Genomic DNA, 142,941 nt, shown 5'->3' on the forward strand with positions numbered 1-142,941 from the left:
CTCCCGTCGCTTGTGCCAATCCAAGACCACCTCGGTTTGTGATCATCATCATGTCCCTGGGGAAGTCGTTCCTGGTGCCCAGCAATTTGATGGAATGGCAAAGAACGTGACAAACTTGAATCTGTGAAGTACCTACTGTTTAATATACCAGGTTCAAAACACCTGTGGCTTTGCAAACGTTATGACAGAAAAGAGTTGCACTGAGAGACACATAATCCTTCAAGACAGAATTTTGTCTTGAACTTGGACCCAAAGACCAATGGGGTGCCTACCCATCATCCTACAGCGTCATATAAGCAAATCAGCCAACGTAAACTTACCCCTTAAAATATACTTCATAGCTTGTACACCATCAGACAGTACGTGCTGCTATTCGGGCGTGGGGGGTGGAAACCAATAGTCTTAATACAAGGTTCCTGTGATGATTCCTGACTGATCCGTAGGTAGGTTTTCCTTTTACCTCCCATGTGGTCCGTCCCCGAGTGTTCCAGTCCTGTGTTGTTGAAACTCAACATTCACTGTGTTGATTGTTCTTATTTGTGAGGGCTTCACAACACAGCTTGGCACTCGGTTTGTCCATTGAGCCAAACATCAAATAAACAGGGTTTGATCCATCGTCTCAACTCTCAATCTTCCGGGCTCTCCTGGCAATTGTCAATTGCTAACTGAAAATGACGGCAGCCCAAAAAAGTGTGAAATGCTTATCTTGGGTACGTGTTCCCTTTTTAGCATTTTGCCCATTAAAGAGCCTCCATCCTTTTCCAATTGGTGAATTTTGAGTTTGCACTATTATTTTGTCAGATGTCGCTGAACTGAATGTTCAATTTGATTTGCCGAAAAATGTTAATGTGCATAGCATAATCCTATGACGATTCACTGCGATTAAGTTATGCTAAGACACGTTTTTGCCTTTATAAACCTGTATTCTCAAGGTATTGAAGTATTGAATCATATCCCGGTGGGTGATGTTAAAGGGATAATCATTCTGAGAAGATAAATGCCAACTTAAGTCCACCCTGAGATGATGAACATACTTTCTTACTGTAACTGCGCATATGGTTCCCCCTTGCCAAGTCAACCTCTTACCCCACTCGGAACCTCTGCCAGGAAGTACAATGTACATGTACATGTGTTGCAGATGCAAAACCACCCGAACTACTTGCCACCATTTATGTGGGAAAGGAACAGTTGGCACGAAACATGGCCCGATTTATTTTGACGGTGTCAGCAATTTTGCTTCCGCCCAAACACATACCGCCCTTGCCATGGCAACTGGACGTGTCGCTCAATTTTTCCCGAAGACTCAATCAGGACCCCAAAGCCCTTTAGGCCTTACCCTTGAGTTGAGGTGGAACTGGCGTCCGAGCTGCACGCCCACAGCACGGGAAACAGTACATTATAGACACTGAAGCCGCATACACGGACTCCGTACATCGTTAATAGGAGTGTTGTAACTGTTTCGATGAGATTGGACTCTAAAGCATCTTATTAAAAAATCCCGACTGTCATACGACCACGCAAGGACTGTGTGAGTTTGTTTCTTCATTTGCTCTAGAAACTAAAATGTTATGACTCTGTTCAAGATATAATTGAATTTTTTTCTCGCTCTCCTCTTGGGATGTAAATAAAATATAATTTAGAAACTGCACTTGTTAGAAAATTGTTTTCTTGTAATAATTTCTAATCTGAGTGTTAGGTCCTCGATGTGCAGTTTGCATATTTACGACTGCTGAAATGTGAAATGTTTAGGAGTTTCACCTCTGGTTGTTCTCCATGCCAGTTATTTTTAGGGCCAAATAGGACCAAGTGTAAAGATGGAGGGAAGAGTGTTAAGCAAATGTCAGTTACAAACTTACATGTAAGTATGCCCCGTGACGGTGATGAAGATAACGCCTTTTTGTGTGTTGAATTATGTGCTTTGCAGCTAGTCATTGGTTGGCACACTTGGTTTAACTGTTGTATGGAAGCTTATGATGGAGATAGTGTAGGTGGGGCAAATTAAGTGGTTCACCCAGGCATTCCATATCGTAGTCTTAAATGAGTCAATCTGTATTACATCTTAGAATTAAGGGCAACAACTTAGACATGGTTTAGCTTTGTGAATCAAAGGATGTCCTCATGCCATGTGGTTTGTTAATTCACATCGGGCTGTGTTCCGTGCGTTATTGCATGCGCACGTTGTGACGTCATGGTCATGGCCAGCTTTTTACCACGCTATTGCGCTGGCCAAATGGCAGCCCATTTCTCCTGCCTGTGATGCACAACGCGAAATAGTACCTCGTTATACTCAAAACTCAACACAATATTGATTATCTTTAGGTAACGAGGTGCCATGTGTTAAGTTACTTTCTAAACAATCCATTCTTGACTTTGAGATTTTGTAAGAACCCCGGTTTACGACTTGGCAAAGTTGCATCCTACTGTAGAGAGGCATCGGAAGCCTTCTACGAAGGTCTGCGTGACTTCCCTCTGCGAATGTACATGTACATGTATCATAATTCTATCTCCACCTCTGACATTGCACAGCGCAGAGCAATAGATCACGGTTAACGTTAATTGACATGTGTTGTGGCGTTTCCAGTGGTGTGCATTCATCTTTTTGATCTGTTTGCCTGTATGGTATTCTCCTCCGGGTCTTGCATGCCATCATGCACCCTCATAGCTGGTTACAATTGAAGGGGGTGCACTTAAGTGCAGCAAACGATGTGCTTTGTACATGACATAGTATAGGCTGCAGTAGGGGCCTACGTTCTAGTAAATGGAGTGACAGTTACTTCTTGGAGTCCCTTAAGTTCTTCATTGGACTAAACCAGTCAGGATATGCAATGTCTTTATATTTGAGGTTTGCAAGGACTGACTTTCCATATTAGACAAAAAATACAACCAGATTGTTTTGAATGTTATGTAGAAATTAATAATCATGAAATGATCGCAGACAATTCCAAACAGAGTGCTTCACAACACAAGGTAAACGGTGGCCGATTCTGTCAAGGTGGGTAAAAGTAACCCCACTGAGCTGGAAGTGGGGGGGGGGGAGAAACGTGGCTGGGTACCAGCAGCTCCTGCTCCAGGTCCAGAAGTAGAGAGCAGGGGTGCGTTCTAAATGACATCTGCTTCGGGTGGAGCTGGCAAGCTGCGGAGCTATCTGATCGACCTGTGGTACACCGACGCAGCATGATTCAAGGGGTCGCTCAGGTCCAAACTTTGCAGCTCCTGTCCTCTTGTCTGCATTCATTTTGCTTGTGACAATTTCCAAAATTTTACTCGTTCGTTTTGTGTCTCAATTCATTTGAAAGCCACCGCCTTTTTTGTTAAAAATGAGCAATTCAGATGAAGAATTTACCGAAGAGCAATTTACCGAAGACTTTGCAAGTCACAGGGAATCCTGCGTTCGGGGTGCTGAAAACAAAACTTTTGTATCTACCAATACCCTTTGCTAACCATGATCCCACAACCTTGCGACCAATTCATACTATTGTCAAACGTACGGCCGAAGGAAGCGTTGAGGGAGGGGCAGGGGGCACTGGCCCATCCCTCGGACTCGTACCCACCCCACCCACCCAAAGAAAATCTTTCGAAGAGATTTATCTCTTCCACAAGAGATGTACATAATTATGTGCAGTGCCGTCTATCAGAAAATGTTGCGCTACGCTGGCGAAACAATGCCGATAAAACTTGGGCATACCTCTATTATGATGTTATGATATGACGTTGATCTTGTATTGACTGAGCATCGTTCTTGCAGAAACAATTTGCTCTTATCGGGATATTGTAACTAAGATTTTGGTCCAAGATGAATTCTAAGCTGCACAGTAAAGATCACCCCGTCCCCACCGTTGCTGTGCGGACTCCGTGAAACTCGCAGCCGCGAGAATGATTTACGGTATTGCCAGAAAACGTCGTTCCTTGTCGCTCCATCATTGTCGTGGTGCGTATTTACAAAGCAAAACTCAGAAGATATTCAGCCCAGCATGTATCAATCACAATAAATTCCAGTATGCCGGTAATGCACTGACGTTTTCGGATTATTGCTTCACTTTCTATGTCAAGGAGTACCTAGCACTGCAGAAAATAAGTCGCCGTTGTCAGTGGACCAGAAACATGATCGAAAAACCAAACACTCGTGTCCCAATAGTCTTGGGCACAAATTTTAGTCTTCCAAGTAAAGGTGCCGAAGAAAACAGACTGAAGCCATCCATGGGTGCGGTTTTATATTTGATGTATCGATAAGACCATGGGAAACCATTGCCCGTTATCAGGAAATTTGGTATCTTAACATATGTACAAGCTGTCTCAGGTGGAATCAAAGGACCCCTGCTGTATCTTTTTTTTTCATCCTGATCAGGATTCGGGACTTGTCACCACTCCAAAGTCCCGCCGGATCACGCCCACTTACCCTGAATTGAGAAAACTTAATGGAATAAAGACTACGGTGGTGCATAGCCTCCCATGAGATTATTCCATGCCATGATCTAGAATATGGGCTCGCGTTTTACCTAATGTAGTTGTTCTGAACGATACGTGGAGATTCGGGGAACGTTAAAAACGAAAATGAACAGTGTAAGAAATTTGAAGAGATACGTTGACGTATTGTTTTTATTATCTGTTACAAAACTGATTTTAAGCTGGGATTGTTATGGACTTAGTTTTCAGGCGTTTGAACTTAGCTGTACGTATAAAATATGTGGGTTTTCGCTGTTTTAGGCCTAGGCTGTACGCCGTGCTACTGTCGTGCCGAACTCAAATCATTCAATCTTTTTTTAAGTTCGGCACCCCAATAGCACGGCGTTTAGCGCGATTTGGCTCGGCAAATTGAATTCCGCACGGCAAGCCCTTAAGCTCGACATGGTAGCCGCGCTATCGTCGAAGTGGTACGACGCTGCTCTGTTTAAGCTGCCGCACTGTTGCCGTGCTATTGCCTCACTTATTTGAATTAAGTTCCGGACGACAGTGGCACAGCATCGAGTCTTGGCCTTCAGGAGAGTGCAGTATACGCTGACTTTTGAAGGCAAAGGCAGTGTCTCCAAGAGAAGATGTCGGGATTTTTGATGATCCTTTTAAGACCCGCTTTAAACCCGAGCCTCAGTTAGGCAGCATTTACAGCGGACTTGAACAGACTAAGATCAGAAAATGCCTGTTTTAGGGAAACCTTCGACTTTCGAAAAAAAAGAGTGTTGAAACGTGGCATGTTCTGAGAAGCATCTCCAATGAGCAGTCAGTCTGGTTTGAAACTGCATTTCGCAAACAGCAAGAAAATCACTATGGAAAAGTGATTAATACGAGAGCCCAGATACTCATTCGTGGAACTCATCACTCACATTTTCCCGGGCCTTCTACACAAACTTTACTCTGTCTCGTTACTCTGCAACACTGCCTATTTCGGAGAACTATAGAGTGGCGGCACTTCAAAGGCGTCAGTGGCGCTTGTTCAAGGAAGCCATTGGAGCGCTCCCATCCCACTACCAGGCGAAACAAGTTCAGTTTGCTCCAGTGTTATAGCCCAAGATTATTAACTTGGGGTTGAGCACCGGCGACCAATATGGGACATGCTGCCGAGGGTCTCCTCGCGGTATAAAAGAGTACCAGGGCCAAATGGTGATTTTTTAATCTATCATCAACTGCCAAATGATTTTAACTATCAAACATATTAAACTGATGGACCTACCGTGGTCTACAGACACTTTAGTACATGTAGGCAGTTGCGGGTGGAACCAAGACATATATAGCGAGACAAGGAATGCAACTAAAATCCAAGGTGTTCTGTCTATGTCGTCGTGTGCCTGTCTAGTCAGGTCCCAGTGCCATATACATGTATGTAGTGAGTGCCTGACATAAGTACCCAGTGAATTGGCCGTTGAGTGCTTTAAATTGCATCCACCACTCAAACTTGAGCCTGTCACTATAGGCCTACCAACTAGTTTAGAAATGTTTTGAGAAGGTTATGCGGGTAAGCATGAGGTCTCCTAAAATCACATATATGAGGAGCCCATCAAATAGTGTCTATTTCAATATCATGTCCATACGTAATTAGGGATGCGTTCTGGTCTATGACGTAGTCACTTCCTGCGACCCAAATAATTCCTATGGAATATTTAGCGAGATTTATTATTGAATGGTAGTTGATGCGTAACATCATATGGCAGGTGGCTTTAGAACACATCCATTTCTAACTGATCACAAAATCTGTGACTCAAAGCAGATCGCGAACGTCCATTCCATTTCATACAGTGACGCATTTTTATTAATACATAAGCCATACTCTCACTAGGTGTCCTGTATTTGCGTGATAGGCCTATGGTGATCGCATACAGGAACTTCTGAAAATGGCAGTATTTGTGTGTTTTCATTGTTTTTGCAGATATTGCCGCCTGCGTGAGATCTAATTTGTGACGGATTTCCGCGGGTAATGGGCCCTTTGGAATACATCCCCAATCCTGGCTTGTATTTCGTGGCATAATCTTTTTAGTGTCATAGCAGAAATCGGTCTTCGATCTAAACCCGTGGATTCTCTCGAGGCTAAAATACATATCAGTAGAAAAATTCAGACCCGGAAATCACAATATAACTTGTCAGAAAAAAAGTGATCAAACAAATTTTCTCTGAGGGTGAAGACGTCTTACATTGGAAAATAAAGTACGTATCGGAAGCGCATGAGCGTCTGAGAGTATTTTACTTGCCAGTCTGTAGTTATTTGTGGATGTTAACGGGAGGATGAAATATCTGTCAGGTATTATTAAAGTTGCCCCCGAAAAGCAGATGACATTAGGCATCCCTTAGGAATTGATGATGTTTTCAGGCATGGTATTTTTGTTGGACTAAAAGTTTCAACTCCTGCTCATCTGGCTGTAATAATTGTGTGTGGACGCGAATGGATTTCAGTGGGTCACGTGTATGCTAGTCCTCTTGAGAGGAAAATTATCCGACAAATTACGCCATAAACATAGGTTGAGTCAGCTTCCACCTTGATGAGATAGCTGATCGAAGAGTGCAAGACATACCTGTGCCTGCGGGAGATACGATGCAGAAATTTGGGAGTCAACTGTAACTCTTCTAGGGTGTGTGCAAAATCATATTAACATTGAAGGATTCAGGAGTGTCAGGGTTACAGACTCGGTGTAGGCCTACACCAGAAAAAAGTGCACTCAGATACGGGTTTTACAGCCCACGGGGTTTTTTTTCTGTGTACCTATTCCTGCTGTCGAAAACGTTCCGGTGTGTCTCCTGGTTGTTGCATATCGGTTCTTAGTCTGTCACTGTTAAAAATATCAGCCTCGAATAACAAGTTGTGATTTACAATGGACTTTGTGTGTTCTGGCACGGGGGTTGATGTCATGTCGTCTAATTTCAGTCCACTTGCTGGCGCAATCCTCTAGGAGCACCTCCAAGGGCGTTGTAACAAATCGTCTGTAAATGTAACAGCTCATTATATTGGAATACGCTGTTTGATTGGTAAGACCTTTGACTAGTAGCATGCATTTTTTGTGTTTGAAGCAAAGCTGCTTTGATTTTGGCGATACTTTTTATAAAGTTAAAATTGTAAAATGCGCGTATTAGGACGATGTTGAACATTCTTACACGATGGGTCTGCTAACAGAAAAAATGTTCTCCTTTGCTGTAATGAACAAATCGACTCTGCATCAAGGTTGTTCTACACTTTGCGCAAAAACATAAAAAGGCGAATCTGTGACGTCAATCAAATACTCCCAAGCTAAGTCGCAAAAGGAATACATTTCATCTCAACGAATTTCTCAACAAATAATTCGTATGAACAGGTCTTTTTACGTAGATGAAATTGTGCTTCGTACTTTTTTTCTGGAACATTGAAATACATGCACACGTTCAAGAGACTGTGCGAACCTCAGTAGAAGGTATTGGTTCTCTGTACCCACATTAGTCAGTGATAATATGTCATCGTGTCCAGGGGCTTGGGTGGCCTTGTGTTAAGGTCCAGATTCCCGGGAGATACAAGCTTTCCCTAGGCTTTTCCTGTATCAACGAAGCGGAAGGAGAAATAATCGTTCAGGCGGAAGGCTAGCTCCTGAGATAGCTCCGGGGCCAGCTAGCTCGACCTAGAACAGTTGTCATTTGAACGCAAATTAGCTCCACCTTTGGAGCTAGCTCCGGAGCTAGCCAGCCCCAAGTTTAGCCCCAGAATTTTAATCTACCTCAGCAGGATTTATTATTTACCCATAGACCGACTTTGGAGGGTCGTTGGACGGTGCAGCCCCGACTGGTCGAAGAAGGGATTTCCAAGAGCAACTGCCATTCCATTCATCAGAATCAAAATGCATTCAATGCAGTATACACTACAGTCGCGCCCAAAAATTTACATACACCTTAGCAGAATACACTCAGTTATTTTCCATTTATACCCCTCTAATTGACAATAATCCTCATTCCTTTCATTCCTGTCACAGTTACAACCATTCGTCTGCATAAAAGAATTCCGCAAACGTTTCAATTGGGATGACTCTATTCACCATTTTGCATTTGATGTGGCGAAATTAGAGGGGCTAAAGTTACGTACATCAAAGTGACTTGCTAATGGTTGGCTTGAAAAAGGTCTAGAATGTCCTAAAACGACCTCCTGTTACTTGTTTTTGTCTTTACTCCTATTTCGAATGGTTATGTATACATCATGTAATTCTTCCATGGCTCTTTAAAAGGTCTTGGGTTTTCTAGTCAAGCTCTTCTTCGACTTCAACCACCATGGGGAAGGCAAAGGAGTACTCTAAAGACCTGAGAAATCGTATTACACAGCTACACAAGTCAGGGACATCACTAGGGGCCATATCTAGGCAACTAGGAGTACCACAATCAACAGTTCAGACCATTGTAAAGAAGTACAAGGACCTAGGAACAACAAAGACTCTTCCAAGATCAGTACGGAAATCCAAGTTAACACCAAGAGATGAGAGAGCGTTGTTCAGAAAGGTGCGGACCAACCCCAAGACGACCAAGAAACACCTGTGCCAAGAATTGGAGGCTTCAGGGACTAAGGAATCACTGTCCAGAGGGTCGTTTATTGAAATGGTCTAAGAGGCAGAAGAGCAAGGGAAGGCGCTTCTTAAAAACGACACTATCAAGCCAGGCTGAATTACGCAAGAGAGCATAAAGACAAAGATGGCAGCTTTTCGAGGTGTGTCCTATGTGGTCGATGAAACCGAGATGGAACTTTTTGGCCACCATGACCAACTATATGTTTGGCGGGAAAAGGGAGAAGCCTTTAATCCAAAGAACTCCATACCCACAGTGAAGCATGGTGGTGGAGGTATTATGCTTTGGGGATGTTTCGCTGTTAGTGGTCCAGCAACATTGCATATGACAGATGGCATCATGAAAAAAGGAGCACTACTTGGAACTTCTCCAAGGGAACCTCAAGCAGTCTGCTCTGAAGCTGAACCTTTGACGTCGACGGACCTTCAAACATGACAATGACGCTAAGTATACTTCCAAGTTTGTTACGGGATGGCTTCAAAAGAACAAAGTGAATGTTTTGGAATGGCTGGCCCAAAGCCCGGATTTAAATCCGACTGTAGAAAGAGTTGAAAAAGAATGTGCGCATTTACACCGCGCAAAAGGAAGCCGACCACTTTGACTGAACCGTATATGCCAAGAAGAATGGGAATAAATCCCGCCAGATTATTGTAAGAAGCTGGTTGACAGTTAACCTGCAGGATTTACTGACGTTATCAAGGCTAAGGCCAGTGCGACAAAGTATTAAGACAATGAAGTCCTTGGTGTACATGTATGTAAACGTGTGACCTTATATTTTCGTCACATCAAATGGAAACTGATGAATAAGGTCATCCCAATTGAAATATCTGCGGAATTCTTTTGCTGAAATGAAGGAAAATGGTTGTAAATGTAACAGGAATGAAACGAGTGATGATTATTGTCAATTGCAGGGGTATAAATGGAAAATAACTGTGTTTTGCTAAGGTGTATGTAAACTTTTGGGCACGACTGTGCGTGTATTTTTCCAGCCTAGTGTATAAAGCACACGGGACCCTTCTATCATGAGCGTCAATCGGTGGGGGACGGGACATGTCGATTGATACTATATCTTATGTTCCCCCCCCCACACACACTTTTTTCCAAAACCTAAATGAAAATGTATAGCTCGCAAAAGCGTTTGTTTAAAAAAATTGTTGAAGTAGCCAAGAATTGTCTCAGATCACACCACAGAGCATCTAGAATCCAAACTTTTCCGGGGCCCTTGATGAGCGGCCCTCAGACCCCAGAGTTACCATCACTGGCACGTTTTGAACCACACAACCCCCATAAAACTCCCACTCAGTTCTTTACTTGGATTGGAGCTTTCTGAAAACCTGCCCTCCCTCTGAACGGAATTTTCATAACACCCCATCACTCTGTGGCAAAGAAGGCTGCGGAACGTTTGACTATGACCTTGACGTCCTATAAGTCTCATATGACGAGCACACCCCGTAACATATCATTACTTACCGTTGGTGTCATCGTCAAGCACTCTGGATTAGGGCAAGCGAGGCCAGGCCTCATCGGCCATTCACTGAACTGATGGCATGGCTCACCCACAGACGTCATATAAAAAAAATATGTCATTTCTAAAAAAAACCTGCAGTGCCCTTAGTCTGCCTACACAGGTTATTGAAACCACCAGTGCAAAACAGGTCGGCGCGAAAGAAAGTCGGTGTCTGTGTTTTTTCGTTTGGGGGGGGGGCGCTAAGCCGTGTCATCACGACTCATCATGGCCGTATAGTTTTGCTGTCAGAGTAGTGCTCTTTGGTACATTTTTCAGCCAAAACAAATGCTATTTTCTAGGATTTAGCTACCGGGGTGGTGTCTGTCACAGCAGCTTGGAGGTCGATCGTAAAACACAATGCAGTGTGTGCACATTTTTCTGTCACGGTGTACTTCCTCGGTGATGAAATTAGATTTGCTGTAATTGATGAAGCCATCATTTAATCATCTGAGTGGTTCCGGGATTCTTGGGAATATCTACTCATGGGTTCCTAAGGGGGTGCACTGAACCTCGCTTTCTTTGTTATTGCTTTGAGGGTCAGTTTCAGTAAATCTGAAAAATCAGGTTTACTTTAATGAAATAAAGTTTTTAACAGTTTTTCCTAAGTCGTTTAATAAGTTATTCAAAGGTTGCTTTTTGTACAACCCGTGTTGATTTTGGAGTACACGTTTTTTGCTAAATACAGAGAGTGTTTATAACTCTCTTTTGCCGGGAACATTTTCTCTGCTGTGATCATGCTTCCCGGCAAAAGGACGTAATCGCAGGCACACGACAAAATGTAATACGATAATGATTTGACACAAAGAATAGAACCATTTAATGAAGATTATTTTCGGTGAAAGATCAACATCTAGTGGTCTTTCATGGCTGCCATTTCTCTCACTGTCATCTTTCTACATTCTTCTAATAACATCTTGCTGTTTAACGGTTGCTTAACCAAGCGGGGAATTTGCGTGGTTGAGTCATGATTAAAAGCAATAAAGCTTTGTGACGGAATTCCGATTAAATGCCGAGAGTTTGGCTCATTCTGGCACGTCTACGCCCTTGACACGCCTGACGAGGATCGCCTGGTCTCTAGGGCCAGCTTCCACCCACTGACGCTTGCGCTTCTCGTAAGGTGCGATCTACCTCTGCCAACAAGCAGGTTTGTTTCCATGGTATTCTTCATCGCAGGTTTATAGACCCTCCTCTGTGATTGGTTGATCCGGTCTATAACTTTCCTCTCCCTGCTGACTTCATCAGACTTCTGCCATGTTCCAACACAGCAACGCTCCGGATCGGCACTCTCTTGCTTGCTTGTGATGGTGATTAAGCTGAAACTCCTTCAGCTTTCCACGTGAAGGCAATTACAATTCTTTTTTTTTCATTCCGACAAGCATGGTCTCTGTTGTCCGTTGTGTGGTGAATTGAATCCAGTTTGGTCACTGCAGACGGATTAGGAGTAAATTTACGGGTAAGCTTCTCAGATTTTCATTTCAAAATTAGCATTAAGTGTACGGTATGTGGTGGCGCGTCATTAATTGGATCGGAAGTTTAATTTCACGGGAGCTTGGAATGTGTATTCCTGCGGCTTGTCCAGCAACGAATGTCCCAAGGTCATATGCCAGTTCGGAAATACCTTTAAATAGAGACACACTGATAACTTAGCTGGAGACATCGGGCTTCTACATTGTGGCAATTGTAATGTAAATGAGAGCCCCCGGAATTTAGACATGCGAATGGCAATTAGTTGCGATTAGTAGCCTTTGCTGTACCCCTTCCTCCATGGCTGTACTCACACATTCATAAATCTGACCCAGACTGATCTGAGATGACGCGACCTCTTGTGTCATACCTTCAGATTTATTCACTATAGCATCCAAAAGCAGGAGAATTGTTCCTTTAACTCGTAGGAAACGGTATCTTGCGTCACTCCAACGTCTGCTTCCCTTGCCTGCAAGATTGGCTGATAAGTTTAGTGACTTTCAAGTCGTCAAGCATTGCTTTCTTGCAGTTCTTAAAATCACCAGCTTCGCTTCGTGTACGCCAGTGCTTTATTTACTTAATTCCAAAGCTCAGGTGACCGACCTCTTGCCTGTTAGATGCCCCTTTTCTTTACTTATACCCTTCGATAGAGTTCTCGTTAGCTGGATATTGTTCTCGTTTCCCGTGAAAATTGCTGATATATGACTCGGTTTTCCAACTGCTGTTCCCTGCACTTAATGAAGAACATGCGTACCTACTTCTGATCTCGAATCTTGCTGTTTCCTTGAGCCGTGTTATGACGAATCATGTTGATGATGGGAGGAAGCGTTATAGTCCTGCGCGTTGAGTGTTACTGTCCAGTCGATCTTAACGGAGCTGGCGTCCATTTGATGCATTCAAGTGTCCATATCCGACGGGGCGCCTTAAGGTCAAGTTCAGTCATTCCCTGAGGATTTCCGCACTTATCAAAATCGGATACTGCGTCCCTATTAATTAGTCAGTGCCCTACCTGGCACGGTCAGGCATTTAATTAGGAAGGAAATCTTGGCTCTGTTGGTTAAATAAATTTGGTTTCTTTGTCAACTTAATGGCTTCAGTCAGATGTCTGAGAAAATTAGCACAGGCTGAATTAATTCAGCGTGCTTAGACATTTTTTTATTTTTTTTTTACCGACCCCAATTTGTTCGTCCGTGTTGTTAAGCATGACCGTTTCTCAAACGCATAGGCCTACGGCCCCGGTTTTTTCGGTTTTGCTTGAAACATAAGTCATTCACTTCGGAAAATCTGGGCTCAATGTGGTGTCTATGTTTTTTGTTTCTTGTATTTTTTACTGCGGTCACATTTAATCTGAAAATGTGAAGCCAAATTAAGGTCCTTTGTCACTTGGCCGTAAAAAAAAGGCGCAGAATTGGTTCGAGAGCTGCAATCGAAGACACGACAAGTCCTGAGAACAGGCCATCATGTCCACATTACATCTTTAATCCCTCTGAAATTAAGTTGTTTTTCGGGGTTCCAGACGTAAGTTTTACTTTTATCAAAACTTGTCAAACTTGTTTCATCTTTTTAGCCATCTGCATCTTCAGCATTTCCAAACATTGCACTTAACTTATACTGCTCTACGTTTAATTGGGCCTTATCACTCGGCTTCAGTCGCTTGGTACCACCTGTGTCCTTCACTCCCCGGTTTGTTTTGCCAGTCCTTTATTCATAAATCATCAGTGGTGATGGAGGAGTTTATTAGTTCCAAAATTTACTCAGTGGGGTGTCTCTCCATTTTGACAGGATACCGTAATCGCGCAACATAAAGGCAAAAATAAGCCTTTGATATTTTAACGCAGGTTTCTGAACATTTTTATATCTCTATGTAATGGTCTCTGGTAGTAGCAATTGTATAGCATCGCAAATCTCAAAATGTTTTCTTTTATGATCAAATTACCTTCATGGAATCATTTTAGAGCATCCTATATATGACGGTTACAACCAAGGGGTGTAGCTGTGCCAAAGTCAAGGTGCCATGCAAATTAACCCCGGTTTACGGTACCCTTTCCGCTAAATAGTTTTTTTTCGTAATATGTTCAAAATTTCATGGGTATATTGTCGATAAAAGGTTGATGCTGACGATGATCATCAAAGTCTGCCAGCCAGTCTCCCGTTGACAAACAGAGCATACTGTCCCGGTTCTTACTAGGACCACACACACTCACAACATTCCGCCGACCTGTTGCCCCTACTTGCCAGCTTCATCACGAAGAACTTCAAATCTCAACTAATGCATGGAAAGAGCATTTCAATTGCTTCATACAAAATAACAAAACAAACAAACCACAGAATAATGAACAGGATGTGAACGAATTACTAGAGTTGCCTGGATAATACCATACGTCCTTAAATTTGAAAACATTGGACAACTGGTTTATTTCACTACAAGCAACCTCAGTCTTAAATGTGCCAAGTGTTCGGATAATTTGTATACAAAACAATTGATGGGTATATTGATTTTTCTATCATCATAAGCAACTGAAACACCTGATGCCAAGTGTTCAAATAATTTTGCACACCACCATAGATAGGCCCTCAAGGTATACGGCGCGTGTGACGACATACAGAGGGGCTGGGTGTGTAATTAAAACCCCAAATAGCAATATTGGGACTCGCACCTCCGACCTCGAAAGAAGTCTCTTGACCAAGCAGGAGTTTGAGGACGTTAACCCCTTCCCTTCCTAGATGGGCGATTTCTGCTTTTCGGTCAGAGGTAGTTAAGGGTAAGATTGCAGGATGCCTGTGAAACAGACACGAAGGTGTGAAGAATATTGTAAAGCAAAATTAATGAAAGCGACCACAGTTTAAGCGTCAGTAACATATTGCAGTTTTGTATGTTTATGCAATTTGGATGCTCGGTGTTTTCGTCCAGGACGTTGTTAATTTTTCCCTTCCTGTTATTTTTGGATAATACGTGTACTTCCACTCGTAGACATGTCATTGTTGCTCATGTCGCGCTTTCCATGTGTATTCCATATGTCAAGGAGGCCTATGATTAAAATAATCAGGGAGAACCGCAGGAAACTGGTCATTTTGGAGACGATTGTTTGTTATTTTGGAAAGTCCTGAAACGAAACTCTTCCTTTTTGCCTGGGAAATGTCATAAGTCTGGATGTATTATTAATTTTGATAATTAAAAAGACACATCCCACAACCTCTTGGTATACATTGTGGTGTCGTCACTTTAGGTTTGATTCAATGAAATAATTTGAAATCCTGTCTTCACCAGAACATAGCGATACTCTACACGCAATACTGCAGCTCTTTCTTGATAAATACATGTCACCAACACTGTCAATACCAGCGTGGTGATCATTGAACGGCCTCGAAATGTATTTTAGTTTTAGTGATATTTTTTGGTTTCCTGTATGTTATTGTTTTCATTTACTTTTTCCTGAATTGTGTTCTTTTCACTTACACTACAAGACATCTTTTGTTTTTGTTTTCATTTGAATTATTTAGTTTTCTGTCATGTATTTCATCATTAACGTTAGTTAACTTTGGGCATAAGGAAGAAATTTATCTTCCAGTTCTTCTACACACCAACCGAATATGACTTGGAGATGAGCTCTAGTTGAGCGTGAAGTTCGCTTACCGCGCCATTTCTCACATTAATTACGTATTGGAGAGTCTCAGTGTTATTAATGACGTCCGTAGACTGGTATCCCACCGACCGTATCTACATTCGTGTCAGCCTGCACAATTTGCTGGGAGGTTAAGTTGGGTATTTTGTCCATCTATCCGGCCAACAGTACTGCGTATCGGAACGCCACTGGAAGGGCATGCTGTCAGTGTGCCTAGAAAACCGAGGAAGTTTTACTCATGAGAGTCGAGATGGGAATGCATAGAATCTAGACAATTGGAGACAATATGGATTCTGCCTGCAGTGCACGATGACGCATGCAGTCCTGGCGTTGTGTATCCAAAATGCAGAGGTCGAATCTTATCCACATGTAGATGTACCTACAGAACATGGCCGTCTAGTTTCGCAGACTATAGAGTTACACGTATAGGACTTTGTTATCTCACTGTAAGGGCTAGGAGGATGTACCTCGTGTTCACACGAGTATACTCTTGAGCACGCGAACAGCAGTAGCAGGCCTATACGACCCACGAGTTTTAGTAACAGCATGCTCTTGCTCAGATTTACTCAGTTTACAGGCATTGAGTGATTTTTTTTCAGCATGGCAGATCTTCGGAAATTCTTTTCTTGAAAACTTTGTTACGCTATTTCAGAGGCGGTCATTTTCGTCTGCATTATACCAAGCCTAGTTTCCATTACGATCATGGTGTCCACCATACAAGGCCAACTCTGGCGACGCAGTTGGCAAAGTTGTATTTCATCCAACCCAGTAGCTGGAAGCGATTCCGTAATGACTGCACACTATCAGAAACTAACTGATCGGCGATGCTCTCTTGTCTCCTTTCAATGCGCCGATATCGGAACTAGGCCTATTGCACTGTGTACTAACATAACTTAATTTATACTTCGCAAAACACGCGTGCTGAATCTCTGCAGACCTAAGCAGAATGAAGGGGGAAAATGTATAAAACGTGGAACTCCAGGTTTTAATCAAAGAAAACCTGAAAAGGTTGTGCAGCAGTAAACTCCAACTCTTGAGCAGCCATTTTGTGCATGCAAACGTAGATCGTTCGCACGAGGTGATCCGAGATCAATACACTATAGCAACATTTTCCAGCATCCGCGAGTATCTAAAGTTATAACGCTCGAACACAGACCTTGAAACACATTTTTGTGACCATAGAAACCACTACCGTTTGCAAATAAAATGGGGCCAGCACCCGGGCATGGTTGACCATTTCCCTTTCAAAAAACAGGCACTGTTCTCTGTTTTTGCTATCACAGCTGACACGAACTTAACAAAGTGAATTTGTATTTTAAGGGCAAGTAATCGAGGGGCATGTTTGTAGTCTAGAAACCTGATGGATTGTTTCTCCTTCCATTGTCATGGGTTGGAATGCAGAATGCTTTTCTCGTAAAATTAGACAATAGAGCAAGGTAAAGGGTCAAGGCTTGTGTTAGATGACCGCTGAATGGTGTTTACGGCCAAAATGGACACAACCCGTGAAATTCTGACCAAACGAAACCAGGTACTGTATTCGATTTTTCTTGAACAAGTCTTTGCGATACGGTGAAGAATTAACGCCATCAGTTGTCGCCGTCCCGAGATTTTCCATTAACTGCGATCGTGTGTTTCCAAAGGATAAACGCTCTACCGTCCCAAGTCCCACGAGAGACCGTCTGCTGGCGCTGAATCATCAGCGCATGGCCGTAGATTTTTGTCTCATCTTTTTAATTGGCACCCATTAACGCTAAGGTTTAATAAGGCAACTCCAGTGTTTTTATTGATTTGCTCTTCATGTTTGGTAGGTGTTGCCCCTTAATGTTTAGTATTTGGAGGCTTTTGTTGATGGAGCAGTAGGCTATTCCGGCAGCTAGTATATTTTTCAAAGCTTGCTTTAAATGGTTGTTCATAACTGGCTGAACGACTGCAAGGTTGGGTCGGTTTCTTCGTCGTCAACGCAGCAATTGGATTTATTGGTAATATTAACCGGCATTAGGTGTGGAAGGCCTGACGAAGTTATATCCTTTTCTACCAATAATTAAAATGACTTTGTGGTGAATTACAGCCAGCAATATTGGCCTGAAGCTAATACCGACCGTAACATCTCATTTGATAAGTGGTTAGGGAGCACGTTTCTATTAAAAGCAATTTTTTTCAGTATTCAATTAAATAACATGGGACAGTCAATTCGCCTTTTCACTTTGTGTCCTTGCATTTAGGAATTGACACCTAGCCCCCCCCCAACTTCGTATTTTATCCTTGCATATTCCGACAAAACAGGTTTGTTCCAATAACTAGGCCCCAGTTAAGGCGAGGTAAATCTGCATTTGACAGTGGACCCTTCTGTTTTTCAAGGCGCAGGAAGTTGGTCAAGTTGACTGAATGTTTGTAAAAATCGTGCACCTTTCCCTCTTATTCCTGATCCTCATTCCTGATCCTCAAAGTAGGCCTACAGACAGCATTTAAGTCTCATGTTTACCTGTTTCTGCGCAGCTCGATTTTTGTTCATAACATGGACAAGCTGGTCAAACTCTAACAAAAAACAAAAGAGTAAGAAGGGTTTCATTTATTGTATGATATCTTTCCCCACTAATTACCCTCACAGCGTCATCGATCAACCAGAATGCATTGTCATATGATACAATCACAAACTCCACAATTGGCTGACATCATCAATATTAATTTTCTCGTCAAGATCCATTGCTGTAAGCTTGTACACATCAATTATTTTGCACTAAGAGAATTAAAAATAAAAAAAAAAACTTATCGCCAGAGGCTGTGGATCCTCCTTATTAGAGTATTGTTTTAACCTAGATGTGTACCAAATAGTTGATAACCTTCCAATTGGTTTTATATTGGTAATTTACTTTAATGATTGTAAGAGCGAGTACTGTGAGATAAGATTTGGGAATGAGATACAACCTATTCATGTTTTTGTGAAATTATGTTTTTGTAAATTTGTTCAAATTTTCTGCTCCGAATAGTACCGTGTGTTTTGTTGCGTTGTGAGACACGAGCCGGCCATACAAGATGAACACCGCTTGTACTTTATATTTGCGCGAATGATTCCTGGCGTCAAATTCGCTGAACTTTTGCCTGGACGTCAAGTATATCGTACGTGAAGTGTCGGCCTGCCGGGATCTCAGCACCGACTTCACATTTCATTCATATCACCCGTCTCTAAGTCGAGCGTAGTCAGTCATCTTAACTATTGCTGCTACATTTCCGACCTGCATGAGCTGTCCACGTACATCCAATAATGATATCATTACAGTACACCCGCCACGCGGAGGCTATTTTTAATTGTGACATATTTCTTTTGATCGGCACCATTATTTTTACACTTAAACCTTTGACGCTACAGACTGAGGGTCTGTGGCTATTTTTAGCCATACCCTGTGGCCTGACGTACCAGATGGGTAACATTTTTCATCAGGCGTGAACCCTCTATCCACTATTGTCGCACCCCTAGCGGCGTCCCAGACCCTGGGAAGTCCTAGCGTATGTTGCTTGCCTTGTTCATTTGTGAAGATCAACGGTGATCGCCCATGTGTCTTTCTGGTCAATGTGCTTGTGGAACAAGGTCTTACGTTTAGCCTTGCGTCTTCACTCTTCCTGGGTCCAGACAGTTGTTGACCGTCAGTCCACGGGCCGTGGCTCCGTGGTTACACCCCTGATTTGAACGAGGTGTAAATGATTTGCTGATCACGGAAATAAGAGATTTACCTACAACTTCCGTAATCACACCCTGCTCCCCACCTTTTCTGCTGATAAGTTTGATTCAATCGTAGTTCCATGATTCATTGACAACAAATCTTGATCTTGTCACATAACCCCAATCGTATGATATGGACATCGTCACGAATTTCTTTCGTAGCATTGCATGTCCCTTAATTAACGTCGCTTTTCACATTAAAAAACGAACGATAAAAACGTTAAGGTGGTGTGTGTCCTATTTGAGGTATGACGTCACAGGTGACGTGTCTGTTTATGGGAGTGGGCACAGCATATCCTGTTGACCAGCTGTATAAAGCATTATATACACGCCTGTATATTTAGTTTGAGTGTCGATTATAAATTACTCATGCACTTCCGATTTTGAAACGCCATCCAGTATTGCATCACTGCATCCAATTTGACTTACTTGCTTGTCTTTATATGTCCATTTTATATTAGTATATATTTCATTATAGTATATTATTATTTATTCATGTCAGAAATAAAAACATACCCCAGCGAGACGGCCATAGGGGAGACACAAGCAAGGAGACTCACTATGTCCACAGGGACCTGTCACCCCGTGTCGCACTGGGAATTAAAAATAAATAAAACATTCTTTAAAAATATTAAGTTTATTTAAAATAAAATGAAAAATGAAAATATAAAGAAATATAAATATTCAACAGAAAAAAATCAAAGATATATATAAAAGGTATACAATTATAAATCAAAAGGGAACCAAAACAAACAATTTACCAGATAGAATGACAATTATATCCAAGTACAAGAAAAGAGTGAACAGGCATACTCAAAAACATCCACAAAAGGCTTATTACAGACAAGGGTTCCACAAAACATGTCTAGGTCCCAACATCTGGGAAAAGAACACTTTTTCTAAGTGTGTTATTGAACGCATGGAAGGAGTGAGTAACGATGGAATCCTGAACATATTCAGGAAGACTGGACCAAAGGCGAGAAAACTGATGGAGGCAAGATGAATGTAGTGACTGGGATTTTGTCGATTTCTAATTGTTTTAATGGATTGCCTGTATTCATGAGCGAAACACTGATGTGGATTTGGGCAGAAACTTCGGCGTTATAGCTGATTCAGCATCCAAAGTTGCCAACAATTTTAATCCTCATGCTGTATGCAGTTTGGTTTTGGTGTTTCGTTGTTGAAAGTCAGTAATTACAAACGACGATTACACCAATGCTTTCGGTAGTTTGCCTTAAGCTCTTGTTGGATTCAAACGGCTTGTACAGAAATCTGTACGTAGAGAATGTGTACGTAATGGGAAATCATTAATGTGAAAGTTTCAATGCTTTAAAACAAGTGCATACACGTAATTGAAGCCAAAGAACGGTGTATCTCTGTTCCCTTACAATTCATAGAACAGAAACTTGCGCAAATTGTGTTTCAGTTGTAAAATTGAAACCTTTTTTTGGCAAGTGTGCAGACGAAGGACCAATTCCTTGATGTTTCATAGGTGCCTACGAATCCCAGTCTACAGTGCCAATTATTTTGCTTGAATTTTGCTGGTCAGACCTTTTCCATTGAGATTTGGTTCTTCCGCACGCCCTGGCCTGTTCTCGTTGACACCTTCATTACACGAGACAAACAACATAACTACGCTGTTAAGGACGTGGGGGCGTGTGGCTTGGCGGTTAAAGGTTTGTGAATCCCGATCGTAGGGTCACAGGTTCGAATCTTGCCGCTGGGCATTTGCTGCGACATAGGGTAACCCTACTTGCCTTTTTCACCCATGGTATGGTGTCCGGGAGGGCAGAGATTACGCTTGATTAGCCGTTTGCACTCGAAAATGGCCACATCGCATTGTTTACTTCCCAGGAAGCTGAGATGGTTTTTATTAGGAGTGTCTATGGCCTGGGGAGGGATATAGTAATGATCTGGCACCTTGAGCACCAGTGCTGTGGGTAACTACGCATAAAAAATAAACACTTTTATCTTCAACAGGTGCTCAGGTCCATCCCTCTGGACCTGAGTAGTCTCATCCTCCGTAACAACTACAGCTTGTTTGACCTTATCAAGATCCCGAGCAGACGTTATACCTCGACGTCATGCCCACGATGCCTTAATTGTTTCAAGTACTGTACGTGTCTGTTGCCTAGCCATCACGGTAATTCCTCCCAAAATCTCTGGGCTTCTCCAAGCAATGCGGTCAATGTGTGAAGTTTCTGGAAAGTTTTGGCGCGTTAGGGATGTGTGAGGGGTTCGCATCGTGTTAGCCTTGTGTTAGGATAGCCTCTAATTAGGTGAATATTAACGTAATTAATTATGCAGGAAGAGAGTCTGTCAATCCACACAACCTGATCAGACGGACCGCGTGCGCATTTAGCCACATCCTAGATTATTAATTAAGACTTTGTAGTCTGGTAACCATTGTCCAGTTTGAAAGGGGGCACTTAGGGACCTCATTTTCTAGGGGAGGGCACCCAATGGGTTTGCACAGTTCGTGTCATGCGTACGCCAAATTCTGAGCGGGGGTTCACAAAGGTAATGGCCTTAACCAAGGTGCTCGTTCCCCGAGTGACGTGAGCAAGTAAACCTTCTATTCCCTTGCTTGCCCACTCACGCCGTACCGCCCTATCTGATGAAATGTTCCGAACACTGTGCATATAAGCCACACGAGGTAAAATTGCTTGCGTGGTTTGAGTCTGTTGGAAGCTCGCGCTGGTCGTAGGGCCAGCACGGCATGTGTGCATGGTCGGACGGTCGGTTCGACTGGTACGTAGGGTATTCGGGCAGTGCTCTGGCCGGCCTGCAGCATGTGAGATGCATGAGCTATGCACGCAAGGGAAGTTTAGCAAATTACGGAAGACTAATTTACTCACTTGCTCAGGGAAGAAGCCAACAGCCTCGTTGTTCAAAGCATAAACAGTTCCTTGCTCTATAGTCACAACAAGGAAGGTACATATTTCTGAGCGTGGATGTCCCTCCTTCGCGAGTGCTTCTCTTCCAAAATGCGAGTTCAGTGAAAGACGTATAGCCTCAGTAAGCAACAAGGGTCTGGATCTGTTCTTTCCTGGGTGCTTTAGGCACACTATTGGACAATGTCAAAAATGCCAGAACTTTGTCAGGGTTCATAAAAGTTGTAAAGAAAATATTTATGGGGTTTCCTTTCCCCTTACCTTTCCCTAACGACAGAAAATAGGAGCACCTCGTAGCAAGGTTGATAACCGGCTGTGACTTCCTCGTTCCTAATCCTCATGCCCTTATCTTAATACTTGGAGCTTCTTTCTTGTTAAAAGCTCTTCCCTCATCATTAGCAATCATATGACAAAGAGTACTGCAGTAAGCGATAATTGAAACAGTCTTACATTTCAATCGAATTCGACTCTGTTACTCAAGATCGGTCAAGCCATAACCTTAACTTGAACTTTGGGTACTCCCTTTTCACACTGGGATAGTTTGAAAGATTTTTTTTGACTGAAGTCCTAATTCCAAAGTGACTTTGCATCAGAAATAGGGGGGGGGGTAATATTTCGACGGTGATGACGTTTTTGTACATGTCTTGGTGACGTCAAGGACTTTGAGACGATTGTTTTGTATCAGATTTACATAAACTCGGGATGGAAGAAACGGGCTGGCTTCACGTGAATTTCCTTGACGTTTTCATAGAAGTGTTGTTCTGTATGTTGTTTGTGTTTTTTAAGCAACACAACCATGACGGTACATCTCGTTAGATGGTAATGCAATCGTCCTGTTGTTCCCCTTGTATTATATAGTACCACCCCCTCAATTTAATAATAAACCCCCGGCAGTCGGGTAAAGGTTTGGCAGGTTTCAATACATGGATTCAGGAAGAAGTTATGAAGATAACGCACGTTTTGTCGGATGTTACGGTATTTTGTTTGTTGCTGCTCTTGTTGCTGTTTTTATGTCCAAGTCGTCGTTTTTTTTTTTTTTTTTGCGGCTGGTTGTTGTAAGTTGTCAGTGGTCGACGTGGTCATCGATGTTAAGGCTGTACACTGTCAAAACAAGTGTTAAACGCCTTTTAAATGCTTTCCTGCTAAAGCTTTATGAAGGTTTTTGGTGTAAATCCAAAGCTAAACACGTTGTGGTGTTAACTTCTTCAACAAATATATGTTGATGTGTTAATACGTTTAGACACAGTGACACATTTTGGTGTTCATAACAACACAAAACATGTTTATCGGTGAACACCTTCTGAACGCCAGAACACATTTATTTCCTAAAAGGTGTTTATTTTTAAACGGTTATATGTTTATAATTAACGCAAAGACGCGTTTATAATGGGTGTTGGTTTTTACAGTGTTCTGCTACTACGATATTGTTGATGTTTGCATTCTTCATTTTTCAGTAATGTATGGGAGAAAGAAGTCCCAGTTGTATGGTAAGCTTCTTCCTGAAATCTTGCCTTCTCAAAAAACAAAACCATTCTTGGTGCTATCGAGTACCGTCCTGTTTTTGTGCCCACGGGTGACCAGTGACGCAGGCGGACATGAACTAATCGGACATCCACAGCATCAGTCATGTCGCGCCTGTATGCCCATGCAAGACCCGGGCAAACGTTTCAGCGAATCAGCTCAGTGTAAGTCTTCATGCGAAGAGAGGCTTATAAATGCGGAACACTCTCGTTCCTTGAAGCCTCAAGGGAACAACGGGTGAGCTGCAGGTAGGAAACCGTGTTGAGCATCGATAAGGACGGGGGACATGTTTACATTGAAGCTTGAGTTCAGTTTGAAATAATGAAAACATTCCTATGGACAAGATGATGACATGTTAATTCCGAGGATGGTTTCGTTTCTTTTAGGGAGACAACCGCTGAACGTTTTGGGGAAAATTCCCCTAAGAAAAAAACGTCCAGTTTAGTTTGTCTAAGTAAAGTTGATGAAGGTTCGCTATTGACATTACATGTAGTTACCAACGTCTTTATCTTTCAAATGTATTCTAGAGACTGTAAAACATTCCCCTGTGTAAAGTTTTTTATATTTCAATGAGAAATACCTCTATCGTTTTATGGACAATGGGACCAGACAGTTTAGAACACTCTACATTGTATTAGGCGTCTCCAATATAGACGCCATCTGTATCATTTCATCTTCACGCCTTGTCCCTAATTGAAAACGAATAGAGTTAATTTGTCACTCATTTTAAAACGTTTTCCATTTTCTGTTGAGGTGCCTGACATAGAGAAACGTCTTGTTTGTTCTGACTCTAACAAAATTGTCATAGGTACAGAATACTTTCACGTGTAGGCCTACTCTGATGCGAAATTCGTTTGTGCGTGACGTGGACCTTTACAACACTTGCGAAATTGCAGGTCTTGAGCGCAGACATAGTTTTCTTTTCCTGTCCCACAAAATGTCCTTGAATGGATATTGAAAAAAACACGTCGTCTTGTTTATTTCCCGGGTGAACGGACAGCAATTCCTGTGGCTTTATAATAATGCAGTTGGCTACCCGCTGATATCAAGGGGCACTTCAGGCAAAACTTAAAGCGGCTGTTCTTATTGACGTTTTTATTTTATGGACTCCTCCTTCGAATAGCTTTGGCTGCTGTGGATCAACCAGAACATTCTTGCTAAGCACAGGACTCGAACTTGTTTTTGATTTAATTTACTCTTGGTAGCTGATCGTATTTTAGTGTGCGTAGCATTTGCTCTCAGGGTCTACTTTTGAATCGAAAGTAGATGTTGAGCTTTTCAGAAGTTGGACGCCGGGGGGAAAACACGAGCTTCAAAGGCCATACAGTCTGTGAGGGGCTAACAACACGTTATAAATGTTGACAGAGTAATGTGCGTCGTATGTTGATCGAAAGTCAAGCCAAGAGGGCCTTGTGCGAATGAGGTTCTATCATTCCTTCTGACATTTTGGCGCAGTGGAGCCAGGACCTTCTATATATCACCCTGACATCGGAGATGATTCCAAAATACTTCGAAGTTCAATTTCACGCTGAGGTTGGGACTGTCTTGTCTGCCCTGTCCTTGGACCCAGATCTAGGTTCCCCGTTGCCTGGGCAGCCTAGTCCGGTTGACAGCCACTGGTAATTAGATCTTTTGCTCACGTTGGCTGACCGAACTGCGGCCGGGAACCAGTTGGGACAACATTCATGTTGTGGCGCAGCCGTGCCTACCTGAGGACATGTCACCAGGCACTGGGGACCTTCTGAGTGCAATAACAGCTAGGGACCAGTCCGCTGCACGGTGTGTCGATAGGCCCCCCAGTGCCAAAAGATCTGTACATAAAGTGTGCTGACGCAGCATAGTTGAGACAGGACTGGGAAAACTAGGTCGCTCGGGGAGAACAGACCGAAGCATTCACGATCACAGTGCTTAATAACATCGTGATGTTTGTTTGATCGAATGAAAATATTCTTGCGCGTGGTGCCATTCTATTTCATAAGAATCATGTTTTAACATATTTATTAACATATTTCATGCACAATAAACCGTAGCGTCAAACTTGCACCTTGGCCACATGTATAGCTGGAGTGAAGCCAACTCAACACTGTAGGTTGTTTTTGTACTGTTAATTTGTGGGTCCTTCCGAAAATGACTGCACTGTTAAGATACACAAAATTCAATTCCGTGACAGCCAGCACGAGCTACCACCACGTTAATCACGCCTTCATTTAAACCAAATGTCGACATGCGGAAACTGCCGCTTCCAGCAAAGCGCAGTTTGACCCCTGCACTAGAAACATTTTTATTTTTAATCCAAGCTAATGAAGAACAGTAAATCTTTCTATTTCCTGTCGTTGATAGTTATTACTTTGGGTTTACGGGCAGCGAAGCTTGTTAAATTGCCAAATTAAATTAGACGACAACTGAAGAAGTAAAGACCCGGTTTTTTACAACATGATGTATTTTCTTGCCTTCCCCAGGTATCCTCCATGTACAGGCCTAAGTCCTTAGTTCTTCAAACAGCGAAATCGAATGCCTGAGAAAACTGGACGCAAATATTCTCAGGCACCCCCACCTGTTCTTGTTGTAGTGGTATTGTCAGTTTTATTTAGGCGAGCTGTGCTGGATACGGTAAACTAGACTGGGGCCTTGCTGTTTTATGACAACCCTCTCGTGTTACTGAATTGCACAGCAAGCGCAGTGGCTGAACATGCCTAAACGTTGTATGAATATGGCGTGAGGGTTTTTCAGTGCCGCAACGGGGCCATATGTACTTAAAAATTAATATGAACTGTGGAAACTGCAGGAATAGATGAATGGTTGTCAGATCCCGCGATTTTACCTGGCCTTGCAATTGGTATGTTCTTGTCGCCTTTTTGTGAAATCTGGGCTGTGCTTTGCTTGAAACAAAATGCGTTCTTTCTGAAACAAGTAATGTAAATACATATTCTACCGATCAGTGATGTGATCAGTTTGTCTTTCTTTGGGGCTTGTATTCGGATATTATTTCACTTGCACTTTGTGGTCTGATGTACTGTACATGTTGTGGGCATATATCTCTCCGCTTTATGAATGTCGCTTGTGTTAAGTCAGGCAGGGAGCCGGGGGCCAGTATCAACGGCTCGGGATTTTAATGACGATCTTGCTGAAATAAGGAATTCGAATCATTTTCTTTCTAAAACTATGTATTCTGTGTCTACGCTAAGAAACCCATACGAAATACAGACTTGTCTACGCTAAAAAAAGCCCTACGAAATACAGACTTGTACTTGCGCAACATTTTTTTTAGCCAAATGCGTTTTCAAAGATTGAGTTACTGTACCAAATGGTTATGACATCAGATCAGACCCTCTGCTTTTCATAACCAACCTTCTTGTTTGCGGTCTCAGCACAATCGAATAACCACCTATTCACCGGTAATCGATTCAGAAAACCTCTGCAGTTCACTTCCTATATAATAGGGCATATCATTGTTTGCATTCCGGTATTCACGTCGTCCCATTCCCAGTCTACAGATGGCGAGCCCATCAGGAAGAGTTGGGATTTGTTTCCATTCCCATTATTGTCAGCAGACAGGGATTGAAAATAAAAGTTTTGCAACACAAGTTTGGATGAGGTTGTCCACTCGGGGTAAACAATAAACGGTTTGATACTGCCAACAGATGTGGGGTCCCATAGGACATCTGCCGGAGGTTGGGAGAGTTCCCCGCCCGTTATCCGTAATCATCAATCTTGCAGATGGGGGGCGTGAGAATGTGTAATTTTGAGAACGGTCCGGGAATAAAATTGTCATCCTTAAAATGTTGTGCCATTTTACACCTGGTAAACCACTTTGTGGACTTGGCCTGCCATCATGACCCGAGGGGCTAAAATGTTTCAGGGTGGCCATATTGAGAAGGCTGATGTTTAGAATCGTTTTGGACAATTCGCATTGTTGTTGAACACGTTGACTGTTTTTTTAAATTACAGTTGTTCTGGACCATCACTATACGGAAACACCGATACTCAATACCTTAAAGGGACAAACATCTTCTCATAATTATGTGATCACACATTTTTTCTTCTTAAAACTCCCTTTGAAGTCACAGGTTTTAGACAGGCCTACTCGAATACTTATTGCTTTCTCACGTCTTGAGAAACTTCAATTTTGGAAAGTTCAACACTTGAGAGTTGATGGCTTTTAACTCTTTGCTGTTGGTTCAAACTGTGAACTCACAGGCTGCAGGTCCTCATGGTCTCCAGCATCCGCGTCTGTCTTGTCCATTTGACATTAAATAAAACAAACTAGGTGATACTCTGGGAAATGTCATAAGGCTTGCATTTGTTTATAAAGATTCAGCAAGGTAGATCCAGACAGTTGATAGATGTTGAAAATATGTCAACGAGACCGTTAGTCGTTTGGAAGATTGCCCAGTTGAATTTCACTATAAGCAGCCACCGCAGCAATTTTCTCCATAACGGTTGACTTGACGTTATGAACAAATGTCATCGAGAGTCAGACATGGTGGTCAGAAGTTGACCAGGGGCGGAGTTCGATCTTTTTCTGGCACATCGTCTCCCTGTTTACGTGCCCCTCTAATATTCTGGTACTATCGTTAAGTTGTGGACCTCTTCACCTCAGCTCGACAAGTAGGTTGAGGGCTACCTTTTGGCACTCAAAATGCAAGCACTGTGCATGTAGTTGTACATGTACGTATACTGTGGTTGTGCATGAAATCTACCGAACAAAAATACCATGTTTCTCCAAAACAGAATAACGTACATTTTCCAAATGTGTTAGCGAAAGAACTTATTGTGATGTGACATTCTTGGAGGATATTGGGCCAAAGACTGGATCGTATTTTTTGGGGGGGTTTGTTTGTTTGTTTGTTTTTGTTTTGTTTTTTGTTTTTTTGCCGGATGGGGTGTGAGAGGCGAGAACAACAGTGTGCGTCGCGTGGGCGGTTTAGCTCTAATTCATTCTACAGCCTGGCCGGCGCTGCCAGACCATGGTCAGACTGACCGCGCTGTCTTGCTTTCATCACCTCTCCATCGTCTTTAGTAGCTACCATACTCTTCGACGGCGCGCTGGGTAGGGGATCGGGAGGGGAGCTCCCGTGTGACGGTACCGACCTCACAGATTTGCAAACCGCGCAAGCAGGGAAAAACAGACGTGTCCGCACCTCCGAGTTTGTTTGGTCGTGGTTTTGCAATTTTAGAAGACTTGTTGGGCCTCACCATGAGAGTGTCCCTCTTTGAGATACATGTACATGTGCCACAATAACGGACATAAAAGGTGACATCAATCACAACGTGGTTTGGGCCAAACGATCCAGCCATTCTTCATCCCTCCCGGGCATTCCTTTCTCAGCTCATAGAAATTCTTTCGCCAAGACCGCCATACCAGCTGTCACTCTCGCGTGACCAGGCTTATTAGACCCTAGTGGTCATTTCCTAAGGCCAGACACTGTGAGGAATGTCCAGTCGACCTTCATGACTAACTGCCCTGCCCGTGCCGAGCCCCATAGCGTGCCTGCGGCTGGTCCGACTGCGAGCCTCAAGGGGAGGACACGCGACAGCTGGAGACGAGACCAAAAATAAACAGTGTCCTCAATGTATGACTGGGGTGAACGGAGTGTTTGCATTAAGTACTTCCGAATTATGTAATCGCTGTCGATACGGCAGCAAAAAGACAATGACGTTATCACTCGCTTTCGTGACCTCACTAGGGTCACAGTTTCACTGCCGTCAGTTAAACGGGGAACATACAACGACGTAAACTACGATGCAGCTATAAACGCCTGAGCACGCGCAGTGGTTTCACGAAGGTGAGCGAAATGTCAGGAAAGAACAACAAAGCCCCCCCATACGACATGTACATTTGTTAAACGTGCGATCCTGACTACTAGTACTAAGAGTTACTCACCATCAAACCATCATCAAATATAGCTGGAAGTACTGACAGAAGCAAGGAAATCATTCTTTATTATTGGCTCGTAAATGTTGTTCTTGTGCACGTGAGAGTCAGTTCACGAGAACTCGAGTTTAGTGATAAAATCCATTCTTTCTTGGGCTTTGGAACTATAGGGAGATCTGTATTAAGTGGAACTTATTAAATCTGTTTTCATTATTTTGCTGTACGATTCCTCCAACGGTTCAGCCTTTCATAATGCAATTCATAAAACCCTACTAGTTTGATAGGTTTTGAAGTTGAGTGCCAAAATTTGAATAGCACGAGATGTTTCGTGGTGTTAGCTATAGGTTCTAAATAAGCTTCATTTTTTTCTCTTTTTTTTAAATTTCGGGCTAGTCATTCTGACGTTACAGTCTAACTCTATCAAAAAGCGAGAACGCGGCTATCTTCGGAGGATTTGGGTTTTTTATATTCAAGCCTCACTTTCGGACCTCACAGAAGAACCATTTAACTCTGAAATTCTGTTCCGTCATCGCCGTGCTGTACCCTGCTGTCCAACCCAGGCAGAAGGGCTGTATACTTTGAACCCGGAATATCGTGGGGGAGGTGGGTTCTCAACAAGGCTCAGCTTACCCAGGTTATCTGGCCAGAGACTCCAGATGTTTCCTCACTGATTGCAGCCCACGAGCTCATGACCATCCAACCGTTCGCAGGCTGGGAATTGGTAGGGGGCGGTGTTAAACCCCCCGCCGGAGTGAGGTGTGTGCTTTTGGGTAGGCCCGGTAAATATCTGTGACAAGTCTGCAAAACGGTCTCGAAGTTTTCGGTGTTGGATTTTTAATGAAGGATTATAGAGATTCCTCGAAGTGTTGGTTTGATTCTTCGGGGGAAAGTTTTGTCTTTGTTTCATTCATTTCTTGGAAGTTGGATCATCGACTTATAAGTCGTAGGCGGTTTGTCCTTGATTTTGTTGCATTAAAGAAAAATATGTAACCACTACAGGAAAGTCCGTGGAATATGGTTTAGGCCTTCACAAATGACCATCATCGAGGAAATTGATTATTTGACAGCCCAGTATTATAATGGTTGCCAAACAACAGCTAGAAACGACTTCCTTGGTCGGCGTAAATTGTGATTGGCATCTGGTGTCCTCCGTCGAGTTTGCCAAAACATTTCAAGGTCTGCATGTCACCATATCAGACCAACTAATTCACTACTATGTCGTTTGTATTAAAAAAATGTTGTTTACCCGAATCTGGTTAAAGAAATATTCAATTCTTCTTAGGGGCACCCATGCTGTTCCAGAAAGATAAGGAGCTTCGTGCCACTGCGGAGTTCATTTGCCCAAATATGGTGTCGTGTTGACGCTGTATTTTTTCGCCTGTGAAGGCAAAGTTTGGGGCGTTACGGCGCGGAGCGCTAATCTCAGCCGTGCCGTGAACGTGCTACCATACAATACATTTCTTTTCCCTCGATACCATTATCGGTGTAATAGGGTTAAGCTTTCTGCCCAGGAACTATTTTGGGCCAATCCGGTGCGGGAAAGTTTGACGTCGGAGACACGCTCACTGAGGCGGTACCACTCCGTTTGGCACGAACAGTCGACCACGGGATCTACCTCAAGAATGTCACAGTTACAACATGCTTTGGACCAGTGTTCATTTTAAAGAGATCTTCAGTACAACTGACACTTTCGAAGTCCCGGACTTTCAAGATTATTGCTTAATAAAGTAATGTTGCATTGGTGCTGTGTTTACATATCGGTTGCTAATATTTTCAATTCCCGGAAAATGCAGTTTAATACTTTTCAAAAGCTTATTTTGACATTTGCACGAACCTGTTTTTAATCCACTAGGTCATGTCACATTATTTTAATCTGGAAGTTCAGTTAGATCATTTATAAATTGACTTTTCTGTCGAAAACAAGGGCATCTGTAAAATGTGGGGCACTTGTTATAATGTAACTGTCCTGTTGATTTCTTGTTTCACGTGTCTCAAATGGTAACTATTTAGACATCTGTAATTGGTAATCATCAAGGTATATTGATTGTAGTTCATTTTGTGATTATCTACCTGTATTTATCGTTTTTCGCTCATTTGTCCAATGGGCAAACGGTGCGTGTGCACGCTCGTGACAGTGTTGAGGTGCTGAATACTTTGAGCAGGTGTAAGCGCATTTATTTGGCGGTGCGATGTGGCCTGCTGACTCCATAGCGAAACAGACACATCAAGTCAGTCGCCACAGGCTGAAATAATGAGCGTTCTTAACCTCACTGAGTCCCCCCTCCCGGCAAGGACAGGAACAGATCAGCGAAAATGACTTCTGCCTTACACATTTCTCGCGCATCGATCTTTTTTTGCCTCGGTGTGGTGTAAACAAGGAGCGCAAGGCGATGGAATTACTGAAGCAACCTTCCTAGTGTCTATACGTTGCAACATGTGCACCACTAGTACAGGAATACACTTAGGCCTACCCTGCGCCACTTGCCGGCCATCTATCTTGCTGAAATAACGGTTCGGTTGCACCTCTCCTCGTCACGGCATCATAGTTGACAATGTTATCATGATAACTGGTTTGCCTCATTTTCTAAACAACCTTGAAATTGACTGATATGCAAATCCACAAGGCTGCTTTTCTGTTCAAATTAATAGCTGGTTAGGTGCATTCGTCGAGAAATGTGACCACGTAACACCTTTCAAACCTTGCAAATCAGTTGTTCTAATTGATTTCAATGAACAGTTTCCAAATGCTATATAAATATTGAGGGTATTTTAAGCTAAATCAGCCTCCAAGTGTGTTCAGTTTTGCAAAGCAATCTATTGGCGTGAATACAAAACCATGGGCGCAGCCTCGTTGCGGCACTTCAGTCAGGTGCCTTGAATGTACTCTTTGAAATAATTTTAAAAAAAAGTGGCGGGGAAGGGGTTCTGTCAGAGACTTTTCACTGATTTCAAACCCTCCCAACTGCGGACAAAAAGCTCTTTCAAAACTTCAGGAGCGGGCTTGGGAAACTTTCACTGGTGTACCGTAAGAGAAAAACCCCAGGTAAAGGACCTCTATTGAAAGGAGTAATGAAAAAATATACGAAGGAGAAAATATCACACACACACAAAAATGGTTGAAATCTGGCCAGTATTAATTTTCCCTCCAACAAATATGAAATGACTGAACAATATTGGCAAGTGTAATCAGCGACCAACGTTACTATACTTTTATACAAGAAGACTTTTTCTCAAAGACGATCAATTGTTACCCTTTTCCTTTCAGGTTTTGGAAAAGAAACTGAATGTAATGTGCGTTACTGACTTCAACGGCCATTTTGTCTTCGGCCGGGTGCTCAATCAATGGATAAAATTCTCTTGAACGGGAAGTCCAAAATTAGCGAATTTTTTCCCCCAACCGCAAATCGTGTGAAAATATCCGAGCGGATGGTGTGCAGTCGCACTTCCTTTCCTGTTTGGTTTTGGTCGGCATTTCGGCATCTTAATTTTGTTAATGTAATAATAAGAATTATGCTAACAGCATGCAACAGGTGCGAGAAGCACGTACGCGGTCAAGGGCGTGATGTGGTTGATTTATTTCACAACTCACAAACTCAGTTTCTGTTGGCCATGCATTGAACCTTCAACCTATTCCCGCCCAAACTCCCCCCTTATACGCCGAAAAAAAATCTCACCGTGAGATATTTCCCTTAACGATCGGAGTCAAACCCTCTTAGGCCCTCTTCTTCTCGATATCGAACCATGGCGTTGGTCCTGTAACCTTTTGTGAGATTGCAATGTTGTTTCTTGCGCACGTTTGGACACCAGTTTCATAAAAAAATTGGACTAGGTGTTGTCACGAAAATAATTCTTGCTTTGACCCCCAAAATGGACGGAAACGTCAGTGCGAAAAAGGTTATAATGGCGGAATGCCTTGGTATTTAGCTGAAACAAAAACATTCTGTTTCAATGGGCTGTGATCTTACGTAGGGAACATTTGAAGGAGATGAGCACCCGACTGTGAGAAGGGAAAAAAAGGTCATTTCAGGGTTACGATTTCTTGAAGAAATTCGACTTTCGATCATTTTACCAGCAATATTTTCTCCTTTATCACTAACGTTTCAGGTATCTAGACCAAAGTAATACATGTCTCTCCTATTAGAAGGCCAGATGGCCAGGTACGTTCTGTAACAGTCGGTCGTAAAGTTTGGAAATTTCTGTTGCCTACCTCACTTATGCATCTTGTCACGAAGAAAAAAATGTAGACTTCCAAACCTCCCACAAATAATTCTAAGCTGTTCACATTGCCGTAGTCCCACACTTTAACACGCAGAGGGTCGTGACATCGACAGTTATTTATTACGCCATTTTGGAAAATAAGGCTAGGTGTTGAGACATTGTCGGCCGTTGCAGGTCAGAACCGCCTAATGTTGTAAATTACACAGCTGTTGAAGGCAGACTGAATTAGTCTTCCGGCAGAGTGGACTTATAGACCTGAAATATTGCTCGGATCAAGACAATGCGAATGGGCAGGAGTTCAAAGGTCAAGATTCCATTCCATCTAAAAATTGTGTACAGTTTTACATTGTTCCCAGGACGAATATAAACTTGGGCCAAGGTAATTAAGCTTGGACTTCTTGAGTAGGAGTTGTACATTCGGCAATCATATTTCGCATCTTGGCTTCTGAACCGACTCCTAAATCATGTTACCATGCAGTCACAGAGCTGCCGAGCGTTGCTTGGGACTGGCACTCACAAAGTTATTTGCGCTTAACACAGCTTGAGTGTCTGCTCATTAGTTCCATGACTTGGGCCAAGATGCAATCCTCTTTATCATCTAGGAGAAGATATCCAATGAAAATGTGGGAAACTCTCGGCATATTCGTTCTGTGTTGCCGTTACACGGGGTACCTAGAGGTGTGTGGGTGTGTGTGTGGGGGTGTCCCTTGTGCCGCACCTCCCAAGAAGAGGTTTGTCTATTTGATCAAACCATTTGAATGTCCTCTCAAAAAGACCTCTAACTCCTTTCTAGTTGCATGTTATCCGTTGCGAAATTTTTACGTGTGGGGTAAACTGAGACAACTTTGCTTTTAGCATTTGCAATTTGTCTCCTTTGTTCTTGTTGCATTTTTCCCGCTGATAGCGTTTTTTCGTTTGAAAGTTTTGCTCTTGACCTCCCTGAGATAGGTCATGGTTGAAGTGGCTAACGAGGCACAGATAAACCGACCGACCCGGGATCAAGGAATCTCATCCAAGGCTGCCTGAACAATTGCGCACCGATTTTGCGAACATAAATCTTGACTCCATTCAACGTGTCTTGACCGGTGGTTGATGATCCGTGTACTTTGTTGATTTATAAGCTCTCCACGAGCACAAAACGTCCCCGTGCTCCAATGTTTCTTAGATCCAGCAGCTTATTAGTTGACTTGTTTTTGCGTCGATGCAGCGATTAGAAAGATCCCTGTTTGCTTTGGATCCAACGTTGGTCAGCGGGCACACCTAAAACCTCCCCACCTCGTCCGCATTTGAAGAGTGCCGCTTCCTCCCGTGCCTGAAGCAGCCGTGTACCGAGGTGACCGTTGGATTGCCATTATGTTTAAGTCTAATTAATCATACCCATTATGGCACTTACCTTTAAGTGGCAACTGATTATGTGTATTTTACCCTTTTTACTGAATATCTTTTTTGCTTTTTAGAAAGTTTAACCCCTCTTTCCCCGGTAATTCATGCATATTGGTCACAGCTTTGACAAGGAAAAATGTCCCAAAATTCTTCCTCTGCGAACCGGTTACTTATTAGCATCGCCAAATATACCAAAGATAAAAACCTTAAGTTCCCGAGTTCTATGTGATTCCATCTATGCAGGCTCGCAACCTGTCCTTTTTGTTTCATCTGTTTGTTTCGTTTTTTTCCTTTTTCTTACGTCTACATTTAACATCAGCAAATCATGGACGTGATTCATTTCTTGGCTTACAACAAAACGATGTATAATAAAGCGGAAATCTTTCCAATAAATTGATCGACCCCCATTGTTCACTTGCTGGTCAGTTTCAACAGTTCCTACGTTTTACCGATTAAGTAGTGCAGCACATGTATTTGTAAACTAATTCAGTAACTGAAAATGAACCTGTAGGATCTGTTGTGACCAGGTAGAGTCGATTCCTAGGCCATATGTTGAGGGAAGGAGAAATTATTTTAAAGACCTTGCTTCGACGACGGCAACACCTTGGCCTAACGTATTTTCGATGGCTGCAGTGAGCCAATGGTGTTACAACCTCTTTGAGTTGGTCAGGCACTGTAAGAAATGAGAGGAGGACATTGTTGTCGACGACGCCAGAATCGACATGACTCCCAGTAGTAGTAGTAGTAGTAGTAGTAGTAGTAGTAGTAGTAGTAGTAGTAAATTTTGGTAAGAAGAATTCGGGGAACTATACCGTTGATTTCATCTGTCTTTTTGCTTTCCCTGTCTTATTTGTTACAGTTGTGTGTGAGGGGCCTAGGGCTCCTCAGTTAAGATAAGCCTAAAGAAGGTGGGCATGGGGGGGGGGGGCGTCTCACAGCCGGAAGCACTACCCCCGCCCAGTTATCTCGACTGCCCTAAGACTGATCAGTTTGGAATTTAGCACTGCATGTAAACACCTTCATTATGAGAACGTGTAAGCGGATTCAAGTGGATCCGACGAAGTGTTTTCTTGTTATTACCATTCATAATTCATGGTCTCCAGCAATGCAAAAATGTCAGCATAACATTTTTGGCTGACCCGTCTCTGTAAAGGACGTTTCGCAAGAACGGTATGACCGATTTTTAAACTTGGTGACAACGATCGTGTAAACATTACATTGTCAGGCTTTTTCGGCCCAAATATCACTCAAACTGCTGGTAACTTGTGTATGTGTTTTTTCTGGTTGCTTTTCAAATCAGTGCCTGTGGGCACTGGAAATGAAATCAGGTCCGAAAAGAAAATGTTGGGTCTATTCGTAAGCATCCCTGTAAGAACCGAAATATCATCACGATCCGAGTCGTGTAAGCCGGTTGAGCACGTACAGTGTCACATGGTGAGCAATCTCTTCATGAATTGGTCTCTTTTTTCCCCCGAATTCTAGGTCATTTAGCAACACTTTAACTCAGGGGCACAGATGTTGCAGCTAGCCCTGAGTGATGACTGACTTGACACCGTGGCGAAGAATGAGCGGAATGTTAAACTCAACTCTAAAAGTTGACGTTAGCTCTTCTTATCGGTTTCTTAAATGTTACAAAAAATCACGAATTCACTGTGATCGTATACTTGTAAAGCTTACACTGTGATGTCACAGACAAAAGGCTTACCATCTGAGAAGTCCTTAAGCCGAGACAGGGGTAACAGGTTGAATTGCTTCGAAAAAAAATTATGCGATGTTCCTTGTCTCGTTTCAACCTCCTCGACACGCCCCAGTCACCCTGCGTGGTGAGATTAAACCTCAACTCTAATTTACGGGCTTATGTTGATCCTAGGTCTTGCGGGCGATGCCAATGTTATACTGGTGTGGAAGTGCACGCTTTCCTTCGCGTCAGCCGTTCACGCCCAGTGCTGAGCGGTCACGATGCTTCCTTTGGCCTGATTAAACCCCTGTGCCGTGTTCAAAAAAAGGAAGGGGGTTCATTTCTCTCTCTCAGAGGTCAAACCCGTTTAGTACGTGTATATGCCGTCGAACCTGTCCCGCTGGACACTAGTGCTTCCTCGTCCTGCGAAGACTTTCACTTCTTTGAACACTGCAGCCAGCAGTGGTTGTACGGTCAGCCAGCAGTGGTTGTACGGTGTCAACGAATCATCCAATCTTAGTAGCCGGGTATCGATATGTTGGCCTTCAAATCTGACCGAGTATTCCTCAGAAAGTGTTCCTGACATTTTAGTTACAGGGCGGACACAGTAACGGGGAGGCAGAAACCTCGATCACATTAACCACCGCACTTCCAAGTAGCTTGGGTTGAACACGTCACAGTACCAGTGTCACGCGGAGCCGGACACACATTGATCCCACTTGGCACGACGCACAGATTTAATTAAAAAAAAATGAATAAATAAAAAAAAAGAAAAGGGAAAAAAACCCAAATATTAAACACGCAAACATGCATTAAAAATGTCCCACACTGCCCCACTGCAACCATTTTCCTCAGTTAATAATCATGAGGCAAGCATGGCTGTTTTTAACCAGAGCCGTTTATAGCGAGAATTGCTCCGTGAGTTTCTCAATTGTTGGAACCAAAACGGTGGATTAAGCGTCAGTGCACTTGGTCATTTAGCACACAATAGCTGCATGCTGTACTGCACACGTAATGAACAGTCATGTTGGTTCCAAACTCTGAAGTTGGCGCTGCTCTTTCTGTATGTACATGTACAGCTCTGTCTTTAACCATGGAGCTATTCCATATATTGCCGATCACAGACCGCATATTTAAGTTTACCGCAAGGAAAGAGTGAACTATCCTTGGCCCCCTCTGCGTCCTGTGAATTTGTTTTTTAAATGCAGTGCATAGAGGGAGGACATTGTCCACGGTTTTATGGGATAGAAGAGAGTTTGTTTTATCCCCCTCGCAGTCGAGGAAAGATTTCGTCCCTTCAGATGTTGCCCCATTTCAGATGACGACATTGTATCAAACTTGTCACAAACTAAGAAAAACCTGCTCTATTCACCTGCACGGTTTTAGCCTTTAATACGCAAGACAATTACTAAACGAGTTTAGAAAGAGTTAGCACCCAGAGAGTCTATAGCAGTAATTTTACGAAAATGTACAAAATTCAACTCGGTCCTAGCAATTTTTGGTGTAAACAACGGTACAATAGGCAACCGTTTGGAATTTTTTGTGCGGATGTCGATGAACGACTGTCAAAGTCATTGAAATAAGCTTTTGATCTCCCGTCTGATGTGGGTTCAGAGTAAAATAAGATCGATGCACACGTCACCACATAAACGGAATTTAGTTGCCGTTCATCGAGTTACCTTGGTTGGTCAAAAAATCAACCGTCGACAGTTTTATTGCAAACTACACTCTTCTTCGGAACTAAATATTTTGTGAAATTCTCCGTTTGTTTGATAAGTTGAAGAGCCGTTAAATTAAAGTTGCGTGGTTTACAAACAGGTAAAGACGATTTTTTCTGGGGTTGTTTTTCTGTACAGTTGCATTGAAGGTTAATACAACTTAAGTTTTTGTTTCAAAACATATGTCGTTTACTGTCATATTTTGCAATTTTTTTCTGTTTTCTTTTAATCATTTAAGTTCCAACTTACATTCCATTATAAAAACTAAGTCTTCATTTGAAAGTCGATTCTGTGTGTGCCCGTGCGATTGTTACAAGCCTGCCCTAATGCTAGGACCAGGGCATCTAAGCTTGATTTGGATGTAGATACGTTTAAAAAAATGTGAGGAAGTAAGTGGCGCCCCACTGGGCAGAATGTTGTTTGGCAAAGTCGGTCTTCCATGCACTTTCTTTTCCGACACAAAATTGTCACCGGTACCGCTTTCAGCACGGACGTCCCAGCGTTTCTTTTCCGGGCTCCCAGACCCTTTGGAACCCCGCCGCGGTGAAGACTGTGCATGTGTGGGCTGTTGAACGGGATGCACCCAACATGCCCAACTAGACAACCTCGAACGTGTGTTTTGAGGAGACGGCAAGCCGGTTGCTTTTTTGCCACCCAAGCAAGTAGGCAGCTGGGCGAGGGAAGTTCCTTTTGCGTTTATCCTTTGTCTCCTTTTTAAAAGGAAGTTCAATGGACAACCCTTTACGTGTATCTTATCAGGGAGAAAGTAGCTGCCAATTTGTGTATACCCTTTTCTTGATTTACAATGAGGGATTCTCCTGATGTCCGATGTCATTCTATTATAGCCAATTTTTAATCTCCCAAATTTGCCGAAGACCCTTCGTTTCTTCTCATCAGAGGCACCTCCTGACACCATAGCAGTGTCGCTGCGGCAGGCAGATCTCCCATAGTTTCTTGTTCGGTATCCAAAGAGGTGAAAGCAGTTTACCCAATGGTAGTCAGGTCAATAACGAGGAGAAGATGAACAGATAAGTCGGCCGGAGGGTACGGTCGAATAATGCCGATGATAGGCTCGGTAAGTGCACAAGGATCGCACTGAACCATTTTCCCGATATGAGATATGATTGACTACTTTGTTCGAAGGCATGGTTCCCAACGTCCGACATTGGGGTTTCAAAGGCCTGTACAAAGTTTGGATGTATCATCACTGATCATGATCAATGGTACTTTTGCTGTGTCGGCTGTTTTTTTATTATTATTATTATTAATGGTGGTTATTCACCCATCAAATATTGGAAATATTTGTCAGTGTATTGGAATTAAAAAGAGAGTCCAGGCATTAATTCCCTTTTAGGTCAGCACGCCCAAGCTTTTGTGATAAATTTGTGAATGGCTAGATTGATGAGGAGTTGTGCACAATTACCGCAATGCCCCAAACAAACAGTGATCGGATTAAAGTCGCCAATCGTGAAACTGAAACGAGCCCTCCTGTGACAGGAAAATCGATAATGTAACTTATTTGAGCGAATCATTTCCATCATATACTGACAGACATTGTGTCATTCCAATTTCGTAACAATTTGAAAACACCTTCCCTTGTGGTGAGTATTCATTTCATTTTGTTTATAACTTGTTTTTGTAAAAGTTTCTTGGCATTTTGCAGCTGAAAAATAGAAAGGTCTAATTCTGTAGAGAAATGAATGCAATGGCTGAAAGTGGGCCTACGCGGCTTTCCGCATTTGCTTCCTATTGTGATATGTGTTAATAATTTCGAAAAGAACATTTTGTATCATTTCCTTTTTTAAGACATAATTTGAGAGTTTAGAGTCACAAACTAGTCTCATTTGTAGCTCTCCTAGTTTGGACAGGACTGTAGGTGTGATAAGTTTCGTAGGATGTGCAACAGTCGCTGTTGATCGAGATTGTCTGGTGGGCGAAAAAAGGGCGAATTGTTTGTGGAGAAGCGGCGAAACCCAAGGGAGTGTTCATTCAGTCCCCAGTGCGACGCGCCGTGTCCTCCGTTCGGTAGTGAACTTGACCCAGGGCAGAAGAAACTCGGGGGGGGTGGAGTCTCTCAAACAACATCTCGAAAATTTGTAACTTTTGGCGTGCACGGGACATACCTTGGCGGTGCTGTTGCCTGCCAACATAGCAACCAGCAACTCGCTCGGCGGTGGTCTCATAAGCATAATGCACACGCAGTTAAGAAGGTGTTTTTTTCTGCTGCGCCCGCCGTATTTGGAAGACCCTGTTTTGCGCGGTTGGGGTTGGTGGCTTGTTGACCACGTACAGGTCGCTAGCTCGACAGCCATTGGTCTTTTGACAAAATGGGGGCGTTCCGACTGGGCTGCACGTGCATCGTGATTGGGCAGACATACCAATCCCTGGAGGCCCGACTGGCTGCACAGGCCTGAAAGGCTACAGGAAGCTGTTGCCGGTGCACTCCACTCGACTCGACCTACTCCCCAGTTCTCCGTTTGGATCTAATAAAAACGCGACGGCTCTGCGCATTGAAATTAGAATCTCACGTACTGTACTCCCGTCGTAGTCGTTGCAGGTGGCCAGCGAGTAGTCGAGGCCCAAATTGAGTGAACGCGTCTTCCGGGTACCCGTCCGTCGATTGGCACACAGAAAACAGCGGAATTCGCTAATTGTTATAAAAAGATCGGCCCGTTGGCCCAGAGAGGCAAAAGCATCCAGCGTCACATCAGCAAGGCACAAAACTGGCGCTCGCGTCCTCTGCCGCCTCGATTACTCGTTCCAAGACCAGGCTCTCCTTCTGAGGGATCTTTACGTTTTTGGTGGAACTTGAAAGGAATACGCGCATAGCCTTGAGCGAATTCGAAGGATTGTCACTGGTTGCCATCCACTGTTGGGATCATACTTGCTTACTCTGCCTACTTTTGGCAATTTTCCTTGGAATATAGTTAGACCTCAAATTAGGGGAGCCGTTGGCTCCAACGGTAAGTGTCCAGATTTCCTTTTTTTTCAGGGTTGATGTTCATTCAGTTTTGGTCCCATGGTGCAATATCATAAATTCACTTTAAAGATTGGTCAGCAATTTACTGGCTTCGACAACTATCTGTACTATTTATATACCATTTCTCACAACTTCACAGGGGTACCAAACGTTCAAAGAAAGTTGTTTTAGTGTAAGTCAAAACAGCAGAGTGTAACGAGTAACAGTCCCTTTGTTCCCCTTTGTTCACAGGATTGATAGGAGGGATACCCCGCTTTTTTTCTAACACAGCGTGTCGCAGTTTACAACGCAGGCCAACATGGCCAGGGCAATGCATCACATTTTGGCCATCGGGTTGCTGTGCTGTGCACTCCACTGCAAGTTAACAATGGGTAAGTAAACTGTGAAACCTGGAACATCAACTGAGCAATTAACTTAACTTCCAAAGTAATGGAATCTGATAATATCTGCAGTGGTCTTACGTGGCCCATCCATCGCCTAACGGAAGAGGCATACTTTGAAACTGGACGCGTTTCTCCATAAACTTGATTTTTACGATGCCAGAAAACCTCACTTAGAGAAGCGTTACAGAGGTTATATAAATTCATTCCCTTCTTTTGCGTATCTTCACCGCACGGCTTTTTTATATGTGGCTACTATTGCAGACCTTGGGATATTATTTGCCTGTAACTTAAGATGAACCTTCCAGCGAATCATCAGTGAATGGATCAAAGCTCCGCTGTATAATGGAGCGTATGTTGACAATGAGACTAAAGGCTAATTCGTCAAATACTCCTCAACTCTAGTTATACGCGAGAAAGAGAGCCTCTCTTTTTGACGTATCTTTGATACGTATCAGTGTTCCATTTTCTTGATTAAGCATTTCATGGTGAAACACTGAACTATTTAAGAAATTCATCTCTTCCAAGAGAGACCAGTTTATAATTAATGCGATGTTCAGTTCACCTTTAAGTTGTATGCAAATTGTACCTTGCCTGCTTTAAGTTGTCTGATCGTCATACATGGCTAAGGGGATGTCATTTACTGGAGTGATTATGATTTTACAAAAATGAATAAAGTTTGCAGATTGCAGTTAATCTGTTCGATAATAATTCTAAGTTGATCTCTGATGTTTGAGTGCGATGAATTTACGACTTCTTATTGTGTATTTGGCTTTTACTGGAAGTATTTTCACTCTGACTTGAACAGTTGTAGCCTGGCAATCCTTCACGGGAAACTGACCGAAGTAATATGCGTCCATGACAAGCAAGGCCATTAATGAATGATTTAGTCTGCCGGTTTGACAGGCTATTTTAATTCAGTCAACCTTGTTATTATTTACACTATCATAACAAATTGTATACAAATTGGGGTGGGCTCGTTTGAAATGTCAGTCTTTCGTTCATGTCCAGATGGGGCTGTATTGAAGGCAATTCAAATGGGTCCGCTCGGCTTATGACGGCTCATGATGGCATAACACTGAAAGATAGTTTGGAATAGGCCAATGGAGCGCCTAGGCGGTGCTTGCCATATAATGCTGTCTGTTTGATACCAGGGTTTTTCTTGTAAACATCCTGATTACATTAAGTTAAGTTGTTATTTTCATATATGTGTTAGGGCTTAACTGTTATGCGTGGTGTGCCATTTCAATAATTTTGAATGTTGGAGACTTTCTTTTACAAAAAACCATCTCTGGTACGCCTACTTTTACATTTTCTGAATATGGTCTCGTGTAGCATGACATTCTTCCTTTGGCCGCGTGCTCTATAGCCGTGCAATTAAGGTATAAATTTTTCAGCTGCAAATTAACGCCCCACTTTTTTGCGCCTTTGCCAGTTAATAGCCAGTCTGCACGCTTATAGCATTACACTGCATTCTCAAATTAGTTTCCTCCAAGCAACAATGGGGGTGCAACAATATCAGTATCTCTATTCGTCCTTTGTTATAAGTCTTATTAAGTCAAGGAACGTCAGAGGTGTGTTTGTCTCTGCCCCTTTTGCACACGGAAATAACGTGCAGGAATGGGCTATATCATGACATTAAATCGATGGAAAGTGTCTCCGCAAACGTCACGTGGCGAACGATAATAGGCAAAGAACTAGCGGGGCACTAACGTCTCTCCATCCGTTCATGAGTAGGCAGAGAATTTGTGGGGCGTTAACATCTCTCCCTTGAGAGACTTGATCATGATGCCGTTGTTGGAAAAATACTGGTCTCCTCATGAACAGAGTTCTACGAAACCTGTGGTATCAAATAAGAAAAGGGTTCTTACGATTTTGCTCCGGGTGAAAATTGTAGTAATACTGTCTCAAGTACATGGAGACTTGTTATTTTATAGCACCCGAGGCGAATTTAAAGTGATTATACAAGTACTACATTGCATACCGTTTTTCCCCTCTGGTGTGAATGTTGTTTCCCTCTTGAAATGTTTGCAGCATACGATGAGGTAGACGTAATTCTTGAGTCTGGAATTTCGGCCAGGACACCGGGAGTAAGGGAAACGAAAACACCGGAGGGAGCACGTGCCTTCAAGGTGCGGCCTAAGGATCGCGACCTAGGCACCGACCAGAGCACTCTGGAGCACCTGTTGAACTCCATGAAAGAAGACGAAGGCTTCATCCTGATCGCAGTCGCCTCCCAGGACCCGAAAAACCGCGGGACACTAGTCTCCATCGACCGCACCGACGGACGAGTCCGCGCCTTCGGGTTTCACATAGACCGACGGAACGACGACGCAGTGGTGCAGTTCTCCGAGTTCGGCTCGGGTGAGCCAGAGGAGCGTGAGCTGGAATTTTCCCCTCTCAACATCGGCAAAGACGACGTTGATCTGCACACCTTCGTGTTGGATGTGCGCGGAAATCTGATGACTCTCTATATGGACTGTCAGTTGATCGGACTGAAGATCCTTCCCTCGTCGTTTTACATGAACATGGAACCAGATAATATGAAACTTCGACTTGCCAAAGGACTTCCGGGCAGAAACAACGTGATGGATTTCAAGGTGAGTGTGCCCACCGCTAATTTCATAAGTTTAAAGCTGTAAGGCCTCGCATGCACGCTTGTTTCATCTTTTCCAGTGGGCCAATGATGAGGTCGCCCTCTGTTGACTGATTTGAATTGAGAACAGTTTATCGATTTTTATTGATTTGATGCAAATTGTGAAACAGAAACATAGTATGTAATACGGGCGAGTGTTAATACTTCTACGCAAGAGTGAAGTGAATTTAAAATTGGACAGTGCAGACGACATTGATTAATTTGCCTTTCTCACCATGATATGTGCTAAGTTAGGCCGACATATTTTCTAAAATATTTTACATAGTTAGTGTCAAACGCATTGGATGTAATTCTTGGTTCCACTTCAAATTTGCATTTCACTCCACTGAGTAATTGGATGTCAGTTTACAAGTAGTTTAATTAGAGTGCTGACATACTGCGGGCGGTTTGCATCCCATGGTCTAACCATTCTAATGTAGTTCTTCGTTTGAAAAACCATCGTGCTGTACCTGCTAAGATTCAAACACGCCTGATTTCATCGCCAGCCGAGCGAAGAGTCAAGACTCCTGGCGTCATTCAATTATTTCAGAGTACCTTATCCCAACAGAGAAATTCCCAATTTGATGTAATAAATGGTGTGACATCAGTCAACCGCTTGCATCTCCCAAAGAGGATATGGTCCTGGTTTTTATTTGAACTTTGTAATCGGAAGTTGACGGATCTGCTAATGAAAAAGTGAATGATTGCCATACCTTAAGGTTCGTTATCCAAGCGTTGAGCGATCCGGAGCGACGCGTCACGACCAATGCGGTTTGGTTCCAGCCCTTTGCAACTGTCCCGGGCCGTGTGTACATGTACATGACACAGGGAGGTCTTTTGAGGCTGTTGCTTGTCCTTTACTGAGAGCCACATTCAGAAATCTGGACTACCAAATGTTGAGCATTATGCTATTTTTTTCCCTTTGAAGTTCCGGTGGCTATTGGAGGGGGGAATTATATTTAATGTTCTTGCTATGGTGACAGGTCAGTGGTTTATGCTGGGATTGCCTTATTGTTTACGTTGTTGAAGAGAGAACATAAAAACGTCTGGTCAGTTTATACTGCGGAGGGGGGGGGGGTGCGTAGCGGTTCTTTCCTCACTTTGCACCTATGAAGCCCGGGTTCGAGTACCGGCTTGGCACAGGCTTTAAGTGCATTTGATTTCCAGTTCATACTCGCTCTCGCAGGTTTGCTCTGGGTACTCTGGTTTCCTCCTGCCTCCAAAACTGGACCTTTTTCCTCACTCCATAATGCGATGCTGATTAAAAATGAACAATAAAGGCTACGAATAAACGTGTAGTTATTGGCGCAAATAGCCTCAGTTGCAGATGGCGACATTAAAAGAAAACAGCAATAGCAGCATATTATTCGCGCGGGTTCTTTCCTCGCTTTGCCACCGATGAGGTCCGGGTTCGGTTTCCAGTCCATACTCGTTCTCACAGGTTTTCTCCGGGTGCTCCGGTTTCCTCTTGCCCCCCAAACTGGACCGTCTTCCTAACTCCGTAATGTGATGCTGATTAATAAACGTTACGAATAAACGTATAGTTATCGGCGCAAATAGCCCGAGTTGCTGTATTGAAACAAAACCACAACATACTGCCTTGGTATGGGGATACTTCTGATACCATTCACTTCATTGTGCTGCATTTTACGCTCAAAGCAACGTTATTTTGATGATCTCAGTTTAATCGTCAATTTTTGTGCCGTTTGATTTTCAATATTTTTCTTTAGATTAACCTTAACAATGCTCAATCTTTCGCATGTTAGACTGAATATTGTCAGGGTTAATGTGTGATTTTGTAGTAAAAAACATCCAACACCGCACACAGGAAACTGAAACGGGAACTATTACATATCACTCTCATTTTGCCTACAATTTGTATGGGCAGCCAAAATTTGCCAAAAAATCGCCTATTGGTTGCTTTTCGATTTTTACATCAAATTCGTTCAAAGTGTATGTTTCTCTCATTAATTTTAAAGATGATTGCATTTTCCTCTATTACTATTAGTACGTGTATTATTTTCTGGTACATGTATTTTGATAACTGCATCGGGTTTTGATCTTTAACTCTTTTATTACTCTTTGCATTTGGGGCACATTTGTTCCGAAGGCCGGCCTTACTTTAGCAGCCACTTGTAGGAAAACCACAGCTGTGACGTGAAAAGAGTAGACCCTATTGTCTAGCTCTAAGCCTGCTTCCCTGATTGTCGTTATTCTTTATTTGACGTTTCATTTTTTTTGTCTAAATACCCCCGAACCCTGTCCATCAATGCCTTAGTTTCGAAACAGTCCGAAGAGGAGCGACGAGGGACCGACTGACTCTCTCGCTTGCCGTGCGGGTTGGACTTTCGTTGCTTGAAAACCACCACAATGTTTCAGTCGTGAGCGCATCCCCCTTTGCCTCAATCCAGGCCGATCTTGCACACAGTCAACTTGATAACGAAGAGACGGCCTTGCCAAATATTTGCATTCCTATTGCCAAAATCGCCTCTGAGTTCAGAGCATTTTGAGTTCCCGTGATTATTTTGTGGGCATGCAAAGCTGTGATCACTTGGCTGCATGCGCGTTCGATGGTCCAGCATAAGAACCGTTCGCTTTTGCCTCGCCCCAACACCAATCCATGCTTACCATGGCTCTCTAGTCCTTCGCTAAGAACAGTGTGTCATGTGCTGCGTTCAACCCAGCCGTGCCAACTTGCGGGTCCAGATACACACACACTGTTCTGTTTACTAAAAAAAGATTTTTTTTCCTCCGTGCGCTGTATAGGGGACCCTGGCCACAGTCAAGTTCGCTTTCCAGACCAGCACCACGGAAGTGCTGATCAGCCAGGGCTGTGAGATCGAACCAGTCTTCTCCTCCTCCCAGATCAGCTTCGGGAGTAGCTTCCCCCTGCCGATGGGAGACTCGGAGCCCAGCCACCTAAGCCTAAGCAGTGACGGTAAGGGGCTAAGGCATCTCATTACATGTCGCACGTAGAGACCAACCGAGCACGTCAACACATCACGCCACATCATGATAAAGCCTTTAAAAAATTTTTTTTTTTAGAGAAGTCATTCGCAGCCTTATTGCATGCACGCTTGCAAAGCACTCGTTGTCCGAGGATTTCTGTTAAGGAGAGGATATTTGATTTCAAAATAACCAGCCCCTCTCAAACTCAATTTGGTTATGGTGGGCTCACCGTTGCGACCCACACTGCGAAGGTATTCGCGAAATTCACCGCATTGTTAAATAGTTTCAGTACAGGGACGGAGTTCGTCTAATTCGATACGGGTTGTATAAGTGGACAACTGCCGCGATCATCTGGGCACTGCTGGCGATGGACCTCATTTTAGGAACGGGAGTTAAGACCTGATCCCGTCGTGCACTGTGCACGCTTGAGCACCGGTTATGATCTGTAATTGTATGGAAATTCAACACTAACTACAGGATTCAAAGTGCAGCCTGGGTTGAAAATTCTAGAGACCTTGAGCAGTCTGCCCATGAATACAGTATCTTATTTCACGATGGAGCGGAATCCTATTATTGCCATGATTCACGAAAATTTTAAAATTTGGTAATACGAATTAACGCTCTGCTAGTGCAAAAGCCGAGAGTTGAGTTTCAGTTGAACAAAAAGCCAACTTACAAAAGCAAATAGCGACCATTGAAACGCGTCTGTGCGTGGGAGCAAGACGTTCGGGTTGTTGATCTTTGACACGCGCCAGGGGTTAACGACAATCTGAGGCTTAGCCTACATTAACCCTTAAACCTCGCCACATAAATGTTAACATGACGCAGGTTTGTTCTGGCTGTCATGCCAGGAAACGTTTGACTGCAAGCGCATCGAAAATGGCCCCGCTAACCTCAGTTTGTAGGAGGAAACATTGCCCATTGGGTCGGCCAAGTTCAAAGAACAATTAAAAGAGAGAGCTGAAACAGAAATATGCGTCCCGTGCGATACCACCTCGTAAAACATGAAATTCTTCAACTGCTCACAGGATATGTTTATGCTAAAAATGATTATAGACATTGCGGGGCGATGCGAACCCCTCACGAAGACAAGTGCCCTCCGACCTAAACGCGTTACTCACGGACTTGTCATCGTTGGTGTGCATCGTTAAGCTTATTTGGTTCCCATGGTCGGGATTGGTGTAAATTCTTGTCTGATGGGTTGTTGCTCCATCGAGGACGGGTTGTGTAAGCCTCCAAGGTGCGCTTTCTTTAATGGCCTCTTGATGTCAACGCTGAGCATTTTTCTCTACTCAGATAATCAGAAAGAAATACGATGTTTTTCGTGTCATGATAATTTATACGATGCACCCAATTTTATTTAAGAAAGGATTTTCTTGGGGGGGGGGGAGTTGCCAGAGTTATCACTTCAGTTGCTAATAAACATGCACGACATGAAAGCTGCATTTTCTTGAAATTTGTGTTTTGTTTTGCAACGGGGTCGTAATCTGTAACCCAGAATATGCCTATTAAAGATGCGCTTTATGAGAGTTTATAAAACTTTTAAAAGCTTTATTGATTCTGTGTTTTACGGGGCAAATCTTCTGTCGAATTGTCTAGGGCACCATTATTTCTCGAGTAGCTGTTTTATTGTCAGTATTCTTCATTGCGATTGGGTTGTTGAATATATGCCGAGGAAGTCTGAGTCTCCGCCATGAATTTTGGCACGTGCCGACAAGAGACGTAGCCCTATAGCTTAAAGTCTGGAAGACTGTCAGATACTCAGCCTTCTGTGTTGAAAGCCGTTAACATGTCTTGTATTGTTCTTCAGCGGTCATACCTGGACAGGAAGGCCATGTAGAACCTAGCTCACCTAACAGCAACGGTCACAGTGATAGCATGAGTTTCGGCAACAGCGGCCACAGCGACAGCATGAGCTTCAGCAACAACGCCCAGCCGGAAGTCGGCGTCCCCGTGCCGCCCGGCGTCAACGTGGGCAGCCTGAACCCAGTCGCCAGCACGGGCGTCAACGTCATGCCGCAGCCCGTGCCCCACACCCCGCCTCACCTGCCGAGCACAGGCTACGTGCATCCCAACGCCGCACCTACGGAGAACACCATGCAGGGACAGTGCGCCTACACCTGCGAGCAGATCAGCAATCTAAACAACCAGGTGCAGGTGCTGAGTGACGGCTACGACGAGATGTGGAACAAACTGGAGCATTTCGTAAGTTGATCGCTTGGAAGACTTCAGTCTCTTTACATTTTCTCGAATTTACTGTTCATAACTGTTAAACACGACCTCTAAATAAATGTAACCTCTACCTGACTCTACTATAGCGTGGATTGAATTGAGTTTGTGAATGTCGCTTAGTTGTATGAAAGTTATTATGAAGTCTTTCTGATAATGGAACCAAGAAGGCCTTAAAAGCGCCCAACGCATTGTAGCTCATAAGCCTGAAAAAGACAATGAGTGATGAGAAGTTAGAATCTTACGTTCAATCAAACAGACACAGCTAAAGGTCTCGGTGTTTTATCTCTGAATGAACAGCTGTGCGTAAATTTTTCCTCATTTTATCAGGAGAACCAAAGGCCGCCAGAGTGGCCTACCCAGCAAGGATGCTGGTACATGAAGATGTATTACGAGGATGGGGCTGTCTTCAAAGTCGACAAGTGCAAATCATGCGAGTGCCGAGTTGCCGACGGGGTACGATGAGTAACGATTTTCAAACCTTGACCAGCTCCAGTAATGGTGGAATGTATTTTGCTCCAAAGAATAAAAAGAAATCCATACAGTTGGGAGCTTCACTTTCTCCACACTGTTAGAAAAATTCTGTTACAAAACAGCAGATTCTATTGTCGATTTTCTCTGATTACTAACAGGAGATTCTTACGGAAGTGTATTTAGGACATAGTAAGAAAAAAATTAAATTATTTCGTACGTACGAATTACTGTTACGTGTCCTACCAAATACGAAATATTCATCGGACGTACTAAATAGTTATCTGTATATACGAATTAATTTTCTCCTGGCCTTGTCCTAAATACACTCCCATAAGAATCTCCTGTTATACAGAGAACAAATATTGAAAGTAGAATGTGCAGTCCCAAAATAGCAACTTTTGTAATGCCAATTGACAATAGAATCTACTGTTATTTACACGTAACAGACATTTTTTAACAGCGCGGTTACGTCAACACATGATAAAAAAAAACTTACCCCCTGTAATTTTTTTCACCGTGCATAAAAATGTTTCTTTCGTTGATTACGTATTTCCCTCCAAATTTTAGCTGCCAACAGTGGAATGCTCCATCATCAAATGCTTGCCAGGGAAGTGTGCAAACCCAGTGATAATGGAAGGGGATTGTTGTCCAACGTGCCCCAGTAAGTTGAATTGACTTTTGTCCGTTTAAAATTGATAACAAAACGACAGATTATCGTGATTTTTTATCTTGCGTATCTCACTGGTGTTTGACACGAAATAAGCCGCGTTCCCTTTATTTGCTCAACCAGACGACAACCTTGGTTGGAGCGACTGGGCAGAATGGACATCGTGCTCAGTCACGTGTGGCAACGGTATCCAACAACGTGGGAGGTCGTGCGACAGGACTCAGTTTGAGTGCAACGGGAACGATGTTGAAACCCGCGTCTGCTACCTCGATCCTTGCATTGGTAAATTCACTTTTTTTTTCGTTTTTCAGCAAAACTCCGCAACTGCTTGCTTGATTTCATAGTTTGAATACAGACTTAAACTTTGCCAGTATTTTCTTCTCAAATTCCAAGGTCATTGCTATAAATGCATTCTGTTTAGACTATTAATGAAATAAAACCTTGTGGGTAATTTGACTTGGAATTTTCGTTCGGTTAATAGGGAAAACGTGGGAGAACTTCGACGCTTAAAAGGTCTAGATTTTTTGAATCAGATTTGTTTGAATACTGTTATCTTGGGTCAACATGATTGGATACGTGATACGGTTTTGTTACTTTGGGTGCGTTCGATTAGCTTACACGTGTAAGTCAAACTTAATCGAACGTACCCATTGGTGGTACCATGTTGCGTTCTGTAGACGCGCGTCATAGATGGGTGCACGCAATATTAAGGCGCCTTTCCATCTGCACGTTTTTGTGTGCATTGCGTGCACAATGCGTGCATGCGTATTTCTTTCACGGACACAAAAATCGTCTACATTAACATAACACACGTGTGCGTTGCGATCAGCCATCAAAATCACCCGGGAGCAATTTTGACGGATACCAACGCTTGGCGCAAGTGTTCACGCACACGTGGAAAGACGCCTTTAGACTTGAGATATTTTGGTTATACACAGTCATGACTGTGATTGGTCAGAACTTTAGGGGGTTGGGTTCAGTGGGTCGCTGTAATTCAGCATTCCCATCGATTTTGATGTGCTACATCCCCCGACAGAGGTTGTCGACGGCGGCTGGAGCAACTTCACCCCGTGGTCTTGCGGGGTGACGTGCGGTAACGGCACGGAGAGCAGGATGCGGTCCTGCAATTCCCCCAGGCCTAAGAACGGAGGGCGACGGTGCAAGGGAGAGGAAGAAGGAGCTGGTCGGGAGGAAAGACCGTGCGTCAGAGATCCGTGTCCCGGTAGGTTTGGTTTGAAAGGGATGCTAAACTAACCATATGGTTTATTTGTAGGAACTTTTGTCCAGTATATTAATTACGTGATTTTCAGAGGGGTTCAGATTTCGGAATTTGGTTTCCTCTTTAAACTTAAAAGCCCTATTGTTTTCAAACTATAGCTGCATCGTGGCTTGATTTTCCTTTTCTTCAGTAATCTCGAATTTCAGAACTTTGTTTCCATCGTGCAACGTGGCTTTAAAAACGAGAGACTGAAATCAAAGCTGGTTGGTTTTACACCATATGCAAATTCTCACTAATACCAATTGACGCAAGATTAGTGACACCGTTTATTTTCGTTTTTGTTCCTCTTTGTTTAGTTAGTTTCTGTTCCTTTGAGTGAATTCCTCCCTGCGGTGAAGTCTCTAGTAATACTCACTCCTTTACACATTTCCTTGTCTTGTTCAGTTGACGGGCAGTGGGGCCAATTCTCCGAATTCACCCCTTGTACCAAGACGTGCGACGGCGGCTGGCAGGAGCGGTATCGCTTCTGCGACAGTCCGGCACCAGCCCATGGCGGCCAAGAGTGTATTGGCTCCAACACCGACCGGCGCATGTGCAACGAATGGCCATGTCCGATTGGTGAGCTTTTTTTTGTAGATACATGCGTATTTTTCGTTTACGTTTGAGTCTAATCGACAGATCGAGTTTGAAATGACAGCATTTTCTTAAAGGCCGAGGTGGTTAACCTATTTCCTGTTTTATACGCTCAATTAATTTCGTGTATCATCTCTATAAAACGGAATATTACATGTCAGTCACAGTTACATACATGGGCGGAGATTTCTTGTCACATGTGGGGGTGATCTCGGAAAGTTCCTTATGAAGAGCATGACATGACACACGGTCCAAGGTCCCACTTCAGTGGGGGGGGGGGCAAGGGCTTCCTGATGGAGTGCAGGGACAAAGCTGGGTGCGCATAAAACCAGTGACTTGAAAAGTGGGGGAATGGTTATATTGGTAACCCCCCTGGTCAAAAATTAGGGAATATATCAGGTATTATACGCTTACTAACCAGTCTTTCTCTGTGGTTTTTATTTTCTGTCTTTTTTTCTAATTGTTTGATGTTTTATACGATTCGGTTATATTAAAGATGCTTGCCTATCCAGTCCGTGTTTTGACGGCGTTGAGTGCGTCAGTTTCGCCGATGGTCGGTACGAATGTAAGGACTGCCCTGTCGGCTACACTGGCAACGGTATCGTTTGCCAAGACATCAACGAGGTACCATTGATTTTAAATAGCCATCAACGAAGTGTAGACCTATGCTTTTTTCTCACAAAGACGGTTTTACACGACAGGTTTGGGGGTTAGTTTTCCCTTCCGATTTTGATGTTAATCTGAAAGAAGAAACGGCATTTTTCGATACGCCGTTTCATTCTTAAGCGGTCAATCTGCTTTCCGACAAGATTTATGTTTGAACTTTTGGTGCAGTTTATACACCTCTCCAGAAAAGGATTTTTGTTTCGTGCAGAGGCATTATTTTAAATCAGCCCGCTTCCCACTTCATTGGAAAAGGACTCGTTGGTATGTCGCTTGTCTTTGTTTTAGTGTATTCTAGTGTCCGATGCCTGCTTCAACTTCCACGGTGAGCACCGCTGCATCAACCTCGTACCGGGCTACACCTGCCGCAAATGCCCCATCGGTTACAGAGGCAACCAGCCCTCGGGGATGGGAGTCTATCACGCCAGGAGATACAAACAAGTAAGCCTTGGGATGCTCACTCTCAGCGGGTTTCAAACGAGACTCTTACGTATGTAGCAATTATCATCACCGCGTGATGTTCGCCGAACATTTCCTCGAAGTCAGGCAGAGCTTAATAAATACAAGGCGTATAGGAACTCTAGATTTGCAGCCTGCTATATTTATACCTCGAAACCGGTAAACCAACAAATCTTTTACACACCGTCCTGGGATCCTAATTGTTCAGACAACCTGCTCAGTGACCAGAAAATGCAGTACCTCGACACCAGTCGGTACCGGGCGGTTCCCTAGGGCAGGTTATCGTGTGTGATCGATGTGCTGTCACACACCGCACTGACGCACTCCGGGTTTTCTCCGCAACTCACGTGTTGTTGGCTAAGCCCCTCTCACGTATCCGTTCTGCTACCTTTTTTTGGTGGGGGCACCGCAATTACCCCACCCTTGCTTACCCGGCCAGGAATGGGCTCCGGATGGGTCCACTTATTCTTATCCTTAAATGATGAAGCTAATTGGCCGGACCGTCCGGTGATGACCGCTGGCCAGAAATAGACCAACTTTCGAAGCTGCAGGGTCATAACTATGTCCGAGCAGCAGTTTTTGCTTTAATAAATCAGGCGAAACAGCTTAACCTAATGTACAAGCATTTACTTTATAAGTAAATCTCCCTGCAAATAAACAGACGTGAAAATGACCACTAGTTATTAAAATGAGTATACGTTTCCATTAACGCATACGTCTTTATCTAAGATAATCAGCATTATATATCAGAATATTTTATTGATTTGTCACTTTTTATATATTTATTAAGAAGAATCAAGACTTTAGCTTTAACTTTAAGTAACTCTGACAGACACGCGATCAATCAGTTATGTAGCATGCAGCACTGGAGGCTGGAATTTCTAGTCTGACGCAAATGTCGAGATTCCAAGCGCTGCGACGACCATTTTCGAAATGACTGCACGCAACCATCGATGCGTGAACTCATCGGTAAATGGTGGTGGCAGCGTACATGGAGAATTCCCCACAGAGCCTCCAATCGTGTCTGGGCCTAAATCCCGCAAGATTTTCCCGCATACCGGCCACTCTCTTCGATTTAAATTGCGACAAAGATTTTGAACCTTTTTTCTTATGAAACACTTGCACTCATGCCTAACTCCTTGATTTTTACAACACCACTAAATCGCCCCAGTATTCAAAGAATGGCGTTTATCTGTCTCCACACACGTGGCGAAATCCTTCGCGCTTGCATTTTACGTCAGTTTCCTGGGTATTAAGCAGACAGACAGTTTCCTCCCGGGAAGAGTGTGTCGAGAGTTATTACTGCTTTCGTTTGAGATGATTTGTTAGAGCAACCTGAAGACGAGATTTTCTTGACCTTTTCTTTACAGCAATGCATTCCCATCAACCCTTGCGCCGAAGGGACGTCCAGTTGTCACCTTGATGCCAGATGTATCTTTTATGGACCCTATTCGAATCCGCAGTACGGCTGCAAAGTAAGTCAGCACGGCTAGTCCATGAAGTGTATCCCAAGCATGCCTATTAGTGTCACAAAGGACTAGCTAATGTCAAGACATGTATTTTCGTGTTTCTCATGTGTGACTCATTGGGGAAAGAAAGTATATATCATAATATCTGTTATACACATTTGTAAATATGAACCTGTATTTTTTATTGTATATTATTTACCTGTTAAATCGTTTCCATGTGTCCAGTGTAAAACAGGCTTTGCTGGTGATGGTTTTGCATGCGGTTACGATAGTGATCTGGATGGTTGGCCGGACGAGCAGCTAGATTGTGAAGACCAGGGAGACTACTTGCATTGTACACGGGTTAGTATCGATTAAAGAAGTGGTTGATCGAACACTTCATCCACGCTGACAGTGTGTTAGAATCTGTCCATAGTACATAACGGTATCCTTGACCGGACACTAACTACAGGAATTACTGTGTCCGTGACATCCTCCCCTACCTGCCAACAAATCCGTGACCTAACATGTTCCTTCTAGGTGAGTCCAAGCGGAGGTATTTTGAAAAAGGAAATTCCATGAGGGCAAGGCCAAACGTAATTAGGTACTTAATACTAGGTAACGTATTAGGGTATGCTTACGTGTCATTACCGTGCATAGGAATAAAACTGCTCAACTAAACAAAGAGCTCTCGATTAAATTGTTTGCGTATGTTGAAACACACCATGAATATGGTTTCGGTGGATCTACGTAGTCACAATGCGACCGCAAACATGCGCTTCCGTGAACAACGGATTATCACACCAACACGGCTGCAAATTTGGCTTCTATTTTATGAGCTCTGTTTCCCAAGTTTGCATCGAGTCATCCCTTTCGGTTAGGTCGACCACATTTCTCTGAATCAGTGCCAATATGTCTTCGTACAGGATAATTGCCCTGCTCTGCCAAACAGCGGCCAAGAGGACAACGATGGCGACGGTAAAGGTGACGCTTGCGACGATGACGATGACGACGATCTCGTCGATGATGTTGCGGTAAGATCATCACACCCCTTATCCGGCATTCGTTTGAGGTTTCCGTCGCCAACTTGAAGGGACACTCCATTTACATGTTGTTTTGTGAATTGTCTCACTGTACTACCAACAAAAATACCTCAAACTAACATATACTTGGTATGTCACACTTGTAGCCGATATTCTCACTTGACATAATTTTTTTCTTGGGCCAAAGGCCTTGGCGGTTATCATTCACATCTTAATCACATCTGAAATTTATAAAGAACGCTGATTAAACTATTTCTGGTCTTGAGTTCCCTGAATCCTCGTCCTTCCGAAGGCAATTATAATCCCTGTCTCATGCAGTGCTGGATCGAGATCAGTCATATCAGATCCAGATAACGAGTAGCCTTGTCCCCCTGAACGCGGCGTCGTTGCCAACTCGTCTTTCATTTGAACCTATGCAAGAATGCATGCAAGCCCCTAAAAAGATACGCCCTGTAGGTCAGATGGGCCATCGGAGGATTATGTTGCATCAAATTTGATTCAACCATCCGTTCCAACGTGAATAAATAGTATTAGCAGGTTCGAAGTGAGAAATTGTGTGTGTGGCTTCGCGGACGGTGCTCCTAATGACCCATTTTCCACCTCTGACCTAATTTCTGCGGAGGACAGTGGCTAAAGTACCGAGGCAGATGGTCCACTAATTCCTGTAATTCCTATAATCCCATTGGAGACAGCAGTTGAGTAGTGAATGACTCAATTTATTTCCTGTGTATAGTTTAGAGTATGTCATCCAAATGTTCGATGCTGCATTCGGTTCGCGCATAATGTTCCCAACGTTTCAAAGATTGAAACTGTGTCTGCCAGAACTAACTCTCCGTCATTGTTTCAAAACATTGGCGGTCATTCTTGAAACTTCATCTGTTTTTAGAGCGGTATACGATGACTGAAATTGTGCGGTCCGTTTCAGAATTTATCTACAAGAATCTCAAAAATTTGCCCATTTTTTTAAAACCAAAATGTGCCGTCGAGATACGAATGGGCAGGACTGAGAATGGCGTGAGATTTCTGAATCTTTGAAAACTAACTCGAAACACCAAATTTGTCGCCCTCCAGGACAACTGTCAGTACATCTCCAACTGGCAGCAGCATGACATCGACGATGACGGGGTGGGTGACGAGTGTGACAATTGCCCGTACTTTAGTAATACCCGACAGGAGGACACAGACGGTGACGGAGATGGCGATGTCTGCGACCCCGATATAGACGATGATGGTATGTATTCAGCGACCGTGCTCCCCCGATGATTTCTGTTGGAACCACATATAGATGGAAATTAAGCCCGTGGAATTGAGCCCGTGTCTTGGCGCTTAAAAGTGCGGGATTTGCAACCGTTCAGTATTTTTTAAATATATTTTACTTCATTTGCTCTTTTAGTGCCCTAAAATAGACTGATAGTAAAGCATTTTCTATAAATAAATTGATTATAAACAAATTAATTATAGAGATTATTTGAAAGACATCAGGTCATTTCGACACAATTTTATGTAAAGCAAAACGATACAAGAATGGCGGTATGTGTGCATTAAAACCAAACGTCAAATTACATGTGAAGGTGTCCTGCTTGATGTTATCTACTCTGGTCTAATTCGAGACTTGGTGCTTCGTTGTGAGTATATGTCACCCACCGCCTTCAAAAAGACAAAGTCACTCTCACTATGATGTGCACTTTAAAGAGTTGGGTTTTAGTTTAGACTAGCATGGATCATAGGAGAGTTAATTTGGATGTTTCACTCCATTAGGCATAGTGAACGAAGAGGACAACTGTCAGTTCGTAGCGAATGCCAGACAACTTGACTTTGATGAAGATGGTTATGGGGATGTATGCGACAACTGTCCAGACTACGGCAACCCAGATCAAGCAAGTCTCCTTTACGCTGTGTTTTAATGTTCGCTATCCCAGCATTCCTTCTCTCGATCACTTTAAGCTGTGTCTATTCATTTCGGTTAAGTTTTCTTCAGTTCATAACTTATCCAACTTTGACCGCTAATAACGTGGTCGTGTATCGTGAATTAATCCTTGTGTCATGTTATTGCAGACTGATAGTGACGATGACAATGTTGGCGACGTTTGCGACACTGACAGGGACATTGATAATGATGGACACCAAGATGATCTGGACAACTGTTGGAACATCGCCAACAGCGATCAGGCAGATCACGATCAGGATGGCATTGGTAAGCCTCATTTAAATTCATCTCGTTTTTTTCTTCACAGTTGAAATATTATCTGATAGTTTTCATTTATTTCTAGATATCGAGTGTTCAGTCTAAGAATTACACTATAATGAATTGCTTTTCCTGTTATTAATTTACAGGGGATGCTTGTGACATGGACGATGATAACGACGGCATTGAAGATGTCGACGATAATTGCCGTCTGATATTCAACCCAAGTCAGAATGATACAAACGGTGTGTAACGGCACGTCAATTGAATACACCCTGTTTCTTATGATGAATCATTTTTCAGGACGCACCCATTCCTACATTTCCTTTGAAATATAAGAAAACGCAGTACATGTTCGCCATTGTCAAACGCCAAACTTTATTTCTTGTAAACCCTTAAAAATAGATGTCTAAAAATATGGAGAGAGAGAAATGGGCCTAGTTGAATGGATCTAAAAATAAAGCCAACGTTGTGACTGCAGACGGTAAAAGCTGAGATTTGATGTCCGAATTTTTGCAAAGAAAGGCCGGAACTGAATACATAACAACTGAAGTAGACAATTTTTGAAGACAGAGAGAATGTGATTTACATGTTTTTTTTTGTCTTCGGCCGAATCTGTTTGATTCAGAGAATGGCCGCGGTGATGCGTGTGAGTACGATAACGACGGCGATGGCGTGACCGATCTTCAAGATGCCTGTCCAAACAACGCCAACATCCAGCGGACGGATTTGTCGCACTTCCAGCTGATCAAGCTGGACCCAGAGGGCTCGGCCCAGATCGACCCTCACTGGATCGTCAGGAATAGAGGCCAAGAGTTGGTTCAGACGATCAACAGCGACCCTGGACTCGCAATAGGTGGGTGGACAGAATGTTTTAGACATTACAACGTATTGTTAATCATTGGCGTTGGAGAATTTATCCCAAATTCCAGTACTGTTTGGCAATTCCAGTACTGTTTGGCAATGTTATTTTATAGCGCAAAAGATTGGCATGAAGTACATAGTTCGATAAATTTTCACCTCACCATATGGTTAATTCGTGTAAAATGTGGCCATCTTTAGAGAGGATTTGGCCAGAATTGTGGGCAATAAGCATTTTAAGTAACGTGTTGTTGAAAATGTATACAGTAACACAGTAAGTTCACTTGTTAAAATTGTAATTCCATTGCCTGAGGCTGATGTTTTAATCAGGAGTTAGAATTAATTATCTTAGATTTTATTCAGTCCAACTGTTTTTCAAGCTGTCTGCAAAAAGAAGCCAATTAAAGTGATTGTACACAATCATGACTTTTTCTTGTACTTTTCTCTTGTGTTGTCCTCCCGTGTTTCACGTCTTTCGTGGTCTTGCTTTCCAGGCTACGACGAGTTTACAGCGGTCGAGTTCAGCGGCACTTTCTACGTTAACACGGAGCGAGACGATGACTACGCTGGCTTTGTGTTCGGCTACCAGTCTAATCATCGGTTCTACTCCGTTATGTGGAAGCAAGTCACGCAGAAATACTGGGAACCAATGCCCACGATGTCGGAGGCCACGGCTGGTCTTCAGCTCAAGGTGAGAGGCTCGATTGCTCTCGAGAGTTGTCGCATCTGGATAACCACAGAAATACAATTAAATCCGAATCCCTGAGAAATAATTGTCCAAATGTAAACGCAGATATGCACCAATAGTAGCACAACATGGTGAGATGTCAATACAATAATTTTTGAAAAGTTACATCAATGTTAACGTACCCAGTCAGTTGGACAAATTGTTACCACGCACCGTTCCGTTGTTTTGTTTTGTTTTCTTCAAATTTTTGAGTGTTGGTTTTGTCACCACTGCCTGAAGATTTACAACGAGCAGTTTCGATTTAAAAATGTTGAATTAATGTTTTTATTTGGCAAAACAGGAGCAACAAGTAAAAGATTCTTAAACGAGATCGAACCTCGGATTTTATAACGAAAGATAATTTCAGTGGAACAACGTTTGCTACATGTAACGAGCACTGTTGGTGAAACTTTGAAGTTACCAAGTCAGGTTTAATCACTGCATATGCTGCTCAACGGAAAATGTATTTGGCTCGCATGACTTTGCAAGGTGAAATTGATGAGGTATATGATTGAATCCTGAGTGGGCAATTTGGCTTCGCGTAAATAGATTACTTCCGAAGAGACAGCAGAGCAAATATACAAGTACTCGAGCGGCCGGTCGTCTAAAACAAACTGGCCGCAGACGACGGACACATTTGCAATGAGGAACAGGTGGAGCTTTCCCCAGGGGAAGTTTGGATTGCGCACGGGAATTTCTGACATCCTTTCAGGGCCCCCCGCCTAGGGGGCTACAGCGATAAAGCACAGCCAGCGAACGGTGGCATTGACGGGTTTCCCCTGCCCGGAAAGCGACCAAATTGGTCTGGCACGCTATTTGGACGTGGTTAGGGGCCGCTGTTCTCTTTAGGTCACCAACCATCACAAGTCGATGTTTCACCCAAAGCGCTTTCCTAAGCAGCCTGAATTGTATTTATTTCTCAAAGCATTTTCTATGGTCACCCGGTAAAAGTTGCTGATATAGTCTATACTTACCAAACAAGCTAGACACCTCGGTCGAGTTCTGGCGCTCTTCTCTTGACACGGGTTTCTTGCTCTTGCGCTCGAACGGTGGGAACACGACACGGAACAGTATTCTCGGAACAGGATCACACCCCCCCTCCCCGTCAAGGTTTTACAGGAACACACGAAAAAACTCATGAGATTTTTTTAACAGCTGCAAAAAGTAGCGAGATGGTTTACGAGAACAAGCCGTCCGAACTCAGCCTTCGAGTCATTCCTGTACATTGTAGACATCTTTTGATGATGTTTTTTTCATAAATTATGTTTCTTTTCAGTTGATCAACTCAACAACTGGTCCTGGGGAATATTTAAGAAATGCGCTGTGGCATACTGGAGACACAGGAGATCAGGTGGGTACCAGTAGTAATATCGAAGTTACCTGAATGAGCCGGGGCCCTTTGTAATCAAAGACGAAACGCCTTAACTGTCACTAGAATGTGGAACGAGTAAAAAAAATGCATTAAACAAGTTCCTTCATGGTACCTTGGTGGAATTATCTACGTGCCTGCTGTTTTATCTGATGTCGGCGTGAGACTACCAAACATTATACATATTATTATTTTATTTGTCATCATCACAAAGGACAATACAAAAATATACAAAGATAACAAGATGACAGGAGCTGAGAAAGTGACCCTAATCGCTATTGCCAGCAGGCACACAGCCGCAAGCAACAACCAAAAAGGCAAAGGCATTACAAAAATACTATAAAAAGCAAACAGATCTATATACAACCTGTGTTCCCAACTCTATGATACAACTATACAACATATTAAAGCCAAACCCAATAGGGAAAAGCAGTTACAAATGAAAAAGGTCATGAAAAAGTTTTAAAAGGGGAGTGAACAACGCAATGTGATATTCTACAAATGAATCATTCTACCAAAACACTTAGCGTGTTCCAAATCTTCTTTTAAGAGATCCACTGACTGTTCGATAGATTGTGCAAACGAGATAATTAAGATAAATCACCCATAATTAAGTCATTGCCGCTTTGGAAATTGGAATTTACTAGAGCACCGGTATGACCGGTGGCCTAGATGATCAGTCAAGAGAATGTGGAGGTTTTCGACCGTGGTCAGCTCGTCAATTGTAACGTTTACGCACGTCAACACCTGTAAGCGGCGACAAACTAATTAGCACGTATTCTTGATCATACATGTAGATGAACTGTCGAATCCGTGTACATGACCACGCCCAATCCTATGCGCATGAGTGCACGTTAGAGATAAGGCGCTGCCCACAGTTGAGGCATGTGGCATATTCAGACGGCGCGTGGTTGGCAAAGGTCACTCCCTCCACCCTTCATACATCCGGTACAACGTTAATACGAACCAGCTTTCAAGTGCAACACTTCGAGGTCGATTTCCTGGTTTCATACGTGAAAGTTAACTTTATCACAAGCCCTCCATTGCCAAGGCTGACCTTTAACAGGTGCTGGGACCGTGTCCAAAGCAGGGTGGATGCTGTTAATTGTTCTGTGGAGAGTAATATCCAGACGACGTTATTTATAAATGAAAACCTTTCGGCACCTTTCAGTAGTTTCTGTTATGGAGTGATTCTAAACCTTTCTCTTTGGGTTTCTGTTAAATCAGGTCAAGCTTATCTGGAGTGACGCCAATAAAATAGGCTGGAAAGATTTCACAGCGTACAGATGGATCCTAACGCATAGACCGAAGACAGGCTACATAAGGTAAGCGGCCAGTGTGTGCCTAGCGTCATGTAGAAGGCCTTTACAGTAAAGTAACACCAGTGGAGGGAAATGTACAAATATTGACCCTCCTGATTTCGGAATGTTCGATTTTGTGCACGACGATTATTTGGGGGATTCTGTCGATCAAAATTACAGTTAATGTGCTTGTTTAAATTTTTTTCTTTTCAGAAACGATATGTAGCTCGCGTTCGTCATGTACATGTATATTTTTTCTTACAAACAAATCATAAATTAAAGCTTTTTTTAAAAAGAACTTCTGGCGCTGCGAAGACGAGTCTGTCCTAAAAAATCTGTCTTATTTATACTGGAAGGCTGATATTTTTCTTGGGTACTGAAAATTTAGATTTTAAGCAGATTTCGAAAGGTAATGCATATTTTCTTTTTCAGACTCAGCTGATTACTTTTTTTAACCTGAGTTTGAGTTTTCTGAGAAACTTAAATGTAAAACTCGGCCAGGATGTTAAGAAAGTTAACATTGTGGAGTTGTTGCTCAGTTCGTTTACTTGGTCTTCCATAATCAGCTGAGTTACGAAGACAAATTAACGTTCCTGCTTTCTTTGTTCCTCCGATAACAGAGTTACCATGTACGAGGGTAGCAAGGTGTTAGCGGATTCTGGCGCCCTCTACGACTTCACGTTACAGGGTGGACGCATCGGTCTGTTCTGCTTCTCACAAGAGATGGTCTTCTTCTCTGACCTCCAGTACAAATGCCTGGACGAGGTGAGTGTATGCTGGACCTTGAGCGGTCCCAATACACATGTAATTTACAATAGATGTAACAGGCCTACGCAAGAATCAGCTGAACCATTTTGAGAAACGAATGATACACAAAATGTAGTTTCTCCAAGTTTGATGTTGGTTGCACAGGCAGAGAAGAGACTCTTTTCGATTGTAGGCACAATGGTGTTGGCATTCATAACTGTGGACATTGTGAGGATACTGGTGTCCGATGCATTTTTTTAATAAGAAACTGCCTATTTCTCTTTGCGTTCTTGATCTTTAAGGAATAAAACTGGAGACATTGTAGCCCCGTAGCGACTGCGTACAACGAAAACGCGACGAACTACCGCCTTGGCAGCTGTAAATAGACTGACTTTACGGAGTATGTGCGTCTACAGTTTAATATCTCAGTTTATCGGTCGTATCAACGGTAAAGGAAAAGACAACAGTTTCAGCTGCATCGGCGATGCCAAGCACGCTGCCTACATCATTGCATTTGGAATAACTTGGCCATAATCATCGTGGCATCTGCAGTCCATTCTATGCATACCGTCATAGCCAGGGAATTCGACCGTATATCATGGAACATGGCATTGGACCATTTTGCGCAGACGGGACTAGCGGAGAACACCACCGCACTCCGGATATGTGAAACAGTACGCATATACTTATTAACTTGAAGACAAAGTATTATAAAGTTATAATAGATATTGTTATTATTCTTGTGTAAATCGGCGCATGCACTTTCTTGTGGCTATGGTCTCCTCACCAGCAGTATTTGCTTTTTACTTTGTGGATGGACTGAATATTTGAGTTGCACTTTGTACACGCGCAATGAACAACGAAGTCCTCGTGGAAGACCCCAACACGACTGGAATGTTGTCCAGTTATGAATTAATTAAGTATGTCCAGTGTTACTGAGACTACACCCTACCGTATGGATTCACTAGGAATGTTCGGGATTTCTACTTATCCTTGGGAAAATAGGCCAGTAGGGATACCAAATCTCCATCGTTCATTGGCCGTGTAGTTCGTGCAGTCAAATGCACCATTCGATTGCGAGATGAAACCCAGTATCAACACGCACGTTTGTTATAATGTCCTAAATGACTACATGATTGTCTTCCTGGTACCTGACCATTTAAGTATGTTATATATTTTTGGTGCATCTATTTATGGTGTAACGGAAACTTTATAATGTAAAGCGTTTTGACATAAAGCATTTGTTTTTGTTTTTTATATGTGTGCCAAACTGTTTTATCAGCCTCTGTATTATTCCTCATACTGTATTAATCTTCTATATAAATATCTGTACATTTCTTCGTAAATTTTCTTTGATGTTGATTTGCTTATGGCTTTTTGTCAACACTGTCACACAAAAGCTTATAATGTGACTGGGATTTGTGTTGCCAATTTTAACAGTAAAATCCTTTGAAGTATACGCTACTGATCGTAACGGCACCGTATAAATGTTTTAAACGCATGCACGTTTCATTAATTCAAATTATTAGCGGTTGACATGTAGCACAGAATGGTATCTGCTGTATACATGTTTTATTACGCCTGGTAAAAAAATTGTGTAAATTTTAGCGCGCGGACAGTTGCAATATCCTAACTTCAAAGGGCTGCCGACTGAAAATAATGCCAGCCACGAGCGATATCTACTCATCGTCTCTGAAAAGAAAACAAATCTACATTGTTTACCATTGAAATGAAGCGATACGTTAACACACCTAGTGAAACAAAATTTGTCAAAGCCCTTGAAAATAATAGGCAAACTCTAAAACGTTTACAGGGCCTGTTCTTATTCAGTTTTCTTTGTGTATCCGTGGTGGGGCGGATTGAAATCGTATTTGTAAGTTATTTTTCGGATATTTATTATTCATTGGCTGTGCTTGTGATAATAATTGGGGAAGTTATACAATAGCTTTAAACTATTGAGGACGATTCTGTTTTTGAACACGTCAGGTAGGACAGTCTGTGATGATTTTTGTCACTGATGACATTTTTAGCTGTTTATCACTGTTACTTTAATACAGCTATGGGAAGATCAAGGATGGATCCAGAACCAATTTCTCGGAGGGTACCAAAAATGGAAATAATTGCATGCAACCCTTATGGCCTCACTGAGTGTTTCGGCTATATTTTTTTTGGGGGGGGTGTATCATACACTTTTGGAAGGAAAGGAAATGAAATAGATCCCCCAAATTTGCCTTTAATTTGAGATTAGTTTTTGGCTCCATGACCTTGGGTCCCCGTTGCCCCCCCCCCTCCGCCCTTGAAACGGATTTTAGTTCAATCTTGCAGAATGCGTTAACCTGTAAGCATGTATCTAAACCTGAATGTAGTTTACATTCTAAGGGTTTTGAGATTGGCATTATTTTTGGTCGGCTAAATGTATGTAGAAGTGCTTATTATATCCCTGATAATTAACCCCTGTTGAGGGTTTGATGTATGTATACTCTTATCGGTAAAAACCAAAATAAAAGCTGTAGATATCCCGCCTCATACGGAATTTGTGCCCGAGTTACCATGCATTCGGAGATTTTGTCTTTTAGGCTATGATCGTTAATTGACCGTGGCGTATCAGGGTTTGGGAGCGGATGGGGTTGTGGATATCTATTCTGCAGCGGCGTTGAAGTGGTCCCGTATACGTGCTTAATTTTAAGCAAGGTTCAAGTGTGGTATCCTCCTCCCCGTGTGCTTTTACATTGCGTATTATGTTTTTAATCAGCCGAGATTTGAAAAGTGCGGAAATATTTCATCCTTACGACTGTCTGTCTGTCTGTCTGAGTTGGAAATTTTGAATTTGGCCGTGAAATGCGCATTATCTGCAAATAATTATAGCGGGGGAGTCCCAGGACGATTAGAAGCTGTGCATGGTTGCCGGGTCTGCCACGGTTTGCGTACGTCTTTATGCGTGAACCAACCATAAGGAGGGTTGATGTTGGGGCGCGCCTCTTACTAAACGAGTTGCCGTCTGGGGCTAATGGTCCCATTGTAATGTCGTCACCCTGACGCGATTGCTACGCCTTACCCAAAGGTGACCCAGAACCATGCAGGACATGTGAGCTCAGACCCCCAGAGGTATACACTGGAGATGGCGTCTGCATATCCATCTTAATAGGCACAAACCAATCAGTATCCTTGGTGAGCTTCCCATGCCTCAGATCCATCCTGTCTGCATGCAAAGTGCGATTTTAATGTTAAATCCACCGGGAAAAGAGGGAACTTCCTTGGCTTTTTGGCCATCTCAGCGTCCGTGTCTATTTTTAGTCGAGTGCAGTCATGCTTCCAAGCATTTCCACGTTGCTTAGTGGACGCAAGACATGTCTGTTGTGGATCCCAAGAATCGCCAGGGATTCCTCCTAGTGTATACTCATTCTTCCAGCAAACCAATAGCATGGTTACCAGACTGGAGTCGACCATTCAGTAACATCAGCTGCGATGGGTTGACTACACGGTACGATAAGTTTCTTCCTCCGTTCTGCCGTCAGAATTTTCATTTCTTTTCTATTTGTTTATCTCATGTTAACTGGACAAAATGTCAGAACAAAAATTGGACACTGATTCTATTTGCAATGGTGAATATTGGGATAAATGGCACAAAGTCCTCAACGGCTACTAGAATTGATAAGATTAATATAATACAATTGCTGAAACGGCGCGTTTTAGTTGGGGTGATCGATATAGGCTACATGTATTCATTGGGCTTCGGAGGATTAATCCCTGGGTAGGCAGTCTAGTTGAAGGGAACAAAGAATCACACTGTTGATCTATTAAAAGTTCCTTAGTAAATTTAAGGTAGTGATAGTCTCTCCTAGTGGACAGTGAATCTACAAATTACAATCCTGCACAAAATTGTTGCGACACTTAGTAATGGGACAGTGCGGACATCCGCGACCATGGTGACGTACGCGCGCGCACCAGTCAGAACCACCCGTTTCATACGGGTATTTATAGGGCAGTGCAGGACCAAATAAAAGTATGAACGACTCTGGTCGACCCAATTAAGGTTTGGTTTCAGACGGGCGAACTTAATACATACATTTGCATTGGGTTAGGCCCTCGAAAAGAGTGACGTCTGAAACGAAGTCGTTCTGCTGTCTTTCCGAGCGCCTCCAAGTGTTGATCTTTCATCTGTTAGCACACCTCGTCGCTCTAATTGTTTCAGACGTCGAACTTTTGCCGTACTTAATTCATATATTTGCATTTAATTTAGTTCGGCGTGACTGTCTGAAACGCAGTCTGCAGCTGGGTTACACAATGTTTTCTTTGATTGCGCACACCCATTGCAGTTATTTTTCACCGGCGCGGCGGTGCCTTTGTGGTTGGTACCCCCATTCTGTGAAACTCCCAGTTTCATAGCCATCCAGCCTCCACTCTCCATGGTCCAGATGTTGTCATGACCAGCCGGAGCATGGACCGCGCGCATACCGCCCCAACATTGTGTCTACCGTGCCTTTTGGTGTGTGCTTTCTGGCGTTGTTTGTGGAAAACAGCCGACTGTTAAGTATAGACAAGACAAACGTACATTTCGGGCAAATTGTAGAAAAAACACACAAAACAAACAAACACCCCAACAAACAAACAAAATTATCAATTTTGTATTGTTCACAGGCCTATATGGTCACAATAGCTTTTTTCAAGATGTATTTTTAGATTTTTAGATGTATATAACGGGCAAACCCGTTATATATAATTCACAACAGCTGTTTTGCAGGAGTGCATCGTAGACGATGTACCATGGCATTGCTGCCCATAACTGCAAAATTAATGCGTAATGCGAAGGGCCCATTTTGTATACAGAAACAACTTAAGGTATCTATCATGCCGCTTTCATGTAGAATAACTATGGAAATATGGAATGGTCAGTACTTGTATTTGATTTTTAGGAACTGAAATTCGCAGTTACCGGCTTTCATATAGGACTCTTCTGGGGTCTCGGGGTTCCCGCCCACCACACTTCCTCCCTGCCCATCCATTTGACCCCCAAAAGGGTTCAATCGACGAAACGAGACAAGCCCCTAAAGCTCTGGCCGCCCGAGTCGGCCATACGTCTCGAACCTGTACTAATGCGTTCACCTGGACAGCCCCAGCAGAAGAGCTTACCCGGTCGGCTAAGGTACTGTTGGTATTTGACGGGATGAATTTAGCTGTATTCCACTTCAAAGAGGCCTCCTTTCTAGAGATATATTTCTCTTTCCCATATACATATAAAGTAGTTTTGCAATTACAGTAACTTTTATCTCGGTATGCTTATTATGTGGACACCCTGTATAAGTAAGTCTTAATCTTTCATTACTGCGGCCAGTGCTGTTTCTGATAGCGAATCATTCATCGCAGCTTTTTGTTTGTAATTTCGCCTTGTAACAAAAGGATAGAGAATGGCAATGACAATTTTGTTCGAACTCAATTCAAATGCCGAGACTTTTAGAAGCTAACAAGTTATAATCTGTCTTTATAGCTTGGAATATGTCTTCCCTGCGCTTTCTGTTTTCCACCTGCCCTGTTTAGATATTAAAAATGGTGGAACATTAGCATTGAAGGCGGCAGAGGCCAGTGGCGTAGCCGGGGGGCACGTTCCCCCCTACAAATTCCCGGTGCCCCCAGGTGCCCCTCACACACACACACTGAAAAAAACGGAAGGTACGGGTAGAGACGAATTACCTGCTGGGTCGCCTAACGCGAACAGCTCCCCCACCCCCTGCGAGCACTGGACATGCCAACTATGAGTTATTGCGATTATAACTTCTGCTCCTTGCCGAAGTGGTCCGATTTAGATCAAGTTGCGAAGGTGTACAGTTAGCCGATCCGAAGATCTTTTCTTGTGAAGTTCAATTCGTCGAAGCGAAGACAACCGGCATAAGAAACTAAGCAAACGAAGAGAGTTCTATTAAAGGTCTGCTAATGTTACAGAAGGATGTCCCGGTGAAACTGTGCCAGCATATCTGGTGTTATGGGCTCCTTCCTTATGGTCGGTGAAGCCTTGAAAAGCCATCTTGACGGTCTTTTAGTGAAGGAATAACGGCTAAACTATGTAGGCCTTCCCATTTGATCGCAGCTACGGCCAGATTAGAAGTGGACGTGGGCCCAGTAGTAGAGAGATGAGAAATGCAGAGGGAGAAGTTAAATGGATTGACCGGGAAAGTAGTGCAAACGAAGAGAGTTCAGTTTAACGAATCACTATAGTGATTTCTATTTTTGATGATGCCCAGATCTGCCACTTCTCCCACGAACGCTTGTATTTGTTGGTGGTATTGCCTCAGCTTAAGCGGACATCAAAGTGACGGCAATATGGATTGTGCCAATGCAGGTATGGATGGATCGCTAACAGAAGCCTGCGTATAGTTGGTCGACATTATTAGATGATATAAGAAAAAAGAAAAATAGACCACAGTATGGGTATAACGACGTACAAACACGTCTGCACTGTAATCAACTAAAATGGTTGGAACGTGACGGCAAAACGCCTTACAAAATAATGCAAAAGATTCAACCTGATAAATTAAAGCAAATATTGTTTAAGATAAATGAATACAGCGACGTTAATGTCGTCAAAGTAAATATCAGATGAGTGAAAATAATAATACAAAGAAGGGTAAGTTGTAAAATCTACTTGTCTCCAGCGATAACGGTATCGGTTCTATGCTGCGTGTCTGGGCAACGCAGTTTATCATGCTACTGGGTGGCCACGAAAAACCTCCGTGGAGGAAACGAGGGTGCGACCCGGACGCTCAGCGGAGGTGGCGCACTCCTCTTGAACCGGTCGGTAATGAAGAGGAAGCGATGGGATATGTCGCTTGACTGAGTGAGAGCGAATTTATGTAACATGAATAACGGAATGGCTCGCATTCCTGGTTGTGCAAGATGACGTGAGCACCACACAGAAAACCAAAAAGGCATGTCGTACTTAAAAAAATTTCCACGTCACTCCTGCGAGCTCAAACTGGACAGCGGGGTACAGGTGCAAGGATCACATCAAGGCCACACTTCAGATAGGCAACAACGCCTTCAATCAGCTTAAAACCGAGTTATCCTCACAACGTGCTCAACGGTGGTGTTTCATTATCTAACGGGGGCGCAGAATTAGAACATTGCTGAAACAGTCTGTCGCAGATATAATGTCATCGCTGGGATGCTCGAGAGATGTTTTTAAACGGTCCCACGCGCAAAAGTGACTTTTCCAAATACGTGTACCTGCAACTTATCACTTCATTGTCAGCAGCAGACAAGTATAACTAACTAAAGGAGTGAATTTCACAAACTAAAATTAAAACAAATATCTGGTTTATTTTTTCGCCTTGGACAAAAAATATAGTTTTAAAAGTCCCTATTCATCCACCCTTTTGTTTTACAGGGAGAAATAGTGGCCCGGTGATTCTGACTAGTTTACGAATCAAGGGTCCGGTATCACCCAATTCCAGGCGACCAAGACTGGAGGATCCGGAAATACATGTAGCCGCAATATTCCGAAGTAATTGTCCTGTCGATATTCGGCATTTCGGATGGTAGGCTAGCTGTTGAACGTAAACTCCCATATCCTAATGGCAGCTGTTGATCCTACAATAATTATTTGACTTTACACTGAAATCGGAGGTCACTTTGACCTAAATAAATGCCAGGCGAAATGCAGAATATTAACCCTCGCCCTTGCGTCACATCTATGTACAATGTATATCCGTGGGCGATGTCGACCTAACGGTGCACAGAACCAATTCAAGCTCCATTGAAAATAAAATAAACTCAACCAAGTCTGGAGCCCCAGGGCAGGCAACTGATGTCCCTGAGGCCTCTCAAGCAAAAAACAATGTGTTGTTTGGTCCTTCAGATTTCATTTGATTTTCAGTTTTTAGTAGGTTAACCAATGAATTTTTTAATTATCCGCCAAAAACAAACTCACTCCCCCAAAAGTCAATGTTCCCAAGCCTTCTCAGCGGCCATTTTTCAAAGGTCATCCCCCACCTTCTTCGGGCTCTTCTGACAAATTTTTAATCACATTTTTCTCTGCTTTGCCCCCAGGTGGGTGCCCCTGAATCTACAGAGGTAATCCCGGGCCATACTAGCACAATCCCACTATTTCTTGGCCCAAACAGACCCCTCTTTTCGAAAGAATCTCTGGGGTATTTTTTGTGCGCCTTCGTCTGACGGAGAAGTTTTCTTGAATTGGGGCACTGCACCCCTAAGATTTTTTAGCCAGAGTCGAGTCGTCAGGGAATCGTTTGGCAGGGAACCAGACTAGTGGCTCACTGACCTCAGCGTGCTATGCCTAGAGCAAAGAGGGCGCTATGTCAGGTTACTACAAGTATACACAGTGCGTGCTATCGCCAGTGCTATGCTAGAATGACTGGATGAATCATAAAACCAGTAGGGTCTACGAATAGTGACTACGAAGGAGTGGTTGGTATCTCGCTTCGCGAAATAGAGATTTTTCATTTTGTGTGAATAATAGGAATGGTATCTGACTAAATCTGACACATTATCTGCTGGTCGGACACAGGCACTGTTGTTGTAAACGCTGAATTATCGAGTGACGTGTTGAGTATCGTTACACGTAACTTACATTACGTGACGGCGATTCTGTGAATGGTGAAACGGCCTGAACAAGTTTGGAGGGGCATTTTCGACAGTGAACTGTTTCACCATCTGAATCCACTGACTGGCATTCTGTAAGTCCGTTGGAACTCGACTCTTGGAGCTTTAAAAAAGAAATATAAGATCTTTTTGTTAAATACATGTTGATATTCTTAATTCGTACATACACGCATGACACATATTTTTGTGTTTTTGGCAATTAACTTTTAGGCTATATCTTAATTTAACATAGGCCTACCATGCTGGTTTCAGGCTACACATACTTGCAACTACATGTTTACTTGTTTTGTCTGTCTTTGTGGTTTGTGTGTGTGTTTGTAATTTAATAAGTAATGTTACAAACAGGGCCCAAATCTACAAGCATTGCTTTCATTGTGTACCCCTCAACAGTATCCTTTCTATTAAAGGTATTGCAGTATCATTCAATCACATTTATGTATTTATTAAAAGTTCTATTATTGTGTGTGATTATTGTGCTGTAGAATATAAAATAAATCTTGAAATCTTGACTCCAACGGTTTCGAGACAACTCAGCCCCAAGACAACTCGGCCCCAGCACATCTCGGACCCAGGACATCTCGGACCCAACAACGGACAACTCGGACCCAACCCTGCCATCTGGGACAGGATGTTGGTTTGAATTATGAACTAGAATTATGGTTAATTTGGACGCTATTCATGAAAAATGAGTTGGCCTGGACCGACAAGAAAATCTGTGAAGTTTCGGAAATTGAATAACAATTTTTGGTCCAACTAGAGGGCCACTTCGATGTGTCTATGATCAAAAGAGGTCAGGTTTCATAACCATCGCCCACAATCGTGCTTATCATATGTGCGCCACGGCATGCAGGTATTATGTTTTTTCATGCCCGAGTAGTACCTGAGACACAACCAAAGACTAGGCCGCAACGCCCCCGAACAAGCCCAACTGAAAAGAAATTTTTTGCCTGAAACGCGGGCACACCTCAGTGTGAAACTTCGATTGTGACGTGTGTCCCCGACAAATTCTCTTCGCGTTCGCTTTCGCGTGAAGTATGGTAGTCTGAATGGGCCTTTATGCAGGCTCATCAAAAAGCATTCCACTGCCCTTGGCCCTACTGCACAAACATCTTTATTCACTTTTCATATAGGCCTATATCCCAAAACTGCCCAGGCACTCTGTAGAGCATCTTTTACTTTTGGAGAAATTCAAACTAGAACGGCAAGACAAAAAATTACTAGGTGCAAACATGTGCATTGCTATGGAGCGGAATGGTTTGTTTATCCCAAAAAAGGGTTGTCAAGGCCAGTTGGCGCATGCACGACCGAAATACCAAATTGGTTCTAAGGAAACAAAGTCCACTTTCTCAAACTTACTAACATTTTGACCTTAAGGAACCATTACTCAATCTTGGTAGGCGTAGTTTAGGTAAATTTTAACAGTATTTAAGCAAGAAAACCACAAATTTCTAACTCGAGTTCACCAAAAGACAACTGCTCTGTCGAATCTTGCTACATGTATTTTGTTTCTCATCTGGTTACCCGACTCAGGCATTTTGGATTCATCAAAATGAATCTCCATCTAGGTCAAGGAACCAGACTACATTCGCTAATCTGTCGTTGTTCACAGCTACTCAGGGCTTTCATGTACGTGTGTTCGCTGCCGTTTTACCCCAAACATTCTCTCAAAAACCAAAACCCTGTTCTCTTTTCTTTCCAATACGAAAGATGACATCACCAACAATTTGTGTAGATAAGCTGTTTCGAAAAAGTAGAATTTGTTTCCTTATTGTAAGAACAGTGTGCTAAAGGTAATGAATGCCCATGTATGATGTAGTCAAGTGTATGTGCATCAGAATGCACATCCTCCTGCATGCATATATCTACAGATGTAGGCCTACGGTCCCTAGAATTACGAGTTTCATCGCACACACCACTCTGTGCACGATGAATCCCATACTAGTTCAAGGGATAGCTTCTGTATGTAGCCTGTACTGTGTTCATGTACGCAAGTGTAAAGACAGCCAGTATTTTATTTACACTGTATGGCTGGCTGTACATATGGTTAGGATCTACAGCCATAATGCAATTGGCATACACGTACATTACAGCATAGTAAGTGTTGTTAACTTGAAAATTGATGCAATAGACATGATAGGGGTAGAGAGCACGCTCTTTGCATTTACATGTAAACTAGATACCGGTACATTTAGGGTCTAATTGTTACGCAGATGGTTCCGACACCTCAGCCTTTTTTATTATTATTTTTAAACCATATTTTCACTGCAAAATTACAACCTTTCACATTCATCTTGTGCTTATAAATCCCAATTTATAGACCTCTGAATAGACCTTTGGAACAAAATGTGACCATCTTGTCCTAATTTTTTAACTTGATACAATGCTCCTCATCCCATAAATGCAGGCCCAGATTCTGAATTTCTACATCCCAGGCCTAACATCCAGAGGTGACAAAAATCAAAATGCTTCAGTACTATGACCTTAGACTACATAGGGCAAATAGAGTGCTGAGCAAGTTGATATCTGGTTCAAAAGTATGATTACATTCTTTCTGTTTAGAGAATTTCTGTTGTTGGACTCTTACATGTACATGTATGTCTGGTTTGGTGTTAAGTGTACTTTCAGAGACCCTCGATCTGTCAATTTTTCTGCCATCAGGAGATCACCCTTTCTGCTTGATTCACAGCTGCAGAGGATTGTTTATTGTGTGAGGTTTACTGTGCGACTGACCAGTTGAACAGTCCAATAAGCCTTTTGCGAGTTAACTTTGACCCAAATCTGGTACACTGAGTTCTTTAAATTCACGTTAGCATAACAACTTTAATTCTCCTCACTAAAACCACTGTTGGCATACCTCCTGATTTTGGGCAAGCTTTTGCTTAGATAGGAGACGCCTTGCAACAATACACTAATGTCAATGGATAAGAAGGGCACAAAGGAACCAATCCATTCCAGAGATGGTGGTCGCTATGGGAAAGCTTGCCCCGAATCACAAGGTACAGCAACAGTGTCTTTAGTCTGGGGAATTCAAATCGTCATGTTTATATGCAGTCAGATAACTCAGCGCACAAGATTTTATTCAAATTTAACTTGCAAATGGCTTATTGACCAATCATTCAAATGCACAGAATGAACCGTTGGTCTATGAAAGTTTCAATAGAATGAAACTTGCTGCACGTGGAAGTCACAGAGAATGGCTCCATCTTCTCAATGTTCCATGTTACTTTGTTGTGTAGGAGAACCAGTCTACCCATGGGTCAGTGCACAGGCCATGGTCATGGGTAAATGAGACCATGAATGTTTGCCATTGAAAATGCACTGGGTTGGGGGGCGGGGCGGTGTCTGAAAGGGGAAGGGGACACACCAGTAATGTATGTACGTGCTTTCATTTCAATGCTGGCTCTGGCCCTACCTTAAAACCTGAACTCTAACGCAAGTACCGATATTCACTAGTGATTCCAGAGCTTATGTGGATTAAGATTGCACATGAGCCAGTTGGACAGGGATTCCCTGTGGTGGCATTTACTGTGAGACTCAATTCTGTTCTTGTTTAGGTCGTTCAAGGAGAAAGGTGGCTGTCAACTTCTGGAGGCAGATGATGCGTCCTTATCTCTCCTCAAATAGTTTTTAAATAGAAACTGTAGAAGGTACAATTACTGGTATCTGTAAAAGGAGTGCCTCATGCAGCTGTCTTTTTGGTCTCTCTAGGTTCCAGACCTGCTAAAAGGAACTGGAACTGCCTTACATTTCAGCCACACAAACTTTTGGCCCTCAAGGGCCGGTCAGCAAATGATGTCTTCTCAAGTTCCCAATGGAGATGTGACGACAATTTCAGAAGTCAAGCTCAATGTGTATGATATGGTAAGGGGCATTTTGAATCTTTATTCATAAGTATATGTATGGAATGTGTGCAGGAGCAAATGAAGGCGGTAGAGTATTTCCAACTGATTTTCAGTTGAATGTGCACAAGCCTTCGAAGCATCTGTGCATCGGATTCAGTTGGGTGGCAGAAATTGCATTTTAAGCATTACCGAATAGTGACGCAGAGAGCGTTGATATGCGGTTACTTGGAATTGCAACTAACACCAGGAAGGATGCAGATAGTCAGCAAAGTCGAACACAGTCCAACTTTGCTGACCAAATGTGGTTTGTCATTGGAGTAGGCCATTACAAACGTACAGACATTATACAACCTGGCATAATGGGCGTACAATGATGTCCTTACTGGGTGCCTTATTTCACCCATTTTCTCTGTACGACAAAGAAATGAAACCCTAGTTTTCAACAAAATAGCTGACCTGTAGAACAGCTTTATGACGTATTGTGTGTCTTGCCAAATGTACTTGAAATCATGGGACATGCACATGCACGTGCGTGGTGTTTTCCCACCAAAGGGATGTTATCCCGAGTATACATCCTAACCTGCCATCTCCCTTAGTCCTGCTGGGTTAGGGTTGTGCTTTACAGTTTGCTGTCGTATGGTGAGGTTAATACTGTTTCTCATGTACTGCTTTCCTACAGTGCTGCAGTTTCCAGTGCATTAAGAATTCTTCATATATCTAGTCACTGTTGCTCTCTGAACATGCAGAAGGGAACAAATGCAAGTACGCTCATATTAAAGAAACATGGACATACCCAATATGTAGATACATACATGTACATGTACAGTAAAATGAGAAATCAAGTAAAGGCAGCATTGTAGTGCGAGCATGTGACTCCACCATGGCTTTAAAAACTTCAGTAATACGCTGTTCTTTGGGTTCATGTACATGTTAGTCTTCATGTGTTGATTGTGCTTTCAGCAATACTTTACATGCTGTTTGTGTGCAAAGTCTAAAGATCCTGTAGACTTTATTCACGGGGCCGGCCATCTTGAATTTGAAAGCAAGGTTAACTCTTCAATTGTGAATGTTGAGAGGACAAATGAAGCAATAAAATGAAATTTCATGACAAATTTGCACCTTGTCAACTCTGATGAATAGTTTCAAATTCATGATTGCACACAGAGAATTGTACATTGCCAGATTCCGAAACGGAGGCTTGGCACGCATGAAGTACATGTATAAACCAGTCTGGTGCCATCCTAATGGACAGTTTCCAATGTATAAAACAGGTTTGGGGAATAAGCTCCAAAAATGGCCTCCATGTGAATAGGGTCCATTGCATACATGTACAGTGTACCAGCATTTATTCACCACTTTTGCTGTATGCTACCTTGTAATTTGGTTTCAATCATGTGCACCACATTACCTATCTACATGTACTGTATGTACATGTACGTTTGTTTAAGTAGGCCTACATACATGTACATGTACCATTTCCAATGTGATGCTGTACATGTGTGGACCTCACAACACTGTGCACACATTGTTAGTGCCAGTATGCATATTGACAATTCAGATAATTTGGTTTGAAGAGTTTTATTACAGCAAATTACTTCTCTGTTATACATGTATGTACATGAAGTGGCCGAAATGAAGGTTCATTTTTTGTGAGAGAAAAAGAACACAATAAGCACAGCTCAGTGATCGATGGCTTGGAAACTCTCATGAATTAGGCTGGCAAATGTGACCAAATTATGACCTTTGCTGGTTGCGAGACGCTATTGGAAATGCTTTATCCTACTGATGTTTAACATGTTAGATTGTCAGTGAATTGAATATCGCATCTAACGCTAACAATCATGCTTTCGCCTTGTTGAATAATAGTAAAAGTCTTATGCCAACTGAAACTTTTTGTTGACGCATTTGAATCTTTTCCTGCTTCCTATTGGAACCCTAAGATTTTTTTGGAGATGTATGTAATTTGATTTACATGTAATAAAATTTAAGTGCTATTTATAGTGTTGTATTGTACATTATAAGAGTTACATGTAATGTTAATGTATGCACTGTAAACCTTTTTAATACATATATACCGCGCTACATGAAAATGACAGTCTCTTTTGGATTTTTGTCACTTTAGAGGAGAAAACAAGACATTTTGTCTAATTCAGTTGGCTTCTCAAAATATGGAGGGCCTGACGTTTCGATCCTAGCAGAGTTTTTTTCTCAAAGGAAGGCTAGCCTTTGAGAAAGACTCTGCTAGGATCGAAACGACAGGCCCTCCTCAGTTTGAGATTTGTATTTTAGGTCATTGTAGTCAGCAAGCAGTTTGCAGCAGTTTTGTATTACACATCAGTTGGCTTCTTTTATAAGATACATGTACAGTGTATAAATTGAACATCCATACTTGTACATGTAGGACAAAGGATAAGAACTTAATTCTAGCTGATTATTGTACACACTGTGCATGCTCCCAACCATGACCGCATCACCTGTTAGGGCCGAGTCGAATAATTGATTATTGGTATATGTGACCTGAAATTCAGTTGAATATTCAAATATTCGTTTTCAGTCAGGTTTGCCTCTAGAGAACCAGTTTTTATTACTGCACAGAATAATGCAATATCATTACAACAACTCTGGACTAGTCTGTAATTTTGGACGCAGAAAGTTTAGTAAACAATCTTTTCAAAAACGAGAGGTTTTTTACTTTTTATATTGCTGTTTTTTACCTATCTGTATGAATTTTCAAATGGAAAAATAAATATTTAAGTATGCAAGAATTGATTGAATATTCGTATACATGTATATTTGGCACAGGCCTAGCACCTGCACTGTACTGCACAATCTAATGCTCCAGTGCTGTGTGTAGACAGGGCACCAAATACTGTACAAGAAAGGCACAGGTCTCAAAGAGCTGCTGAGTAACATGATTGCCTCTTAAAAGTTAATGTGCTACAAGGAAACAAATTCAATGTATTGTTAATGAGACAAACTAAACTGAAGACTTACATGTACATGTACATATGGTACCAATATGCATCTGTACACATGAACAATATCAATTTTAACTTTCGTTGCCCTTAACTACAGTACAGAACCAAAGTTTTGGCGGTTTATTTTGGATCGCTCTGATATATGAAAATCATTTGTAGGAGAGAGGAATTTTCAAGCATCCAAACTATGGTACACTTGTTGGCTTGGCTTTGAAGAAGTGGGTCACATTAATCCCCAAAGATAAGGAATTACTGCACTTGTTTTTAAGAAGATATACAATGTCTTTTACAGTACTGGACCAATGAGTACACATCAACACTGGGATTAGGAGTGTTCCATGCTGGTGTTGAGGTCTACGGAAGAGGTAATAATCTGTGTGGTAAAATTTAGACACTAAATTCTGAAGTATACTTTCAGTAAACAAGTAAGTGCAATGTAAGAAGGATTTGTGGAGGATAAACAGTTGGTTTAGCTAGAAGGAAAACAAGATGTTGGCTGAATGTGGATGCTCACCATTTACATGTAAGCTTGGTGTTTGCTGAAAGTTGTTTAGCATAGTCTAAATCGGTAATTGTTAAGTACATCAATTTTAAAGCTGAGCGCCGCTTTTGGTGCTACGGATATTACTGTTTAATTTATAAATATCCTATACTCTTTAATTTTTTACCCAAAACGTTGTCCTAAAATTGAAATCTTGCCCCCATCTTCTTTAATTTGTTTAAACATGTGTACATGTATCTTAATCTCTTCCTTTTCCAACAGAGTATGCCTTTGGTGGCCACCCCTTCCCTTTTACTGGAATATTTGAGATTGATCCCAGGGATTGTGATGACCTTGGTGAACAGTTTCAATTCAAGTAAGCCTGTTTCAGAAGATCAGCCCATTTTCCTTGGGCATAATTGCTAATATGAACCTTCCTCAACGTTCTCCCGGAATACCTGCTTTTATGTAGGAAACCATTGGCACTTTCTTCAAGTGCAATTGACTGGATCCCTGAAAATGAGTCGTAAAGCCCCGGTAGTTTTTTCTTTTAATACTGAGTAAACTGAGCTCTTCGCTTTGATGCCTTACTCGGTTGGGTATCCTTGTGAAAATGGATGTTGTGTGGTTTAAATACACTGAATGTTATGGCTCTTACTGATCGACATTGTGCAAGGCTTTCAACTCGAAAGTGGCTCTATTTTATTACATTTCAATTTGGCTTTAAGTATGTGTTATCTTTGAAGGCACCACACCAACCCCCTTGCAATGTACATTTAACAGTGTAGGTGCCTTTATCTGGAAGCTAATTCTTTTGCGTCTGTGGTACGCTTGCATTCCTGTCCATTAAGATTGTTTGCCATGGTGTTCTACAGTTTGCTTGGTACATGTATTCTTTTGTCTGCCATGCTCAAGGTCAGGCCGTGACTGAAACTTGCACTTTTTCTCCGGATGTGGCTGTTTCACCATTACAAACCAATGGCAAAAAATAAAGCTGCCAACTATTTGAATGAGACTGAACCCTGACATCAGAGATTGAGAGCTTGGTCATTCCATGAGGTTGGGGCACAATTTGTGAAGGCGTTCTTGTTATATCCGCAACTTTTACCGCCTGTCGTGACCTGTAGAGTAGGTCATTTACTCTGTAAAAATAACACACACCTCTGTATTCAGCCTTGCAAGATGTAAAACAATGTCAAATTGGAGTTCACATGTAGGGAAGTAGCTGTTTTTTACATAACCGATGTAACAACTAACACCGTCACAAATTGTGCCCCAACCTCATGGAATGACCTAGCTGCAAAGATCTGTGAGAGAGGTGAACTGTAGATCAGGTTCATTTTTTTCCTGCCTTCATCGAAACAAAGTCCTATCGCATTAACTGAATATTTTCCTGCCTTAGGGAGTGCATATCCCTCGGAACCACAGACCTACCGGAGGAAGCAGTCGTCAAGGTTGTGGATTGCCTGGGCAAGAAATACCCCGGCGATGAGTACCATCTTATACGCAAAAACTGCAACCACTTTGCTCAGGAATTAGTTCAGGTGTGTGACTCATCTTGCATTCATTCTCTCTGTGTTCTCTTGTTAAATGTACGTCAGTATTCAAATTCAACTAGATCTGTCAAGTTCCAACTGCAGGATTTCATTGAGTAGTCTCACATAAAAAGTCTGTCTGTCCAAGCAATTCGATTTTGTGGTTTGTAGTAGACTGTTTATAAAACTTTTGAGAAGTCGTTCCGTCACTGTTGTGATAAATGCGGGAAAGTGTTATACAAATACTGTGTATTGAAAGAGAGGAAAGAGATTAAAGCCCATTGCTTTACACATTTACACATAAAGGCAAAAGCAAAGTGAATGTTGTGATGCCAGAAACAGTTTCATTAGGATGTCCATCAGTTCCGCTAAAAATGGGCTTAGCTCCCATATTTTTGCCTGAAGTACGCAACACTTTTATCTGAACCAGGCTTAGACGATCAACATTTTGGTTTATTAAAAACTTTGTTTGTGTGAAACGTATGTCGAATAGCAAACTCACAAGCAAGCAGTGCCATTTACATTACTTAAAGTGTGGATTATAATATATGTGTGTTACATTTCCCATAGAAACACACTGTATTACACAGACAACCAATCTGGCTTTCAGTTATTGCTTCTTGGCTTTATTTTAGGTGTAATTGAATCCTTGTCAGAATTGCTGGTTTGCACACGGTTTGGTTGCAGCAATGACCTTAAATTTCCAGTTGCATTATTGATTGAATTAGTTCTCATTATTCAGTAGTCGTTACCAGCTGGTGCAACATTTTTTACGACCGCATGTGTTCATTTTATGTTTTCCAATAAATAGAGAGTTTGTAGTGTGCATGACACAGCTCACTGTGCCACGTTTCATTCACTGTGCCTGTGTAGGTTGTTCCAAGTCAGAATGTACTTCACTGCTTTTTCTTGATTTGCTGCTTTTCTCAATCAATATAAGGACTTTTAATTAACCCTAACACTCCTCAATCCTTCACCTGTTGGAGGACTGAGGAGTGTTAGGGTTAATGAAGTATTTTGTCAGCTTGTTTACAAGGCAAAGACATGAGCAAATTAGTTCCTGCGCAGCTCTGAGTTATTGTGAGTTAATACCATCAGGTGTTGGAATAGTACATGTTCGTGCTGTTTTGATGAAATCTACCCCAATAATATTTTTCTCATGACTGCCCCATTAGGCCTTCAGTTTATCATAAATTGTAAGTCCTAGCAGGTGGAAGGTTGGGCTTTGACACTACCCCCCTGCTATTTATTGCTTTTGTCATCAAAATTGCTCTGGTCAGTGTCCAAATAATGTCACTTTGAGCAAAAGAAGCCATATATCTGCCAGTGATGTCTTCAAGTCCTTCACAGGTCCATTCACAATTACCGGGTGAAAAATGACAGGAACTTTTGACGCATCCTGTTTAAATGGCTTGTGACTGATGATGGACCTGCAGGGACCCTGTGATGTGCAGTATCTGCATGGATGTGTGATTGACTCAACTTTATGTACAAGGATGGATGTGGTCCAATGCTGTTATGAGCACAGCTTCCCTTAGTGTGGGATGATATTTTAGCCAGTGGTCCATTTGTCTGTCTGGGGGCCACACAGCCCCTCTCACCTTCTCATCAGACCAGACTGGGCACATTTTGGGCCCCTCACTGGCCCATGTAGCCTGACTTTATAATACATCCACCATTGTTATACACTATATAGTACGTACAATACATGTACATGTAAATGAAGACTGTGGTGTTACAGTGTACATGAATAAACCTTCAAAGCTGTAATAACCCTCCTTTTGCTGTAACCGTCAAAAACAGTCAAAAATGCCTTCTACATGTACCAGTACTTGACTGATTAGGACTACTGTGTCAAGCATGCATCTTTTCATAGGAGGGTTAATGGCAAAAGGTATGATAAAAACATAGAGCAAGTGCCCAGTACTGTGCCAGAATGGTAATGACGACCATAAAAGACACAAATGATGACCACTGTGTCATTTGATATTGAATTTACGGCTATTTGATATAAAAATGGGCTCCACCGTTAAGTACATGTATAAAGGCCAGTCAATTCTATGGGCAAATGTGAAAGCGAAGCCTCATGAAAGATTAGCAGCAACAGTTTGCTCAGGTTGAATTGTGTTCAACATTTGAAAATTTGCAGTACAAATATTTGAGCTGACGTCACCAATTCGCATTTGTGTTCGCTTTCACCTAAAGTATGAACCTGCGTTCAGACTTGGTGGCCAGTCTCAGGGGAACTGTGTTGTCACGTGGTACACGTACATGTGCAGTATAAATGCTTTTGATGGGATCCCCACAGACCTCTGATTTGGATTTCTTTCTCCTTAGATCCTGTGCCGGAAGGACATTCCCAGTTGGATCAACAGACTGGCCACAGTGGGGGCTCGCCTGCCCTTCATGGAGAAGATGCTCCCCAAGGAATGGCTGACTCCCCTTGCCTTGGAGACGTCCATCAAGGAACCGGAACCGGCCCGGAACACAGGTGCTACAAGTGCTGGTAGCTGATGCTTGAGGTTCGCTTGCAGCCAAACTGTATCATAAGTTTTGTTTGATCTTCCTATTTGTAAAACTAAAACAAAACGAAAAAAAGAAGTGAAGAGAAAAAAACAAGAGAGGATGCTATATTTATTTGGTGACAGGAGTTTTGGAGAGAGTTGCCCATGTGGTGTACATGTACTTGAACACAGCAGAATGCTGCACACAATTTTTGCAGTATCATCAGTGATATGTCACTGTTCAGTAGCTTTTCTATATCCGTGAATGGAAAGATGTGGCAGTAAGTTTTACGAGTGGGAAAATTCTGTTGGATGTGTATTCAAATTGGAAAATGATTGCAATAAAAGCACTATGCATAGTGGTATTATTACATGTGCATGTACATGCACATGTATGTACACACAGTAGCATACATACCTGCACATTGCACATGTACATGTAGGATGACAAAATTATTATAACCATTTGCAAGCAATGCAGAACAATTTATTTATACTTTTCTTGGCAATAGTGTATGCTATTTTGATATTTAATTCTTGACCTTCTCCAAGAAGTGAGTTGTAAAAGGAAGTTGCCTTAGGATTCAAAACAAAACAGCAAATTATTGCATATTTGGTATTTGTAGTTGTGTTAATCACTGTGAGCTTTATTACATGAAGCAAGATTTATCTACATGTATTCAGCATTGTTGCTTGCAGTTCTTTCCTTTTTTCCCTTGAAAGAACTTGAATAATATAAAATGTGTGGAAGCTGATGTTTTTTTAGTTGTTTTTGAACCCTGCAGAAATAATTTCATTAGTTTGGACGTTTTGAGTTCTTCAGACAAAGGTTTTAGTACATCCTGGAGGCAACTACATGTACTACATAATGTACACCCAAACACTTTGAATCAGTTTTCCTGCAAGCCTGGTCAAGATGTCTCCTATCTGTTTGACTCAGTGAAGTCAGAATGACACTTGTAGATCTAAGATATATGTACAAAGTATTTTGGGTCTAGGTATTAGAGGTTTGGCAAGCTTCAGAGGTGTAAATCCCAGGGAGGGGATGTGCAGTCAAATTTGGATGGGGGCGGGGAAATCGACTGTTGCATCATCCCTCTTATACTTTTTCACGGTGAGAAAAAAGCAAAATCTGAGGGTTTTTAAACTTCTGAACAACTGAAACTTTTCCCAGTCATACTAAGAGGGGAGAAAAAGTACAAACGCTTTTAATACATTATCTGTTCTGTTTTAAGCACTCCTTGCCAGGGATTCCAGATCCGGACAAATATGCTTTATATGCGTGATCGGGGTCTCCGAACTCGGACAAAGGGAACAGGGCCTTGTAACAAAAGATCGTACTTGGAACAAAAGACCAGGCTGCTGGGAATTACCAACATTTTTTCACTCTCAAAAGTGGAGATAATCCAGCCTTGTTTTGAGACAGTATACCACAGTTTGGGGCATTTAGAGCGAGCGGATTTCCACTGGGGACAAAAGCACTCCACCACCGCAGCGATGAGCCACACAGCACCACTGCATACTAATCTGACCCCTATTGAAAAGAGGTCAGCAGCACACTGAGCCAGATTCGTGAACAAAATAAAGTTATATAACACGGCACAATCTGGGCTCTTTTTACAAGGCTGCAGGCCTGGCTGACATACTCAGACGTCAATAAATTTTGTCTGTCAGGCTAGAGTGGACACCAGACAGTCCTTCATGTGTTTGTAAGTGTCCAGTAAATGAAGATAGGAATTTTTAAAGAATTTTGAAAACAGAAAAAAAATGATAAACATTGATAACTGCCTCGGCAGGAAGTGGTTAATACATTACCTGTTCTGTTTTAAGGTTAAGGGGTGTAAGTTTTGCACAAGATGTACTGGTACCTCTGTATTATGAACATCACCCCCGGTGTCATGTGGTGTCCAGCTTCATTCCCATCCGCCCCCCACCCCTGGCTTAGATTTGTGCACTGGCACGTTTCTTTGATGGTGTTTTGGAGGAGGTCGTATGATCAGAAGTTACCGGCAAAAAGAGGGCTTTAGGTACAGGATACCGAAGCATGATGGCATCTGAACCGTGAAGTGCAGTTCAAATAAATGGAGTATGCGCGCATGTTGGTTCATGTGCTGGTTCTCACGCTAATGCCTTTTACACACGTTACTTTAGATTTCCCCTCATGAAGGAAATTATAGAAAAGGGAAACCCAGTCTCTGTCACTCTGAGCTGCTGCTGCAAAGATGTACCGTGAAGTGCTAGTCCAGTTGCCTCTGAACAAATTGGCTAAAAAATGAAGAAATGTACATGTACACATTACTAGACACTTTCAATTGTCATGCTTGGGATTAATCAATTTGGTCAACTTTATGCAATTATATTACCTGTCCGTACAATCTACATGGTCTGATATTAATGTGATATCCAACTGAACACTTCCCAAGTCAAGAAGAAATCATTCACATTTGGTACATTATACGATACACTTTGGCTTTGGAATATCATACTTTTAAAATAAACTTTACAAAGTTGATTCAGTACCACAAAAACCACATGAAATCATTAACTTGATTTTAGTTTGGATAAAAGCAGTATTAAAAGTACATGAGACTCTTTTTGGAATATTAATTATTTCTTTTGAGAAGCTATGACTCATTATCAGTGATATTGTAATTTTAGTTTAGAGCATAATGGAATAATAAATTTTGATGACGTATAATCAGGTCTTTATTTTAAACATACATGCAACTTCTCTATGAAAAAAGCATGTTTCATCTGGTCTTTTGTATTTCATAATCAAATGTCAGATTAAATATTAATCTTATGGTTTAACTTTAAAAGAGCTGTTTTTGGGACCATCTCACAGCCATGGTACATTTTATACGCATTGAGCCCTCAAAGAGTTTTTTCAGTAATGTGTTGTGGTCATTTTGACACCAATTTAGTGAAAATCAGGTGTGCCATTCTTGTGCAGTGCCCACTTTCCAAGACAGGTCTGCTACAAACACTTTCCACCAATGTAGTAGTGCAGTGCTCGACACACGACACCTAGAAATTCAAATGACTGCAAAAACAAAACCATAATTTGGATGGAGTTTAAATTTCAAGTTTGTACTGATAATGAGAGTTTGTACATGCATACCACGCCTCTTAAAACTCGGGCATGGGACAGCTCTTTTCAGAAATAAGGCAAGTAAAAAAGACTGGGTGGAGAAAATATCCCCTAAAAATTGTTTACAGGCAGTTGTCATTATAAAGCTGACTATGTATTTGCCTGACCAAATAATAATTAAAAATAATAATAATAATGCCCGTAAGATATTTTCAGGTCGTTTTTCTCATCCAAGCTCGAAAAGACTTGCAACACCCCCTCAAATGATTGGGTTAGACACTTAATTAAAAAATGTGTAATTATTTCTCATGTGCTTATGTACATGTATATGTACAAAACAAAGAGAATGGTGAAGCTGAACACCCCCCCCCAAAAGGGTTTCTTGCTAAGTGTTTAAATTAAATCTCTGCACAGTTAATTTTTTTTTTTTGTAAATCAAGGTAAAAGAAGCACATGTCTCATTTCAGCCAAGTTAAAAAAAATTAAACAGATTCTTGCCTCAGATCTTTAATGATGAGGAAGAGCAGATCATTGTCTTTTCCCAAGACAACAGGTAGAGTTTTGCCATATCTAACATGGTCAGAAATCCATTTAAAAACATATTGAATTAAAAAAGATGCAGCCGGGGAAAAAAGAAGCAAGCAGGGACATGGAGCAGCTTTTTATTTTTTATTTGGCCTCATGGATTGAGTTTAAATGCACCTGGAAATAAATTGAGTAACAGGAAAATTGGAGTGAGATGTAGGAGTGAATGCCTGATGTTTTGTGTTATCAACATACGTGTACATACAAGTAAAATCTGATTAGATGTGACCTAGCATTTAAGATATTTCCAACCTTTGTATCTAATCTAATAGAGAGGGAAATATATTTTGTTACAGAGTACATTAGAGTTAAATATCAAACTGCATTATCAGCCCTTTCTCATAACAGCTAGAAAAATCTCTTGAGTTTGCTACTTACATGTTCATAATTATATGACAGTAATGAAAACCAAGATTTTATTTGCTTGCTTTTCAATGTAATAACTGTTGGGAGCATGTACATGTACATGTATCACACCGTTCTCCCATATCCACGGAGTAGATTGGGAGAAACGAGACAGTTAGTAGTAAAATGGATAACACTCTTTAAATCTTATAATAATTGGATGAAGGTACTTTTGTGTAGAAATACTTTTCCATGACCAGTGTCATGAATTTTGTGTGTGTACAGTTTTGTTTATGGCATTATTTTGGGATAGGATTGTTCAAGGTGGTTTCTTGTGAAAACCCCTGAAGTTGAAACTCCTGAGTGACCTTTGAACTGTTGCCTTTGAATTCATGACCTTAAGCTCAAAGATTCTTCAAGAACATTTTTCTATTTGATCCATTAACTCCATACATGTAACTTAGTTGTGGTAAGTATTTGTTGCTAAAATACTACTTACCATAGACAGCAAGGTTTTTTAGGTGGATCCGATGTAATGTTTGAAAATTAGTAAAGCTAAGCACATACTCCCAATCTTGAACTGCACAGCCAGGAAATGAGCATTCACTTTTGCAGACAAGACAAAGCAATGGTTACGTTTTGAGCACCTGTCTCAAAGAAACATTCCATCTTATTTCACTGCATCCTAAGTAACCAAGCAAACACTGAATCTGGAAGGTTAAGGTCATGTTCTAATGATGTGCAAGAATATATATGTAGCTCAGTGGTCTGTGTGTGTAATTTAATTCGAAATATTTTCTGCTACCTCTTTCGCAGTCAGTTGACTTGAAATAGCTGTCGCTACAGGGGTTTTGAACTGCAAGTTGGTCTTTGTTATTGAACACATTTGATGGTCATGGATACTTTATTATCATGTTTCAGGGTTATATATGGTTACTTTCTTTTGTTAAATGCATGTTTTTCTTGCCTTTTTAAAAATACCGAATGAGATTAACCACAGCAAAGCTCGAAAGTGCAATTTCCAGCAAATGATAACATGTGCGAGTACATACGACCAACTTATACATGTATAAAACAATCACCTTCCGTATGTACATCAAAGACTTGCCAGAAATAGTGGTTGTGAATGTACTTTTCTATAGGCCTATGTGCTGATGACGTCACACTTTAACATGTACACTTTCCCCTGGAGCCAGTGAGGGCCCACAGTCCACTGAGCACCGTAGGCAAAAACACATCTAAAAAATGTTCTTATCTTATAAAAACAATTAGTGTGTGAAATTGCAGTCTTTAAATTATTCCCATCTGAACCGGAATCATTTTCCTGGGTTGAAATTTCATCCAAGTGTCCCTTCTGTAAACTTGAAAATTCTCCCGTTTGAGCAAATATGTGTTTTGTGAAATTCTTGTGGGGTAACAGTAAATTACCCCACAAGGAAATCTTATTGATGGTATCCCAAGCACCACCATTAACATGTGCAGTATGGTGTCATCAGTGTAGAGGCCTATTATTGTATGATGACCCTTCACCCAAATATGGCATTACCTGTCAAAACAGTTGATTCTTACAAACATTTGAGAGTGCTTCATATATGGGACCTGTCACCATAAAATGAGCTGAAAGAGGAATTTTTCAAAAAGTAAGATATTGGTATATTTTAATTCAGCAGAAAAAGAGCTTTCCAGTGGTACATACTGTACATGGAACACAGGGTAAATGTATGCGGTGACAGTGTGGTATTATTCTGGCAGCTTTTCGTGTTTGTTCTCGACATAGTTTCAAGATTTCAGACCAGGCATGAATAATGCTATTGTCAAAGTTGCTGAGAAAATGACAGTTTTAAATGTGTGACCCTGCGAAATATTTGGAATTAAACAGGAGACGGGTTGATATACTCTTTCCAAATACTACAAAACCCCACAATTGACCTCCACTTCAATATGAACTTTGAACCCTCAAACCATGTAGGAAAGAGCAATACGACTTTACTCTCATTAGGTGGTAACAGATCCCATATTTTCTACTAGTCACTGTTAAGGTTGGATGTACACATACAGTGCATGTATGTCTACATGTACAATGTAAACTGTAAAACAATATTGTACTTGATAATGTTCATCTATTAGTATGTTTATTTGCCGCAATACCAAATTATTAGACATATCCACCACACAATGAATAAATCTGTTGTTTTGATTATTTCTTTGTATGTTAATTTCTAAATAGCTTTCCTGTTGTACAATTTGTAACCCTTCTAAAGCTTGTTTTGCTGATGCATGATGTTTTCGTATCGACCCTATTCATGTATTATTTGTAGATGTCATAGTTTTGGGGGAATTTTCTTCGAATCATTCTACATTGGTTTAGTACTGCCATGTATATACATGAATGCTTAGGCTGTTAATAAAGTTTTAAAATCAGGTTTTGTTTGATTCATACTCTGGTTTTGAATATTAAAAAGCTTACTAACGTTTGTCATAAATTCTTGGCAGCTTGTGTATTTATTTCAATACACTCAACATGAACAAGCCTTACATAGCAGCAGCAACCCACTGGTAGGATACAAGGTGTGTACGTCTAGGTTTGTGCACATTTGACATATGGGGCATGCGCAGTCAATTTTTTTTTTATTACATGTATACATATATACATAAACAGGCCCCCACTTTTTGATGCAATGTCTCAATATAATTCTATTCCTTCAGCTTGGCATACCATGGGTTTGTTCAATGCTTGTGTTGATGTCTGACGTCTCCTTTGGCTGTGCACTGGATTTTTTTTCACAAGAAGTTCCTGGTACGTCGTGTGGTCTGTGTTCAGCATTTGTTGGGCATTCTTCAAAATCGTGGGAAGCACCCCTCTGCTCAGTATCAGTCCTCTCTTCCTCGCTCCACATTTCTGCCTCTTCCTCATCAAAGTAATGCTCTTCCTCATCCTGAGTTCTGAGTGTGAGCGAGTCGTACTCGGCATTGCCATCCACGGTCGAGTAGTCAAAGTCCTGTTCCTGGCCGCTGAGGAATCGGAGGTGCATGTGACGCAGGAACTCTTGCCTCATCATGGCTTTCTCCTCTTCGGTGGCTGGCGTGGGCTCTCTTTCCTTGGTCAGTTCGCTGGTCTGTCTTCTGTCACTTGAAGAAGTTCCACCTCCGTCTATCATTACATGAAAAACAACATGCATTTTCAATACCACAGTTTTCTAATGTCCAACTGCAAACCTCTTAAGGACAGCATTATTGCTCTGGAAGGTTTAAAAGATGAAGGATGGTTAGAGCAATCAACAGTGCAAAGTATGCATTTCAATCTTTGAAGCGATCCGTGATGACTTTGTAAGAAAGCAGTGCACTTGAGAGTAGGCACTCACCCCTTGATAACAATGCATTTTATAGGTGAGGTTCACTCATGCATTGTACACAGAAACTACACTGTCTGACTGTGCACCACTGTATGAAAAGTGACGTAATTTGCTGATTTAGAATTAACCAGATAGAGCATGTAAATTTTCTCACCATCATCTTCACTCTCATCTTCCTCTTCATCCTCCTCCTCTTCTTCCTCCATCATGTCATCTTCCTCTTCTTTCTGTCTCTGGTGTAACTCTTTGGTTTCCTGTTCATCCATGAAAGTCATGAGGATATTGGAGAACCTCAAGTCACTCTGGTCAATTGGCTTCAGCAACCCCTTTCTCTCTTCGTCGGTCATATACTGTCCAACGTACTCCTCAAACATCAGTGGATCTCGATCTTTCATGGCCTTGTCCTCAAAGTAGGTGCCCTCTCTCTCGAGTTGTTTGAGCGCTTCATAGCGGCGGTTTCTCACCCCAGTGAGCAATTTCCTGGCGTTCAGCCTTTTGCTCACCTCGTTCAGGTAGAAGTCTATCTCATAGTCCCCGACCAGATCCTGGAAGATGTCCAGATCTTCCTCGCGAAGGAAACCATGGAAGCGTTCCAGAAAGATGGCCGGCTTGTGGTCCAGGAGTTCTGTCAGGATGCTTATTTTCTCTTTTGGGCTGAGGTCTTCTTCGCCTCGTTGCTGGCTTTTGATCATCGCTTTGCTGGCTGCTATGTGGGCAAACATGCTGTGCCGAGCGGCTTCACTGTCTCGGTGGTTTGTTGAAGTTTGCATGCCATCATTTTGTGACATGCTACTTTCACCTGACAAAAGGGTTTAGATTCAAAATCTACTCAATTAGCCAATATGTGAACTTTGAATATTTGCATCTTCACAGACTGTTAATGTCTGTTACAGTACTCAAAGGAGATTTCCCATTTGCAGTTACATGTATGAGCTCAATTTCCACAGTCCGAAAGATGTCCCTGGTGTTTCATTAAGGGGCTGGGAAAAGTTCCATATCAAGTCTCCTGCGCCAACAAAGAAGTATTTTTATTTGAAACAAGTAGTGGGGACAAGTCCCATTCTGCTTAGGAAAAATAGGAATTGTCTGAGAAAAGATTGTTCAGGTTTAACTGATTGGTGTTCCTCAAACTCAACAATGGTGGTGGCCAGATATAGAACTCTTTCTGGGAAGAGTTCCTATACAGACATCACTAATTTTTCCCTAGACAGACACAAATTTATGCCTTCATCCAGGAGCTTTGTGACCTTTCTTGGTGAAAACAATCTGCTACACTACATCAACAATCTTTTCACCTCGCTATGACCTTGGCTTGTGAAAGCTCCTGGATGAACGTATAAAGTTGCATCTATCCAATAGCCATCAGAATGAGGAAAAAATTCATATATACATGTAGTATAGGCCTACCTTGTGCACTCATCCTACGAGACTGGTCTGAAAACTTGTAAGTGAATACCTCAATATTTTCACTGCTAATTTTGACTTTTTAGGACATTTCATTGCTTTCAGATGGCTCCACTAAGTCATTACAGAGAACAATTAGTGATGGCAAATATAGAATTCGGAAAGAATTCCATACATGGTCACTGCTTTTCCTTTAGAATATTGTAACAGCCATCACAAGGTAATAACATGTCCTAGAAAGTGAAAGTTTGCCAAGAAAATTTTGAAGCATTTACTTAGATAACACTGGTTTTTCCAGACAAGTCTCATACATGTACATTTGTACATAGGGGTATCAAGTGATGTCCATTTTTGGAACTCTTTCCTGGAATTGTTTCACAGGAGTAACACGTCAAATTTTGCAGGAAAAATATCAAACCATTTGCCCTTAAACACAGATGGCTGTTAAAAAAAAGGCACCTACTAGTAGTTAGAATTTTAAGATCGGTCTGAGTTTCAGCACCCAGGGTGACATGGGTGTAAAGTAAAGTCTTTCCTCTGTTTTGCGACATATTTTAGTACTAGGTCCTAATATTAAATAATGACGGATGCATGCATCCATCCGTATCATATAATGTGGTTCATGTACACACCAGTACTAGGGACACAAGCACCACCGCACGTACAAATTACAATTCAATCGCGTAATGACCTCGTACTCATCTTCCATCCTCGTAACACACCATCCTTTGCGCACGAGCTAACACACTGAGGTCGAGGATGTCGGCTACAGTAAAATTGCATGATGAAAAGCGGTGGGTTTAATGACATAACGTCTCTTGTCTAATTAACCGCTGAAACAGCTTAATCTGTCATGATGGTGCGGTCCTTTGCCGGGTAATCTTCTTAACGTTTTCCTCATTAACCTTAAGTAATTAAATCTGTTAATCGATTCTTAAATACCGAAAAAAAACTCACTTTCGACGTTGTCATCCTGTTTGTAGTTTCTCGTGTAGGCCGCCATGTTGTTTTAAGGTAACTTGGTACAACAGCCAATGACCGCTTTCTATACTGTACGTCTGACCGTGATCTGACCAATGGCATACTCTGTAAGAGTTTGCAAGTTCTAGGGGCTCTTTTACCCCTTCCTCCATTATTGTTATTATTATTATATGGTAATTATTATCTGGTAATGACACCAAGGATTTCTCAAAAGTGCCCTAGGCACTGTAGCTAGCCAGCCTGAAGAAACCTGTAGAGAGGAGACAGTGAGAAACAGTTACAGTTTTAGAGGTGGGAGGAAAACCCAAAGGAATATCCTGGGCAAAACCCGTGGAATCAGGTAGGGACTGAAAACCCAATCCACTTGACTCCCCATGGATGGGCCTACCGGTACATGTACAGTAGGCGTTCAATAATATTTACTAAGCCACTAAATGTTACTCCAAAAATAAGCCTTTTTCACGTTTCATGTGTGCACGCTCAGGAGATTTAACAGAGGGGAACAAATTCATGACAACGCTGCATAATGTTTGATGAATGAATGCTCGCACTAGTTAGTAGTTATTGCTGGAGGCAATTTGTTCCGTTGGCTTTGTTTACTTCCTCGCGCGGGGGCACTAAAATCAACATGGCGATGGAATGGGAAATTGGCTTACTTAGAGGCACACTCTGTGCCTAAACAGTGATGGAAATAAGGGGGAAAATGATTAGTGAATGATGCTCATCAAATTGTCATTCGATTAGCAATTTGAATAAATTGACTAGCAAAAACAAATGCAACAATGTTTGTAATAAAAATGTTCATTTTCAAACCGTAGTACTGAATGTGTTAATCAGGCCTGTAGACTGCTGCTCCTGCTTCAACCATGGCATATCATTCTGCCAATTCCTGATGGTGTGGTTCGACGGAACTTTCTGCATTTTTGACAGTTTTAGTAGCAGTGTAAACGTGTGGGTATAGTATGCACGTGTAAAAGTGTCAAACAATAGCGTGTATATGTACATGTACATGTACAAGAACATGTAGTTTGTGTCACCAAAACAACTGTGTGTACATGTACTGTGCGTGTGTCGCTCACATGTACATTACTGTACAAATTACGTGCGCTGACACACAAAACTGCAGCAACTTCATGCCCAAGACCACCATTGGTGCGCATATAAAAATGATGGAAACTCAGGGTAAGTGTCTGTGTGTTTTTGCTGTTGATTTACGCACAGTCTTGGCGGGCAGTTGCGCACCATGTATGCCGCACCTCGCCGCGCTGGCCAGGCATTTCCAGTGAACGTTGGTCATCATGTCGTTGCCCGAAATAATTTTGCCAATCTAGCCAGCTGTTGCCGCACAAGTATGTCGAGCGACGGTCGTGGTTTTGCATGAATTATCAGAAATTTTGATTCGCAAAAAAATGCTAATTGTTTTCTGATTTGTGTCGCTTTTCGTAAAAAATGTATCGCATTTTGCGATGCGAACCCAGTTATTTCTATCACTGCTAAAACTGTATCTTCAATCAATTTTTGAAGAGTGACACAATCGTTAGTAAAAGGTCTGAATTTTGCCAGAAAAAGCTCCTACATGGTCCAAAAACCATCGAGCATACGTGTTCAGGATATATTATTTAGTGTGGATGGCTTTTGGGGGAAAGTTTATTGAAAAAAATGCTGTTTTAGGCACAGTCAACAGATACTTTCAGAATCCCATAGTGTTTCAAACAATAAATTTGTAACTGTGAGGCACACAGAGTGAGCCTTACAACAGGTTTTTCTAACGTAAAAAAAACAGCCTTTGTCAATTCTGTCTTTTTGTCTTGGTCTTATGGACAGACTTGGAATTGAAGTTTGCAGTATGTACTCGGTGTTAAAAATTATGTTGCTGAGGTTGATGTACACAACAGAATGGAGTTACAAGGTATACACGCTCATTTATCATTGGCCAAGACAGTGTACAACTGTACATGTATAGTTTTCTTTTTCTGCTTCACAGCTGGCGCAGTTTTTACTGGCAAATTAACATGACAGCAGGGTTTAAGCAACTGTACATCTTGAGCTGCTTGTAATTACGACAGGCATCAGTGATCAGCCCAGCCCTGTCATGGCATGCTGCATGGCTGAACTTCACATCTGGTCTCTCAAGTCATCAGTTACAATCAGAGGTGAGGAATGAAGGGTTGGTTTGCAAAGAGTCCCAGAGGATCATTTTTAATGACCTGAAAACTGACCCATGGAATAGACCCCAGAAGCCTGAGATCTTTTCATAATACAAGAGGAGATCTGGAAGATCCCGCTTAGCTGAAGAAGGTGCAGCTGAGGTATAATTATATATGCATGTACTTCAGATGAGGCTTTGCATAACTTTAAAAGAGCTGAGAAACATAAATTTAATGCAAAACCGTGACAATTAGCATGAAACCAGACTTTGGGGTTGGCGTCATAAAGCTTAATGCAGACATGGGGTCTAGCGGTTAGGGTTTACAACTCCCAGTTGAAGGACCGGGGTTCAAATCCTGTGATTGGGTAAATGTTGTGACCCTGGACTTGTCACTTTACCTTCGTTAACTTGCCTCTCTCCTCTCAGGGATTTAAATGGGTGCCTGTGAGGGCAGGGAGGGTTGTTGGGTTAATTAACCTGGTAATGTTTGATATGGTATGTTCTCCAGGGAGTTGAGATTGTTTACTGGAATGTTTCTTGGCCCAGTGAATACATGTATAACATGGTAGTAAAGCACCTGGAGAATCTGTTGCTACTGGAATGTGTGATATAACCATGTCATATTATTAATAATACGTTGTATCTTTTATTAATTTACAAACAAGAACTACGATTAAGGTCATTGGGCCAATCTTACCCTTAGCATTCATTTTTTGTCCTTTTTTCCATAGATATTGATGTTGGGAGTCATACCTACCATGATAAGGGAGAAACAGGTACATTCAAATGCTACTTGTAGATTGTTTATCACCTGCCTACATATAAAAGGGTACTCTTCATGTATTCTTAAAAGTGTTGCATTGTGGCAGGGCAGAATTGGAACATGGTCCTGTTGATGATGATGCAACATTTGTTTCAATGCTGTCATTCTTTACAATGTAACCGAACATGTTCACATTACTTAAGTACTGAATACTGGCCATTAAATTGAGTAACACCACAATGTGTTCCCATTCCATTGTGTTTTCTATTGTTTATTCCAAATAACTATTATCTGAAATAACTATAACCATTACCAACAAATTCATACTGATTCCCCTTTGTGAAATTTACTTTGCAAGCTTACATGTTGGTTTTCTTCAGGCAAGAGCTTGAGACAAAAATCTTACAAATCGAACTTGGCCAAGAGCAATAACGGTAGTTAACAAGGTTCCTTTGAAGTCTTCTATCCTTGTTTGCTGCTGGTAGTGGGAACTACCCTTCAGTAAACGTCATCGCTGATGAAACTAACTGTCTTCAAAGTGTAAAAATTTAAATTGAACGAAGTGTGAAGTTATGTCTATCATACAAGCATACTCACTGATGTGAATCAGAGATACTCTGCTCTTAAATATTACAAAATCAAAAGCCTTTCTTTACATCATTGGTGTTGACTGATTTGCTTTCTTTGCAGTTGTGACTGGCTATCTTGATGAGAAACAGCAGTATGCAGAAAGTAAGTTGTAAACTCCTAAGCAGAAACTAGCATATACAGTAAACTGGTGTTTTAGAACACCATTTAAAACAGAGCTACAGTGAAAATAGGCCTGAGTGCTTTTGGTTTCTAAAAATTCCAAAATTTTCTTAACAACCCTGTGAGGGATATTGAAGTTTGTACTTTTTACCCAGTGTCAGAGTTGAATGCATTTCCCTGTTAGTAATATAAAGCTTATATTTTCCAAACTATGTGGAATAATTTCATTATTTGAAATTGAAATTATTGGCATATTTTACCAGACATCAACCAACACAATCAAGAGTTTTCATGGTAATTTTTGGGTTTTTTTTGGAATTGCCAGGCAGAGATTTGCTGTGGACACCCAAAAACAGACGCCCTGACAAGCTCAGAGATCTTCTCAAAGAAGTTGAAGTAAGTCTGGCTGTGCATCAGCCGTGATTATAACGGGCTTGAACTATGCCACAAAAATAGGGATCCTAGCTGGCATTTGGTTGTTTGTCCTTGATTAGTGGCCAAGCAGCAGTTGTACATACTGATGTAAATGTGGAATATCATGTTTGTGACAGAAAGTTTTGGTTGATAGTGGGAAGGTGTTAGTTTTTGTTACTGTATAACCACGTGTATGAATGCCCAACACTGTGCGAGGAATGTGGGGAAAAACATCCTTGGATTGGACATAAACTTAATGACATCTTGCTGCTTCTCTGGGCTTGCTAGGGTGAAGTTTGATAAACCAGCTGACAGTGACTTGGAAGTTTTTAAGCAGAAGGTCGTGGGGCTAGAGTCTTGCCCTCGACGTTTGGCATTGTTTCTCATGACCTTGGAGGAAGCACCAAGTACACAATGCTTTTCTAAATTGTATTCAGTAACGGGCGGCTAAACTCTATTGTTTCAAAATGGAGATTGCATTTTATACTGTGTCCTAACCTAAGATGATAAATGTGTCTGTGTTTTAGGATCTGTTAGCTAACCATCAGGTAGTGTTCACAAGATGGAGATCAAGACGACAGTTCCAGGTAAGCCCAAGCTGGTATCTGAAGTTATGTTTAAGCTGATGACAAAACACTGTTGCTTATAGGCAGGGTCAGCAGAATTTTGCTTACCTAAAAAATAGGCTGAGCCTATGTCAACTTCATACATGGGGGACAAGGAAACCTGCTGTTGATTTTCAAAACATTGGGAACACTTCTAGTTAACATTTAATGTTCCTTAAATCATTTGAGCGTTACTTTTCAAAATTTTTCGTCTTGAAAGTGTCATAGCCCTCATGCAGTGTCATTTTGTATGCAGTATGGGAGATTCACAATATTGCACCTCCATGAGTGTGCAACGCGTTGGCCAATCACAATGTGCGAAATCTGTCGACCCTTTCCAAATGCGCTTTTGGTTGACAGATTTCGTGCGTCGTGATTGGCCAACGCGTTGCAAACTCTTGGAGGCGGACTGATGTGAATCGCTTGTATTGATGATAGTGTTTTGGCCATGTCACCCCCCCCCAGAAACAAACTGACTGTCGTATTTTAATTTCTTCAACTCATTAACTCAACTCATTACAATTCACCTGCCTCCTCAGTATAAGAATGTTGTTGAACGTCAAGCTAAAATACCAGTGTCATTTACAAATCTTACCCAAACTTGTGTAAATCTGTTTAAAAAGTGGCAACTTTAGACCTGTTTTACAGCCCTAATGTATTTATGTTTGCATCTGCACAGAAATTGCAATTATTGTGTCATCATTTTTAACAAACAGTTTTAAAGTGCCTGACAGTAAACTTGATGGTAGTTTTGGGCAATGTCACCCAAAAGAGACAATAAAACAAGAACAAAAATGGCTGTAAAGTCAGAATTCCTTTCAACTGATCTTTCATACTTATTCAATTTAACTTTCCTCAAAACATGAATTCAAATGAATGGCAAGCTAAATGCCAGTATTTATGATATATATATCTTGGAAAGATATTGTAAATATGCAAAGCAGTGTGCAAAACAGCATGATAAACTGTGAAAATTTAAGATGTATTTCCTACTTTAAACTTTATGTACCCCAGTACTTTCATGTCCACAGAGATTGCCAAACTGGTTACATTATTATTTAATGCAGTGCATGAATATCCCCTGTCTGGCCCTACTGCATGTAGTCTCCTTGAACAGAAAATGATGAATTTGTAGCAATGCAGTGACAGTGAGAATTTGCTCTCTCCATTGTCAGTGAATACAAACCTTTCCCATTCCTTTATCCAGGTTATGCTGAGCAATTGCATCCTGTTGTCATTCCAAGTGTCAGTGCACAGTGGCGATGTGGAACGGATTCTGATTGACAAAGCTCTGCAAGGGAAATTCTGCTCGGAGACCATTAACTGTGGTAAGAGACATTGCAAGCGGTGGGAGACAGTCTATCAAAACTAAAATCATAGACATACTGGCGACTTGTCCATGCACTTGAGGCACACTGGCAGGCTTAAACTCAGTTTAGTGAACGTACACAACCTTCGTGCAAACTTGGTTCCACCTCAGTTATGGCTTTTAATAATGATACATGTACGTGGATTTATCCATGAACGTCTGATCATTGTCATGTTTGGATTGGGTAAGAGTGAACTCGGTGGGGAAACAATTTTTAAAGTGTGCGAAGGGGGTTGTTGTGAGACCATCAGCCATTACGAGATTGATCCATTAAACACTCACCCCATTACAAGACCTGCCAAGAGTGGGAGAGGGTGCCCCTGCCAGTCGATAAGTGGGGGGGGGCTTGCTCCCCTGCCCTTTCCCACCACTAGGTTCCGCTGCTGGTAATTAAACTTCCTTGTTTCTTGTTTACACCACTTGTAGTTCACACCCACACTGTTATTGCAGCAAAGCTACATGTTTTGAGGGTTAACAGTGGTACTCACAAGTTGCCATGTTGTTTTATGTCAGCTTGGAGACTTTTTTCCCGGCACACCTTACATTTGACTTCCAGTCACTCTGTTTGCATGTAATTTATCTCAATCGTGTACTTCCAATTTAAGTTAGACACCCGTCCCAGAAAAATACCAGTCTTAGAACTAGAGTCTGGGGTAATCGGTTAAAGGAAAAGGGGGTGAGTGAAAACATTATTTGCTTGTCCCTAGAAATTTTCAAACTTCCAGACAGGGTCGGCATCATAAATTTTTTCTTCCTTGGTCTAAAATAGGGGTCTGTTGGAAATGAAAACCACAAAATTAACTACAAACCCCCTGGATGTTCGTCTTCTTTCACACATAAAACCAAGTAGGCCTATTGAAGCAAATGCAAACTCAACAAAAATGTCTGATATTGTTGAGCTGTTTCTCCAACAGCTGTTGTCACAGATGCCTTCGTTGTTTGCACTTTCCCTGATAAACCCAAACTGGGTTACGCATTCTTCAGCAAGAGGCCTTTGTCAGGCCAAGATACCAGCAAGAAGATAGACAAGATGTCTTCCTATGACCCAAAGGTAAGGAAAGAAGTGCTCCTCTTGGAAATTGATGAGGTTTAGAAAAAAAAAAGTTAGGTCCATGAAAACGCAAGCCATCAACATGAAACAAAGGTAACCGGAAGTACTTTTGAACACAAACATGTTAACAAATCCTGCAGCATAGAAATCAGTGGGAATTGTGTATGCATTTACCTACGTAACAGCTGTATTTATAAAGATCAAATTGACATTAAATTGATTCTTATATACGTGTACATCGAAAAGGAGAGCTGCTTATGTTCTTTCCAATGCGTAAAACATATTGGGAAGGGAAGAGAAGTAGGACTCATTTTGTTGGATTCAGGCACAATTGATTACACTTTGACACTCACGAGAGACGGTATGCTACCACTCAAAAAAGGTGTGATGCGGTGCGATTGCTCGTGTACAAATGTACACACTTTCACAAATTCTGGTTATTAAGACCCTTAGCTGTTTATTTTTGCTTTTTCATGTTCCATTTGTTTCTTTTGCAAATGACAAGTTGTCTTGTTTTGTGGCTGTTCCAGATAACACATGTAGACCTACCCGGGCTGAAAACCAAACGTGAGAGAAAACTGTCTGTCAATGCCAGTCAGGAATGGGTAAGTCTGACACTCCTGTCTACCATTACTATATTGTCTTCCTATATCAATACAGTCTCTTGTTTCTCTGGAGGTTTTTAAAAGCTGTCTTTAAACTCGTGCTAAGACAAACATGAGGGCAAGGAAACAAGTCTCCATAAGACGTTTGTCTGTCTGAAGTGCAGAAATCTACACCGTGCCCGGTGCACTGTTCTAATTCAGCAGAGAAGATCATGAGCCATCGGCATATTTGAACAAATTCTGAGATCAGTTCACCACATTGCTGCCCTTCTGTCTGCGCTTAGGTGTTAGTCTGGTGCTGTGCAGGCCGGGACGACTCGTCAGCATGGCCCTGGACACCCATGACAAGTGACAAGGAGAGAGCCAATGTGATTCTCTATGGAGTCAATGGGTGAGGAATTGTCTCATATATTGGGAAGAGTTCAAGTAAGGATTGGGAGCAAGTTGACGGTTCAAAGAAATCAGCTCGGGCCTTGTTAAAATTATTCAATTGTTAAGGACATTTGGTATGCATTTGGCCTTGAAATCAACTGTGAATGATCAGATATCAAATACTTTACAGTGCTTATAATATGATGTACTAAAATGCTTAGGAAAATGTGCGGATTTCTTTCATACAGTGAAAGAACTACGGAAGGAAGAAATCCTGTGATCTCCAGATGTAAGTTTAGCAGAGAAGTCGCCATTCTCTCCTAAGCTGTCATGTTTCTTTCTTCTTGCAGATCCAAACTGGAAGAGTTGTGTTTTGTCAGCACAGAGTACGACCCTTTAGACGTCTCCTTCAGGTATGAAAAGGATTGCCGAAAAGACTGATTTCCTACCTCGCCTGCAGGTTGTTTAATGAGCCGGCTCGGTATTTCATAAAGGCAAGGTCTTTTGGGAACAAAGCACGTGTGTAAGTTGGTGTGTGGCTACACTGATAGGGCAGACTACCAGCCATGTGTACTGCTGTTCCTGAATGACCTCATATATGCTTCAGTTTGGGCATGTGCAGTTGGAATACCAAGCTGGCTCAATTGACTTTGACTGACCAATGAAATGATGCTTGTCAACTTTTTTATATGAATTTAGATTCATTCTTTACATCATATTATGCAGCAGTGCTGTATTCAAGTCTATCACAAGTCCCTGCAAGACCGTCACAAGTCATTCAGTCTTAAGCCAATTAATAAGCTATTCAAATGAACTAAGACAAAAGCCTTCCATTGCCATTGTTGACCTTGTTACTTATGACGAAGGGACTTGTGACTGGACTTGTGATAGACTCGAATACATCACTGTTATGCAGGGCGGCATATTCCCAAAAAATGAAATTCACACGAACAAAAATGGGATGATTTTTAAATGTGATTTTTATTGTGTCAGATTTAAGGGCCTAAAGAAACTCTGAGGACCCTGGCAGGGTCCATTTCATTAGTTGGGTAGGGTTTCCAACACATATTCATATTGTGTAATGCAGCCTTTAGCTGACTAGCTGAAGTCACATGCTCACTAGTGAAGTCACACAATGCAATGAGCAGAAGTAAAGGCAACAGTTAAAATCTTTCAAGTTCAGATTAAGATTACCTGCCTTTGAAAATTGACACTTGCCTGCCTTTGAAAATAAGAACAGAATCTAATGAAACTGATGGTCGAATGACCACAACACATAAAAACCATAAAAAAATAAAACTTTTTGGGGGGTTAGACTGCATATTATTATCTAATGATATCTTCACACACGTGATTTATGCTGTGTAGATCTTCAAATTTTGTTGAGAACTTATTGCTCTCTGTTGTGACTTTCCATTTGAAAGTTTGAGTCAGCCAAGACATATTTACACTTTGGAAGGCGTCTCCTCAGCATCATCAGGGGATCACAACGTGGATACCTGCATCTACGAATGCTCAAAAACGAGGGTATGTTTGCCCCCATCTCGTGGTTCTCTGCTACTGGAATTCCACTTTTTATTGAAAATTGGACTTGTAGTTTTAGAATTGGTTGTGTTTTCTTTGCCAAGAAAAACTCAATTGAAGTTCTTTGCAGTTTTTCCCAGAGAAGGTGTGAAAATTCTTCAGAATGGTCAATTACATCCTTTCCTCATGGAAAGCAAAACAAACAAAACCTGCACTAGGATCAGTCTTCACTTTGGAAGACATCTTGTGATATCTTTACTGATTCATTTTTCCTATTTATATTCTAGATTCAAAGAGCCACTGTCACTACAATTCCGCTAAAAGGTGAGAAAAAAAACGCTCTTGACACATGTCTGTGCAAGGTAAAAAAAAATGAAAACTGGAACTCTTATAAATGTTTATACCAACATTTCAACTATTCTTTTTCATAGTTTCAGTTTAGCATGCATATCAACATGCTTACCCAGAATGCATCTGTTTATGTAACCCTGTCCAGCCAATAGGAGATAAATGTAGTATTTGTAAACTAAAAAGTGAAACAAAATGGTATACCTTTCACATATCCTTTGTAGTACAACTCAAATTTGCCAGTTTCCCAAAGTGATATTCTGTCTGCCACTTTAATTCTGCAGCAAAAGTTGTTGCACACGGACGAAACCATTCTGAAGACAAATTGATTTTGGGATGTTCAGACAGCAAGTTGGTGAGTAATGCCTTTGATTACTTTTTGGGAAAAGTTGTCAAAAAGTGAAACTGTTGGCGAGCAGGGTCCCAGAAAAAATTTCATTGTATAAATTTGAAATGAGAATTAATTCCAGTTTTTTTTTTCCTTCAGGTGCTGTATGATGAGAGCAAACGAGTCACTCAATTTGTACAATCAGACTTGGTAAGAAAAAAAATCTTCCAGTGGTATTTCTGCCGTTTCTTAAACTGTGTTAACAGTATTCTGTACACAGCTAACTGCTCGAATGGTACATTAACACTGGTCTTTGAGGCGATTCTTTGTTTTATTGTCTTGAAGCAATAACGAGGGAAGTAGAATGTTGGATGGATCATCAAGGTTGGCTGGGTTAATGTTCATGTTTACTGCAGTCAGTCTTGACGCATACTACCCCAAGAGCCTGGATACTGTTCATACTGTTCATGTAGATTGAGAAATATCTCCTTTCTGAGGGGTGAGGCTATCGTTACGTTACCAAAGAATTGCCTTTTTCTCATTCTTTTCTGAAATATTTGTTCTCTGCCTTTTTTTGGCTGGCAAATATTTTGTAGATGCATATTCTCTCAGTAGTAGGACTTAATAAAAAACTTCAGGAAAATTCACCGTCAGTGCATATGCACATGCATTTTATTGTTCACACATAGTAACATAGTAAACTAAAACACATAGGTAGTAATTGTGCATTTGGGGATTTTTGTAGGTATATGAATAGATGACGCATCTTTTTAGAATACAGAGGCAGATATGCCAATTGCTGTATACAAATGTGTTACAAAATTAGTTTTTTGCGTAGGTTTGTGCACAAACGTGGATGCGCCCAGCAGGCATCACTTTGCACTTTGAGTTAGCATTGAGAAATTTAATATAATGCCATGGTCATAACACAGATTAGCCTGTGTCCAAACTTACTGAGCACTGCTCCATTTATTTGTGCTACACGTAGGTGCCGTCGCTGATCACCTGGCACCCCGGAAGTTGTCTGGTGTTCGTGTCTGGCATCAAAGGAGAAATTCAGGTATGGTTTCCACTCAACCACTTTGGACTAAAGGACATGTAAGCCAACAGTTTCCTGTTACAGTTTCAGGGGTGGAGGACAATAACACGTGCTCCCAGTTCACTTGGAGTAATGAATATTGTGTGCACACACTTACATTTCAGTACCTATTTGTTTTATGTACATACATGTACATGCAAGGTCTTACTAGTCCTTGGAGACAGGACAAGTGTTGTACTGGATTCTGCTGGTTGCCGCTGCTGGTCTTTGTAGGAACTGTTGCTCATCCCTGATTCCAGTAGGGTTGATGAAGGCTCCCAGGACTAAGAATTCCCCGTGTGTTTTTTTCCCTGTTACAGTGTTTTGACATGGCTCTGAACCCTCTGAATATCCTCACTGTTGGAGAAACTTCCCGAAGCTGGCCCACATTGCAACTGTCCAAGTGTTTCAGGTAAAGACAAAAGGCCTCCTCAACTCGCCCCCCTCCCCTGTCCCTGGCACTAGCCAGTCAGCTTTTAGGAGGAAATTATCCAGAGAGTACTGTGGGTTGATATACCTGTCAGGTGTGAACGAAAAACTGCAGGGGTATGGAATACCTTGTCATGTGTCTGTAAAACAACCAATCAGGGTGTTTTATTCCAACCCTCCTGTGAGGTTTTTACAGGCAGTAGACCAATGAGGGCACTTTGCTGTCAGCCTGTACCACAACCTCTGGTTTGATCAGGTGATACATCAGTTTCCTTATAATGCAGCATTTGTGCTTAAATAAGCCTTGAGCTATTGTGTAGTTGATAGTAAATATCTGAATGACATGGATATGTCAGTTGGTTCATGATCATGCCTCATATATGTGTCAGTGGGACTCGTTGCTGCCGTTCCTGCGTAAGTGGAAGTTGTGACTAACAAGCTCTACCATAACTCGTGGTAGCATACATTTCATTGTAAATTTGCTTTCTTGAAGTAAGGTTAGTAAATTTTCGCTTTTGCTGATAGAGGGCTTCGTGACAACTGGTGCGGGGCACGCAAAGTTCTTCTTGTGTCATGCATTCTAACATGGTTGTGCATCGTTTTGTACGGCTTTCAAACAATTTTTGGGCATAAACTCATCAAAATATCAGTGTAACACATACATGTATGTACAATTGTTCAAAAAAGTTCTGAGTTCGATACAGCCTTTAATAAGGCGGATCCTCAAGTCGTAACTCCGTGGAAATGGTCCCGCACCCAGAAAATCCAAAAGCCTGGACATATGATGTACGCACGCGATGTGCATTATTTCAAGAACTGAAATTTTGAAAACATGCTCAGATCTGGTGGGAAAACTCACTCTACAAACCTCGACAGACTTTACAATTTTGGCATACCAATTACTCGTTCATGTGGAAAGAGTTCCATATACAGACAACACTTCATGCCTCTGTGCACAAACCCATGAGACTTTCTGAAAACAAACCTGTTTTCCAAGTAAATGGTTCCAAATTTTCTCGGCAGTTTCTTACTTCTACGACATGTTTTCACTTTCTGATGGCTGTTGTAATATTTGAAGCGAAAGTTAGCATTGTCCATATATGTAATTCTTTCCATTCATTTTAACCACTTCAGGAATTTCAGACAAATGTGAAGAAGAAGTAAAATAAAAAACATGCTTTTATAAAAATATACATATCTCGATAATATGATAGCCTAAATTGTAAGAAAAAATTATCAACGGTGTCACCAGAAGGCTGTAAAACGTACCATAGCCATAAGTGGGTCCCCAACCCATGCTGTATATACTTTACTCTTCGTACTCGCAATTTTAGCTATTTTTTTGCCACTCACACCCCCGATGTAATGACTTCTCCGTGCCAAACAGATCCCCCATCACAATTGGAACGCTGCTGTGGAGCTATTCCACCTGTCTATCTGACTGCATTGCCGATGCACAAGACTCGCTCCTGATGATTTTTAATGGGTGAGTAATATCTGACTAAACGGTGCTTGCTGTGGTTTGAGCAAAGCATTTGTACTTGAATTGAAAGATTCAGGACTTTCAGCTGCTTTGCACTTTACTTCTACCAATCTGTGAAACTTGAGCTTCTCGATGAAAGCATATACTCTTTTACCCTGTTTTCTTTAAAGCTTGCCATATCAAGTTGAATTTGGTTAAGAAGTCTTTTAGAAGAGGAGCCCTGTGGTTGGAAGCAGAAAAATAATACAGGATCACATGTGATGCAATCTGTGAAACCCTTCATAAGGTTAAAATGTGCCTATTTCGGATAGGTTTGTCGTACTGCAGGGAAGTTAAGACTAAACATTTTTTGCAAAACCTGGGGAATGTCTTCTATGAATGACCATTACAATGAATATTGTAAGCTGAAAAAGATCAGATTTAGAAATGGGTTGAACATAGAAACGACAGATTGAAGCGCAGTTTTCGCCCAAACCCAATATTGTACCATACAGGGGAATTTTTGCTAGGGCAACACATCGTCATACAAGGCACGTTGCACAATGAATTTGTCAGCGTGTATTACATAACTGACCCAAAGATCCTTGTCGTTTAATTGGTGGATCTCACATGATTACACGACAATTATTATTGCTGCGACTCGCACAGCGGCTCAAAAAGCCCCATTCACCCACTGTGAAGGGGGATTTACTATTTAACAGTTAGGAAGATCCTTGTACCCACGACTGTTGAATAGTTGACCCTCACTAATTTTGAACAGCAGAGCACTGCAATCTTAACTCTGGGGAGAAGGTTGGGACTTGATTCATGCTGCTTGACAAGCACACTCAATCATGGTGACAATTTCAGTAGTTGTGCCAATATTCGCACCAATTTTGCACATGCAACGGATTCAGATCTGTATGTCAGTTATGTAAAACAAATATTGAGTGGCATTCACTTGTAAAATTGGAGGAATATTTTCGCAAAGTAAAATCTGGCCTTTTCATTTGCCTCGTAAAATATATCTCTCATTCCACTCCGAGCCCCTTCGCATTTGTATTCTATAGATATGTTATTGATTTGGATCTATTGCGTTCCAGTGGCCCCATTTCCATTTTGCAGCTGCACTTGGGAGTGCTTAGCAGAGGGCAGTTGGGTCCACAGGAGCTGATTCAGCAGTATCTGAACCATAAACAAATTAACGAGGTAATGTTCCACGTGTTGATGACTACGATTTCCTAACAGTCATTGCTGTACTATACGCGAGCTGTTTTCCCAATCTCTGTGTCATCTCAGTCACAAGAATCAGATTCTAATGTTTGTTTGTGTAATGGAGCAAATGTTAACTTGAGTGGGATTTGAACTTAAAGACATCCGGAACACCATGCTGGTGCTTTACCTACTGAGCTATCCACCCCTGTGCTGGTGGCTCTTCTCCTTTATTGATATCTTTACGCCGGGACACATCCTCTGAAGTTATCTTCGTTCAGCATTTCCCACATTCGCAGCCTTGCCAGTATTGCCTTTATATGTATTGTGACTTTAGAAGTATTCCCTGGCTGTACGGTGCACTGGTTTATGGCTTCTGACTGGCGCTCCCAACAACATATATTGACAGGTTGTTTGGCCTTGTGGAGATTTGTCCAAGTGTGCTCCAGTCAAGGTTAACTGGATAGGACAGATTCTAAGTGAATCTTTGAATTAATACCAGCATGATTGTCTCTCACTCAGGCTGTTAATCTGTTGAATGTGATGAACTGGAACACGGACAGTGGTAGTTGCTTCACCTGCCTGACCACAATCATCAACAACCTCTTGAAGCTGCCGCTCAACCCGGACAGAGAAGGTAAGCGGGACGACTGACAAACGCGCACCCACACCTACAGGCGTGCCGTTGCATGTGCTTCTTTCAGTGCTCACGGGTACATGTTGCGTATGTATAACTCTCAGTTCACTTCCCATTTAGGCTGAAGTTACGGGTAATTCCAGAAATTAGGGGTCCATCTTTTTTCGTGTCCCTGTCACATCTGATTTTGTTAGTTTTGAACACATTTTTTTAATTTCCAAGAGTGATGAATAGTTTGAAATCAATTCCGGTGATATTTCCATGTCAAATAACAAAGGTCAGATGTAACAGGGACACAAAAGTGTCACACTTTTGGACCCCTAATTTCTGGAATTATCCTTAAATTGTTTCCTTTCTGCCATCTTAAAGTAAGCACATAATGGAAGATTGTACTCCCAGTCTGAGAGTATGCTCTTGCTTACCCATGGTTTATACTCTTGGCGTTCATGCACTCAGAAATGTACTTGAGTTAACATGAGTAACACACTTGAACACAGCCCTTAGCGCTTGAACTCAGTATTTAGGGAAAGAGTCCCTGACCAACTTAACACCAGTCCAACTGTTACTTGAGACAAATTATGTCATTAGTTGTCCTGTTAAACCTTTGCTCAGTCACAACATCTCCATTTCACAGTCACATAGTTTATAGTTACCAAACTATGGATTGGCCATCACTGCAAAACTAAAGAGAAGTCTGCAAAGCTTTGTAAATCACAAAGAGTACAAAGAAAGCACAGAGCCAGCACCCAGTGCTGGATCAGCACAATTACGACAATATCACATGGCACAAGTGGTGTGATCAAGAATTTGTGGTTAGTTTACCTGAAATAAACCTGACTGTCTAATCTACAGTGTGCGGTGGCTAACCAAAGGTTTGCCCTCTGCAGTGGTGGCCAAACTCAGGGAAACTGTGTGTTCGTGTGATACTTTAACGTCTTTTGATTGGACCTTGTGCTATTGAACTTCAAGTTCACAAGCATGTTTCTTAAATATCCTCTTTATACACTCAGCTGCCTTGGAAGCTAGTCTGGGTAGCTTCTATGCCCCATTAAGGCCCCTGTCTGATGTGATTGTCATGGACTACCGTGACCCAATCAGTCGCCTCGCCCGGAGGTTCTTCCACCATCTGTTGAGGTATCAACGATTTGAGAAGGCCTTCTTATTGGCCGTGGATCTCCACTCAAGGGACCTTTTCATGGTAAAACCAATCATATACGTGATGCTGATGAACCTCTCTCACAACTAGTAGCAAGTTTAAGAGTGCAGTGCACCCACCAAGTGGTTACTAAACAGTGGCCATGTTTTGCAACTCGTTCAAACCACTCAAACCATGGTTCAAACATGAATCGGTTGCGCGTGCTTACTGCAACCCATGCCAAGTGCACACGAACCCTTTCACGCACGTGGTGAGTTCCCACTACTGGGTAAAAACACGCCCTCGTTTGTTCCTGCTCGTAGGTAATGTCCAAAATGAGGCGGCCTCCTCTAAGCAAATGCTGTGGCAAAAATGTGATTGGCTCCTATCCTACACTGTGGATGCCTGTTTGAGTATTGCATGCATATCTAGCAGAGGATTCTAAGGCTGTTAAATTACTATGACATCCTTGTAAGCAGGAACATCTGCATTGACACGAAACTCATGAGATTTGTTTGTCATTTCAACTGTTCTTGATACTAAACTTCCACCTGTCACCATCACTCTGTTTTCCACTTCCACGTCAAATCTATTTGATGTAGCATACAAATATTTATTGGGTCAAGTACGGATCCCCATGCATGGATGACAGAGGATGCTTTTATTCCTAGCAAGGATGTACTGGCGGTGTCTCTATTTGTTTGTGCGTGTGTCATGAAGTGAAGGAATTGATAGATGTGCACTCAGATGTTGGCCTTTTGACATGCCCACATGGTTCATATGGTTTGCTGGTGGTTTGGACATTCCACCTTCAACATGCTGGGCACCAGATGGTGTCAATATGGCAAAGAAACAAAGTGTTATGTTTACATTGGGTTCTCATGCTTCATTTCAGGACATTCACTACCTGGCATTAGACAATGGGGAGATGGCCCTAGCAACTGTCGCTAAGCAGAAGGCGGACGAGATTGAGCAAGAAATGCCCTCAGAATCAGGTAAGAATTGAAGCCAGAAAAAAAATGGGGAAAAAAGTTGCTCTACATTCCTGACGTTTGGACCCCAGTATTTGAAGTGTGCACAGATTCTTAATTCCAAGAAAACCATTAAATTAATTACCTGAATTGGTTGACATGTTATTAGATGTTGCAAAAAGTAGTTGAGTCCTTTCCTGACTATGGCAAGTGTGTGGAATATAGTGCTCTACTGTTGGACTTAAAGTCAAGAAACTAGACAAGTGGATTCTGGTTAAGAATAGGAGTAGTACATGTATTGGACAAGTGACAATGCCTTAAGTGCTCAGACTTGAATTGAAGATTGGCATTTTCAGTCAGTGCTTTATAAAACAGTCCACAAAGAGTATGGCCTTTAGCTTGTTCAAGTCATTTCCTCTTTTACGTCATCGTTGATCTCCTGATGAACAGAATGGTGTACCAGCTACGCCACATGATATGTATTATAGATGTATTAAACTGAGGTAAAGCCCCATCAGTGGTAAACTATTCTCCCCCAGGGGCCTGGGGTTGAAGACGATGAAAAAGTGTTCAATTTTTGAGGTGTGAAGAAAACCGCGGATAAATGTTTTTGGGGAAAACTCACTGACTTAGGTTTAGGACTGAGAGCCCAATTCACATGTCAGCCTGGGCGGGATTTGAACCTGGGGCCCGTTGATGGGCAGGGAGGAAGGTACCACTATACCAACCTGGTGACTTCCCAAGACAATGGTGCTCTTGACCCTATTTGGCCTCTGGTTGCTTCGTGGGCTAAAGCTGCTGAGGTGGATTTCACATGCAAGTTGTTTTGGAATTTTTGTCTACTTTCCTGCTCTTCTGTGCTGTCAGATAACTTGGATTCTCTGAGCGATTCTGTGGAAGAGGAGGATTTCTCCAGCGAGTCGTACAGCAGTGGCAGTGAAGAAGGTGAACCTCAGGCAGCATCTTTGTCAAGGTGAGAAGGTTATTAAACCTAGCCATAGTGTAGTGGAGAAGGTCTCCAGGCACCACACCACTGTCAATAATATCCAGCCTTTCATACAGCCTTAGACTGCTAGAGAAATGAGCAGTATCGCTAAATGCCAGGCATCTTTAGGCAGTTCTTGAGTGAGCACTGCAGTCCCTTATTCTGTGTTTGAAAATAGCTCATGCTGCTTATCCATTCCTATTGGTCGAGAGCCTGTCACATGGGCGATATTTCATATGCAATTTTGACTCCGCGCTAGCTCAACGGCAATATCTGGCGAAAATTTTAAAAATATACATGTAGATGTTGCTAATGGGTTTTGAAACATCAGGTGAGCCTTTACTCACCTCTAGCTGACATTCTAACACATCATGAAATATTTATTTTGTACTCGCAAAAGCCAAGATGTCTGTGGCGATGCAGCAAACATCTCTCCATTGGTGTGCCGTGGAGTGTTGAAAAGTATAATGTTGTTAGAAATATTGTACAAATGTTATTTAGATGACTCTTGCAAATCGGTACTTCTAGCTGTATATCAGCAGTTGGCCACTTTATTTTGCCTTTTATGAAAGTCAAATTCTCAACCATAGATGGCCACAATTAATACCGCCGGCAAGTGGTGAAACATGGATGATCTATGAAGGCAAAGACAGGCAAAGTTCGTCCACAGCTAACATAACTGCAGACCAAGAACTTGCATTTCTGATATGAATATTTCACTCGGCAGAGCTCCAGGAGCGTCTGGAAGGGATGACAAGCAGAGCACCCAGGGGTCGAGCCGGTCCTCACCCAAGCCTGCCCGAGCAGGCAGACACATCGAGCGTGAAGCCTGGTACAAGGCCGAGGAGCAGATTGATGCTGCCTACGGTCTTGGGTGAGCTGAAGTATCATACTTTATCCTGACTCAGCTTAGTTGGGTTTATACAACACCCAAATAAATCCCTGTCATCTGATTGGTGGATCCTCAATCCTGAGTCATTCAAAGGTCCAATCCTGAAATATGCCCGGTAAAACATACCAATGAGCCACTCACACCTGGCAGGCACAGTCTGACTCTTCATAGAGGCAAAGAATGCTGTACCATACTCGCATGTTGGGGAGGAACTGTTGTAACTCTCAAACAGAGAAAAGTCAGGTATGGCAAGGAACATGGAAACTTCATGTTTCGTCTGTATGCCAAGCTGAGAAAGTAAAACTAACTTTTACATAAAGAGGATTTAATCAGGTCTTGCGTTTAACAAATCAAATCTTGTGTAAAACATACGGAATACTTCACATTGGTCAACGACTTGAAAAAGTAGGAGCATCACAAGAAATTGACAGTGCCCCCAATTGTGGAGGGGGATTTTGGGGAATATAATTTATCCTTGAAGAAATATGTTATTTTCGGTTGGGGGAGTCGCAACGTTTATAATATTGTCCGTTTATAATATTACTATTTTATTAGTAGTATTAATATTATTTGTAATATTATTAATGTTTATAATACATTAGCAAACGTGATATAACAAATCCAGTGACCATAGTAACCCCCTCCAATGGGGCCAGCATTGTGATACCTTTCTTTGTGATAACTGTTGTACGGAGACACCGTTCTGTGACAGTCACTCCATATAAAACCCACTGCAGTGCTTTCCGCCATTAAAGGAATGCCCAGTGAAGCATCACTGGATTCATCCATGGGGGATGGACCATACTACAGAGTGTTGGACTGTGTCATCCGCTCAACTGGGCCAGAAGCTTTGAACTGTTGTTGTGAGAAATGACTCGGTCGGTAACCTCTTGCACTGTTGTGGTTTTTAGGTCTGATTTAGAGGAGCTTCACCTCGAACCATCAGAAGGCCTCGCCAACATCCCTGGAGATGTCTACACACAAGTTCTGACTGACAATCCATTTGGCTGGGATAGTCAAAGTAAGAACCTGTCCATTTTCCATTCCACTCCATTGTTATGAATATTACTTGGAATGTAACATACACTAATTTTTGCAAAAATTTTTAAGTTCTTCAGAAATTCAGATGTCCATTTTCTAGAAGGAAGTTCTTCAAGTATTATATCCATCAAATTAAAAGTTGTTAGGCTGCTACTCAGATCTAGAAGTTAGAGTTCGTTAACTTGTCGGGAGGGCCAATATTTCAGGAGATTTGAAGGGAAATATCTTTTATTTGAAGTTCTCATGAATATGAGGAAGACGAGGTCCTTGAAGAAAACTGTTCAGTTTGAAATGAGTCAATCTGGACACTTTACAAAAATGAGGAAGAGCCTCCAACACACCACACCAACAAATGATATCTGCTGTATCCCTGCTGCAAATTGTCTCATCTTGAACGCATGTTTACATTACAGAGCAAGATGGTGGCCAAAGGAGCAGGGAAGCCCAAGGGGCAAGAAGTGAGAGAGATGAGGAAGGAGAACGACAGGACAGGAGAGGAGATGGCACCACCAAGACAGTCAAAGTCATCCATTTTGGCATGGTGTGACACTGTGGTCTCAACTGTATATACAACTCATTTCCCTGTGCAGTGCCAATTGCTGTAGAGGGAGGACACACAGTGGCACTAGTCCTCAAAGCATTATAAGTGATATACAGTGTGCTACCATTTTTCGCCGGAATGTGCACAACCCAGCTACATCTCCACCTGAGAGGAGCTCAAAAGAAGACTGGAAATATCAACACAGCTTGCAGGCCAGCTCACGTGGAATATACTGTAACGGCCACAGTGGCCAAGTTTGAGGCCTATTTCATGAAAGTTTTGCAACAAGTCATTTTTCTGTGATGATATGTGATGATAACAAATTAATTTAATTTTTTTTACCAAATCTACTGAAATCAGCCAAATCACAGTGATTCCCTGAGGTCAAGATTTAACTAAACTGCATTTTTCATTTTTACAAAGAGACAAAGTTATCTGTCATAGGTACAGCCTTAGCAATAGAGGACAAAACCTTGGGTAACTCTCGTTTTGCCATTTTCATGAAGAGACAAATTTGACTCTAGAAACGTATGCAAATGTAGCAATTTTGCAACTGGCATGCACAATGACTAAAGCGTGTACTGTGTGTGCTGTTTTCACAAAGAGACAAAAGTTTCACAAATTGACGAAAGTGTTTGTTTTTGTTTGTAAATAAACAATTTTGATTGACTTCTGTATATTATTTTGTACTTTCGTGTCATTTAAGATCCCTCTTTCACGGGGTAACATAAAGTTGAAGAATGCTGAAATATTGGGGAATAAGCATTTGAAAAGAGACCAACTTCAAATGCGACTTTCTCGAAACCTAGTTTTTACTCTCCAGAGAGACTTTTGTCTCTTCTCGAAAACGGTGACAACGAGCAATACAAATTCCACAGCTTTTATTGCCTATAGCTTTCAAAGCTTTCTGCGGGAGTAGTGTTGACTTTGGATCATCTAGAAGTATGAAAAGCTACCTTGGCTTTGGGAATTGTCCAACATCAATAACCTACTTCAGCCTGGTTTTCGAATGGTGGGTCAATTAAGCAGGCCAGTGATTGCTGGCTGCCATTCTTGAGACCCTAGAGACTTGCCCCAACTCCCTTTGAGTCGTCAGTATTCATCAGACGGTTTTTGAGAGATTTTGCTGGATTGATGAAGGCAGAACCCAACCACTTTTGCATTACATGCAACATGACTCCTTATTGAAAGTTCAAAAACAAAGAGTGCGCACCTCAGTTTGTACCTAAAAGGTGTTTCAGGAATACATCTCGTGAGTTTGGGTTTAGGTTAGTCTGCTGTCTTTGGACAGCTCAAGTGTGGACTGCATGTAGGCTGAAGGTGTGACTTACTTCTGTTTCTGGCTGAAGTGCTGGCAGATGCATTCCATTGATCCATTCATATTTCAGTGAAAATGTACTTGATAAAGTCAGTTTTGTGGAAAAAATTGTTATAACATGTATGAAAAATGTAAAAATATTATGTATTAAAATAGTGCTAGGAAGCACAATGGAAACTGCTCAAGACTTCTTGACATCTGCTGTTATGTTTTGGCTAAACTGCTAGTGAAATTTCAAACTTGTATGGAGGGTCCTATATTTCTAGTATACCATTTCTAAAATGTTGGCTGATCTGCAGACGTGCCTCTCCTTTTTCAAATTAATGGAGTGACTTAAGTCTTCTAGTTTGAGCTGGAATCCTTTCCAAGCTCAAGGATGAAGTTTGAATGTGAAGCTAAACACAAAGTCACCATTTGCAAAATGGCCAAGCAGACGCAAAAGTTGGTGAAGTCAAGAGATCCGGAATGAAGATATTAAGATTTACCTCAATATTGAAGTCCATATTGCAAAGTATTTTGTTGAATTATGTGACAGGTGGCAAAATGAATGATATTTTGACAAAATTCAAAAGTAGCAAGACACGACAAATCAGAGAAAAGGTGTAATAGGGAAGCATATTCAGCAGACAAGAAACTAAAAGTTGACAAATTGACAATGAAGCATTCAGAGTAGACAAGCTGAACGATAGACAAAAATTGTCGGCAGAAATTGAAGAATCAAGGCACAATTGATCAATTACCGTCCTAGGTTTGATAGGCTCCTTTTAAATTAGAAATGATGTATTAAATACAAATTCCCTCTGTTTCTTTAACAAAAAAATGTCGAGTGTGAATTCGATTTTAATGAAAATCAGAATCCATGTCCCCCCAACAAATTCAAATCAACAAAACAAAGTTGCCTATGATTTCCTTGTTGATCGTCTTTATATGAACGCCACCAGTCTACAAGGCTAGGAGCCATTAATTTGCAGAAACACAAAATTGAGGAAACTCGAATTGCAAAATAACAATGAGGTAGGAAAAGAATGAGCTGACGCCAGACCCCGCTGTCCGCCCCCCCCCCCATGTTTTATCAATAATCGTAGCGCACAGATGGCGACTGGTGGCGCTATTCATAATGGCGGCCTCCAGTGTGGCAAAATTTCCTTCGTTCCTGAGATCCAAACTTTCGACGAAAGTGTGCATTGTTATCTTCATACTGGCCATAATTTTCTCACAGATCAGATTAGTGATATGCACAGTTACCTGCGAAACCTTACCTTTGCCCCGGACTTACGTAGTGTACCGCCTTGGACCTGGGGAAGTTATTGAGATTGACGGCAAGTTGATTGACAAAGCGTGGACTGAAGTTTCACCCAGTGAGCCATTTGTTGGTAGGCTGCTTGTGTTGGGGATTTCTGTCACAAACTTTGTTATTAGAAGAGATGTTGTATTCAAACATATCACATGCTACGTTTGCATGCTTGGATTTGGGAAGAGCTCCATACACGGACGTGGACATCACTTGACACTAGTATAGTAGTATAGTAGGGCCTACAAGTCCAAGTAACTTGGACTCGACGAATCGCCTCTTTTTGTGGTTGGGTGATTGTAGAGTCCAAGTACCTTCCATAGGCTTTCCAATTTCAATATTATTCATTCATTTCACTAAAAATAGCTCATACCCCAAGTCAAAATCCTCAGAATTCATTCCCCAAATAACAGTCCTGAAACCTGGAAACTGTCCAATGCGCCCACTTTCATGACTTGGGGATTCAGTGGGAATCAAAGATTACAATAATGGTGAGGTTTTCTCATGGAGGATGAAAAGAGAACTTTTCTGTTGAAATCAGAAACATTCGTCAGCCTAGCTGAGCTCAAACAGTTGAGGCACACATCACAACTTGGAGACTGTCCTCGTACATATTTTCTGAGAATTCCCTTTATTCAAGGACGAAATCAGTCCCCAGAAAGAATGCCAGCATTCAGAGTGCAGTCTGAAATTCCTGTGACAGTGTGAGGGATAGTGTAGTGCACAATGTGACACAGCTGTGTATCTGGGTGCTGCATACCAACTGACACAAAGAGTGACTTGAGCATAGGAGGGTCAGTAATGCTGGGTCAGTAATCTTCATACGTGGATCCTGGCATTTGTACGGTAAATACTGACCAATGTGTGCCACTCAGGACAGCTTTACCCTTTTCCAGTTTCTGAAAATTTAACATCATGACAGGATTAGATGACAGTAAGAGTAAATGAAAAACAGGGGTGAAAGAAAATTGTTAAGGAGAGATTATTTCATGTTCATGTCATTGTTTCTTTTTGAATTGCTGATCTGATCCAACAAGGATGGAATTTTTGTGTGAGAGCTTTTTAATTTTTCCTATTATCACTTTTGGGATCTTTCAGACATTCAAGGAAGAGACTTTCCCAGACCTCGCTTTGAGACCTGGGCCAAGCTACGCTATGATGACACCTATCTTTACATTGGCGGCTATCTGCAAGAGACGGATGTCTTTGCAAACCAAACTCAGCATGATTCTGTTGGTGAGTAATTCCTCAAAGCCATCTCTAGAATGCACATCCCCTCCCATTTGGTTGGAATTTGTCAGCAGAGTGGGAAACGTGATCTCAGGGTTGGGATTTGGTTAGAATTTAAAAAAAGCCTAATTATGACTGCCTTTTAGTTTCAAAAGGCTCCAAAGCACTCTTCTCTGACATTTGAACGGGCTCGTACATGTATCAACACACACACAGACTAACACACAGTTAAAAAAAACAGGCTGTTTAGATTTGATGTGGTAACTGCATATAGATGAAATACGTGTACTTCAATGGCTGCAGATGACCAACATTATCAATCTTCTCTTCAACAACGTGCCTTCAAAAGTCACAGGTTCTCTTTGAATCCACCACTGTCATATTATTCAAGTATATGTACATTGTAGCTTTAAAAAAAGTACTGCAGGAGTTCATTTTATTTTTGTGGAACATTTCTCATTCAAAAGAATGAAAAGAAAGGATCGCTTGTTGTTGAACTGTGAGATATCTGATCATCTACCATGAAATGGACACAGTAACACACCACTGGCAAGTTCGATCAAGGACCATTTGTTAACTAATGGTTGGTTGGTGACGTACCTAGCACTTGTGCAGTGAAGTTGAAGTAACCATTGTCAGGTCATTAGGCCCAAGGGGAAAAAAGGTGGCCGCAGGAAGGGCAAAATAGCAAAAATAAAAGTGAAAATTGTCATGTACTTGTGACATACTGTTTTTCCGGCATTTTTCTCATAACTGGTCCTCTCTGCACTTTGCTAGTGAAAATGATTTATTGCAATCAACGATGCGACCAACCTCAATAGGCTGATAGTGAATAGTAGACTAGACTAAACCACCTGTCGTCGACTAGCGTACATTCAATCAGAGTTATTCAAACAACATGTATGGTTAATTATGGTCCGTGATTGAACTTGCGCCATGCTTGTGCTATCATTGTTCATCTGCAGCGGCCCCCACCTATCGGAAATAAGCACTGTTGCTTATGACTGTTGTACAAAGCCATTATTCCCTGACAGTGGCTACTTACAATTTACAAAATCCAACACAGTGCTTTCTGCCATTACAGGGGGCCATCAGGAGTGTCCTGTAAAACGTAGCTGGCTTCATGTTCATGCACATTGCCAACATTCAGTTTTTATGTAACCTCCCTGCTGCATCCAAAAGAATTGAGCAAGGCCGTCAAATTGCAAAGGCAGCTTACTCTAAAAGCAGCACAAAATGGACTTGCTGAAATCACTGAAATGCCTCAGAAATTGTTGACTCGAGTGTTCGATGGATCATCTGGATGTCTGCCTACATGTATGTGCATTATGTGAAGAAATAAGACGAGCAAGTGTGAATGATCTTGTTTTGTACGGTTGGTTTTTGTCACTCATTGGTTAGAATGGTCTTGTTAAAAATTTGGAAATATGCAGTAAGTTCAGTAACTCATTTTGATTAATGTTCACCTTTTTCCATATTTTGCAGTTTTCAAAGACAATGATTTTGAGGTAGGTTGAATTTGGTTAATTTAAACTTAACTTGAACTTGAGTAAATTTTCATTTTAAAAGTGTTGGTTTTTGTCAGACTATCTGAACGCATTTTATTACAAATATGGGAGTATCAAGAATAATAATTCTTTTTGAGTAAATTTGCTTTTTTTTCATTTTCCTTTTCACCTTCAGGTGTTTACTGATCCAGATTGGAGTACACACTGGTAAATAAATCAATGTGTATTTTTATTTGAAGCAAATAGATATAGATGGACACCAACCAACATTTTGAAATGTATTTCTGTCAGTAGTGCATGTATAATAGAGAATCCACAACATTCTTGGGTCTTGTAAGTGGCTTAAAAGTTTGAAGTGGCTTGAAGTGGTCCCCCTCTCCAGGCTATCCCTAAAGGAGAATTCGGGTACGATTCTCAATCAGCCAGTTCTGCCTTTGTAATGAAGTGATCGCGCAGTTTAGGGAAACTACTATATGGAAATCCTTGCTATGAACTTGTCGCTCCTATTCACAGATTCCACCCAAGTTAGAATCAGTGGAGTCTAGTATTTATGGAAGATTCAGAAATGTGGAAATTAACTTCTTTGATCATTTTTTTCAACATGACCAGATGGAATTACTGCACAGGAAGTCCAGTGACATTACTCTCTCTAAAGCATGGATTCTTAACACTAATATAATCAGTTGATTTTGGGATAGCTGTAAATGATCCCTTCTGCCTTTAAGGCACAGTGTTCCGATTAGGATTATAAATGGAACCTGCATATATGATCATGACGGCCAGGCAGCCCCCTGATGTTGGCAAAGGCATTGTGCTTCTTTTTATGCAGAAAAACCAACATGGGCCACCTATTTGGAAATTTAGGATGGCATAGTGCTTCTGACTGTTACTAGGGGCATCTTCAGCAATCATTGCACTGTGATCATGCACTTTGATTGGTTTACAGAAAATTGGCAAACTGACAAGGACACACCCATCTCAATTGTGTGTCCTGACAGGTACAAAGAGTTTGAAATCAATGCCATTATTACCACATGGGACCTCATCTTGAACCAGGTAAACTTTGTATCTGTTCAAAAAGCTATAAAAAAATGAAAATTGTTGCCTATCAATCTACTTTCTGAAAGCATTAGGCTTTTAGAAAGGAATAGTAAGCCTGACCCACCACTTAAGTTAATTTATACACATTTTTGTATTCTTCAGCAACTTTTCTTTGAACCACTACAGTTATGTATTGGAACCGCCGGATGGAATTAAAAAACTCACCCTGAGATCATTCAGATGGACTGTCAACTAAACAATAACACATATGCTTGGACAAAATTGGGTGATTTTGTATTTGTGTGACTCATCACTTGGTTCAGTTTTCTTTCAGGTTAGTTAAAAGCACTGCTTCTTTCTCTGTGCCTTTTCAGCCATATATGAATGGTGGCTTCCCCAACAGCAGCTTTGAGATGCCAACCATGAAGAGCGCCATCTATGTTGATGGTCCTGTGAACAATCCACTCGTCAAGGGTAGGGCATTTAATGTAAAGTAGTAAAAAAGGAGATTGTTATCCACATTTTCACTCAAACAAATCAACTCTTGCAACAGTTTACTGGTCGTAATGGCTTAGTAATATCAGTGTGCTTTTCCATGTTTCTTCCTCAGAATAGAAATAAAATCAAAGTCCAGTTTTTTTCTTATTTAAAAGGTCCTAGGCTAGGATAGGATTTCATGTGATTTGAGTCTTTGCTTGACAGTAAATGCAATCAGAAACACGTAATACGATGTAACCAAGGCCAAGAAAAAGTGGTTTATTTCAGTTCATCGAGTTAACGTGTTCTGTTCTCTTCACAACCAGATCGATGTTTTTTAGATTTTGTTAGTGGAATCCATAGTTTCCAGTATTTTCAGAATAATATCAGAAGCACTTGTTGGCACAAATTAAAAACTTGTTTTTCCTCACTGGGCTGGCATATTTTGTCCAGATTGCTTGGCGCATTCCTGGAAATCAGATATTTAGGGATGATCTCGTTTGTTGTTTCAGATTCATACTGGACTGTTGAGCTAGCCTTGCCACTGAAAGACCTGGTATTAAATGACAGCATGGCTAGGGCACCACCTAAGAATGGGGACCAGTGGAGAATCAACTTCAGCAGGTGAGTTCTTATTTGCAATGTGGTCATATACTTCAGGGGGCTGAAATTCCTTTTGAAAGGTGCTTGAGTTTTGGAATTTCGTGAGTGCAAGAGTTTTTGAAAGTGTTTTGCTCAGTGTCGAAGTCGTGTCAATCGCTGGTCCACGACAAGTCATCCATTGTTTAGTCACAAGTCATAAGCTATTCAAATGAAAGGTGACAAAGACATTCCTTTGTCACTGTCCACCTCATGTCTTGTGAATAGACTTGTGATGGTCATGACTGTAGCCCTGAGTTTCCAACAACTCTTTGTTATCAAGGGATGGGGGGACTACCTTTTCTTTTCCCCTGACCTTATCTAATCATTTCGTGGCCACTGGGATGTTTCACATTCACAAAGAACTTTACTGTTTTCTTTCAAAATGTTGCATTTGAAATTGAAATTTGTTAAAATGTAAATGGCACTCAAGCAGAGCCAACTTGTGAAATGTTATCAACATGGCCTTATTCCTAGTTTAACCCCTTCACGGTGGGATTATTTTGACCGTGCCTGCTGGGCTGTGGTATGCCTTGAATGGAGGGCTTTGTCCAGCAGCAGGACCCATTGAAGCAGCAGCTGCGTGGTGAACAGACTGTATGCGTGGTATGCACTGATCCTCACACAATGGTGCGGTAGTAGCAGTCCTCCAGAGTGAAGGGGTTAATAAAATTGGGTCAAATAGTAATGTATGATGTTAGACATCAGTTAGAATAAAGCAGTGACGGGGTGGTCAAGATTCTGGAAATGGTTATAGCATTTGTGTGCAGATTTGGTTGATTGTACTGCTTTGTGCAAACATTACACCTTTGCCATTTCTTCACAGGGTGGAGTGGCATGTGAGAAATGTCAATGGACATTATGAAAAGGTCAGTTAGATTCTAATGTCCGTACAACTTGAGTTTACCTGAGGGCTTCTGTATAATGTCCCATCTTGAATGTTTCCGAGGCAACTTTTGTCTTACGTGCTCTTGTTGTACTGTTGACTAGTTACAAAGCATGGTCTGCCATATCTGCACTGAGCTCCTTAGTCATGCATGCATGTAATTATATTACCACTTCGTGATTTTCTTGTGTGTGTTTCAACTGAACTGTGTATCATTTCTAGACAAAAGAGCTTGCGTTTAATTTCATACTTATAGTATGCATGATTTTACTCTTCTGTCTTCTCCCACGACTTTCCCGTCACACACCTTTTGATTTACAGTGTTATTTTTCTTGTTTGTCTGGTACTGAGAGTTCTTGGTTTGCGTTACCATGTAGGTGCCTGGTTTACCTGAGGATAATTGGGTGTGGTCGCCACAGCATGTCATCAACATGCATCTTCCTGAAAGGTGAGAGTATTGTGTTTTGTTCCGTGGTTATCATGTAAACTACAGAAACAGTGACTATGCTAAGGTTTAAATGGTTTGCAGAAGGGATAAAGAAAATTGAGCAAAAACTGATTCAAACTTGCTTTTCTGGAATGCAGTGTTGGTCTATCTGCTTTGAGGGAACAAAAAATAGCACTGAAATGAAATGCAATGAAATGAAATATCGCACAAAATGAAATTTCATGTAAGGATATGTATAATGTATCTATATATTTCAGATGGGGAATCATTCAGTTCAGCACGGGCAAAGTCAACAGCAGCAAGTTCATCCGTGATCCCAAATGGCCGATGTACAACAGTTTGGTGGAAGTTTACAATGCAGAAAAGGTAGGTATAAGTTTTCTTAGATTTCTCCAGCATAAAGCAATTTTTTTGTATAGCTGTATCTCAAGTAGTCTTTGTTTGCAAACCCTGCCATTTCCCTTTTGGATTTCTCTAACTCAGATGGTATGTAGTTCTTTCAAATTGGGACATTTGGAATGTTTTTAAACATTCTTTTTTCTACAAATCTTTTTTCTCTGTGTATTTTGGAGAAAAGGCAAGAATTGTGTAGTGAACAGTATAGAGGTTGTGCACGGCAGTCATTTTTCAGGTAAGAGCTTTTGTTCAACAGGGATACAAATGAGTAAGACCTTTTCTGCTATCCTTCCAAAACAAAAGCTGTTACTGGAAAGACGACTGCCATGCACAACCTCTATTCATTTTAGCAAGGCTTCCAAGGTAGACACAAGAAGGCCAAAACAAGGCATCCATCATTTATATTTTTGCAGGCCGGCTTTTGGTTAAGTTGGAATTGTCTTTGCAAAAAACAAGTTCTTTTATGAGGCTTACGAATGCATCAACGATATTTATCATGCCAAACATAAGCAATGTAACTTGGATCATCAAAAGCAGCTTAATACTGCAAGTAGAAATCATGTCTCCATGAGGCACTTGGTGATGCACAATATTTTGAGTCACTTGATCTCCCCCCCCATTTAACCACTTGCTGCCCGGGGGCAGTTGTCAATGTAGATGATGCTGGTCTGGGATAATTATCATTTTTTTCGGTTTCAAAATTCTTTAAAATTCCTATCTTCATTTACATACACGTGAAGGACTGTCTGGTGCCACTCTAGCCTGACTGACAAAATCTGCTGACGCCTGAGTATTTCAGCCAGGCCTGCAGCCTTGTAAAAAGAGCTCAGAGCTTGCAGTGTTATAAAACTTTCTTTTGTTCATGAACCTGGCTCAGTGCGCTGGTGACCTCTTTTCAATAGGGGCTAGATTAGCATGCAGCGGTGCTGTGTGGCTCATCGCTGCGGTGATGGAGTGCTTTTATCCCCGGTGGTAATCTGCTCGCTCTAAATGCCCAAACCGTGGTATGCTGTTTCAAAATAAGGCTGAATTTTCTCCACTTTTGAGAGTGAGAAAATGTTGGTAATGCCCAGCAGCTTGGTTTTTTGTTCCGAGAATGGTCTTTTGTTACAAGGCCCTGTTCCCTTTGTCCGAGTTTGGAGACCCCGGCCAACATATAAAGCATACGTGTCTGGATCCGGAATCCCTGGCAGGAAGTGGTTAACCTACTCAATTCATCCTTCTTCCACAGCCCTTCTCGATGATAATGATTTCATAATTTTGCAAATCATATATTTATACCGTTTCACCAACTCACCATAAGTAAAACTGTACCGGTTTTCCTGTCAGATCTTCAATGCCATCGCTGGCTATTACACCAGCAACCTGACCCAGTTGGAGCTCCCTAGCTACGTGACCGAGGGCCTGTGCGCCGGTAAACCAGAAATCACTGTCATCCACAACTACCGCTTCAACGCCACAGTCAAGCCACTGGATCCCTCCTTACCTATGGGGCATGTCAGAGATGACAGATACATATGGTTTTCATAACCCGAAAAAGAACTAGCCAAGGAGGAGGTTGGAATCTGCCTCTTGTGCATTCTAGTGATGCCAGGAATATAGTTATTGGCCCCACTGGCGCTACCAAAGTAGCTGGTCTTGATTGCAAGTGACTTTAGCTGAGGAAAACACAAGAGATCTGTTTCACAGAAATATAACACCAGCTGATGATACCAAAACCGTTCATAAAGCAGAGAATTGCATTCGAGATCCACAACATTTTAATTTAATCATTTGATCCAGACATCGGCAATAGTGTAAATAATACTGTGAACACAGAAAACACCTTCATCTGGTGTTCTTCGAACAGGTGTACTTGCATCTTAGATGCTCCTTGAATTACATGTAGGTGCACTTCGGGAATCCTTCATATGGTTTAACTGTTAAAACAGGTATCAATGTATGCAGTTTCTCAAATTACTCAAGTTACTTAAATTTCTTACATATACTCCTCAGTCCACTGAATCTCCATGTTTCTTCCCAATTGTTAGACTTTTGAGCATCAAGCTGTCTGGGTGCTGGGCACTCCAACGAACAATTTTCCTCTAAACATTTTTCTTAAATAACAAGCACTCAATGATTTGTGTTCTTTGGTACTTTCCTACACTGCGTTCTCAGAGATGCTTAATTTGTCTCTCCTAAACGTCATGACGTCATTCCAGCTATGATCAAATGTTGAGAAAGCATGGCATGCTCCCTAGGAAACTATGGAACATTTTGGTTTTGAGGCTCTTGTAGGCAGTGGGCGTGGTCAAAAGGATGGTCATTAGTTACTGCTGGAGTTGAGCAACAGTTTTACTAGGTGCTCTTTCTGGGGTCTCATCCTCAGAGATTTCCAGGTTGTCTAGATGCTGCTTTAACTCAGACTCAAGAATGCCAGTGTGTACACCTGTTAGGACCTTATGACAGAGCATCTTCACCAGAGTTTGTTCATATAAGGCCCTTATTAGGCCATCAGCTTATTCAAAGCACAGAGCACATCACTCGTGACCTGGCCTGCATGCAGGTCATATTTGAGCCACATACCCATTGGATCAACCTCTTTAGCTCAATCTTTGACAGTCGGTGTGGGGATGGACAGTTTTGTACTGAATGTTTGTAAGGTGTAAATGTATTAGCATCAGTCTTTCCTGTTGTAGTCATTCAAATGTGTGTTTGTTCACTACTGTTACACATAGGGCCTGTTTGTTTCGCATGGATCTGAATCTCAAACAGTGATCCCAAAACTGGGTTGCTTTGCCCATTAGGTAGCATCTGGTATCAGTGAACCAATGTCAGAGCACTGATCATGATTCAGATCCGCATGAAACAAACAGAGCCCATATACTGAAAGAACTTGTCAAGAGGGAGTCTTCTCTGCCATACAACCAGCTTAGGATTCTGTAGGTGCTCCTTGCATTAAAACGTTTGGCATAAAAGATACACGCTCTGGCTTTGAAAAGTGTACTTGTGAAGTTTTTTTCTCCTAACGGCTCTAGAATCCTTCGTCATCATTCGTCAGCCTATGGTTGGCATTTGGGGTTTGATCGTAATTTTTAATCTCAAGGCATTGAACCGGTGACCAGGTTACTGTCTAGTTACCTCTGGCCAATGAAGTTCTTGAAAAATAAAATAGACAAAGTTAGCAGAGTTTACTGCCGGAAGAGTTGTGTAATAGCAATTTGGTCAGCATTAGCTCAGACTCGCGGGGGGCAGAGCAATGCAACTTAGATGATGGACAGCCGTGAGTGATCTGAGATTTCACTTCTGTGTCTCAGTCTTGGAACTCCCATCTTTTGGCAAGCTGCTGGAGACGAGTTGCGGAAGTTTCAGTGTGCAGCTGCTTGGCCTCACGAAATATGAACCTCTTATATTCGATGTTCCTGCGGGTCTCAAAGTATTTGATGAGTGTGACTTTGCCTGACTTGTGTGTTGAGCCCATTTCAGACATTGTTTCTAAAATACCCATGACTTCAGGGCCAGCACTTTACTCAAATTAGGATTTTGTTCATTTACTAAACTCAATAGATCATTACATACATCTTAAAAATGCAAAAAGAAAAGAAAATCCAGAAAAACTATATGAACATTTACTTAATTGTAATAAATTCACCATTTACCACTTTTCAGTTGCATGTAGGACACAAAACTCATGATCAACTCACACCTCTTTAAAGAAAACATGTACATGTACAACCAGATAGGTCTGAAATATGAACAAAACTTCAAAACTCATACAGAAATGTAATAATCATTCAACGGAATTATTAGTAAAATATTGCATATTTAAACACTACCCATCTTTTTCAAAATCCATGTGGAACAGTGTCGCAATTCTCTACAGGCACTCACTTGGTGCATTGAAACCAACTGGTAATACTTCTCTTCATGGGGTATGAGAAGTCTAGTCATCTTGAGAATGGGGAAGGCCTTCAACTCATCATTTTGTTCATCTCTGCATCAAACTCACACTACTCCTACTTTTTGTGCCTGTAATAAATAAAGTAGTTCAGATTAAAAGAAAAAAATATTAAGATGAATTGCAATAGACAGTACCATCAAGGAACTACAAAAGCAAAGGTAGAATTTGACTGCAAAAATGTTTAGCAGTGCTGTGGGTGGTACCCTGCACATGCAAACTAGAAAGCAAATACATAGTGGGCACCATCCAAAATTGACATGGCATATGACAAGAAGAAAGTTAAGTGATGGTGTCGTTATACCCTCACATACAGAATGGATAGAAGGCAAACACACTGATGTGGCTCTATGTTTCAGTCACACTTGCTGTACCCTGCAGAACTCACACCTATGTACATGTAACAGGGAAAATGGCACACTATGGGGAACTCGCAAAACAACAAAAGCTCTAACTAAACCAAGGATCTTTTAGGGAAAAGTCGCAGGAAACTGAAGTAATATGGACTCAGACACCAATATTTGACTTCTACACAAGGACACAAAAGAATTGTTCATGAAATAGTACCAAAAACCCAAAAGGACTTAGGATTAGAACTTTGAAAGGACTAAAACCAAAAGACTAAAGATTTAAAAAGACTAAAAACCAAAACCTAACACAGTGTGTAAAATGAGTTTATACTATCTGTAAAAAACGAGAGAAGTAAAGAACATACATGTAAGAAAAACAAAATCTCTTGTGCATGGACTACATAGTACAGGAAGGAGAGCAAGGCTTAACGTCATAAAACTAAAATTGTGTACAGGCCTGTAGGGCTCATTAAGTATTCAAATCATCTCAGCAAGTCCAAATAAAGAATCAACTAAGGAAGAGAAGACAAAAAAGGCATGTTCTGAGGCAAATGGATGGAAATACTTATACATCACTAACATTCTTCGACTAAAAAGAGTAAGAAAGGTAAGAAATTATGAGAACATCAAAGAAGTATAGATCTAAAAAGATGATATAAGCTTAGAGTGTGTTTTCTAGGCATAAAAGCTAGACAAAATTAGGAAAACTTTAGTGATTAAGAAAACTAATATTGAGAAAGAAAATGGACAAACCTTTGCAAAAAGTTATGAAACTGGATAATATTTAGGAAAGAGGGAAAAAGTAACTTTATACATGAATGTAAGGACGGTCAGAGCACACTGGTCAAAACGTCGAGTTAACACTCACCGGTTCTTTTAAGAACCACACCTCGCCCAAAAGAAATTGATTGCATGGTGTACCCGCAAACCCATTTCTCATAACTCTTCCACCATGCAAAGTTTCAAATCTTACTTATCTTTGCTCTACGGAGAGCCTACAGTTCGACGAGTTAGGACCTATGAGCGTAATTCCATCCGACGCACAAGGTACATCAACAACCTAACTTTCCTCAAATGCTGCCGAGACTCGCACATCACTCCACGAGGTCTCAAGCTCCACGATCCCGTTTGCAGCAACCGTTCCCTCCGCATCTTACAGTCAGCCAGCCGAGCCCTTCTAAGAGAATGCATCCAACACACACGACGCACCCTCAGCCACCTGGACAAGGATATCACTGCCACTGAAGCCGCCCTCAAGTCGACCCTACACCAGCCATCGTCAAGATCTCGTCTTTCACCCAGTCCTCCAGCCGCCACGCGTTCACAGCCTCTCGCAACAAACAACTCCGGAAATTCCAGCGCCTTTCCAATCGGAAGATATCCCGACGGCAAACACCACCCACGTCCCTCTGACCATGGAGGAAGGAACTCCATGCTCTGACCACACCCTGGTCAACAGAGCCTATGAGATGTGCGACCAGAACAAACTACGCCAAGAACTCCACCACATCAAGTCTGCCCTCAAGATGAACGGCTACCGCAACCAACGTATCAACCTTTCCAAGCCCTCCCCCAGGACGTTAGGGTCACCTATACCCGAAGTCCCCCAAACCCCCACTGCCATAGTATGCCTACCGTATCTGGGCCCCACCTCCCACCAACTCCGGAGCATCCTGCAGTCGGCCAACATCAAAGTACATCATTCAGCACCCAACAAGCTGCAGGCTGCACTTCACACCACAAGGACAAGCACCCACCCAGTAGTCGCCCCAGTGTATATCGCATTCCATTTGAATGCGGCCAAGTATACATCGGGGAAACTGGAAGGAACCTCCCCACCAGACTCCAAGAACACTTCTCGCACGGCTGACGAGAAGAATACAAGTCTGCCATCATCAAACATGCACACTCCAGGACCAGCGCATCGAGTGGGACAAAGCAGAACTCACTGCTCCCATCCAGAACTGGCTCCCAAGGAGAATCCGAGAAGCTATTGAGATTTTCCGTCACAACACCGTACCCCATGACACCAGTTTCAACCTCAGCGACATCTGGCGCCCACTACTAGCACCCAAGCAGACACCCACTGTAGAAGGCTGGCGTCTTTAGATCCTATAACTATTTTTAAAAATTGTTAACTAGTCTGGGGTGGGGGAACTTACCCCCTTGGCCCATACGCCTTTGGTTAAGATCCATTTAGGTCTGGTTATGGCCAATTGATGTTCACCGTTTGTACCATAATGCTAATCGTTCTTAAAAGTGGGGGGGGGGTAACCCTGATTAAAAATAATGCGAAGCACATAGACCTGACGGCACCGGGTCTGGAACCCACTTAAGGATCCCGGATAATTTGGGCTTCTTCCTTTTTTCTCGATGCCCCGTGGTGCAACCTGAGACAATGTTTCACCCCTTTAAATATTTTTAATGCCCGTGCTTCCTAACGCTAATGCTGGGAAATGCAAATATAGTCACACAATGAAGCAGAATTTCGATTAAGTTGTCTCCTGAGAAAGTGCATCCTTGGGCCCTCATTTGTTTCAAAGTCTTCTTTTTTCTTCCCTTGTGCATGCCCCGGAGTAATAAACATGGAGGACTGGACAGGTTGAAGTAACATTTAACGTACGATACTTGTACCGCAGGACAATGGACAGCTACATTTTTAATTAGTAAATCAACGGAGAATTTTCTCATTACGCACCAGTCCCAGTCAGAGTGTTTTTCCACGGGCAAATAAGCCTACAGGGTTTGAATGACTGTCAAGGGAAATAAACGACATTATAATGAGTAGCCTGATTGATCCTTAGTAAACATCGAGCGCTTGCTGGCTGTATAGGGCCAAGTCTGTTTGCAGGCGGACATCTTGACGCAACCAAGGTAACGCGCAAAAATAACGGTGTATGGTAAAAGTTAGAAAGTCATGCCCACGTCCACAATAAGGCCTTTTCACAAAAGTTCGCCACCAAGAGTTTGCAACGCGTTGACCAATCACAACGCGCGAAATCTGTCGACCCAATGGGCGTTTGGAAAGGGTCGACAAATTTCGCGCGTTATGATTGGCCAACGCGTTGCAAACTCTTGGTGTCGCACTTTTGTGAATCGCCCGTATTACTGTTTTAATTAATAGGGGTGTCCATGGAAACCAGTAGCGTAAACGGTCGCAGTTATTTCCCTTGTACGCATATCGGTGGGGGCCCCAGCCAACAACGTTGGACACCTGAGATGTTTGATATTTAAATTATTTCATACATAAAAGAAACTCATACGTTTCTTGGGTTGTATCTAGATGATGAAAAGAAAAAAAGCCTATACTGAAGGGGAAATGGCATTACGAATTTTGGGGACAAGAGAAATGGAGGCTCCAAACGTACTGATAAAACCTCCCTGAATCGAGCTTGTAGGGCCTAAATATTAAAATACTTTCTGGTAATATTAATATTATTTGCTTCTTTTAAGTACATGCATTTTTAGTTAAAATACAGGAGTGGATTCAGGAATTTTTCCAAGGGGTCAGGCCGGGGAAGTTTTTTTAATGTCTCATTTTTGCGGACAAGCGGAAACGATGATGAAACATTATTATAATGCTGATTACGGTGGTATTGGTGCACTTACTTTAGTTATCCTTTATGTTTCCCCCTTTTTTTTTATCTCCGCCCCCTTTATTTATTTGGGGGGGGGTCTCAGAACGGGAGGGGGGTTCGATCCTTCTCCGGATCCGTGCCTGTAATATAGGCTCACTGGTTCCATGTTTTCGTCCTCCTTTTTGAAAACCGTCTGCAAACCTGTTTTGCAGGTTTCCTCGAAAGTGACAGATCACCTTACTCGTTAAGTAATCTTCAAAAAGGACTGCTTTTTTCTTTAATACTGAACGTTTTCATGCATGATCCACTGATTTGTTAATTGACTCTTGCCTTCTATTAGCTAAATGACTACCGTCGAATTTCCCTTCTCCCGTCGTTATAACAAACAGGACCCGAACACGTTGTTTTCTCGATTCCACTAACCCGCATGCACCAATAGCTTCATTCAAGGATGATAAATTGAACTGTACTAATAGACCCTCGCGTGCAGTCAGTATCACTGAGTAAATATCCGTTGGATTTGATCCATCCATTGTAATGGTCCTTAATATGCTCGCCCAGTCCCCTGAAGCATAGTCCTACGTTAAAGTTCGCTATGCCAGATGCATCTGTCAAATAATAAGCCTTGGCAAATAAATCGCGCGCAATGCTCTTTATCATTCTTCCCAATAGGCAGCTTTTTTACTGAAAAGGTCTAGAAGTTGAGGATGTCATTCCTCTGTCCTTAATCTGATATCTCGAAGATGTTGTTCAGCGTAGCAGGATGAACAAGATGAGCCGTGTTCGGGCTTTCTCTATGAAGATAAGATGCGCAGGGTGATTAGCCTCAGATGCTATTAGCAAGATGACATAATTAATTGCAGGCATGTCTCTTAATAAAGTCGCCGCCTGGTCGATCCATATTCGTTAGAGTGCAGCAGCCCTTCTAATTAATGGTCTGCCGTGTCTACGCACTTCAGGTAGAAATGGTATCAGGAAGCACGGACTCAAATCTCTGCATGTCGACTCGACACTGCGGAATAGATCTTGCCGTACGCTAACCAGTGAGGCACAGATCGTAAAATAACTCTGTGAACTCCACATCTTCGGAAAGACCAAAAACTACAGTGAGTCCAGTAATCAACACAAGAATCCTGTCTTTACATGCTTACGCAGTGTGCTGAGCCGGATCGAAAAGAGACTGATCCCGAGGTAATAATTCAACGTGATCTTCTGTGGACAGCGTTAGTGTGGACAAAATCAATTTTGGCCGGGGAGAACTGAATTTGATTGACCAAGTGCAAAGCGAACCAAACCAAATTAAGCTAAACAAAAATTTAAATTCAATTCTTCTATCAATTTTAAATCACGCCTAGATAACATTGCACATCTAGTTCCTAAACGCCGTTGTTCAACTTGGCCCATAACTATCCATTAACACCCTGAACATGTGTTAATAGCGTGGTGTTCAGAAAAGGGTTTAATTGCTAAGCACAGTTTTTGCAATCAAAGCTGGCTTTTCAAAGGCACTTGCTTCGTTTTAAGTCTCCACGCCTGTACTCATATTACACCGCATAAAAGATGGGACGATGCTGCATGGTGATCAACGGGACTCTGGTCCGTATCCTGTTCTCTCTTGTGGCTGGTTTGAGCGTCTGGTTGATCAGCGACAAGGACGGGAGACTCTGGATAGCATGGGTGGTGTTTCTACTTCTTATGTTCATGGAAGGCGCCTACACGCTTGCGGTGAAGAGACACGGCTCTTGGAAGTGGTGAGCGAAGTTTTCATTGCTTAGCATTTTCTAATATCCAAATGTTTGATAGTTTGTGATTGTTTTCGAAAATGTCGTGGAGATTTTAAGATTTTAAAATTTTGCGAGTGTAAAATTTGAAGATTGTAAAATGAGATGGAAAGTATATAGAGATAGTAGTAAAGTAAACTAAAGAACAAAACAAAACAAATTGGGTTGTTTATTTATTTTTTTATATTACTGATTTTGATTCTCAATTTTTGACATGTCAACCAAGTATTTTTTTTTTCGATGAAATAGAAAATGGTACCTTTTCATTTTCATGAATACAAAGCCGTTTCCCAATACTCGACTTCGGCTCCGTCTCAGGCTTCAACTGTTTTTTACTACCTGACTTTATCCGCAAGGAGTCGATTGACTTATACTAGCGGAACGAGTGTGTCTGTTTCAGGTTCTCGCCCACCATTGCCTTGATGCTCATGTGCACCGTACCGTGCCTCTGGATGATCGAGTGGGACGTGTACAAGCAGCGCCGTGGCTGTGGGAAAATAAACCTCAACGATGACCGGAACCCATCACCTTGTGATGACAGCTATTTCAACAAAACCTCACTGCCGCCCATCTTCGGGCATGAGGTAAGTTTTGACACCACTTTCGCTCCAGTGGCATAGGAAATTGGTATTGCTAACGCGGGAAAGGTTAGGTCTATCTTCCTTGCTTCGTTTTCCTTCATGAACGACGCCACTTGAATTGCGAGAGAATGACAGAACCAAACTTTCCGGGGGAGCATCCACCAGAGGTTTTTTCTTAAATTTTAAGGGGGATAGTTTGGAATTTTGTAATCTTTTATGACCTTTTTGATGGACGGATCGCATTTTAAGGACTTTAACACGCTTTCGGTATGAAGTGGGATAGTCCAAAAATCTACGTTAATTTTCAAAAATAAATTTTTTTCTTTTTTAGAAGAGGGCTACGGTCCCTTCCTCCCACACACATCGATCCACCAGTGGTGGGAACCGACTTCTATCTTATGCATAGACACACCCTGGATGAAAAACGAAAAGACAGAGAGATATATATCTTTTGCTGTTAGTGCAGCAGTCCCAATGTGTTTATTGTTTTGTACGAAAGGATGCTGATAGTAAGAAAGACTTTGTGACGTATCCTGATCCTGGTTTTCAAAATATCGAAATATTCCTCCAAAACAGGTGCCGTTTGTCGCAATGATACTGCCAGACTGGGCGTTGGCTCTACACCAAATGCTTTTATTTTCTCTTATCCTTGGGAGATGGCTTCTGCCGAAGGGGGAACTATCACGTGACCAGCTCTCCCAGCTGCTACTGGTCCAGGTTGGCATGGCGGCCGACATCTTAGAGTTCGTTGGGGAGGGACTGAAGGTGGACGAGATTTACGACAACGACGTACACGTGCTGATCTTGTTGTCCGTGTGGACATGGAGTCTACCGCAGTTCACCCTCAGCCTTACTCTCACCAAAGGCAGAAAGACGAGGGTAGCAGGGGTCAGGCCTCTGGCCGCTGAGCACCGAAAGAAGCCGCTCATTCGGGTGCAACGGGACGGGGAGTCGGACCACTGCCACTTCTTTTGCGGTACCGAGACCTGGGCTATTCTGGTCACCTTGATGATGCAGGACCTGCCGTTCCTTGCCAGCCGTCTGTATCTCATTATAAGCCCCAGGGTCCCCCTCTCCATCCCGTTTCTGTTTTTCACCTCCAAGAACGCCCTGCTGACTGTGCTGCAGCTGTACCGATTGGCGGTCATCCTGCACGAGTACCGGGAGAAGCGGAAGGCGAGAGATCGCAGGGTGGGAGCCAAACTTAGCAGATCTGAAAGTACGGACCTCAGAGACGCGACAGTAGGCCGTACTGACGAGCCAATCCTTATCGATGACCTTGATAAGACTCCATCCTTATGGGTCACCTCGCGTTTCTTTTATGGCTCAGGCGAAGACAGGCAACATTTGAGACACAGAAAACACGTCAGTGTCCAAACGGAATGGCCATGCAACGTGGTTAATGACAATTCTGTCTTTCTCAATCACCGTCGTATTTCAGATCATCAAGACGATGTAAATAACGAACCGTCTCCAGAAAAATGCATCAACCAAAATACGAGTAGTACGGTTGGCTCGGATAGCTCTTTTGGACAAAGCGGTAATAAAAACGTGTTTGTGTTTCTGGTGGACTTCTCTGACGGAGAGGAAAGGGACAGAAACGATGATGTGCATAGTGGTGGCTCTGAGCAAGGCAGTGAACACGGCAATGGGGACTTCAGTGACGCCAGCCCCGGTAGCGATGACGAGCAAGATGCGGGCGACGAAGGCGGCAGAGATCGGGCGGCTGGCGTTGATGATGAGGAGGGTGTTCATAATGGTGGCAATGCATAGGGGACGGCGGTGGAGGTGATTATTATGAAAAATGACAAAAATAGTTGGGGGTTGATAAGAAAAATAGGTTTCAAGCACAGCTGTAGAACAGTATGCTTTATTCCCTACTGACAAGAAAAACAACGCCAAGATGTTGCATATCACCCATAATAGGCGTTGCAAGAATTTTTCCTCTGCACGGGGAGGGGCAAACACTCAATCCCAGCAAGCCGACATGCGGTGGAAGGAGGTTGATCCGGCCGAGGTATTTTCAAGCAAATTGGTCACCCCCCCTTCCCTCGTTTTCTCGTTTTTTCCCCCCGTTATTTATTTTTCTTTTTCTTAAATGGGGAGTGCCCCCCCCCCAGGTGACCATGCACCTATTTATATGCATCCGAGGGGCAGTTTCAAAATAACGAAATTTCACCTTCATATAAAAGATATATTAGGTAGGAAATTCAGAAACTCGATCACCAAGTTATGTGCGTGTGTATACAGCTACGTCCTGTGACCGTTGGAACCGACGTACCTTTGAAGTGGGTTGAAAAATAAACTCTAAAAGTACATCTAAGATTTCATTATTGTTAGCAGTTCAAACTACATTATAAATTCAGGTTTGGATTAATGTAGAAGAGTCTTGCATCAGTGTTACATTTTTTTCTTGGATGAAGTAATCGTTTGGGCTAGTGAGTGTGATATGAATTGAGATGATCAGAAGGATTTCAAGACGAATCGTGGTTGGGGTTTACAATTTTGGTACTATTAAATGCATATTCAGTCATTCCAGGCATCCAAAATGTGCAGGAAATTGCATTGAATTTTATCTTTGTAAGCTTGCAATGTTTTGACTTCAGTGAACAAAAAACCGAACTATCAGCGCTACCAACTAAACAGTGTAAATATTAAAGCCCGCTATTGTATAAAGCGAGGTTCATTCCTCTTACTAAACCTACATGCGAATTATGGACTGGAGTTTGAGTTGAAGTTGATTTTTTTAATCACTTTATATTATGTACTATTTGAAATAATACGTATTGTCACAAAGTTGTGTACTGCTCACCAAGTGAAAATAAAAAATAGACCTAAGACTGTCGTATCGTGTCACAGAACTTCTCATTTCTGAGGTAGTCCACTGGTGACCAATCAGTCATCTGATTTCCTCTTCGTTTACTTAGACTGAGTTTTAGTGCACACGAATCTTCATGCTAGCCAGCTCTTAAGTTCGTCTGCATTTTGTCCTAAAATTTTATCCAAAAGGCCGAAGGATTAGTGGCTTCAATTCTGAAATACACCTTTTTCTTCTTTAGTATAAGGTTCCAAGTAAGTCAGCAAGTAATAGAAGTTGAAAAGTGATACTGTGCACATCGAAATCTCAAAAACTCCTGTTTATTATAATTTGGAACCATGTTGTGGGTCACTGAATGAAAATTTATGAACAGGGATATTTCTACTACATATACTCAAGCAAGTTAGCCTGAGATGGTAAGGGGATGGGGTAAGTCAGGGCATCAAACGTACTTTAGCTGCGTAGTGTTCGTGATGGCGGGGAGGGAGACTCGAGAACATTCAGGTATACCCCAATGCGAATCCACACGGACACGCCTACCCAAACCCACTCGACCAAGCGAATGAAATACCGCCCTCATATTTTGGCAAGGAGCATAAACAAAATGGCAGCCACCATCAGAGCATCGACAGAAAATAAATCGATAGGCCTAAATCAAGCGGCAGCGTCTTCTGGAATTCGTGTTACACGTTTATGAACACGATAAAATCAAGAAGTTATTTTACTGATAGCAGTGAAGTGATCCAGTCACAGAAATGGAAAGGGAATCCGAATCAACCGACCCCAACCATGCCAACATATCCAAGGAATGTGCCGCCGTGGACATTTCGTCTTTGCCGAACATGCCATCGTTGGACCAGAGGCAGAGGAGCCCGGGATCAGAAACAAGATGCCCAACCGAAAATTCGGGTGGATTTGGGGGTGAAAAAGCCACTATAGAAAGGTCTCATGAAGTGAGTGAGTCTAACATGTCTAAACAAGATGAAGGGGGATTTAAGCTACCCGGACTTCCACTTCCAACCAAGACTGGTCATGCTGGTCCCAAAAAGTTCCATTCACCTGCCTCAGCTACATTAGAAAACAGAACTAATAATGTAAAGCCTGATGAGTCAAAGGATAAAACTGACCATGCTTTCCAACCTTACAGTGAGGAGTTCAACTTTCCAAAGCCAAAACAGTCCAACATTCCAAAACACAAGAAAGATCCACAAATGTCAGGACCAATTCCTGGGGCAGAACAGTCAAGTCCACAAGAGCAACCACTGTTACCGGCTAGCACAGTCAAGAAGTCCAGGGAGAAGTCACCTGCTGAGAAGCTTGCCAAAGCTCCGCCCTTGCCTTACATAGAGCCCTCCTGGAGTGGTGTTCCCAACGAACCGTATCACCTCGAAGTACTGAAGAGTGGGGCTATCATTGCAAAGATACCACTGAACGACAAAGCCTACCATGTCTTTGGGAGATTGGAGATTTGTGATATCCCCCTAGAGCACCCTTCTCTATCTCGCTATCACCTTGTGCTGCAGTATCGTCTGATGGGGGACAGCGAGCATGATCCTGGTTTCTATCTGTACGACCTTGGAAGCACGCATGGTTCTTGGTTCAACAAGCAGAAGATGGAAGGAAGGGTGTTCTACCGAATGAGGGTGGGGCACATGTTTAAGTTGGGCGGAAGCTCCCGCATGTATATTCTGCAGGGGCCAGCAGAAGACCAGGATGCAGAATCTGAACTGAGTGTGACAGAACTCAAAGAGCTGCGACAAAAACAGCTGGCCGAGCTGGAAGACAGGAGGAGGGCAACTCAGGAGCAAGCAGCCAATGAGAGGAGAGAGGAAAAGGAGAGAGATGAAGGCATCAGCTGGGGGATGGGTAAAGGCTGAGTCAAATTGAGTAGTTATAGATTTGAATATTCAACCCTCCTTTTGATCAAGATTTGAAAGTTTGGCTGAGTCGTATTTGGGAATCTTATATTAATTTACCAAAATTGACGAGAGAAATGTGAAGAAATGTTAACAGTAACCATTTTCGGATGTAAAATTAACACTGCACATGCTTTCCGAGTACATGTATATGGACACACAGTAAACTGGCATTATCAATGTAAATACATGTACATGTACATTTAGATGTGGTGTTCACGTAGTTCACCTCTAAGACTTAAACAGTGCACCTCTATGTTCATAAAGCAAATGTCAAACTACAATTTTGCCTAGAGTGGCTGTTGAAGCTCCAATCTCTTCTGTTCATTTACTGCATCTTTCATTGCTTGATCAATTGTTTTTATTTTAGCACTGTGTTTACCTATCTTCGTCTTGTCTACATTGGAGTAGGAGCTGTAGGCACAAGGGTTGCAATCCCCCCCCCCGGCAGTGTCTTACAGTACACCAACCAGACCTTTGACTCTTTTAGATTACGAGGATGCTCAGGAGGAAGACACAAGAGGCGACAACCCATTTGCCATCATGACCCAAGAAGAGAAGGAAGCAACTTACATCAAAGACCCCAAGAAGGCACTCCGAGGCTACTTCGAGAGAGAGGGTTGGTGGTGTTGATGTCATTTAGTTAGGAACTATAGACAAAGCGGATGATTGACCATGGTGACGTGATCGCTGTTCATCTGCAGTGGCCCCCCCCCACCAGTGGGGCCAGCATTATGATAACTTTTGTGCAGAGTTACTGTCCGCGACAGTCGCTTCACACAAAATTAACATTCATTCTTAATGGCCCCAGGGGCCATTGGAATGTTCCTTGAAACATTGCTGGATATATCAGTTGACGTAATTGGTTGGGTTGCACCATATCGAGATTGGTCTCTTATCTGTACGTTGCCCTATGGAGTAACACCAACTTCAGCATTTTTGTTTCATTTCCTTGCTTTTAGCATTCACCTGGATGAGTTGTATTGAACAGAGTCATTGAACCAAAAAATTAGAGTTGATACATGTAGCAACATGCTGCCCTGCTATGTGTACATATTAATTGTGAAAGAAACTTCAAAATCTAGATGCAGTTCAGAGTTTCTGCATAAGCAAAATCTTGAGTGACACACACAATGCAGTGAAGGTCACATTTTCCCACACCTTTTGCAGGATATGATCTGGAGTATAACGTGGAAGAAAAGGAAAGTGGTTTCAACAAGCAATTTGTCTGCAAAGTGGAGTAAGTAACAGATTGTGTGTGTTTGCCTGCCTCCTGGCCAAAAGCTGTGCAGCACACAGCATGCAGAAATCCAAGTTTTTGTTCCATTCTGTACTTATGAGGAAGCCAGTGAAATCCTCTTCAAGCAAGTTGGAGGTTTGGCATGATGTCTCATCACACCCACGCACTTTGTGTCTCAATGATAGCTCGTAGCATCATTGTAGAACTCCTTATATTGGGAAAGGTTCCCTTCATGTTGTTGATCTTCGTTCAATTCCGAAAATTCTCACCCTCATTGGGAAGATCCTTTGATCCTTTCTGTCTTTTGCCCTTTCCAATTTCATCCAAGTGAGTGACTTATACAATGTCATCGCTGACTTCCTTTAAAAGTGAAATTAAGTTAACACACGTTTGATGGCCATTGAGAGCCCATTGTCTCGCCATTTCACTATCATTTAATTTTAGAGTGAGTTGAAGTCATTGTCACTGTAGGAGTTTGACTTCCACATGTGATTCCATTGGATTTCCATCCATACTGACAGATTGCCCTTAGATGATGCCAGTGGAAGGCCCATCTTTGCCGAGGCAGCAGTCGTGGGTAAGAAGAAAGAGGCTGTCGTGGCCTGTGCGTTGGAGGCGTGTCGGATCCTAGACGCTCAAGGCGTACTACGGCAAGCAACACATGGTAAACAACCCACCTTGTAGTCAACATTTTGGAGTGGAGTCTGGCTGGTAGAAACAGAAAGACTCCAAATTGACTCCAGACTTGAGCAATGAGCTCATACCTAACTGATGAGCTTTTGGACCAACCACCTCTGGCTGACCTGCACACTTTGCTGGCTAGCACTTGGTCTTCCACATTTATTTAAAGCACAAAAACAGGTAGTTAACTGTTCCCAATCCCTGCATTATTATTGTGACTTTAAACAATTACGGAGTTGAAATCCAGACGGTCTGCCCAGCCTCTCTATTGCTCGCATATGAGGCGGTGTTGGTGCACAGACCAAATACTCTTCAGCCCAAACTGGATTATTCACCCTAGCAGGCTTCATTAAAATCATGCCCATATACTCGCCTTGCAAGACCTCTGCCGCAGCGAAAAGATACCTTGCAAAAACGTCTAAATATACCGATACCTAAATCAGTTAATTGGGGGGACATGACCAAGATATTTTACTTTAACGAAGAACATGCAAGCAGCCACTGCCAAGTGATTAAAGAAATGTATTCCTCTCAGTTTGATTTCAGTTTCATGGCTTGTAAGCTTCCAAAATTTTTCACCAGCGTTTGTACAGGGTTTTCAAAAATATTTCTGCGAAGGGGTAAACGCTCAATATAAATAGTGATGGTTTGTCTCGCAGAGAGCCACAAGAGAAAAGTCAAGAACTGGAAGGAGGATGATTATTATGACAGCGATGAGGACACCTTCCTGGATCGGACGGGAGAGATTGAGAAGAAGCGATTACAGCGTATGAAGAAAGCTGGCATCATCAAGGAGAAAGCGCAGACTTATGACTCGCTGGTAAGAGAGACAGCCCATTCAACTTACAATACAGGTCAGAATTTTAGCCAACACGCTTAACGTGTCAGTTTGTATCGAGTCAGACACGCAAGCAGTTAACCACAAACACGAAACACACTAACCCCCTGCATAATAGAGAATGCCGACACCACAATCTGATCTAAATCAATCTGAAACATGCACACAATACACGCAAACCCCAGAACAGCCAGGCCTTTGTTGACCGGAACAATCATTTTCCTAGTTTCCCACAACAAAAAGTGTTCAGTTTGATTGCAGTTCAAGTTATCTTCAAATTCAAGCATGCTTCAAGACGATCATCTTGCCAGCCAGGCACTACATGTACATATACGTGATTTTCACTTATTCAGTGCACTGCATGCCATACGGTGTACATGTACTATACATACATGTGTATACATGTATGTACAATGTATGTGTACAGTGAACACGCTTACACGAAGCTGGAGCGGCGGCCCTGGCCCTGCGTGTGCAGTGCTTTACTACACGTTGTCAGTCACCTTTGCGGTCTGTGGTCACAAGCCCTGCCGAGATGTTGAGGTCCGGGATCAGGCTTATCATGCATTGGACCAGCAATGCGTGGTAAAAACCGCAAAGCGTGTAATGAACAGCGTGTCAGGTTCACTGATCGTGTTAGCATGTCGGCTAAAATTCTGACCTGTACTGCAGCTTGCTTGTTCTCGCCATTTGTGTAATTTTGACGTACTCGAATGCCAAGGGTGTAACGACACTGCCTTTTGACAATGCAATAATGTGAAATGCATGAAAATGCTTAGTGAGTCATTCTTAGTGGAGTTCATTGGACCAGTGATTTGAGAATTTAACTTGCCTTTTCTTTATTCAAAAGAGAAAGCTAGATCAAGAAATTGTGATTGAAACAAGACTTGTAAAAGCCGTGAGTCCCAGCAAGGGATCAATTTTTATAACATCAGTTAACCTCGCTGTAGTCATTGTCAAAGTGAAACCATCCAAACTTGGGTTAGGAATGTGACTAAAGCAAACCTCTTTTTTCGGTGGGTGTCCATTAACATCAGTATGACAGAGGATTTTGTGCCTTGCAGAAATCTCAGCTTTCAGATGTGGAAACTGAAATGCAGAAGATCGAGGAAGAAATGTCCACTCAAAGTAAAAGTGAGTTTGGGTGTGTGTTTATCTTGCCCAGTTTGCTTTCAATAAGGCTGATTGAAACTAAATACAAATATGTATGAAAGCTGCCGGCAGCTACTGTATTTGTATAAACAAGTAGAATTGCTTGGAAGGAGACTTGTCTATGAGAGGTGTGAAATCTTAGGCTTCACCCAGATTTTGGAATTTTTGAACCCCCACCCCCCAGATTATGGATTGTAGAAACTTCAAAAGTTGGTAGGTCACATTTTAGCACTCGAGACAAGAAAATAAGAGCAAGATTCACATAATTCTATCCATTGGAGAGAGAATTTGTTGTATTACCCCTCCTTGGATGTTTGTTGATTTTTTGCGGTACTCCTAATCCCACATTTTATCTACAAAATGACATTGCTAGCTTATTGGACGAGCTCCTCCACTTAATTGGCTAGTACCACGATCGATTCAGATTATCTAATTTCACTTGACCCTAGAATTTCTGGTCAGCCTAATGCAGCAGCACATCTATAAAAGTAACTGTGGGCCAAGCTCCTTAAAAATGCTGTGTTCATTTCATAGAGATGGTTAGCAGTGAGTGCGGCAAACTTCTCTGGCAGATTTGCTCAAAGAACTCTCTGTTCACTGACTGGAATCATCGTTATCTTTGTTTCTTGTTTTCCCCCCAGGCAGTGCCTCGGCAGTCCTACAAGATGACTCGCTGGACGCCTTCATGGAGAGCATTCAGGGTGGCAAGACTCTGGACAAGACCTGGAGGGCCAAACTGAAGCTGAGACTGATTGAGCTCAAGAAGGAGCAAGCCAGACTCAGCCGGCTGGTTGACATTGCCAAGCCTGCCACTATGCCAGCATTGCAAAAGTATTCATGCCTTCCCTCCCCCAATGCCCCTTCCTGAAGTGTCACTGAATGGGATAGCACCATCCT

General features: G+C 42.0%; 7 protein-coding genes across 17 annotated transcripts in view; 6 read left to right on the forward strand and 1 right to left on the reverse strand.

Annotated features, from left to right (window-relative positions):
* Positions 1-1,354: 1,354 nt before the first annotated feature.
* LOC110979481 (thrombospondin-2-like) lies at positions 1,355-66,098 on the forward strand. Of its 4 annotated transcripts, none has more exons than XM_022235306.2 (25): positions 1,355-1,528; positions 41,808-41,947; positions 43,991-44,556; positions 47,358-47,529; positions 49,351-49,745; positions 50,100-50,225; positions 50,811-50,904; positions 51,034-51,192; positions 51,947-52,132; positions 52,574-52,747; positions 53,259-53,386; positions 53,714-53,866; positions 55,255-55,359; positions 55,579-55,695; positions 56,259-56,366; positions 57,447-57,606; positions 58,134-58,252; positions 58,431-58,569; positions 58,710-58,805; positions 59,189-59,416; positions 59,916-60,112; positions 61,425-61,499; positions 62,745-62,842; positions 63,439-63,583; positions 63,868-66,098. In XM_022235306.2, the coding sequence occupies exons 2-25, from the start codon at positions 41,875-41,877 to the stop codon at positions 63,871-63,873; spliced, it is 3,819 nt and encodes a 1,272-aa protein (XP_022090998.2). In that variant the 5' UTR covers positions 1,355-1,528; positions 41,808-41,874; the 3' UTR covers positions 63,874-66,098. The 4 variants fall into 4 exon arrangements, with proteins under 4 accessions (XP_022090998.2, XP_022091000.2, XP_022090996.2 ...); XM_022235308.2 differs by lacking the exon at positions 1,355-1,528 and adding an exon at positions 11,808-11,957; XM_022235304.2 differs by lacking the exon at positions 1,355-1,528 and adding an exon at positions 41,044-41,559.
* A 5,766-nt stretch (positions 66,099-71,864) lies between these two features.
* LOC110979492 (deubiquitinase DESI2-like) lies at positions 71,865-90,022 on the forward strand. Of its 4 annotated transcripts, XM_087131721.1 has the most exons (7): positions 71,902-72,252; positions 72,661-72,808; positions 75,887-76,039; positions 79,291-79,363; positions 79,762-79,855; positions 80,882-81,023; positions 83,352-90,022. In XM_087131721.1, exons 3-7 carry the CDS (start codon positions 75,968-75,970, stop codon positions 83,526-83,528), a joined length of 558 nt encoding a protein of 185 aa, XP_086987847.1. In that variant the 5' UTR covers positions 71,902-72,252; positions 72,661-72,808; positions 75,887-75,967; the 3' UTR covers positions 83,529-90,022. The 4 variants fall into 4 exon arrangements, with proteins under 4 accessions (XP_022091023.2, XP_086987847.1, XP_022091022.2 ...); XM_022235331.2 differs by lacking the exon at positions 72,661-72,808 and having other exon boundaries at positions 71,865-71,983; XM_022235330.2 differs by lacking the exon at positions 72,661-72,808 and having other exon boundaries at positions 71,903-72,252.
* Positions 85,840-93,320, reverse strand: LOC147795518 (coiled-coil domain-containing protein 97-like). Of its 3 annotated transcripts, none has more exons than XM_087131719.1 (3): positions 93,254-93,320; positions 91,047-91,691; positions 85,840-90,690 (listed from the first exon to the last, which is right to left on the reverse strand). In XM_087131719.1, the coding sequence occupies exons 1-3, from the start codon at positions 93,297-93,299 to the stop codon at positions 90,242-90,244; spliced, it is 1,140 nt and encodes a 379-aa protein (XP_086987845.1). In that variant the 5' UTR covers positions 93,300-93,320; the 3' UTR covers positions 85,840-90,241. The 3 variants fall into 3 exon arrangements, with proteins under 3 accessions (XP_086987845.1, XP_086987846.1, XP_086987844.1); XM_087131720.1 differs by lacking the exon at positions 93,254-93,320 and adding an exon at positions 92,929-92,976; XM_087131718.1 differs by lacking the exon at positions 93,254-93,320 and adding an exon at positions 92,760-92,909.
* Positions 93,058-114,615, forward strand: wdpcp (WD repeat containing planar cell polarity effector). 2 transcript variants are annotated; one of them, XM_022235268.2, is made up of 26 exons: positions 93,058-93,172; positions 95,262-95,430; positions 96,158-96,202; positions 96,880-96,921; positions 97,265-97,335; positions 97,881-97,940; positions 99,166-99,286; positions 100,242-100,378; positions 100,909-100,983; positions 101,268-101,374; positions 101,706-101,768; positions 102,780-102,882; positions 103,167-103,203; positions 103,512-103,582; positions 103,715-103,765; positions 104,544-104,615; positions 104,954-105,045; positions 106,450-106,548; positions 107,628-107,733; positions 108,259-108,373; positions 109,384-109,571; positions 110,404-110,503; positions 111,347-111,452; positions 112,192-112,338; positions 113,268-113,377; positions 113,811-114,615. In XM_022235268.2, the coding sequence occupies exons 2-26, from the start codon at positions 95,370-95,372 to the stop codon at positions 113,942-113,944; spliced, it is 2,313 nt and encodes a 770-aa protein (XP_022090960.2). In that variant the 5' UTR covers positions 93,058-93,172; positions 95,262-95,369; the 3' UTR covers positions 113,945-114,615. The 2 variants fall into 2 exon arrangements, with proteins under 2 accessions (XP_022090960.2, XP_022090961.2); XM_022235269.2 differs by lacking the exon at positions 93,058-93,172 and adding an exon at positions 93,459-93,617.
* Positions 114,616-116,358: 1,743 nt separating this feature from the next.
* On the forward strand, positions 116,359-126,133 carry LOC147795519 (uncharacterized). 2 transcript variants are annotated; one of them, XM_087131726.1, is made up of 11 exons: positions 116,359-116,629; positions 117,646-117,783; positions 119,263-119,285; positions 119,461-119,492; positions 120,284-120,341; positions 120,701-120,800; positions 121,316-121,427; positions 122,269-122,311; positions 122,706-122,776; positions 123,034-123,142; positions 124,502-126,133. In XM_087131726.1, the coding sequence occupies exons 1-11, from the start codon at positions 116,374-116,376 to the stop codon at positions 124,700-124,702; spliced, it is 1,143 nt and encodes a 380-aa protein (XP_086987852.1). In that variant the 5' UTR covers positions 116,359-116,373; the 3' UTR covers positions 124,703-126,133. The 2 variants fall into 2 exon arrangements, with proteins under 2 accessions (XP_086987852.1, XP_086987853.1); XM_087131727.1 differs by having other exon boundaries at positions 116,359-116,614.
* Positions 126,134-131,735: 5,602 nt separating this feature from the next.
* Positions 131,736-136,220, forward strand: LOC147795520 (transmembrane protein 26-like). The gene is made up of 3 exons (XM_087131724.1): positions 131,736-132,788; positions 133,219-133,402; positions 133,976-136,220. The coding sequence occupies exons 1-3, from the start codon at positions 132,598-132,600 to the stop codon at positions 135,170-135,172; spliced, it is 1,572 nt and encodes a 523-aa protein (XP_086987850.1). The 5' UTR covers positions 131,736-132,597; the 3' UTR covers positions 135,173-136,220.
* A 596-nt stretch (positions 136,221-136,816) lies between these two features.
* Positions 136,817-142,941, forward strand: part of LOC147795521 (kanadaptin-like) — a 9,678-nt gene continuing 3,553 nt past the window's right edge. The window contains exons 1-7 of the mRNA XM_087131712.1: positions 136,817-138,083; positions 138,624-138,752; positions 139,304-139,373; positions 139,895-140,037; positions 140,714-140,874; positions 141,957-142,026; positions 142,686-142,875. Coding sequence (XP_086987838.1) covers positions 136,973-138,083; positions 138,624-138,752; positions 139,304-139,373; positions 139,895-140,037; positions 140,714-140,874; positions 141,957-142,026; positions 142,686-142,875 — 1,874 coding nt within the window. The 5' untranslated portion in view covers positions 136,817-136,972. The remainder of the gene's footprint in view (positions 138,084-138,623; positions 138,753-139,303; positions 139,374-139,894; positions 140,038-140,713; positions 140,875-141,956; positions 142,027-142,685; positions 142,876-142,941) is intronic.

Source organism: Acanthaster planci, unplaced genomic scaffold (assembly GCF_054643075.1).
Source record: "Acanthaster planci isolate LZ-2023a unplaced genomic scaffold, COTS_SCS Contig9, whole genome shotgun sequence".
NCBI lineage: Eukaryota > Metazoa > Echinodermata > Asteroidea > Valvatida > Acanthasteridae > Acanthaster > Acanthaster planci.

What these genes read in the sequence shown, in the direction of transcription:
- LOC110979481 (XM_022235306.2), top strand. Translation starts at nt 41,875, where the DNA reads ATGGCCAGGGCAATGCATCACATTTTGGCCATCGGGTTGCTGTGCTGT. An exon ending in CGAATGGCCATGTCCGATTG is followed by an intron (nt 52,748 to 53,258) that starts GTGAGCTTTTTT and finishes GTTATATTAAAG; the next exon opens with ATGCTTGCCTATCCAGTCCG. An exon ending in ACGCCAGGAGATACAAACAA is followed by an intron (nt 53,867 to 55,254) that starts GTAAGCCTTGGG and finishes TTTTCTTTACAG; the next exon opens with CAATGCATTCCCATCAACCC.
- LOC110979492 (XM_022235331.2), top strand. Translation starts at nt 75,968, where the DNA reads ATGATGTCTTCTCAAGTTCCCAATGGAGATGTGACGACAATTTCAGAA. An exon ending in AGCTCAATGTGTATGATATG is followed by an intron (nt 76,040 to 79,290) that starts GTAAGGGGCATT and finishes TGTCTTTTACAG; the next exon opens with TACTGGACCAATGAGTACAC. An exon ending in TTGCTCAGGAATTAGTTCAG is followed by an intron (nt 81,024 to 83,351) that starts GTGTGTGACTCA and finishes CTTTCTCCTTAG; the next exon opens with ATCCTGTGCCGGAAGGACAT.
- LOC147795518 (XM_087131718.1), bottom strand. Translation starts at nt 92,847, where the DNA reads ATGTCGCAAAACAGAGGAAAGACTTTACTTTACACCCATGTCACCCTG. An exon ending in TCTTAAAATTCTAACTACTA is followed by an intron (nt 91,692 to 92,759) that starts GTAGGTGCCTTT and finishes CCCTTTTGTCAG; the next exon opens with GTGAAAGTAGCATGTCACAA. An exon ending in AGATGAGAGTGAAGATGATG is followed by an intron (nt 90,691 to 91,046) that starts GTGAGAAAATTT and finishes ATGTAATGATAG; the next exon opens with ACGGAGGTGGAACTTCTTCA.
- wdpcp (XM_022235268.2), top strand. Translation starts at nt 95,370, where the DNA reads ATGGCATGCTGCATGGCTGAACTTCACATCTGGTCTCTCAAGTCATCA. An exon ending in GATCAAGACGACAGTTCCAG is followed by an intron (nt 97,941 to 99,165) that starts GTAAGCCCAAGC and finishes TCCTTTATCCAG; the next exon opens with GTTATGCTGAGCAATTGCAT. An exon ending in GCATCAAAGGAGAAATTCAG is followed by an intron (nt 104,616 to 104,953) that starts GTATGGTTTCCA and finishes TCCCTGTTACAG; the next exon opens with TGTTTTGACATGGCTCTGAA.
- LOC147795519 (XM_087131726.1), top strand. Translation starts at nt 116,374, where the DNA reads ATGGCGGCCTCCAGTGTGGCAAAATTTCCTTCGTTCCTGAGATCCAAA. An exon ending in TCAATGGACATTATGAAAAG is followed by an intron (nt 122,312 to 122,705) that starts GTCAGTTAGATT and finishes GTTACCATGTAG; the next exon opens with GTGCCTGGTTTACCTGAGGA. An exon ending in AAGTTTACAATGCAGAAAAG is followed by an intron (nt 123,143 to 124,501) that starts GTAGGTATAAGT and finishes TTTTCCTGTCAG; the next exon opens with ATCTTCAATGCCATCGCTGG.
- LOC147795520 (XM_087131724.1), top strand. Translation starts at nt 132,598, where the DNA reads ATGGGACGATGCTGCATGGTGATCAACGGGACTCTGGTCCGTATCCTG. An exon ending in AGACACGGCTCTTGGAAGTG is followed by an intron (nt 132,789 to 133,218) that starts GTGAGCGAAGTT and finishes TGTCTGTTTCAG; the next exon opens with GTTCTCGCCCACCATTGCCT. An exon ending in CGCCCATCTTCGGGCATGAG is followed by an intron (nt 133,403 to 133,975) that starts GTAAGTTTTGAC and finishes CCTCCAAAACAG; the next exon opens with GTGCCGTTTGTCGCAATGAT.